This window comes from Phascolarctos cinereus, unplaced genomic scaffold (genome assembly GCF_003287225.1).
Source record: "Phascolarctos cinereus isolate Bilbo 61053 unplaced genomic scaffold, phaCin_HiC Scaffold_4;HRSCAF=312, whole genome shotgun sequence".
Lineage (NCBI taxonomy): Eukaryota > Metazoa > Chordata > Mammalia > Diprotodontia > Phascolarctidae > Phascolarctos > Phascolarctos cinereus.
In genome coordinates, this window is record NW_027555847.1 from 255505609 (window position 1) to 255608240 (window position 102632).

Consider the following 102632-nt stretch of genomic DNA (forward strand, 5'->3'; position numbering starts at 1 on the left):
AGTTGGCTATAAAATATACATATTTCAATAAATTCCATTTCAATATATATTCTGTGAATAGGCTCTTTTTTTCCCTTTCATAGAGTAAATGCTGATTTGCCCCCCCACACACACACACACACCACTCGTTTAGAGAAGCATTTGCCACTAAATGTAGGAAGTATAGTGGAGAGCTAAGAGCATCAGAAATAGATGGTCCACGGGATAAAATATATGATTCAGTCAGTCTGGAGGGATAAGACTGAGATCCCCAAAGTCCTCTTATTTATGCTATCAAGCAGGCTGATACATGAGTCATTCCCTGCCTAGTTGAAATTGCATGCCCAGGAAGTAGGAGTGGGCTATCCTGTCTGCATTGGTACACTCCCTATTTTGCAACCAGTTCTTAGCAGGTGGGCTCGGAAAATGCTGGTCAGGTTAACAGAAGTTTGGCAGTGATTTGTCAGTGCACACTCATTACTGGAAAAGTGCAAGCAAATCAATAGTCATGCCTTCTGTGTTAATTTCTCTGAGGTGCCTAAAAATTTATCCACAAGAGCAGGGATATTCCACGTTAAAGCTCAGTTTAGAATCTAAAAGGAGATAGTATATTTTCTATCATGATCCCTTCTCTCCTGTTGGAGCCAGTAAAACTACAAGTTTGCTATGTCAACCTAAAGGGCAGGGGTGAGCGGTGTCAGGGAAAGAAGTTTCAGAATTCTGGAGATTCTGAAAAGCTTCTCCACGTTGACCAAGAGGAACTATTATCAGCGAAGTGGCCCAATTTATACTGGGTCAAGACCCCAAGAAGGTTCTCCATCCCACCTAGGGAAAAAAGTTGGGTAGGATAGATATCCAAGTACTACGGGGGCCAGAGAAATTGCTTCTCAGAGCTGCCTCAGCCAGAAGTTTGAGTTCTCCAGAGGCTCAGAGGAATCTTGTCCTTATTGCTACTTCATCAGAGGTCTGAGACAACTGATATCTGAGCTATGTGGTCTCTGGATCCCTCTACTGGGAGCCTTACAACATGGCAAGCAGGTCAGCCACTAAATTGGTTAAGCTGTCTGTTCATCTGAGATTGATGCGGTTACAGGGCCAAGAATGAGCCAATGATTAGGAAACCTCAGGGCAGGTGAAACAGAGAGAAAGATCTCTGTCTGAGGCTGAGGAGGCAGGATCTGAGTTGGGAGGTGACTAATTTTTTTTTTTAATTAGGCAAGCTGTGTGTGAAACACAGAAATCCAAGGGTTAAGATAGCAAAAGACAGGTTGCCATGCAGAGATTCACAGCCAGGGAAAACTGCACTAGACTAGGAAGCCAAAATGTGGGAAATCCAAGAGAGATGACTGTTTTTATGACTCAACCTGATTCCCCAAAGCTTCATTTGACACTTTGTAGCTGTTTGTATTCCTTGCCTCTAAACCATTGAGGTCATCCTGGCATGGCCACAGGTGGGACTCTCCCAAGTTACTTTCAGTCTCGGTCATCCCTTTGGATACATACACAGTGCTCAAGAGATTCCTGGTATGTGTCTGAATTCTCCTCCTTTCTCCCTACTTGGTAGCTGACTCCTACTGCTTGTGACTGTGTGATGTGTAACCTTAATATCGTTTAGTCACTTTTCAATTATGTCTGACTCTTCATTACCCTATTTGGGGTTTTCTTGGCAAAGATACTGGAGTAGTTTGCCACTTCCTTGTCCAGCTCATTTTATAGATGAGGAAACGGAGGCAAATAGGGTGAAGGAACTTTCCTGAGGTCACTCAACTGGTAAGTGTCAGAGACCAGATTTGAATTCAGGAAGATATAAGATATGTTTTCCTGACTCCAGGCCTGGCACTCTATACACTGAACCACCTAACAGTCCTGACTTTCATATTATATATACTAATACGTGTATTAGTGTGTTTACTTCCCTTTGAAGCTCTGCATTCTGACATTAGGAGCAGTGATCTCCTCAGCCTGATGTTCAAAGCCTGCTCCATTCTGCTCACGTGTTTAGCCTTCTCTCCAAGTATTCACTTTCCCAAGCCATCCCTAGCACCATTGGTTTACATGCTATTCCTTGCCTTGTACCTTCTCATTCCCATGTTTTCAGCTCAAAGTGTTCCATCTGCTGCTCCCTTCCTCCACCTATCCACCTATACCACTCATCCTTCAAGATGCAGTTCAAATCTTATTGCCTCTAGAATGTCTTCCCTCACTCTCTCTGCCCAACTTGATCCTTCCCACTCACTTTTTTTTTTAACTCCCCTAGTGGTTGTCTGTGCCACTTATTTGCCAATCAACCAAGTACTTCCAGTCTTGTACCTACCTTCCAGTAGGGCATCCTTTAAGGCAGAAACTATGTCAGGGTTTTGTCATCGAGTCCCTAGAGTACTGGCCTGGGAGGAAATGGATCCTCTGTGAATGGGGGATCTTCCTTGTCACTTATTTCGCTATGTCATTGGCTAAAATGTCTTTGGCTTTAAACTAATATGTCCTTTGGGTAATCTAGTAAAAGTTGAAATAAGATTTTTAAAAAACGTTTATCTGGTGTTTACTATGTGCCAGGCACTGCACTGTTTGACAATCATTATCTCATTTGATTCTCACAGCAACCATGGGAGGTAGGTGCTGTATATATACCTATATATAGGTAGGTGCTAGATCATAAAGCTAGTGTCTGAGGTTGGATTTGAACTCAGGTCTTCCTGACTCCAGGCCTAGTGGATTAGAGGCCACTGCTGGGTTCAAGTACCAGATCTATCACATGCTGTCTGTGGGACTCTGGTGAAGTCACTTTTAATTTGTATGCGCCCCCAAGCAACCCTATAACACTCCAAGTTACAGAACAGTGCCTGATCTGCATTAGAAGAAAGACTTTCCTACCCTGATGAAATCACAGCCCCCCTAGACAAAAAAAAAAATCAAAGCAAAACAAAAAATCATACCTTACATGTATTAGGTGTTTAATAAATATTTGCTTCACTTATTATATTCCTTCTATTGCTACCTTGAACCAATATTCAAATCCTTTGTAGTTATTTAATTTCCTGTGTTAGTATCTTATCTCCCTTTCTCCCATCCCTCCAAGCATATAGCACAATGCTCTTCATTATTTTGTGTAATGCTTGGCAAATATAGGGTAATTTTCTTTGATTTCCATATATTTGCCCAGTAGTTTCTGAGACATGAAGAAAATAGATAACCCATGTTAGTGTCCACAGGAATCTCATACACCATCCACAATAAACACAATGTTAATGGAGGAAGGCCACTACCATCAGACTTTTTATCTTTAAAAAGAGGCTGTGTTTTTCAAATTCCACAAACCCAAATCAGGGAAAATTGTGCTTCCAAACTAACCTTCCAGTACTGACCCCTAGAGGAGAAAGGCAGAAAAGAAAAAAACAATAGCAGTCAACTTCTTGACTCTGGGGCTGGACCCTTATTTAAACCCGAAATGCTCATGGCAATGAGTCTATGACACAAACCTTTAAAAAGAAATTATAACTGCCTCTGATCAGAGGATTCAATAGCTGCTCAGGAAGTAGGCCTCAAATTTGGGAGTCATTATGGCAGACCACAGCTCTGTAGTACTTGGTTAAAGAATATTCTCCACTTGAAGCCAAAATAGACATAATAGACAACAGTAGGAATGTTATCTTAGAAAACATCATGCTAATGGACTTCCCCTGGGCATTACAGGGGAATTTTTTTTTTACTAGAAATGATTTTTAGCGGCCTGAAATACCAGGTATAGTCATTTGCTGTCTTTATTTTGGCGCTATACTTTCCTTCTTGACACCGCAATCTCACCGCTAAAGCTCTCTTTGAAGGCCAAAAATTATTTTGCTTCACAAATTGCTCTCCTACAAATCAACTTATGGTAGGAATCCTATTTTATGTGCGATGTTGTACTCACTATATATCTAATATGTTGTTTCATATTTGGGTAAGTACCCAAGGCACCAAAATATGTTGTTCCTAGTTAGCTTTCTTCCTATATCTTTGCCTGTTTGAGTCAGTATCTTCTGAGCTGCTGTACGTTCTTCTCTTTCCACTTCTTTAGGGAATGTTTAACACAATCATTTTGCAAAGCAATCCCAGCATCTCCTTTCTTATTTCAACCCAAGGACAGGTTTAAATATGAGTATGCCAGTAAATTTTTAACAACCAGCTTCCAAAAAAAGAAAGAAAGAAAGAAAGAAAAGATCCTTATGACACACTTTTAAGCTTACCATGCATTATTAACGTTTTCTCCACACTTTAAGTCTAGACAACTGACAAAACAATGAAAGTCCAGTCCTTATTTAACATGTTTGCTGATTTCTGAGGTGTAAATGCATGAGCATTTACTAAAAATTAAGTAATAGCATGCCACTGGGTTTAGCCTATAGATTTCTGACTACATTTAATAGCTGTGGGCCCAGATTACCTTCCAATAAGCAATATAATATAGAAAATATATGAAATGGCCTCTGTCTTAGGATCAACCAATCAACTAGTGCATATTGCCTACTATAGGCCACGTATTATTCTAGGCTTTGGTGACACAAAGACAAAAAAATGAAATGAATAGTGCTCTGAAGGAGCTTACATTTTATTGGAGAGATAATATGTAAAGAATAGATATATAGAGATATAGGGGAGAAGGACACAAGTGACAGTGGACTAAGAAACACTTTTTGTAAAAGATAGAGCTGGAGCTAAGTCTTGAAGAAAATATTGTATAGAGGGGAGGAGGGAATGCATTCCAGGAAGAGGAGACAGCTAGTTCAAAGGTCCTGAATCACTGCCTTGATTTGGCATAGGGTCTTGCATGGTCCAATGAAGCTATGAGCTATGCCAAGACAGACAGGTTGTATGGAGAGTTCTGACAAAAGGTGATCCACTGAAAAGGAAATGGCAAACAACCTGTTTCTTTGCCAAGAAAACTCCCATGGACAGTATTAAAATGCTAAAAGACATGACATTGAAAGATTAGCCCCTCAAGTCATGGCATGTCATAGTCCATGGGGTCACAAAGAGTCAAACATGACTAAACAACTGAACACGTGTACTTAGTATGACACCGTATGTGTAGTATGAAAATCTGTGAAGGATCTGTGACTTTGTCAACCTAAGGAAATCCTAGTGACAGAACTCCTTCTCAACAGAGATTACATTCTGTCTATACTTATTAGATAAACCCTAGGGATATTCCTGAGGTATAAAAAGATTATAAATGTCTTTGGATCACAGCAGCCAATATGCATAGAATACTGAAGAGGCATCCAAATGAGACCTACAAACCGTCTTCAGTCTGGAAGGCCAATGCTTCTTCCTTGATATTTCAATGAATGCATGATTTAATTAATGTAGATATTTTGAAGTCATGAGAATGCTTGAAATCGACAAGGAAGAGGGTGTAGATGCAGCATGGTGCATCGGAAAGAGCTCTAGGCTAGTGGTGTGAAGACCTGACATGGAGTCCCAGCTCTGTCCCTAACATTAACCAGCTGTGTGGTTTTGGGAAAATCACTCAGTCTCTCCATGCCACAGTTTCCTCCTCTGTAAAATGAGGGGATTAAACTCTGAGATCCCCACCAACTCTAGATCTAAAATCTTGTGCTTTTTTTTTTAACTCCAACGCTGTATGCTTCCTTCTTTTCCTTGAGAGAGAAAAGTGAAGTGAACCAAAGACAAAGACTACCATTCCTCAGTATGTTGGAAGCAACAGAAGGAGAAATAAGAGGCAAATATGGACCAATACAATGTCATGGAGGCTTTAATAGATCTGGAATTTTTACTGTGGAAAATACAATAGGGAGTCCACTACAAGGACAGCATAAAGACTTGGAGAGGAAATACAGTGGACTTGGTGTCAATAAGACCTAGGTTTGCGTCTCATCTCAGTCACCTAATGGCTGTGTGACCTAAAACAAGTCACTTAACCCCTCTCAGCTATAAAATGATGAGGCTGGACTCAACGACCTATAAGGTCCTTTTCAGCTCTGAATCTATGATCCTATGATTTCAAAGCAGTGGTGAGGACCAAGCTGAGGTTATATAGAATGAATTTGTGGTGGGACCAATCAGGAGAGTTTGGTAAATTCTTCCAATAATACTAAATAGCCCCAGGGACAAGAGCAGAAAAAGTATACAGTAAAGGTTACCTGGCTTGCATATTGGCAAGGGGAAAAGGAAGAAAAGCCAAGTGGAGGAGGGATTCGAGGGTACTAGTACACGCACTAATGAAATGACCAACTTGACTAACCAACTAAAATTTCAAAAGTAAAAATCTTGACAGGCAGCTAGGTAGCACAGTGGATAGAGCACTGGCCCTGAAGTCAGGAGGACGGGAGTTCAAATCCAGACTCAGACCAAACACTTGACACTTACTAGCTGTGTGACCCTGGGCAAGTCACTTAACCACAATTGCCAAAAAAAAAAAATTAGAGAAGTTTCGAATGATAATAAGTCTGACTATTCCAGTGGGTAGTTGAGAAGGAATAGAGGTGTGGGTCATTGGAATAAAGGTCATAGATACAACATTAGTAGAGTGGTGGCAGCAAGAATGAAAGAGGAAAAACATAAGAAATATTGTGGTAGGAATTATAAGACATAGCCACTGATTAGATTGTATCGGAGTGGGGTAGGTTTGGGAAGCAAGGGATAAAGAAGAGGCAAAGATGCCAAGCTTTTAAGCCTCGGTAACTGGGAGGACAATTTTAACATTGTCTGAATTAGAAAAGCCAGGAAGAGCAGATTTGGGGGAGAAAGCCGATGAGTTCAATTTTGGACATATCAGGTATTAAGTGCTAGCAGAACATCTAAGTGGGCATGCCCAGTAGGGAGCTCCAAATGCTGACCTAAAGTTTAGAAGAGAGATTTGGGGCTTGAAATATAGATTGAGGCTTCAGCCATGGCAGTAGATGAGATCACCAAGGAAGAGAGTATAAAGAGGGAAATGAAAAATCTTGGGAAATACCTACATGTAGGGGACAGGAGAAGGAAGAAATGGTAGAAGAAGAGACTGAGGAGTGGGTGCAAAGGTAGAAATAGAACTTACAGGTACAGTGTCAAAGCAGCTAGGTGGCACAGTGGATAGATCATTGGCCATGGAGTTGGAAGGACCTAAGTTCAAATCCAGCCTCAGACACTTATGTATGACCCTGGGCTAGTCACTTAACTCTGATTGCCTCAAAATTAAAAAGAAAAAGAAGAGTACGGTGACACGGAAGCCAGAGAAGAAGGTTTCAAAAAGGGATGTTTAACAGTTAGTTTCAAATGCAGTAGAGGATAAAGTGAATGAGGACTACCAAGTGCCAATGGGCAACTGTTAGCTTCCACTATTCTTCCTTCTCTATCCTCAGCGCTAGCCTCCTAACCTAAAGGTGCAGGGGAATTTAGTTCAATCAGCACGAGTCATTTGACAGCACTGGAAAACACCTGAAACTATATAACCCCTTGGGGGCAAGAGTGGTGATGATGGTATAGGGAGTTAAGGGGAAAAGGAGAAAGGAGTGGCAAGCCCTGCAGTACCCATCATCTGCTACATGAAGGACATACATTACTTCTTCCCACACTTTTCTCTCTACTTGATCTCTTTAACCTTCACTTTGCCAAAGATCTTGATTTTGTGATTTTGTTAGTGTGGGAACTCCATCCACCAGTGCAGAAGACGTTCTGTCTGTAAGTCTTAGGGAACTGAGGAGGTTCAGGAATTTTAGTTATTTACCTAGGTTCACACAGCTAGAAAATGTCCAAGGTGGTATTTGAATCCTCATCTTCTTGCCTCCAAGTCCAGCTTTCTAGCCACTTTACAAAAGATGTCACAGAAGTCTCCCCTCTATAACTTTATAAATTGGCTATATAAAGTCTCCACTTTATAACCATCAATTTTTTTTTCTTTTCCATTGTAATACTTACTTTGCAATGTTATTCTAAACCCTTCAAATTCCTTTTCCTGTTTTCTACTTGTCTCACTCTGATACGTTCCGGCTTCATATATACTTCACCAGGGTTGAATATAATACTAGTGTTCAAGTCAAGCAATTAATATTCTTAGTGTTTAGTAATTGTTAGTAATTAGTATTCTTGCTAAGATGATATAAATCCTTTTTAGAAGACTGTTGTTGTTTGTCCTTATTTCTTGAAGAGTACCATTACATCAGGGAGGTGATGCCATGTCTTGCAAGTGAATTAGATTTAAGTGAGGGAGAGATGTTCAAAGTCACCAGCCTTACTCTCCTCTGGAGCTCTTGGTCTAATAGCAAGATATAGACCAAGATGACTGCAGAGGGCCCTACACTCTGTGGGAGACCTTGGCCTTTTCAAGCTACGGTCTCTCCCAGGGCTCAGTTTGAAGGAGGCAACACCCATTCAGTAGTTAATGCTAGGTAAGAAATGAGGCAAAGAGTGGCCTCTTTTACCTAGTCCCCCCCAAAAAATCAGTCTGGTTGGGGAAGACCCTCAGCGTTTCTGACCAAAACAGAAACAATTGCTATTTATGTTCACTGTGCAAGTAGGTGGCACAGTGGGAAAAGTACTGATCTCAGAGTCAGGAAGACCTGAGTTCAAATCCTGTCTCAGGCACTTACTAGCTAGGCTGCTTTTTAGAAGAACATTGCTAAGAAAGAGCATCTTTGACCTATCCTCTGAATTTAAGATCACATAGGTGGAAGAAACCTTAGACACCAATTAGTACAACCACTCCAGTTTGCACATAAAGAAGCTGAGACCTACTGAGTTCAATTGACTGGTGCAGGTTACACAGTTAGTAAATAGTGGTGCTGGGATTCAAACCTAGCTCCAACTATAGACTTAAAGTCTAGTGTTCTTTCCACTACAACACACTGGCTTAAGCCTGTTACCCAAAAACCAGAAGGGAGAAAAGAAAGAGCTCTAAGATAAGGATCTGTTTGTCCCTCTGGGAACTGAATAGGAGGGAAAAAATCTTGGGTCAATCAGTGACATGAAGGGGACTCCTTCATGCAAAGTTTAGCTAATTCTTTAGGGACCAGAAGCCATGTGTATGCAAATTAATTTCTAGGGCGGAGCGGGTGGGGAATGACTTACTTATGACTTCTTGGACTTCCTGTATTAGCTAAGTTTACCAATGGAGACAATTGCTCACTGTTGGCCTAAAGAGGTGGTGAAGGAGGAGGAGTGGGAGGGAGAAGCCAGGGTTGGTTCTATACCCTGCCTGACTGCTGACTTGCCTTGTGACATGTTGGACAAAGGAGTCACTCTGACCTCCTTCTGCTTCAGTCCACCCAGCTGGAAACCTGGGCAACAAAACAAACTTTCCCCATACACCAGAAATAGCATTATATTAGAGTGGAACCCTCCTAGATTAATATATTAGACCAAAGGGAAAAAAATTGCCAGAAAAATCATCTTGGGTCAGTCAATGACTTGGAAGGGGGTGGGGCTGCTTCTTGCAAAGTCTGGGTAGTCTTCAGAGATCAGAGAAGCTGCAAAGAAAGAAATAAGAAAAGGCAAGAATTGTGGAAGGGGAAGAGAGAGAAAAGAGAGAGAGAGAGAGAGAGAGAGAGAGAGAGAGAGAGAGAGAGAGAAGCAGACAGAAAGACAAAGACAAAGTGAGACAGGGAGAAAGATAAAGACAGAGACAGACAGAGAAAGAAAGACAGAAAAAACAGAGAGAGTTTTCTAGGGAGGCCAAAATGGACAGAAAGAAGGAAGAGAAGAGACCAATAATGGATATAGTAAGAGAAAGAAGGGAAGGAAAGAGACAAAAAATAAAAATAGAATAGATGAAAGGGAATTATATAAGGTACTGAAAAGGGAAGCCAAAATAAAAATGGAGTAAGGGGGGACAGATCAGTTTTGCTCTTCCTTTTACCTCTGAAAACTGTAAAGAAAGTATACCCAGGCTAACCTTCAATTCTGCCAGCAGCATTGTCCATGAGACAATTTCCTGGAGAATTTAGTTGGATGTACTTTTTCACCCACAAAGATATTAATTGAAAGAATTAAGCTGAAGAAAGAGGGACACATTAAAAGTAACCAGAAGAGAAGTCATTTGGAAGAAGGAGCTCAGCAAATGCAAAAGTAGTATAAATGACTACAGGAAAGCCAATAAACAGCATGAAAACAGACTTCAAATACAATGTGTGGGAAAGCTTTATGGAGAGCTGGTTTTGTTACCGCTCAACAAAAAAATAACAATTTGTGCAGTTCTCTGGAAGATTTTTTCCCTTTGGCTGCAGAATGTGACAGATGGATACTCAGATGTTCAATGCCTGGAATTTGCCCCTGGGAGTAAACCATCCATGTGATGTCTAGAGCTCTACCCGTGAGATCCACCAAACCGCTCATGAGAAGCTTCCCACAGATTCCTGGAACCCCTTAGATCAGCTTACATGCTTCATGATTTCTTATACCTAGTATAAGGATAAACAATATCATGTACAGTGACTACTTACTGCAAAATCAAGGACCTAAGACCAAAAGGAAAAAAAAACAGAATAGATGTGATTTCAGAGAATAACTAAAAACTGGAAATTCTAGTTAAGAAGGAGCAGCACTTTCTCTCCCCTAAAATAAATTGCTACTTTAAAAATTATATCTTAGTTGTCCTTAAATTGTTTTTGTTGGGGTTAATACTTCATTGCATGATTTCATATTCAGTTTGCTGCTTTTATATCATATTATTTGGCCCCTCATTCATTACTTTTTTCCTGGACTATGATAATTACCTGTTAATTGGTCTCTAGTTTATCCTGTCTATTGGTGGCTATACAATGCTTACTGAATGAAGTCCAAATTCTAAACCTAGTGCTTAACACAGTGCCTAGTACATAGCAGTTTATTGATTAACCTTCTTTAACCTTCCAAATCCCTCTACAACTTAACTCTAATATAAATCCCCAGCATAATTTCTCACTAGTCTATTATTCACACCGTGAAGTCTAGCAAAACCAGAATAGTTGTCATTGCTCAGTTTGGGAAAGAAAACAAACTGTATTTTAAATACAAGGATTCAAATCCCATCGTGAAGGATGTAGCTGAATTCCTTATTTGTGTGGGAAGAGTTTGATGAAATAAAAAAGTGGAAAGGGATCTTTCATTAATTAAAAAACTGTGCTTTCTCACCACTGCATTTTTGTCCATGACATTCCCTCTGTAGAAAATGCCTTCCCTTCATGTCTTCACATATTGAATCCTGTGAGTTCTCTAAAACCCAGCTCAGTTACCTCTTCTCCATGAATCATTCCTTCATCTGCCCAGCTGGAAGCAATCTCTCAATTTGATTCAACTGAAGAAGCCTTTATTAAGCACCTACTATGTGTCAGGTACTATGCTAGGTTCTGGGGACACAAAGACAAAAATAAAACTTTTTCCTAACCTCAAGAAACTCATATGGGAGGAGCAGGAGTGGAAACAGGACTGTGTACACAGACAAGTAGAAAGCAATTTGTTAAAAGGATGCTAACAACTGGAGGAATTAGAAAAGGCATCTTGTAGGAGATGGCATTTGCAATGAACCTGGAAGGGATATAAGACTTCCAAGAAAAGGAGATGAGAGAGAGGAAAGAATACCAGGAATGAAGGATAGATAATCTGTACAAACGCATAGAGATAGGAGATGAAATATCACCTACAGGACTGAGAAAACACATGTACAGTTTCTTTAAGGATCTCATCTGGAACAGCTTAGTGATGAAAAAATATTTTTGTGTGAAGGAAAAGATTCATATGAACTGTCAAAATATATAGGATATTACCACTGTGATAAATGAACATTTTGATATCTATAAGAAGTAGAAAAAGAAAAATTTCTATGTGTCTGGAGGTGGGGTGGGGAAACCAGTTTTCAGATAGTATTTGTGCAGTTTGGGAGAGAAAATGAACTGTGATTTAAATATAAAGATTCAAATCGCTTTGTGTATGATGTAGCTGAATTCCTCACTGGTGTATGAAGAGTTTGATGATAGAAAAAGACAGAGAAAGATCTTTAATGAGAGAAGAGAGAGAGAGAGAAGAGAGAGGAGAGAGAGAGAGAGAGAGAGAGAATTACGAGCAATGGAAAACACAGTTCTAAGGACACTAAAGAAAAGGAAGACCATGTTGTGGACATATGGCCGCAGAATATTACTGTGCCTCACTTCATTTGCACGTAGCTGGTTTATGACTAAAACGGGCAAAACTTTAAAAATGAGAAATCAAATGAACACTTAGAGACTGAGATATGATTTTTAAGAGGGCTATAGATTGGATAGGTTACTTGAAGGGGGTGTGAAAGGAAAAGGGGATCCACTGAGGGTTCAGAGAGTTCTCCTTTAAGCTATGGAAGTAGATAGGAACCACATAGAGGAACTAAGTATAGGAACTAGATAGGAACTTAAGAGAAGACTAACAGAGGAGTTCTGTTTTGAACTTATTGGGTTTGAGGTTGCTATGGGACATCTAGATAGAGCTACTCAATAGGCAGTCAGAGATGCGGAATTGGAGCTAAGGAGAGAGGGGAGGAGTAGATTTGTTAGTTATCTGATATAGGAGCTGACAAAATCACCAAGAGACATAATATAAAGGAAGAAAAGAAGAGGACCCAGAACAGAGCCCTAGAGCACATCCACATATATGGGGAGCGGGACAAAGATGATGATCTTATAATGGAAACTGAAAAGGACCCATTACACAAATAGGAGAGCCTGACAGAGTATATCATGCCATTTCATGACAACAATGCCATGAAGACCCAGAGAGTATCCAAAAGAAAGAGGTGACCAATACTATCCACTGCAGAGAGGTGAAGCAGAATGAAGATTGAAAAAAAAAAGCCTACTGGATTTAGGAATGAAGAGATCATTAATAACCTTGGACAGAGAGCTATTTCAGTCAAGTGGTAAGGATAGAAGCCAAATTGTAAGAGTCTGAGAAGTCAGTAGAAAACAAGCAAGTGGAGTTAATGAAGATGGGTAGCATTTTGTAAAAGCTTAGCAATAGCTCGAGGGGATGGTAGGAAATTAATATCTAATACTTAACAATTTGTATTGCTAATCACACACTGATCTGACATACATGCTGATCATACCCTGCTTTGTATTTGTATCTATGTGCATATTTTACATCTCTTACTCAACCATAAGCTCTTTGAGGACTAGTGGCAACCAGGGTTGGATATTGTTGACCACCCTCTTTTTTCTGGACACCCTCCTCTCTGGATCTCCATGACACTGCTCTATTGTGGCTCTCCTCCAAACCATATAACAAATTGCAAAAGAAGGGTCCTCCCAGTTAGGTAATGCCCTGAAGTCATGCTCCAATTTGAAGCCCAGAGGCTCTTTGTTGCTATAGCTCTTTCAGAGAAGGTAGCAATCTTTGCTTAGGATCAATAACAACAACAACAACAACAACAACAACAAACACCCAATTCCCTTCAGGTTTTTCTGTCTGGTTCACTTAGAGTTTTAATTATGAAGACTCTCATCTATTCAACAGATGATTCTCAGCCCTGGGTACCAAACTCTTTAAATCAAGGGGTTATGCCCTTAATCTCTTCAGATTCAACTTCCTGGTCATTAGACTTGGGGATCTCCCTGATCAACCCCAATCTAGTTCATGGTTTGCATTCCATATATCTCCCAATTTTGTTCCCTGAAGTCTAGACAATAAGCAGGTAATGCCTATTTGCTCAAACACTGCCAAATTACTATGCAATTTAGAGTTCCCTCACTTTTCAACCCCAACCATTTTGGTATATAGATAATTGGGCATGAAAAATATTGACATATGTTAAGTTCTTGGAACAAGGTCATTGTCTCTTTTCTCAATTTAGTCCCATTCCTGGCCCATCAGTATGCACACACAGCCAGATCAAGGCTTAAGAGAAACTTTGAGGCATGTCTTTATATACCTAACAAATGGTTGTCTAGCCTTTGCTTGAGGATCTCCAGTAAGAAAGAATGTGGTAGCCTGTTCTATTTTTGGATAGTGCTAATTGTTAGGCAGTTTTCCTTACATTGAGCCTAATTCTGATTCTCTGAAATTCCTATAAATTAGTTCCTGGTGGGGGTCGCTAGGTGGTGCAATGAATAGAGCTCTGTCCTTGGAGTCAGGAGGATCTGAGTTCAAATCCAGCCTCAGACACTTGATACTTACTAGCTGTGTGAACCTGGGTAAGTCACTTAACCCCGATCACCTCACCAAAAAAAAAAAGAGGAGAAGAAGAAGAAGAAGAAGAAGAAGAAGAAGAAGAAGAAGAAGAAGAAGAAGAAGAAGAAGAAAAGAAGAAGAAGAAGAAGAACAAATTCTCAGGGAAAAAAAATTAGTTCCTGGTGGAGGAATGAACCCATAGCGTTTTAAAGACAGAGGGAGATGGAGAAATACAGGAAGTGCCTGTGTTTACCAGGGTCATATTCTTTAGATTTTTTTTAAGTCCCTAAAAGGCAAAGACCATAGCAACATAATTTTATTTGCACACTTTCTGAGACAGCAGAGCACACAAATAAGCATTTCATCAATAACAGTAATGATAATGGACATGATGAGGGTGAAGCAGGATCTTCCTTATTATATAAGTTGCAACTCAAAGACTTGCAATTGTTTTAAAGACGGGGAGCACCACAACCCACTGCTCTAGCAATCAACAGACATGTCCAATTATACTGTTGCTTTGCAGCATGAGACTGAGTCACTAGGCCTTGTTGCAACCAGCAGGTGGCACTGCCTGTCAAGGTTTGATAGATAAAGGTGGAAATGAAAGTGTTAGGAAGAAGTACTTATTATCTCTTCTAGCCTGGATCTTTGGAAGGTAGGAGGTGCTGCTCTTCCCAAACCACATTTTTCTCCTCCAACCCTGTGGAACTATACCCTAGTCACTACTCTCAATGCACTATTAATATGTTCAAGAAGAGTCAAAGTGGTCCACCTGTTCCTATTCTCTGGTAGTCAGACCATCAATGACTTACCATCTCATTTTAGCCTGAGAGGCAGAAGACCTTGGACCCAGTTGAAAGACTGCTTTTTAAAGGAAATTTATCTAAACAAATCAATCAAAACCATAAAATTATTTCCATTTGGTTTAGTTCCCAACTATAGGGGGGCCCCAAACCCTGGCATTTTGAACCAAGGTTCAAACCTCTGTCCTGTTGTTCTTGGGTTTTTTTTTTAATCTCTGTAATGGCAAGGCACTCACTAGTTCTGTCTAGCATCTCCTCCATTTGATTAGATTTTAAGTTCCCCTAATTAGATTGTAAATTCCCTGAGAGCAGGGGTTGTCTTTTGCTTTTTTGTTGTTGTTGTTTGTTTCCCCAGCACTTAGCACATAGTAATTGCTTAATAAACATTTATTGATTGATTGAATTAAGAAAAAACAAGGATCACATAGCAGTTATGACCAGTCATAGTTACATATCAAGGATAACAAAGCTTTCAAGTTACTATGAAAATCAGAAATTATGACCAACTTGAATAGAGAAATTACATAGTAAATTCTTGCTGGCTGCACACAAAGGGGAAGGAAGAAATCAGAACTCACTATCCTTATGCATGTGTCATTCTAGACACATTCCTTTCTCAGGAGTCTGAATAAGCAGTAACATCAGGTAAAAGGGAGACCAGCTGCCTACAGCATATACTCTCTAGTGTCTGAGTGCATATCTCAAAATATCCCCCATGTGTTTGCCTCTCTTTCTCTCTCTCCTCCTTTTTCCTCTCTCTCCCTTTCTCTCTGACTACCAATCTATAATCAGCTGTCATGTTGCTGCCAACATACCTGCTTTGCCTTTTTCCTAAAATCATACTACCATCTGTATCACTCCCCATCATGATCTTTCCATTCCTTCCAGCACTAGAACATCTAACACCAGACTACATTTCCCAAAAGTCCATGCATCCAGGTCTCAGAGCCTTCCTTTACCTGAAGGAAATTGTTCTGAATAGTTGTTTTATGTGTATTTCTTCATCTACAAAATGGATATAAATAAAATGTTTGTCTCTTCCATTTCTGCCAACAGAATCACAGAATTTCAGAGTTGAAAGGAACTTCAGAAGTCAATCAGTCCCACTTATACCTGAGTTGAAATTCCCTCTACAACATCCCCAACAGATGATCATCTAATACTCACTAACACATTGACACATTTTGAGAAAACCTTTTTACAGCACTTCAAATCTCAGAATGAGGATAAGGAAGGAAAGAGAAGCTATTGTTTGCTTTTACACACAAAATATAATAACATTCTCATAATGGGAACAATACAAGATTACCAAAATCTGTGAGTGGCCAAGCCCAAAGAAACTGATCACCCATTTGTTTCTTGAATCACCAAACCATTCTGCCCCCCACACAGGTGCTACTGTTGGATCCAGTCAAACACAACAGCTAACAAAACTAGCGTCTTATCCTTTCCCTAGTGACCTAGTGATACCCCTGTTCTGAATTCCTATCCCTCTCTTGGCAGAATCTCCAAACCCCCTCCTCTCCTCTCCATGGTACCATAGGCTCCCCAAAAAGAAATTAGGCATTACAATCATGAGCTAGAGCAAGAAAGGAGCCCTAGCTGAAAGAGAGTGTTGAAAGCAAAGGGAGAGAGATTGATGTGGAGTGCAGGGCTGTCGGCATGTGCTTGCCATCTGTAAGGCGGAGGGAGTGCTGCCAGGCCTACATGGTTATTCAGTATTAAAAGAATATTCTTTAATTTGACTGACACCCTGGGCAGTTTCATCCAATTCTGTTGGTCTCTGTGATCCAGATGGGGGAGGGTGACTCTGCTCTCCCCCTTGGGAGATAGCTCTGGGGAGTTAGGCCACCCAGGGTAAGCGGCTGGTGATCTTCCAGGGAATAGGAAGAGATGGAGAAGATTGGGCTGGCAGGCCAAGGACTGTCCTATCATTTTGTTTCATGGCTGTACTTCAGAGGGTGGAGTGGGATTAGAAGAAAATGTTCTTCACTGACTATCTCAAGAGCTATAACATCATAAAATACCCCCTGGGGAGAACAGCATAAGATGTACCTTTGAATCAACTTTGTAAGATAAATTAAGTTGGTAAAGCAGCATGTGGAGACCTTGGGGAGGGACCTCAGATGTCATCAGGAGAGAAACCTTGAACACCAAAGGATTTGTGGGTGTTTTGCGGTTGGGAGGAGATTGCTGGGTTTGTTGAGAGATTTGGGGTAGGGGATAATAACAGTTCAATTCAGCAAACATGTATCTACTTGATAGAGAACTGTTCTAGATGCTAGGAAGTGAGGGTGATAAAAGGTTTAGATAAAATATAAGCCAATCCTCATGTGACATATAATCTAGAATTTTTTTTTAACAAAGTAAGTGTTCATCCTATCCCTTTTATATTGGTTTAGGGATCTTTGTGATGTGAAACCATAGGTGTGATATTTTCATATTAGTGTTTGATCTAACCCTTCTGAAAGAAGCTTAATTAAAATCAAGGAAAGATTTATTTTGGTCAATGGAAGGAAAGTATCAGTTTTGCTCACTTGAATTAATCTCAAGCACAATTGAGAATCTCTGGATATCAGAAGTTATTGCAATCAGAATTCTTACTGATAAAACAGGAACTAATATCTCTTGTACTCCCTCCATTGACATCACCCCACATGTAGAGGCAGAGGACCCTGTTTCTGGGAGAGTTGTGTTAACATGTAGTAGACGTGCCTTAGACAGACTGTGTAGTATATGCAGTCACTTTTTGTTGTTGCTGTTGTTCAGTCGTCATTTTTCAGTTGTGTCCCTATTTGGTGGATTTTCTTCATGTCCCCATTTTGGGGATTTTCTTGGCAAAGATACTGAAGTGGTTTGCCATTCCTTCTCCAGCTCATTTAAAGATGAGGAAAGTGAGGCAAACAGTGTTAAGTGACTTACCCAGGGTCACACTACTAGTAAGTATCTGAAGCCAGATTTAAATTCAAGATGAGTCCTTTTGACTCCATCCACTGCACCACCTAGCTGCCCCCTCCAGTCAGCTAGTAACATGGTAAATAGGAGACTCTTTCACCAGCTTAAGAGGTATTCAAAAAAGCCCAAGTTGTTTTTACCCATTCTCTCTGAGCAATTCTGTTTGGCTGCTCTGCTCTTCCTTTGAGTCCTTTGCAGATGTTGTCTCTTGAAAGAAAATGCAATTAGGTGGAGGCCTTGGGCCTCCTCTCCTCTGAGGCCATGTGGCCCTGTGAATACAGACCTCTGTTCTTTGCCTGTCTTGGTGTTTATTTCTGTTTTAGGTGACGGGGACTGAAGACTCTGGCTTGCCAGTATTCAGGGAGGTATTTTGCAGTCAGATCACTACTGATGCCCTGAGGAGCAAAGAATGACCTTTGGAAGTGACACAGGATTGAAACCGGTGGTAGCTGAGAAAAAGATTCATCCAGAAGCAACAATGACTTCGGAAATGAACTTGGTGGGACCAATGCTATGTAGGAATTGAGCTAAATTTGAGTCCATTATCCCCAGAGATCAAAGTAGTATAAGAGTGAATGGGACTTTGAGGCATTGGGGGTGGGAGATTGTACTTGTGTTCTTGCAAAGTATCTTTGAAGTCAGTGTCACTTTATAAGGCATCTAGGTGGTGAAGTGGATAGAGCACTGAGCCTGGAATCAGGAAGACCTAAGTTCAAATCCAGCCTCAGAAACTTACTGGCTGTGTGACCCTGGGCAAGTCACTTAACCCTGTTTGCCTCAATTTCTTCATCTTTAAAATAAGCTGGAGAAGGAAATAGCAAACCACTCCGGTATCTTTGCTAGGAAAACCCCAAATGGGGACACAAAGAGTCAGTCATGACTGAACAACAATATTACTTTATAAAAATTAATCAGTGTTAAGTTGTTCAATGGACCTAGGATGCTACTCACTGGCAGCTAACAGTGAGAAGAACACAACTTGTGGGAGCTTCAGCTGACATCAGTAGAGAGGAGACCCACCCTAATCCCTCCAAGTATTCTACAACCCTGAGAGGCAGATGTAGCCATGCCTTGCTCTAGGAGAGTGAGCCAGGGTGTACTTCTACACCGAGAACAGCTAACTGGTGCATACCTACAGCTGTGTCTGTACAATATGTTTCCTATTTAGTCTTTGAAAAATTTCTAGTTACGATACTAAAAGTTGACCCTCCTTCTTGGGAAGTGTCATCTTAGAGTCATGTCAGGTATACTAGTGATTGAGATTACTCTAAGCACTGAATTTCATCTTTTCCGTTCTGCTTCTAGCTATCCTAAAAGCAGATGTCCCTCTCTCTAGAAGAGGTTTTGAAAAATATGCATCTGATTTACCATTCAACTAAACTAACCACTCGGCATGATTAACAAGTTGACATAACATAAGCCGGTGACATGTTGTTTACACAAATACATATGGATGTGTTTGTCAAATGCCTAGAACCTTACCATTCATTTGGGAAGCAGGGATCAGAAGGGTTGGGGGGAGGAGTTCCCCATTGCTCTTTCCGAAATAAATCCTGAATAAACAGATCACTAGATCATAGAGTTCTATTGCTATAACCAGACCAACAAATATTAAACAGCAGGTTGCTGTGGAAGAGTGAGCTATTTACCTCTCAACAGAATCATTTCTGTCAGTCTCTTTTTACTTTCTTTTCTAATCTTGGAATGAGAGGCCATTTCCTCATTCCTCATATTCCTAGCATGTCCCTCCTGCCCTCTTTACAGCCTAAGTCTATGGCTACAATTATGGTCACCCTCTGCTTTCCTTTATTCTCAGGGATGAAAACCAACTTCATAAAAACAATGTCCAATCTGTACTTTGTTTTATTGATTTTTAATTACTTTTTAATTTTTTGTTATTCTGAGTCTGACAAACATTAACTAACACATGAACATCTCAATAGACAAAGAAAAATAAAACCAAGTGAAAGATTGTTTATAAAACTCATAAATCTCTACTACATACAAGTCATTTCCTTTTTAAAAAAAATACATATAAAAATTTTAACACAATTTCAAAATTGTACCATTTGTCTGTATGTGCCTTTAACCCTCTCGTTTTCTTCTAGGGAGTGAAATTAAGCCCTCTGGGATTAATATCGCCCTTCGCTCATCCAGATTGTACACTTAGAGGCTTAGAAAGGAATAATCATAAATGACCATCCACTTTAATAGCAACTTCAAGTTACATACATAGGCAGATAAGCACTGAAATAAATGACTTACACTTGTACGTCAATCCCAGGAGATGGCTTAGTTGTACCTCTCCACCCCACCCCCGCCCCTCCTTGAAGTCGAAAGGAAAACAGGAAGAGAGCAGACAGGTAAATGGAGGATGGCTTTCTCACTCCAGAGAAGCAAGGAGAAGAAAGCTGCTGTGGATTGGATTCCAGTCTTACCAACTCCAGCAGCTGGTGGGTCCCAGTCATGCTCTGTCACATCAAGAGATTTCAGTTCCATTTGCTTTCTCTACTTTCTATCTGCCACAGTGGTATTAGTACCAGCCTCTCCTCTATCTCCCCATGTGCCTTCTCTCCATCTTGGCCATGTGGCTTCTTCTCAGAATTCTCTTTCAAAACTTAAAGAAACCAGAAGGGTCCTGCAGTTTTTCCAGGGCAACCGAGGCACCTCTAGCCTTTGGTTCTCTTGCAACGAAAGAAAGGAAGAAAGAAAGAAAGAAAGAAAGAAAGAAAGAAAGAAAGAAAGAAAGAAAGAAAGAAAGAAAGAAAGAAAGAAAGAAAGAAAGAAAGAAAGAAAGAAAGAAAGGAGGAAGAAGGAAGGAAGAAGGAAGGAAGGAAGGAAGGAAGGAAGGAAGGAAGGAAGGAAGGAAGGAAGGAAGGAAGGAAGGAAGGAAGGAAGGAAGGAAGAAAAAAGAAATCTCAGGAGGAGATTGTAGAAGCATTATGTAAAACTGAAGAATGAGGGGGGAAATAATCCCTTATTTCACTTCTTTTTAATACCACAAGGAGCAAACACTCTCTTTCTTGACCTCCAGAGCAGAAGACTTCTTTCAAGCCAGCAAATTTGAAGTCTCTCTATTAAGAAGGATGAATTGGATGAATCCTTTTCTCAGCTACCACTGGTTTCAATCCTGTGTCACTTCCAAAGGTCACTCCTTGCTCCTCAGGGCATCAGTAGTGATCTGACTGCAAAAAAAAAACCTCTGTGTTTTCACCCATGTTATGCGATTTGTTTCTCCCAACACCACCAAGTCCTAAGCAAGTCCCACAACTGATATATCTTGCAGTCATCCAATGGATCCTGCATACTTCAAAACATCAAGAAAATCATGGTTCATTAACATATGATTTCACCAGTGTGCGCACCGTGAAAGAGAACTTCATTTCGAGTCAGAGGACATGGACTCAAATCCCAACTCTGCCATTCAATACCTGGATGACTAGTGCAAGTCACTTTGCTTCCCTAGGTCTCAGTTTCCTCATTTTTAAAATGAAAATGTGGGGGCAGCTAGGTGGCGCAGTAGATTAAGCCCTGGAGTCAGGAGGACCTGAGTTCAAATCTAGCCTCAGACATATAACACTAGCTGTATGACCCTGGGAAAGTCACTTAACCCCATTGACTAACCAAAAAAGGAAAAAGAAAAAAACAAATAAATGAAAATATGGGACTAGATCAGGGGTGTAAAACTTTGAAATTTAGATTCAGCCAAAGGGCACACTTGAGGACCTAGAGGGCCACATGTGGCCTCGAGACCACAGTTTCTCCACCCCTGAGCTAGATGACCTTTGCGGTCCCTTATGGCTCTAAATCTGTGAGTCCAAACTGGGTTCCAGACCCAAAGTTAAGCCCAACTAGTCCCATGCTACTGAGTTCTTCCACCACACCAATTGCAAACCCTCCAATTTGCCTTTAAAAACTATCATGAATTTCTATTTGAAAAAAAAAATCCTTAACAGGCTAGTCTGTTCCTTGGATAAAAAATGTATTCCCTTACCCATTCTTGAAGCTTTTCCTGATAGGAAGAACATGCCAGATCTACTGGACTTCACGAATCCAAAGCCAACAATGTTCTGAAAGAGTGTTAGACCTGACCTCAGGAGAGGCCTGGGATTAAATCCTGCCCCTTAGCATTTCTAATAGTATGACTTCTGCCAGTTTCAGATTCCTCATTTTTAAGATGGGGATACCTCTAAGCCTTACCCCATAATGAAGTTCAAATATAATAATGTGCATAAAGTACTTTGCAAACCACAAAATCATATAAATGTCAGCTATTACTAGTGAAAGGGTGCTGAAAACAACAATAATAACAACAGTGGACTCTCTTCTGACTATGGCCTTAAAAACCCAATGCCAGTAGACAATGCCAGTCTTTGAGTAATTTTTTCCGTAGTAGAGATTTGTGTTTCATTTTCACGTTCTATTACCAGATCCTCCTATATGACCCATCGGCAGCATGTGAAATGATTGGCTGAGATTGTATGGCCGTGAAACAGAGTGAAGCAAATTGGCTTAATAATAACCACAGAACACCCACCATGCACTTCCCTTCCCATCATCACTCAATTCTCAGACCTTAACATTCCTTTCCCCCCAACCCCACCCCACCTATTTAAATCCATATCATTGTTATCTAACTTACTCTGGGACTTTATGTTCATATCCAGAAAGGGAAACTGGATAAATTTACAGTGCTAAAGTCATCTAAAAAATCCAGCTGTATGGAGAGTTAGCACTGGGTAAACCTGGCTAGAGTTGGTTAGTGTGGTAAAAGACTGCCCCTCTGTGGAGACTCAGAAAAGCAGAGAAGACATTGGTAGTTAAAGTCCCAGAGTTAGAATTTGCTAATTTAAAAAAATTCCAAAAGAAGTCCAAGCTACCCCTATTTCTTCCCTATTTCTACCTCCAAAAACATTTTGGGACAAAAATTCTAATGCTGATTTCCAATCATATAACTAAGAGATCCACTCTCCCTTCCCTGGTTCTTAAAAAGGACTCCAGTGTTTAATGCAAAAACTTAATGAACTATTTCACATATCTCTCCTGGATTCCTCCAGTGGGAAGGAGACTCCGTGGGGGACAATAAGTCACAAAAGCACAGAACTAAAAAGGACCTTGGTGATCAGCACCCAATCCCTTCATTTCATTATTGTTGTTCAGTTGTTTCAGTTGTGGCTGACTCTTCATGACCCCATTTGGGGTTTTCTTGGCAGAGATACTGGAGTGGTTTGCCATTTCGTTTTCCAGCTCATTTTCCAGATGAGAAAACTGAAGCAAACAGGATTAAGTGACTTGTCTAGGGTCACATAGCTAGTAATTTTATGAGGCTAGATTTGAACTCAAGAAGATGAGTCTTCCTGACTTCAGACCTGGCTCCCTATGCATTGCACCAACCGAGGCCCAGAGAGACAAAATAATTTGCTCTGGGTCACACAGCTAATAAATGACTCAACTGACACTTGAAATCTGATCTTCTGACAACCTTTGGTATTCCAGTATCTTGGCATGTGACTTGGAATCAAGAAAAACTTGAGTTCAAATTCCATTTCAGGTGAATTGCTAGACATCTAGGCCAGAGCCACAGCAACCTTCAGCTGGAGGACAATTCCCTGGAGCAAAAGCTCAAATTCCTCAAATGTCTGTTAGTCCTAAGAATAATAGCAGCGGTTTATCTATATATTCCCATTGCTCCTTTTATGAATTAGAGTTTCAGGGAAAATGTGCTCATAGAAAGCTACTCAAAGTAATAAGACTTCTGGGCAGTCGAGTCATCAACATTCTCAAAAATCTTACAGAGGGAGAGGGGAAGGGAATTTCAAAATGGAGAAATACAGTAGATATTCAGATATTCAGGATTATAGAAAGCTTTTCCAGACCCTTAGAGAGAGGACTCAACTATCTCTGACCCTAGAGGGACCACTGCCTATGTAATATGAAACTTAAATGAATCTCACATACTGAAATGGCAGCCAGGTAGCCCCAGTGGATAGAGTGCTAGGCCCAGTCAGGGCATCTTGAGTTCAAATTTTACCTCAGTCACTTACTAGCTCTTGTTCCTAGACAAGTCACTCAAACCTCTGTTTGCCTCAGTTTCTTCAATGGGAAAATGGGGAAAAGTAACCAGCTACCTACTTCACAAGGTTGATATGAGGGTCAAATGAGGTAATATTTATGAAGTGCCTTAGCACAGTGCCTGGTACATAGTAGGCACTATATAAATGTTTATTCCCTTCCCCTTCCCTGCTCAAACCCACCAAAGCTTCTCAATTTCCCTATGTCTGCTATTCATTTCATTCATTCTTCATTCATTTCTATGATTCATAGTCATACAACAATACTGGTTGAATGTGGGTAGGGATAGGGCTCAGATTTGTGATTTCATTGGTATAAGAAATCCCTGAAACTGTACAAACACTGTCTACTGATGTCTGTCAATAAGTTCTCTGCAATCTTAGGGAGTTGCCCTAAGAGAGGTTCATATAGCCAGTATGTATCAGAGACATGACTTGGTCTTTCTGGTTCTAAGATTGACTATCCATCATACCACGTTGAGCATTCATTTTTTAAAATTTATTTATTTACTTATTTTTGGCTAGGCAATGGGGTTAAGTGACTTGCCCAGAGTCACATAGCTAGTAAGTGTTACGCGTCTGAGTCCGGATTTGAACTCAGGTCCTCCTGACTCCAGGGCCAGTGCTCTATCCACTGTGCCACCTAGCTGCCCCATTGAGAATTCATTTTTAAAAGATGAGCTTTTGTTTCTGGGAGAAAGGTGGAGTCATAAAAGGAGATTGCAAATGTTCCAAAGGCAATCCAACTCACCCTCCTCCTCCTGTTTTATTCTGGACCCAGTGTGTTGTCTATTTGTACTACCTGTCTAATGGACAAAAATCTAGAAATTTTCCATCTAACTACATGTCTGGGAAATAGGCATTCCTCAACCACTTGGTCTTTGCTATGTGAATATTTAGGTCAAATTCTCTTGAGGAGGCTCTGCAATGTTCCAGGACTTGACACAAGGATGTACTGGTAAACGTTTAACAACTAGCTCTACAGAAAAACAAACGTATGTACGACACACTTTTAAATTTAATCTGCATTGCTGACATTTTGTCCATCACTTTATTAAGTCTAGACAATCAATAAAACAATAAATCAAACTTGGATTTGTAACATTTTCTGATTTCCAAGCACACTGAAAATTTAACAACCAATTTAAATGGCTCCAGCAGCCTTTGGCTTGAAGCACCTGGAATGAGGTTATCCACAAACAATAACACTTCACTCTCCGTAGAGAACCTCTCTTCTACTTGGACTCTGAGCTGGATTTCCTCTGTTGTGCCAGCAAACACTTTTGGCAGCCCCATATCTGCCTGTTTCATGACGTACTTGTGATCAGGAGGTCTATGAACAAGATTAACTCTCATTGTAGTTTCTTTTTTCACTTTATTTCCCAATTAACAAGCATTTATCATCTCTCCCTCCCACCCTGCCCAATTTAAAAGAAAAAAAACTCATAATAAATATGCATAGTCAAGCAAAACAAATTCCCGTTGTTGAGGCACAGAAACGTATCTCATTCTGCTCTAATTATGTCTTTCAAGTAATTTTATGGGAAGGGACTATTTCATTTTCATCTTTGTATTCTCCAGTACCTATTACAATGACTGACACATAATAGACAATTAACAAATGCTCGTTGATTGACCTATGAATTTAAGGCAGCATTTTGTTCTACTAAATCATGTCTTTTATAATTAACGAACAATAAGCACAGTGGGATATTGTATTCTCTACATCTTTCAGTCAATTGCACAACAGTAAAGATGTGGCATATTATGAAATAATGTTTGCCAAAAAGGCTGACTTCTCTGTCAATATTCTCATACAGGATGCCCTCCATGGGAATGTAGATGATGATTCTAAATATTCTTTAGAGATAGGAAAGTAGATGTATAGGTTGATGGTTGCGGATTATCTTTTAAGCATCTTTTTTTTTTCTTTTGGTATTAGTAAGGGCTGAGATTTCTTACCACATTTTTAATATCTTCCCTTCCTTCAGATCCTGTACAAATCTTTTCCATGTATATTTGGCCTGCTTCAGCTGCTTTTCCCATATTTGTTCTCTTTTCTACCATTTCTACCTATCTTTTTTTTTGTATTTTTTTACATTGGACCATATCCCTTTAAATGCCCAAACTTTTATTTAAATCATTTTTTGTGTGCATTCCTATTAACATACACATTTTTGCTTTCTTTTTTCCATTTCTGCTTATTCTTTATGTAGATCTGATATTATGATGCTAGAGTCTACTGTCCATGATGGTGAAAAGAGTTTGTTATTATAGCACCCATAAATGATAGGATGGCTCCCTTGTGGAATGCTTACCCAAGGTTCAAGGTACTCTCTGGGTCTATACTCCTCAAACTACAGTTCATGAATTCCCCATTCATATTTTTATTTTTCAAGTCGGTCAGAGAACACAATTAGCTCAATGTAAGGGCATTTACTCAAATAGCAGATTAAGAAGATTTATTAATTTATTAATTATTAAGGTTAATTATGAATTATATTATTAATTCTTTATTTATTAATTATTAAGAAGGTTTATACATTTATGAATTTATTTAAAATTTACATGTAAAGATTTATAAAGAACATCCTCCCTCACCATAAACTTATGGGCATACACTCCCACAAACATATATATCATCAGTGGGAGAGTAAACATGTACAGAAAAAGATATACATGAGACTCACACATGGGGAACACATATCTATGAATGGGTAACACACCTCTGATGCCTCAGGGCCCTTTCTGCACTCTTATGATGTTGCTTGAGCTACTCCTCTCTGTGAGAGATGTCTTGGCCAGGCACATTACTCTGCTGGGGAGTTAATCCATTGGGCTCACTGAGCCTACTCTCTGTATGAAACTTGGCCCCACTGGGTTCAGCTGAAGTCCTTCTTTCAGGCATCATTCTGTTGTGAGCAAGCAGTCACCAGCTACCACCCATCTAATAAGAGGGAGGGGCACCAGACTTTATTATCTGCCCAGGAACTCCACCTTATAACCCATTCTTAATGTTTGCCCTGCTCTCCAGATTCCCAGGTGTTGTCATTTACCAAAGCACCCTAAGGACTTCTGGGCCTTGGCATCTACCTAGCAGTTAAACCCTCCTGTATGTGTTATCTCCTTCCCTCCCTCTCCTCTCCCACCCAGTAGAATATGAAATTCTTGAGAGCAGGGACTGTCAGTTTTAATTTTATGTCCTTTATGCTTAATATATTCATAAATGCTTAATGAGTTTTTTTATTTATTCATACTTGCCAAAATGAATGGTGCTAAGAAACACAACAGATACTTTTAACTTCTACACAAAATTATTAAATTTTTAAATTACATACTTTCATTTCAAATACAGCAAGCAGCTAAATGATACAACTTATCTGTGTCATAAGCCTGTACAGTGGAGTGGCAATGACAGAGAGTCATTCCTCTGTCAAGATTCAAGTACCAACACATTTTACCTCATGTGTGCATATTGAATTAAATAACTACTGCTCTGCGTTCACTGTCAATTGTTCACTGTATTAACTTCAGCTGTGTAGACTTTGGCTTCAACTTTGCCTTCATTGGGAAAAGTGGGTTTTTAAACACAGGAGTTGTGCACAAGACTACGATATTTTGGTGGGGTTAAGTGACTTGCCCAGCATCACACAGCTAGTAAGTGTTAAGTCTGAGTCCGCATTTGAACTTAGGTCCTCCTAACTCCAAGGCTGGAGCTTTATCCACTGCACCACCCAGCTGCCCATCTAGCTACCATATTTTGGCCATGACTTCACATGCCCCTCTCTTCCAGGTTTACACACCTCATAGAGGACACCCCCCCCCCCCGCCACAGTTTGGAAAATGCTGATTTAGGAGGTTGGTGGGAAGAGTCACTGATCAACTTTATGAGATTATGTGAAAGTGATCTTTTGATGGAGACCTTGACTCTATCTCTTTATGGAAGATGCCCACAGAGACCTTCATTGAGAGAATAAATGATAACTTTTGGGCACCAGGAGTGAATTGTTTGGCTTAGTTATTGTATAACAGGACCACACTTCTGAGTTGATCACAGACTCCATTTTCTACTCAGAAAAAGGCATTGTTCTTGAGAGCCATAATGCGAAAATAGAGAGATGATATTTGACCTACAGGGATCTGGAACAAGTCTAAAACCAGAATTTATCGGGAATTCTAAAAATAGCACTTAACCAGACCTTAGCACAATTGAATTTTAGAGCTGAGAAGGACCTTGGAAATCATCTAATGCAACCCCTGTTACTTTACAGAAGAAACTGGGACTCAAAGAAAGGCTTTGACTTGCCAAAAGTCACACAGATACTAGCACAGAAAACCTCCCCTCCCTAACACTGTCTCCAAAAGGTACTGGCTCAGAAATTCTGTGAGATTAATTTCCACAAAGTTAAATTTTCTAATTCAGTTTTGTAGAGAATTAAAGCCCTCCGTGAAAACAGCAAACATCTCTTTTGAACCAGTAGAGGGCAGTAGTGACATAAGCCAGACTGTTACATGCATATGAAACTAATTTTAAAATCTTCCTCCCATCCTGCTCCCAAACCCCCACCCCCACACCACTCCATAAGATGAATTCTAACATAATTAAAGGAATTGTAGCCCTTGGCTGACCCTCTTTGGCGCCCTGTGACATTATTTTGCTGAAGAAAGTCTAATTAAATGGGTAGTTCTGGCTCAATCTTCCCAACAGCTAAAACAAGATGCTATCTAAGGAATAGCTCCAGAAATAGTTCGATCCTGAGGGCACTTTAAAGGTTCTGCAAAGCAGTTTATTTACTATGATCCCATGAAGTATGGAATGGAAGTATCTCCAGCCCCATTTAATAGATAAGGAACCCCAGGTTCAGAGAAATTAAGTGATTTTTTTCTAGGTCCCACAGCTATTAAACTATCGAGTAAGGATTCAGCCCATGTCCTGTGAATTCAAATACATTTCTCTTTCCACTACACCATTTGGGGAATGGATTCGAGTTTGAAGCTCTGGGTTGTTAAAGCAAAGGACAGATGACAACTTGTTGCGTGTGTTGTACAAAGGATTTTTGTTCAGGTATTGGATTGAGTGAGTGACCTCTCTGGGTCCCTTCCAAATCTTGAGATTCTGTGATTTGGTGGTATATTAAGATGGAGATCCAATTTCTCATCCACAGAAATCCCCATCCTCTCATGCTCACACAAATCCTAGAGTCACACTTTTTTACTTTCACACCTTTTTGTCACTCTCCAGATGTCCAAATAAATTTCCAGACATGAAGAGAAGCAAAACTATTTAATATTTTAAACATCTACAAAGCCTACTAGCTGCAACTTCAGGTTAGTAAAGTGAGAACTATAGCTTCTAGCGTTCTTCAGGCAAATACAAGTACTATCCTGAGTAATGTTGCTGGATGTATCCATTGCCTTCTTCCTCCTCGAAGATTTCTTCTTGGATTCTGGAATTTTGTTTTAGATAATTTCTGCATCGGGTCCAAACGATGTTCTGAAATGCATCGCTGTAGAATATCCAGGAAGGAACCAAATCTATGAGATGTGCCTTCACAAATCAAAAACACAAACATTAGTGTTTAGGAGGAAATAAAAGCAGTTAAGTTGAAAAGTGAAAGATTTCTAGTTTATGGAAGTGATTTTTTAAAAATTCTCAGTTTACACAATCTAATAGGTAGCATTTTTCTTCCAGGTCATTGATAGCACTTGAAGACACTGAATCTGACGTTTCAGGCTACTTCCTGAAAGCAATCCAAGTCACTTTAGGATATCATATTAACTGTTTCAGCTGACTCTCAGGGTTAGGCTTGGCCAAATGGGATAAGGGCCCAGTACCTAACATCAGGCCTTGTTTATAGAAGCCACTCAATAAATGCTTGTTGAATGAATTTAACTGAATTTTTAGAATGAAAATTATCAAGAGAAGCTCGTCTTTTCCCATTCCACCCTCTGGTTTTGTGTCCTTCCTCATGGGCAGATCCTGACTGTCTTTCCCCATCTACTTTCCCTATCAAAATCTGGTCTGAAATCTCAGGCTATACATTAAATATTAATAATTAATTATTTGTATTTACCTTGACAAGTATCTCCCTTAAAAGTACTTACACTGTTAAAAGGGGACAAAGTCTTAAGCCAAAAGACTGAATGATTGAATGTCTAATTGAATTAACCTTTTGACACAAATATTAGGCTGCTCCTCCCCTTATAGATTTGTGCCCCTATAATGAGATATCTTTGGAAATAAAAAAGAATCTGGTGATACACTAAAAAAAATTCAACTATTTGGACTACTCTCAAGTTTAATACAAGCTAGATTTGGGGTAGCGGAAGAGAATTAAAACTGTATTCACTCAATCCAGCGATCATGTTTAAAGATTTACTACATGTTCTAGGCACTGGAAATACAAGGACAAAAAATGGACTATTACAAGCCCTCAGAGAGCAAACCTCTTAGAGACAACATATAGACATATAAGTTTATGCAGAATAAATAAAAAGTAGTTTAGAGAAAGAGGACACAGCAGTTGAGAGAATAGGAAAGGCTTCATATAGAAGATAGTGCTTGAACTGAGTCTTAAAGAAAGTTAAGAGGTTCTACAAGGTGGAGTGGAGGAAGGAATGCATTCGAGACAGGGAAGACTCAGGTCATGGACATGGAGGTAGAAGATGGTGTACTACATTAGGAACAGCAAGAAGGCCGAGACAGGGGAGAGTAGAAAGAGCAATAATGTTTCAGTAATAAGACTGGAAAGGTAGGCTGAGGTCAGGTCATTAGAGACGTGAAAAGCCAAGCAGCAATTTTTATTTTATCCTTGAGCCAATAGAGAGCCACTGGATAGGTGACTGATCTGCACTTGAGAAAAATTACACGATAGGTTAGACTAGGGAGAAACATGAGACATGGAGACCTATTAAGAGCCCATTGCAATAGTTCAGGTAAGAGTGGATTGAGGCCTGCCTGAACCATGGCAGTAGCTATGCCAAGAGGATGGATTGTAGGGATGTTGAAATAGCAAGATTAGTTATTGATTGGCTATGTGGAGTAAAAGAGTTTGATGAATAGAAGATAACGTCAAAGTAGTAACCCTGGGAGACTGGAAGAATGGTGGTGCTCTCAGTAGATATAGGGAATTTTGGAAGAGGGATGTTTTAGAGGGGAAAGAGAGAAAGTTTTCTTTTGGACAAGTTGCATTAGAAACATCTATAGGAAATCCACTTTGATGTTCAATAGGTGGTATGTGACTAGATCTCAGGAAAGAAACTGGGGTTGGATATGAAGATGTGTGACTTATGTGAACAAAAATGATCATTAAATCCATGAAAGTAAAAGAAATGGCCAAATGGAGAGTGTAGATAAAGAAGAGAAGAGGGCCAATGTTGGAGTTTTGGGGGGTATGCCTACAGTTAGGAGGGGTGGAGAGCCAGCAAAGGAATCTGAGAAGGAGCAGTAATACAGGCAGATGAGGCAAGAAAGATGAACATCACAAGAAGAGGAATATCCAGGAAGGGATGATGCTTAATGATGTCAAATGCTACATTCAGATCAAGAAGAGTAAAGACAGATAATAAGTCATTAGCTCAAGCAATTAAGAAATCATTGGTAATTTTTAGAGAGCAATTTCAGTTGTGAAAAGATAAGCCAGATTGGGAGGTGGAAGGGAGAAGTTGAAGAGTAAGACAACAGGAAATAAAGACAATGAATGTATACAGCTTTTTTCCTTCACATTTGGAAGCTAAACTGAAGGAGAGATACAGGATGATAACTTAAAGAGGAGGAGGTTCTAATGGAGGGTTTTTTTTAAGGATAGAAGGGACTTGGGTATGTTTGAAGGCAGCAGGAAAGGACGTGGCAGATAGAGGTTGAAATTCAAGGAGAGAAAGGGTATGACTGAGTTATCATTCTGAAGGAGAAGATGGAAGGGGATGGGATCAACAGGACATATAGGAGAGTAGGCCTTATTGAAGAAAAGGATCAGAGACTGCAGTAAAGGGCAAGAAGGATGATGCTAAGGAATTTTGAGATGAAGAGGAGAAAAGAGGAAGCTCATGGCCTTCACCATAATAAATATGGTAAATTTCAGATTCTATTAACAGTACCCAATAGACTTTTTGGGGGGGAGAAAGGAGGAAATAAGGAGACAGGAAACAGGACTAACCTTCCCAAGGCTGTCCATTCAAATTATTAACTATACTCTATCTCAGACTAGAAGCCTAAGTTCCAATCTCAGTTCTATTAATAATTTCCTGATAATAAGGGCAATTTAGCCTCTCTTGAACTCTGGTCTCTCACGTAGCAATTCTGGATGATCAGTATTCTATTGTTAAGTTAGTGGTCTAGAAGAGTTAGATTCAACTTCCAGCTTTTAACTTGTAGCAAATTTTCTTTGGGAAAATATGTCTCTTAATGTTATAAATTCTTCCGACGTTCATGAGAAAGAAAAAGCAGGAAACTGTAGGTGTACTTGTCATGGCATAAAACTCAAAGGACAGATACAAGAATTAGGAACTTCAATGGGGATAAAGGGATTGGCCTACATATCTAGTAGCACCGCACTGATATCTCACATCCCTAGAATGTTAGTGTGAAGAACTAGTCTGTCAATCAGTTTTGTATGGTTTTTTTTTTAACAAAAAAGAAAAATCAATTCAAAAATTCCAAGCACTTCTTCCTTCTCTTGTTGGGTAGCCTTGTAACATTACTTCCATGTTTCACGAAAGGATAAAGTCAATAGCTAGTACATTAAAGCAAGAATTCTTTGTAGTTTTTCTATTTCCTTTCCCCCAGCATTTTACAAATAAGGAAACCGAGCCCCACAGAGATTAAGTGATTTACCCAAAGTCACACAGAGGGTAAGTGGAAGAGGAAGGATTTAAACCCAGGTCCTCCAACTACAAATCCATTACTCAGCTTCATCATGGATAAACAGGCCTTTATTGGCTGGTTTGGGAAACTAATTACCACTTACATAGCACTGTTTCTATGGGGAATGGCTTTTTTAATCCATTCAAAAAAATCCTAACTTTTGAAGCACAACAATTACAAGGTTGGATCTCAGTGACATTTTTCTCAAAAGGTAAGCAGGAATTAGAAACAATTTGAATTATTATTTATATACCTAAGAGCTACCATTTATACAGAGCCTTAAGGTTGGCAAAGCACTTTACAAATATTATCTCATTTAATCCTCATAATAGCCGTAGGAGATTAATACTATTATTAACCCTGTTTTACAGATGAGAAAACTGAGGCAGATAGAGGTTAAGTGACTTGCTCAGGGTCATACAGCTAGTAAATGTGAGAGGCTGGATTGAAGTCTTCCTGACTGCAAGTCCAGCACTTTGTGCACTGCTTTACTAAGCTGCCTCATAACCTAACCCTACCAACGAGAGACAATTATGAGTTCTTGCTCCAAGGATCTGTGATTTCATGGTATGGGTATTCGTTCCACCAAAATCCTTATACAACTTAGTAGATAGGTTTTATAAATTGCTAAAAATGAAAATTTTATCTCCTAGTAGAAAACTGTTTGACTGTGATCCTGCTTGAAACTGGTAAAACTTGTTCTCAGATTACAGACGCAGTCTATTATCATCCACCTCCATTTCTAAATCCTTTCCAGCTTGGGAGGACTTTTCAATTTGTTCTTCTCCTGACATTGTTATCAAGAGTCCATGTTATAGAGAATCCCATGCCATGCTGAAACACGAGAGAAGAATTTCAATTGTGAGTTAAGCGCATCAAAAATCAGAGAAATGTAGCTATGCAGCAGTAGGTCCCATACACTTTTCCTCAGTCATTTCTCTTAAAGAAATGAGTTTTAAATTACCAAGATTTCATGAGCCAGGCAACCACAAGTTTCATCTCCAGTTGCAACAAAATCCAGTGATTCCTTAACAAACTCATCTGCTCTCTTCGTTATTATGCTGGGGTTGAGGTTCTTTGTCATGGGGGTAGAAATAGAGTAAGGTGTCACCACCTGAAACAAAGAAGAGAGAGAGTAGACCTTTGCCCTATCACAGTATATCAATCAACCAACAAACATTTATTAAGCACCTACTGTGTGCCAACCACTGTGCCAAGCATTGGGAATTACAAAGAGAGGCAAAAGACAGTACCTGCACTCAAGAAGGTTACAATCTAATGGAGGAGATAATGTACATATATACAAAGCATACTTATCAGTGTTCATGTCATCATATTTCTCATCTTCCTTCCTGTTCCTGCCCAGTGGAGTAACCTTCTTGAGGGCAAAGACTGCTATTAAACTTATTTATTTATTTTCATTTTTTAAGTAAGTTTTTATTGATTTTTTTTAGCAGCACCATTATCATCTTTCTTGGGGGGCCGGGGGGCAAGTCAATCAGAGTTAAGTGACTTGCCTAGGGTCACACAGCTAGTAAGTGTTATGTGTCTGAGGCTGGATTTGAATTCAGGTCCCCCGAATCCAGCGCTGGTGCTCTATCAACTGCACCACCTAGCTGTCCCTATTTTGATTTCTTTTTAATCCCTAGAGTTTCTCCAGAGAGGCAGCATGATATAATGGAGATATATAAATATATAATGATAGTATATATAATATAATAATATCAATACAATGTAATGTGATAATGTAATATATTATATATAAATATAATAATATGAAACAGAGCCAACTTCGGAGTCAAGAAGGTTTGGGAAGGCAAAAAAAACTCCAGGCTCTCCAAATTTCCTCCACAAAAAAGGCAGAACATAGCCTCCAAGTATACTTAGAGTGGCAAAAATAAATAAAAGTGAGGGTAAAACAGCTGTCCTCCTAAGACAACCTGAGAAGACTTCACAAAAACTGAGGCGGAGGTTTGGCCTGAGTGAAGTACACACACCTCCAGGTAGACTTGTTGAATCAACAAACAGTAAGCCCTAGGGGCATCCTCACCTCAGGAACTTTCACCTTACAGAACAGTGTGGGGGGATGGAGGGCTGAACAGGGAAAGATTGAAGGACCTTCTACTGTCAGGGCTGTAAAGAGGGAGCACATGACCAACCAGTGAGCGAATGCAGTAGCAGAGAGGTGAAGACCCTGCTGGCTGTGGGCATTTGCAGGAGAGCAGAGTTCCTGGCTTTGGTTCCAGGGTATGGGGGAGAGTCGGTTTTGCAGCTGCCGGAGGGACTGCAAGGACAAGAGTATTTGTGGGCAGCCTGGCTGGGGTCCCTAGCCATGGCTAAGGAAGTGCCTGAGGAAGAAACTAATGGGGGAAAAAATGTAAAAGAAAGAGGTTTAACAGTACCAGACTTCCAACGGTATTATAAAGGCAGTAAATATCAAAACTCTCCTGTTGTGGCTAAGAAATAGAAAGGTGTATCAGTGGAACAGAGTAGACATACAATACATGTATGTAAAAGGATTATAGTAAGCTTGTATTTGACAAATGTAAACATTTAAGTTCTGGGGATAAGATTTCATTATTTAGCAAAAATTATTGGGAAAGCTGGAAAGCAGTATGGCAGAAATTGGGCATAGACTAATATCTTAAACCATGTGCAATGATAAGGTCTAAGTGGATACATGCCCTAAATATAAAGAGAGATATCACAAGAAAATTAGAAGAACATGGAACACATTACCTATCAGACTTATGGGTAGAAGAAAAATTTACGAATAAATAAGAGATGACATTGTGAGGTGTAAAATGGATAATTTTGATTTATTAAATTTAAAAGTTCTTGTATGAATTGAACCAATATAGCCAACATTAGAAGGGAAGGAGAAAATTGGGGAAATTTTTCATAGATAGTCTCTCAGACAAAGGTCTCATTTCCCAAATATATAAAGAACTTCGTCAAATTTATAAGAATGTGAGTCATTCTCCAATTGATAAATGGTCAAAGGATATGAACAGGCAGTTTTTCTATGAAGACATCAAAACTATATATAGACATATGAAAAAATGTCCTAAATCATTATTGATTTAGAGAAATGCAAGTAAACACAACTGTAAGACATCATCTTATGCCTATCAGATTGGCTAAAATGATAGATACCCTTCAATTGGGAAATGGCTAAACAAGTTGAGGTTATATGACTGTGATAGAATATTACTGCGTTATAAGAAATGATGAACTGGTTCACTATAGAAAAACATGGAAAGACTTGAACCTATGAAGGAAGATGCTATCCACCTCCAGAGAAAGAATTGACATAGAAATATGTATAGTCTTACATATATATGTGTGTGTGTGTATACACATATATGCATGTGTGAATATATATGTGTGTGCATGTATATATAGATAGATAGATATACATATATATACATATGCATATACATATATATATACATATATATATATATATTCATGTTTAATTGTAGCCTCCTCTAGGGCAGAGTGGGGAGGGAGAGAAAGAAAAAAGTGAACAGCAGAGAACGAAAGAAAACGTAGAAGTAAACACAGAAAAACTGCATAGATTTGAAAACAATATTTGTTTGTTTTTGTTTTTCACTAGGCAATGGAGTTAAGTGACTTGCCCAGGGTCACACAGCTAGTAAGCTTCAAGTGTCCGAGGCCAGGTATATACTCAGGTTCTCCTGACTCCAGAGCTGGTGCTCTATCCACTGCACCACTTAGCTACCTCAATGTGTAGTATTTATTACATCACAGAGATTGCCGTCCTTTGTTCTTGAAGAGGACCATGACATCTAGGAGGTGATGCCATGACATGCAAATGAATTGGATTTAAGCAAAGGAGAGCTGTGCAAAGCCACCAATCTCACTTTCTCCTCCAGAGCCATCTGGGTCCAGTGGCAAGATATAGATTAGGATGACTGGAAATGGCCCAGAAAGAAGTGGAGGACTGTGGCCTTTTCAAGCTAAGGTCTTTAACCTCAATTTAATTTAATAAGAAATGAGGCAGAGAATAGCCTCCTTTAAAAAAATCAATTTGTGAGGGGAAGACCCTTAGGGTTTCTGGCCAAAAGAGAAACAATTGCTATTTACATAGCTTTTCACTTGAACCCTCGGACCCCTCTCCCACTTTCCAGTGGTGGTGGTGGTGCAGTTCTTTACAGACACTTTACCCTAAGGAGACAATTTGACTGTTCATACTATTTGAATGACATGGAGTCACCAACTACAGTCCTTTCAGTGAAATAGAGGTCTATGAGACCTCACTATTTGACCTACCACTATGGCCTTGAGATCCCAGGTACTGTCACCACACTTACCAGCAGGTGCTCTGCCCAGAGGAATATAAATTTTGATGGCTGAAAGTTCCTGAGATATCTTAGGGTTTACAGGCTAGATTTCTTTCTTAAGCATCATGCCTTAAATCCAAAACACTCTGGCTTTCATTGATTGGCCAACAATGAGTTCCAGCCTAAGTTTCATTTGGTCAAATTGTTTGGGCTCTGATGGCTCAGAGTAAGTGTAAATAGCAATTGTTCCTGTTTTGGCCAGAAAACTGAGGGTCTTCCCCTCCCAGATCGATTGTTTTTTGGCTAAGTAAAACAGGACATTCTTTGCCTCATTTCTTACTTATCCTTAACCACTGAATGGGCATTGTCTCAGTCAAACTGAGACCTGTGAAAGACCTTAGCTTAAAAAGGCCAAGGTCTCCCACTGCATCCGGGTTAATCTCTATTCATTCTGATCTTTATCTTTCCACTGGACCCAGATGGCTCTGGAAGAGAGAGAGGCTGATGACTTTGCACATCCCTCCCTCACTTAAATCCAATTCACTTGCAAGTCATGACATTACCTTCCTGTAGTCATGGTCCTCTTTAAGAACAAAGGAGAAACAACTATTTGACCTGACACTATGGCCTTCCGATCCCAGGCACTGTCATCTGACCTACCAATGTACCCTCAGCCTCACCATCTGACTTTCAGCTTCACCCTTAGAATTTCTGGATCTTTCTATTTTCCTTGAAGCCGAAGTCTTGTGTATTTGTTATTTCTCCCAAATTAAACATAAGGTCTTTGAGAGCAGGGACTATCTTGTTTTTTCAGTTTGTATCCCCAGAATTAAGCACATTGTTCAGCACAAAGTAAGCCCTTAAATGCATTTTCCTTCCTCCCTTCCTTTCTTCTTTCCTACGGAGACTACCCACAATCCATCATAACTCTGCCCTTTTCTCTCCCACCTCTTCCCTGTCACTCTCATTTGCCCCTCTATCACCTGTGAAAATATAATGAAGAATGTGATGCCTGCGAGTGATACAGAAAATGTTTTTTTCCAGTGGAACAGAGAATGTATAGGATGGTGCAATATTTCATTTTAATGGGCATCAATGTACCCCTCAACTATGACCAGCCCCACTATCCTTCCTCACTCCCACTTCCACCCCCTTGCCACTGTCTCCCGGGCCCTATGAGATGAGAGCAACAGTAACAATAGTAGTGGCAGAAGTAAAGGCAGTGTCTAGCACAATTCCTTATACACAGTAGGTGCTTAATGTTTGTTGAACTGAATTGAATTGGAGGCAATGTGATACTATTGTACCACCTGGGAGCCAGAAGACCCGAGTCACTTAATACCTACATGATAAGGTCATACAAGCAAGTCACTTGAACTCTGAGACTCTGTTGCCTTATCTGTAAAGTGAAGGTGTTGACTTAAGAGTCCACAGGGTCCCTTCTAGTTCTAAATCTGTGATCCTATGAAAAGTAGGGACTATCAAATTAACTGATTGAGGGACAATGTCTTTCCCCCTCAGTGCCCTTCTCTGTACACTTATCCTTTAGTGAACCTGGAGCCAAATCACAGGGAAATCCTGGATGCCACAAGATTAACATGTTACAAGGTTTAAAAACTCAAGCCCAAGATCCCTGAAGGTTGCACCGTTTACATCACCTGTATAATGATTCCTTTCTCCTTATATTCAACTTGTAGTGCTTTGGAAAACATGCGTACAAAAGCCTAGAAAGAAAAGGAATTAGTCATCAGAAAATCTCTCTCCTATTAACCCCAGGATACTAGAAGGGATCCCAAAGGAGCTTCTCTTTTTTAGCCCTGAAAATCTTAGTATCATCTTTCATTTTTCTCTCTCCTTCATCCCCTACCTCCAATTCTGTCTATTTTATACCTACAAAAATCCCTCCTATGCCTCCCCTATTCTCTATTCAATACAAACTTTTTATCAGGCATTTAAGGTTCTCTAAAATCTAACTGCAACCTACCTTTCCAGTCTTATTTCATATCACTCCCCTTTATTACACTCTGTTCTCTATCCAAACAGTACCACTAATTATACCCCAATCATATTCTGCCCTTTTCTGCTGTGTTCAGTCATTTCAGTTGTGTCTGACTCCTTGTGACCCCATTTGGGGTTTTCTTGGCAAAGATCCTAGAGTGGTTTGCCATCTTCTTCTCCAGCTCATTTTACAGGTGAGGAAACTGAGGCAAACAGGGTTAAGTGACTTGCCCAGGGTCACACAGCTAGTAAGTGTCTGAGGCCTGATTCGAGTCTTCCTGATTCCAAACCCAATGCTCTATTCACTGTGCCACCTAGTTACCCTCTGCCCTTTTCACTCCTATGTATGTGCATCTTATGCCTAGAGTACTCCCTCTTCATAGTAATGATAGCTAACATTTATATAGCACTTACTATTGCTAGGCACAGCTTTAACTCTTTACAATTTTTATCTCATTTGATTCTCACAATGGCCTTCAGAGGTAGGTGCTGTTATTATCATCTCCATTTCAGAGATAAGGAAACTGGGGCAAATAGGGTTTAAGGTCAGCCCAGGGTCACACAGACACTAAGTATCTGAAGCCCAATTTGAACTCAGATCTTCCTGACTCCAGGTTACCCACTACACAACCTAGCTCATCCTTCAAAGCTCATGCCCTGTGTTATCTATATTACATGACATCTATTTGTACATATGTCATATATGCCCCCTGCTCCCTGACTCCTCCTAATAGGCTGTAAACTCCATGAAAGGAGGTTCTATGACATGTTTCATCTTTTTATGTTAAGCATATTACACATAGTAGGCACTCAATAAATTTTTCTTGAATGTCCAGTGCATTGTATGTAGTAGGTATTTAATTTTTTAATTGAAATGAAAAGATAGCAATTTACCAATTATGAATGAGTGTTGATTTCCATAAAGATCTTTCTATTGCCTTGTACTGGAAAGAACTTTCCCATAATAGTGAAATCATTCGTTTTAGTGGGGAAAACTCAATGTATTTAATTTATATTCTTCTGTCATATATCACTTATCTTCCCAAGTTCAAATTTTGTTTGCCTCAGTTTCCTCATCTGTAAAATGAGCTGGAGGAGATAGCAAACCACTCCAATCACAAAAAGTCCAACACAACTGAAATGACTAAACTGCAATGACAAAAGCACTTTTTTCCCTTGGATTTGTTTGATGTCTTTGTGGACATCCCTGCTAACCTCTTGCCTTTCATGGTTGGATGACCTCTTGGTGCCACATCACTGCTACTATATTATAAGTTTCTCTATTAGTTTTTAAAGGTCTCGAGGGCAGCATCAATCTTGGTGTTCCCCTCTGTATCTCGAACACAGCAGGCAATTAATAAGTGTCCACTGATTTTAATCAGCTTCTTTCTTAGAAACCTCAGATTAAACTGCGTAGAACTCATCTCAGCAACAAATCCCAACCCTAGCCTTTAGCCAGAACCTTTTATGAACTCTTTCTACCCTGGATTACATTCTAAACTAGTTGAGCCTTTGAGAAAGCATTTTAGAAAATCTCTCATAAATCAGATTGGAAAAAGGAAGGGGAGAACAAAATGGGGAAATCTATGTAATACCATTCAACTTGATGGACATTGAGACATCAAATTGGGCTCTCACTCACTTTTGTAGATGAGTAAAGGCTACATAATGGCCAAGGGAAGAGACCTGCCCCTGAGGACATATTCAGAACCAGTCCTTTCCGCCTGAAATCAAAATGAGCAAAGTTTCACATACACTTGTGACAAGGTTCCATCATGCACAGAAAAAAAAAAAGCAATAACTGTAGGATTGCCGCACAACTTTCCATGTTCCCATTTGTATTAAGAAAATGGCTTCTAAATCTTATAAAATGGCTTTACCATTCCCCTTTGTTAATTAGGATCCCCCAATAATGTTTGTTGAACTTACAATAGCTACAATGTCATCTTTGGGGTTCTTGCTGTGGGGTCAGGGCATAGAAGCAACCTTGATATAATAAAAGCCTTCACAATCCTTCTGGTAACCAATTCTGGATGGTTTCAGATGGACTCATGGTACTTCCAGTGTCATGCTGATATAGGTAATATTATAGAATGTCCCCAACTGTTCTCTTTGCCTTACTTTTAAAGCAGAAATTTCTTTTTAAAAATAAATCTTATGTGATGTCTCAATTCAACTCAATTAGGTAATTATTTATCAAGTGCCTAATATGTGCAAAGCATTATACTTGTGATACAAAGACAGAAATAAAAATAGTTCCTGCCTTCATAGAGTATACATTCTAGAGAGGCAGACTGGTAGAATGGAATTGAATGCTAGATTTGAAGTCAGGAGATCTAAGAACTCTCTCCCTCTTGAAATTATTTTGAGTTCATTTATTTGGATAAAAGTATTCTCCTCTGCCCCTAACCCCAGGAGAATGTGAGCTCCTAAGGGGATGGATATGGTTCACTTTTTTGTCTTTGTATTTACCTTGCAGTGGAGGCTAAAAATGGTTTAACGAAAGCATAGCAAGATAGCCACCTAAGCAAAGTTATCACAAGAGCATTCAAGAATGAAAATGGTAGAAGGGCTACAAACCAGGGCAAAAATGGAGATTTGCAAAAACCATACTAACAAACTGTTTGCTCCATCACAAACAGTGAACCACCATGCCTGGACCACAGTTTCAGACATACTTCTCTGGAGCTTATAGAAACGGCAAAAGAGAACAAAAGTGGGGAAAGTGGTCAGATTGGACCAAGTATAGATAAAAAGTGATACAAGTTGGAGGTAATAGAATTGTGATGATATTGAGGGTCTAAGATGAGGAACATACTAAAGGTGTGGGGGGGGGAAATAGAAGACTTTATTAAATATTGGGAAAAGGTAACTAAGGTAACTAAGAGAACATCAGTTACTGTCGACCTACTCTCCCTTCTACACAAAATTGTTGGAAAAGTCCTTTCTCCACAATCAAGGGCAAACACGGTGAGAGTAGTAGCAGGGAAACGGCAAATTTTTGCACTTGATATTCCATAATTGACCACATCTTTACCTTTTTGCAATTCACAGAGAGATGTAGAGAATTTAAGATTGTGCTGATTGTTTGCAGATAAACAAAGCATTTGATTCAAGAGGCCAAAATATTGCCTTACAAACTCTTTTACAAATAGGTGTCTCCCTTCCGTACATTGCTATAATCCAAGATTTCTTGGAAGACATAACAGAAATAACCTTCTTCAATGTCTATGTCTCTCTGAACACAAACATCAGGTGACACATAAAAAAGAAAGATGTATGTTCCCCGAAGGTATTTTTTGTAATTGTTTTTATTGGAATATTTCATGTGAAAAACCCAAACTCAGGAGAAGGTAGCTGGAATAGATCAAATGGTACCGATTAACACAATGGTATCACCATTAGGCATACACAAGTTACACCCAACATCATTTGTTCATGGCAACACACAGCAGCAACATGATAACTGGCTGTGTTGTGCAATTTGAAAGAAATCCAGCATGGAGCCCAGGTCAAAGAGGGAATCACTTGAATACCAAGATTCAACAAATTCTCCTGTTTATGGATGACATTGTGCTAATTGTATCAATCCCCAAATCTGTAAGTACTCAAAGGAATCTGAGCTGTCAAATCACACAGGAAAAACCGACTGGATGAAGAACATCTGTTTTCCAGATTTTAACATATATTTAGGGATGAGCGCCCTAGATAATTTACCCAACAGTTGTTTTTCTGGGACAGATAATGCCAATGGACAGTGAGATGACCCAGAGTTGAACAGGAGGAGGACAGCAGGCTGGATTGCTTTCAGAAAATTTTGAAGCTTTTTTGAATCTCAGGTTCCCATGAAAGCAAAGGCCAATCTTTTCAATACTAATATTTTACAAGTGTATAATAATGGTAAAGAGATGTGATATGTCACTGCCTCTGAAGAATTAGAAACGAGTATCCCACAGAACAGAGTGGAAAGGCACATGCTATACATGTGAGTAGTCTACACATATAACCAACAAGGAACTCTATCAATGAATGGGAGCAAAGAAACTATATAATAGAAAGATGAGCTGATTAAGCCATGGCAGGTAGGCAGGAAGGGTGCTCTGATGGTACCCTTTCAATATCAGAAGAAAATGAGCAAGGCATCTAACATGTTGGGAGGATCCCTTGTGGAAAACTTTTGGGAAAACACAGAAAAGAGTAGTATGGCATTGGTAGGCATGGATGGATTACAAACCACATCACTGAAGGATACTGCCAAACTGATGAGAACATGGATCCACTGGAGCAATGAATATTGAATTTGTTTAAAGTCTGCCCAGCACATAATAGATGCTTAACAAATGTTTATGGAGTTGAATTTAATTAAATTCCAGGCTCTTCCATTTGTATGTTTATGTGACCTTGGGCAAATACATTCAGCTTTCTGGGCCTCAGTTGCTTCATCTATAAAACAAAAGGTTTTATAAACAAAAGGACAATTAAGGTCCTTTATGGCTCTTATTGACCATAGGAATTAAGTTATAAGTCTAAAATATTTTTCCTGTGAAAAATAAGAAAATTTGCTATTTACTGGCTGAAGACCATGTGAAAGAAAATGTATTAGTACAGACATTTTCAAATAGGTGCTAAATAATAATAGTTAACATTTATAAAATTTCTACTATGTGCTAGCCACTATGCTAAGTGCCTTACAGTGATTATATTATTTGATCCTCACAACAACCCTAGGAGGTAGGTGCTATTATTATCCCCATTTTCCAGATAAAGAAACTGGTAGACAAAGGTAAGTGACTTACCCAGGATCACACAGTTAGTGTCTGAGGCAAGATTTGAATTTAGGTCTACATAACTCCAAACCCAGCACTCTAGAACTATCCACTATGGGGTGTGTGTGTGTGTGTGTGTGTGTGTGTGTGTGTGTGTGTGTATGTGTGTGTGATGGGGGGGTTATGCACGCATGTCAGTCTGTCTCTGTGTGTATATATGTATATATACATACGTTTTACATGTACTTCTCTGTTTGTGTGTTGTCATCCCCATCCCACCCCAGACTCTTATGGTCAGAGATTGTTTTAATTTTTGCCTCCGTAGCTCCAGGGCTAGCCAGGCACATGCCTAATAAATACTGTTTTAAGTGATTTGAATTGAAGCCAGGGATCCTTGAAAAATGCAGTTCAGTTTGAATTAAAAGGGCCAGGCTGCCACTTTAGCATTTTGACTTATACAATACCCAAGTCCATATGAAAAGTTAGCCAGAAGATTCTGGAAAGATGGTGGAGTAAGTCAGAAAATTCCAAGCTCTCCAGATTTTGCCCACAAACAAAATAAAATAGCACCTCCAGGTGAACAGAGAGCAGCAAAAATAAATAAGAGTAGGGGCAGAACAGTGGTCCTTCTGGGACAATCAGAAAAGATCTGAAGAAAAATCCCAGGAGGAGGTTTGGTCCCTGTGAAGAACAAACACCTCAAGGCTAGTTGCACTTAAACGACAAGCCACTCCTGCCGTGGTTATCTGGTTCAGAGGCTGCCTTGCTTCCAGCCACAGGAACTTTCACCCCCAGAACAGTGAGGGGAGTTGGGCATCTGAGCCAGGGAAGATCTAGGGAGCCTCTGCTGACAAGGAATGCCAGACCCAGCTGTGCTGTGGAGACACACCTTGGGTGAGAAGGAACCAGCCCGTGCCTAGTGAGTTAAGAAGCAGTGGGGCAAGGATACCACTGTCTGTGGGCACTTACAGGAAGCTGAAGGTCTTGGTTTCAGTCCCAAGCCAGAGGGGAGAACTGAAGGAGGATCTGAAGTCAGAGGCACCATCCCCCATACCCCAGGAGTAGAGGTGATTACAAAAAACAAGCTGCTACAAATAAAAAAAAAATGCACAGACAAAGGAGAAAGAATCCAACCACAGAGAGCTGCTATGGGAATAGATAAGACCAGGGTTCATCTTCAAAGGAGGATACTGAAGCAAAGAAACCCTTTTCTACACCAAGGAGTAACGTCAAATGGTCACCTGCCCAAAAGTAATTTATAGTTCTTTAAAAGACTTTTAAAATCAAGTGAGAGATTGAGGAAAAATTAAAATAAATAAGTAAGAACAATCCAAGAAAAGCAAGAAGATTATGAAAAGAAAGTCAACCAGTGGGAAAAGGACTTCCAAAATCTTGAGGAAGAAAATGACTCCTTGAAAATCAGGGCAAGGGGGGCAGTTAGGTGGCACAGCGGATAGAGCACTGGCCCTGTGGTTAGAGCACTGGCCCTGGAGTCAGGAGGACCTGAGTTCAAATCTGGCCTCAGACACATAAGACTTACTAGTTGTGTGACCCTGGGCAAATCACTTAACCCCATTGCCTAGCCAAAAAAAGGAAAAAAGGAAAAAAAAAGAAAATCAGGGCAAGGGGAAGCTAGCAAAGTTATAAGAGACCAAGAAATAATAAAACAAAATATAAAGAATGAAAAAACAGAAGAGAATGCAAAACATCTCATAAGAAAAACAACTGATCTGGAAAACACATCAGAAAGAGAAAACATAAGTTGGACTACCTGAAAGCTATGATAAAAAAAGAATCCTGATATTATAATAAAAGAAATAATTAAAGAAAATTGTTCTGAAGCATTAGAATAAGAGGAAAAAGTAGAAATAGAAAAAATCCACTGATCACCGCCTGAAAGAGTTCCTATGACAAAAACCCACAGGAATATCATAGTCAAATTCTGGAACCCCCCAGCTCAAGGAGAAAATATAAGCAACGAGAAAAAAATAATTTAAATATGGTGGTGCCACAATTAGAATCACACAAGATCTAGCAGCAATAACACTAAAAGACTGCAGGTCTTGGAACATTATATACCAAAGAGTAAAAGAACTGTAGTTCCAGCCAAAAATATCATACACAGCAAAGCTAAGCATAATCCTAAATGGAAACCCCCCCCCACATTTAATGAATTGTCAGATTTTCAGGATTCTGTTTTTATTAATTAATTAATTTTTAGTTTTCTACATTCACTTCCACAAGATTTTGAGTTCCAAATTTTCTCCCAATCTCTCCCCTCTCCCCCCAAGATGCCATGGATTCTGAATACCCTTCCTTCCATCTGCCCTCCCTTCTGTTACACCCCTTCTCTTATCCTCTTCCCCTTCTATTTTCCTGTAGGGTAGGATAGATTTCTATACCCCATTGCTTATATATCCTATTTCCCAGTTGCATGTAAAAACAATTTTTAACATTCATTTTTAAAACTTTGAGTTCCAAATTCTCTCTCTTCCTCCCTCCCCACCCACCCTCATTGAGAAGGCAAGCAATTCAATATAGGTTATAGGTAGTCATGCAAAACACTTCCATAATAGTCATGTTGTGAAAGACTAACTATTTCCCTCCATCCTATCCTGCCCCCCATTTATTCTATTCTCTCTTTTGACCCTGTCCCTCCTCAGAAGTGTTTGCTTCTGATTACCCCCTCTCCCAATCTGCCTTCTCTTCTCTCATCCCCCCTCTCTTATCCCCTTCCCCCCTATTTTCCTGTAAGGTAAGATAGATTTCCATACCTAATTGAGTGTGTATGTTATTCCCTCCTTAAGTTAAATCCAATGACAGTAAGAGTCATTCATTCTCTCTTACCTCCCCTTTCTTCCCCTCCATTGTAAAAACTTTTTCTTGCTTCTTTTATGTGAAATAATTTACCCAATTCTACCTCTCCCTTTCTCTTTCTCCCAGTACAATCCTCTCTCACCCCTTAATTTTATTTTTTAGATATCATTCCTTCATATTCAACTCACCCTGTGCCCTCTGTCAATATATTTATATTCCCTCCAACTACCCTAATACTGAGGAAAGTCTTGTGAGTTACAAATATCATCTTTCCATATAGTAATGTAAATAGTTCAACTTTAATAAGTTCCTTATGATTTCTCTTTCCTATTTACCTCTTCACACTTCTCTTGAGAATTGTATTTGAAAGTCAAAATTCTATTCAGCTCTGGTCTTTTCATCAAGAATGCTTGAAAATTCTCTATTTCACTGGATGTCCATTTTTTTCCCCTGAAGGATTATACTCAGTTTTGCTGGGTAGGTGATTCTTGGTTTTAATCCTAGCTCCTTTGACTTCTAGAATATCATATTCAAAGCCATCTGATCTTTTAATGTAGAAACTGCTAAATCTTGTGTTATCCTGATTGTGTTTCCACAATATTTGTTTCTTTCTGGCTGCTTGTAATATTTTCTCTTTGACCTGGGAACTCTGAATTTGGCTATAATATTACTAGGAGTTTTCTTTTAGGGATCTTTTTCAGGAGGTGATTGGTGGATGCTTTCAATTTCTATTTTACCCTCTCATTCTAGAATCTCAGGGTAGTTTTCCTTGATAATTTCTTGAAAGATGGTGTCAAGGCTCTTTTTGATCATGGCTTTCAGGTAGTCCAATAATTTCTAAATTATCTCTCCTGGATCTATTTTCTATTTCAGTTGTTTTTCTAATGAGATATTTCCCATTGTCTTCTATTTTTTTTCATTCTTCTGGTTTTGTTTTATAATTTCTTTATTTCTCACAGAGTCATTAGCTTCCATTTGCTCCATTCTAATTTTTAAGGAATTATTTTCTTCAGTGAGATTTTGGACCTCCTTTATCATTTGGCTAATTCTGCTTTTTAAGGCATTCTTCTCCTCATTGGCTTTTTGGACCTCTTTTGCCACTTTGGTTAGTCTATTTTTTAAGGTGTGATTATCTTCAGTATTTTTTGGGCCTCCTTTAGCAAGCTGTTAACTTGTTTTTCATGATTTTCTTGCATCATTCTCATTTCTCTTCCCAGTTTTTCCTCTACTTCTCTTATTTGCTTTTCAAAATCCTTTTTAAGATCTTCCATGGCCTGAGACCGATTCATATTTTTCTTGGAGGCTTTGTATGTAGGAGCTTTGATTTTGTTGTCTTTTTTTGGTTGTATGTTTTGATCTTCTTTGTCACCAAAGAAAGATTCTATAGTCTGAGTTTTTTCCACTGTTTACCCATTTTCCCAGCCAATTACTTGACTTTTTAACTCTTTGTTAAGGTAGGGCTCTGCTTCCAGTGTGGAGGGTGTACTGTCCCAAGCTTCAGGGGTTTTGTGCACCTGTTTTCAGAGATACTTCTAGGGACCTGTAAATTTTCAGTTTTTCCAAGGTGGTATGATCAAAGTAGAGGTTTTTACTCCTTTCCTTGCCTGTGCTTTGGTTTATGAGTGACCACAAGCACTCTTTTCTGCCTTGGAAGTATGAGGAGGATTACCTCTTCACTACCACCACAAGCTTCCCCACGTTAGCACTCTTCCTTGCCCCAGGACTTCCACTCAGGACTGCAACTCAGATCCAAGCATGGGCAAAACAAGAGAATCCTGCCTCAGCATCAGCAAAGAGATCCCTGCAATCTTCCTCTGATCAGCTGCTTGATCCCCCCAACATCTGGGAGCTGAGAACTCTAGAAGCAGCTACCCCCCATGACTGCTTGGAGCTGCACCAGGGCTGGGGCCTGACCATACTCCTGTCTCACCCAGGTCCAACAGACCTTTCCTACTGACCTTCTAAGTTGTCTTTGGCATTTGTGGGTTGAAATGTCTGGAAACCTCCACAGATGTTTGTTATTCAATCCCCTGAGGCATGCTCCCGGTTTGAGAGGGCCCTATCTTTGCCTGTATGCCCCACATTGAACTGTGATCCTCTCCCAGCCTGGCATAACAGACCTTTCCCATCAAACATCCAGGTTGTCTTGGGCTGGAAATTTGTATTCACTCTGCCTTTTTGTGGGTTCTGCTGCTCTAGAATTTGTTTAGAGCAATTTTTTTTACAAGTATTTGAAAGGGTCTGGGGAAGAACTCAGGCAAGTCACTGCTTTCACTCCACCATCTTGGCTCCACTCCCCTCCCATTTTGTTTAAAACAAAAAAAAAACCTGAACTTAATAAAAGATCTGACATACAAGAGCTAAGAGAAATGTAAGATACATACTAAAGACTAATTACAAGGGACTCAATAAGGACAGACTGTTTACTTTTATATGAGGAAATATAAAACATATGTCTTAGATTGTTATTAGTAATTGGGTAGTTCATAAGAAAAATTGGGGTAAACCTGAGTATGATATGATTTTTAAAAGAAAAATTGTTTAGCAACAGCTAAAGAGAGTAATTACCTTACACAAATGAGGTGCAAGAGAAAAAACCAACACAGAGGAATTAGATGGGGCAGGAAGGCTGGTAGTTCTGGAAACCTACTTTCATCAGGAGTGGGTTCAAGAGGGAATAATATATGTCTAGAAGAGTATTAAAGTCTTCTAAATTCAGAAAAAAAAATACAACACTAAGGGGATAGGGAGGGAGGAGAGGATAAAGGAAGGATCTTTAGAGGGGAAGGGGAGGGAATAGATTAAAGGGGAGTATAGAAAGGTGTTTAGGGGCAGCTAGGTGGCACAGTGGATAGAGCACCAGCCCTGAAATCAAGAGGACCTGAGTTCAAATCCTGCCTCAGACTTAACACTTATTAGCTGTGTGACCCTGGGCAAGTCCCTTAACCCCAATTGCCTAAAAATAACAAAAAAAAATTATAAAAAGGTGTTTAGATCAATGGGAATGGGAAGATGAGGGAGGGATCCTTGGAGAGGGGGAGGTTTAGTAATAGGAGGGCAAGGTAGCAGGTAGAAGTAAAGTAGAGGAGTTAGGAGGGTTAGGAAATAAGAGATATGCACAAACATAAAATGAATATGAGAAGTAAAATTTGTTAGAGAAAATGGAGCAAGGGTTGTAATCATGATCTTGGACAAAGTTAGAGCTAAAATAGATGTAATCAAAAGAGAAAAATAGGAAATCTACACTACTTGTCAGCCATATTCATCAACATTATTTTTGGACTATTTAAAATAACTAGATAGCGTAAGGTTAAATTATTGCTGTGGTGTAGGAAATGATGAGTTGGTGGACTTGGAAAACTATGGAAAGACTTCGACTTATGAAGGAAGAGGTTATCCACCCTCAGAGAAACAGGACTAATAAGTACAGTAAGGACTTACATAGATGCAGATGTCTAAGTATATGTATGTAAAGGCATATGTGTGTATGTATGTATGTATGTATATTTATATATATATATATACATATATATACAACATACATATACATTTATGTGCATATGTCTCTCTCTATATGTGTGTATATTTATATATCCACTATTAATTGTGGCCTTCTGAGGGGAGGGGGAGGAAGAAAGAAAAAAGAAAAAAGTGAAAAGTGCACAGCAGAGAACAAAAGAAAACTTACAAGGAAGCAAAGAAAAGATGGACAGCTACAAACACAATACTTAATATTTATTATATAGGCTTCCTTGAAATGGAAATTTATTGCTGTATGTTTTGAATCCTCTCATGTTCTGTTGTGCATATGGCAATACTTTTTTGTCTTTTCTTATTTTATATTTAAGTTTCAATATTTAAGTTGATAATAAAAAAAGAAAAAAGAAAAAAAAGGAAAAGTTGACAAAGAAAAACAGGGAGTTGTGTCTATTTTTTTTAAAAAATCATTACGTCCTGTCATTTGTTAAAACAGTACCAGCAGAAGGAATCAAATGTCTCAGGTATCAGCACCCTGGGAGATTAACCTTTACAATTTCTCCAGTTAAAACCATAAGTAACTGGGCAATCTGCCAGAAAATGGAACTTGGAACTTAGAAAGGGACTGGCTGGCTCAGGACTTACCTTATTTCCATGTCTCTCAGAATCAACCGAGTCATCTAAGAGAGATAACAGGAGTTAAGTATTGCCAAAGATATTTGAGGGTAGGGAGCAGGGAAGATTGAGAATTGAGGGGAGGTCTTAATCCTTTCAATGAGACTGCAACAAGACTGATAAAGATTGCAATAAAGTGGGAAAATTGTGAAAACACCAAAGTCTAGAGCTAAGAAAAGAATTTGTTCCCCAGGATAGAGAGGTTTGGAGGAAGGAGGATTGGAAAGCATTCTCTCTACTTAAGGAGTTCTTTTATTTTTTTTTTCCTTTTTGAATATAAATTTATTTATTTTTAGTTTTCAACATTTACTTCCACAAGATTTTGAGTTCCAAATTTTCACCCCATCTCACCCCTCACCCCACCCTAAGATGGCATGCATTCTGAATACCCCTTACCCTAGTCTGCCCTCTCTTCTATCTCTCCTTCTCTTATTCCCTTCCCCTTCTATTTTCCTGTAGGACAGGATAGACTTCTGTACCCCATTTCCTATATTTCTTATTTCCCAGTTGCATGTGAAAACATTTTTTTAAACATGTGTTTTTAAAACTTTGGGTTCCAAATTTTCTCCCTTCCTCCCTCCCCACCCACCCTCATTGAAAAGGCAAGCAACTCAATATAGGTTATACATGTGCAGTTATGCAAAACACTTCCATAGTAGACATGTTGTGAAAAACTAACTCTATTTCCCTTAATCCTATCCTGCCCACCCCCATTTATTCTATTCTTTCTTTTGACCCTGTCCCTCTCAGAAGTATTTGCTTCTGATTACCCCTTTCCCAATCTGCCCTCCTCTCTATCATCCCCTGCTCTCTTGTCCCCTTCCCCCCTATTTTCCTGTAGGGTAAGACAGATTTCCATACCCAATTGAATGTGTATGTTATTCCCTCCTTAAGCCAAATCCTATGAGAATAAGATTCACTCATTCCCTCTCACCTTCCCCCATTTCCCCTCCACTGTAACAGTCTTTTCTTTTCTCTGTTTTTGTGAGATAATTTACCCCATTCTACCTCTCCCTTTCTTCTTCTCCTAGTATAATCCTCTCTCATCCCTTAATTTTATTCTCCAGATATGACCCCTTAATCTTCAACTCACCCTGTGCCCTCTATCTATCTATCTATCTATCTATCTATCTATCTATCTATCTATCTATCTACATACATACATATAATTTTCCCCCTCCAACTACCCTAACACTGACAAATAACTCTCATGAGTTACAAATACCATCTTTCCATGCAGGAATGTAAACAGTTCAACCTTAATAAGTCTCTTATGATTTCTCTTTCCTGTTTACCTTCTTCTTCATGTTCCACTTGAGTCTTGTATTTGAAAGTCAAATTTTCTATTCAGCTCTGGTCTTTTCATCAAGAATGCTTGAAAGTCCTCTATTTCACTGAATGACTATTTTTTCCCTTGAAGGATTATACTCAGTTTTGCTGGGTAGGTGATTCTTGGTTGTAATCCTATGTCCTTTGCCCTCCGAATATTATATTCCATGCCCTGCGGTCCTTTAATGTAGAAGCTGCTAAATCTTGTGTTATCCTGATTGTGTTTCCACAGTACTTGAATTGTTTCTTTCTGGCAGCTTGTAATATTTTCTCCTTGACCTGGGAACTCTGGAATTTGGCTACAATATTCCTAGGAGTTTTCCTTTGGGGATCTCTTTCAGGAGGAGATCGGTGGATTCTTTCAATTTCTATTTTGCCCTCTGGTTCTAAATATCAGGGCAGTTTTCCTTGATAATTTCTTGAAAGATGATGTCTAGGCTCTTTTTTGATCATGGCTTTCAGATAGTCCAATAATTTTTAAATTCTCTCTCCTGGATCTATTTTCCAGGTCAGTTGTTTTTCCAATGAGATATTTCACATTGTTCTATTTTTCATTCTTTTGGATTTGTTTTACAGTGTCTTGATTTCTCATAAAGTCACTAGCTTCCAATTGCTCTATTCTAATTTTTAAGGAAGTATTTTCTTCAGTAATCTTTTGGACTTCCTTTTCCATTTGGCCAATTTTTCTTTTTAGGGCATTCTTCTCCTCATTGGCTTTTTGGACCTCTTTTGCCATTTGGGTTAGGCTATTTTTTAAGGTGTTATTTTCTTCAGTATTTTTTTGGGTCTCCTTTAGCAAGCTGTTGACTTGTTTTTCATGATTTTCTTGCATCACTCTCATTTCTCTTCCCAGTTTTTCCTCTACTTCTCTTACTTGCTTCTCAAAATCCCTTTTGAGCTCTTCCAAGGCCTGGGACTGATTCATATTTTTCTTGGAGGCTTTGGATGTGGGAGCTTTGACTTTGTTGTCTTCTTCTGTTTGTATGTTTTGATCTTCTTTGTCACCAAAGTAAGATAATATAGTCTGACTCTTTTTGCGCTGCTTGCTCATGATGGCCAATTACTTGAGTTTTAAACTCTTTGTTAAGGTAAGAGTCTGCTTCCAATGTGGAGAATGTACTGTCCCAAGCTTCGGGGTTTTATAGCTATTTTCAGAGATACTTGTGGGGACCTGTAAATTTTCGGTTCTTGCAAGGTGGTATGATAAGTGGCGAGGTGTTTACTCCTTTCCTGGCCTGTGCTCTGGACTATTAGTGACCACAAGTACTCCTTTCTGTCCTGGAATTGTGAGGAAGGTTTCCTCTCTACAGCCACTACAAGGTCTACCACGCCAGAGATCCTCCTCGCCCCAGGACTGCCACCCAGAACCGTGACCCAGATGTAAATACGGGCAAAATAAGAGCCTTCTACCTCCACACTGACAAAAAGATTCTTGCAGTCCCCCTCTGATCAGCCACTGGATTTCTCCTCAGTCTGTGGGCCTGAAGGTCAGGACACAGCCACCGCCCCAGGGCCCGTGCTCTGCACTCTGGACCCAGAGCTGAGACCCCACGCTCCTCTCTCAGCACTGCAGAAACAGACTTTTCTCACTGACCTTCTCAGTTGCCTTTGTGTTCAGGGGTTGAGATGTCTTGGAAACCACCACAACTGCCGCGATTCAGTCCTCTGAGGCCTGCTCCAGGTTCACTGTGGCCTGCGCCCCCACTCTGAACTGCAATCCTCTCCCAGCCCAGCCAATATACCTTTCTGATCAACCATCCAGGTTGTCTTGGGCTGGAAATTTGTTTCACTCTGTTTTTTTTGTGGGTTCTGCTCCTTTAGAATTTGTTTAGAGCCATTTTTTATAATATTTGAAGGGGTTTGGGGGAGAGTTCAAGCAAGTCACTGCTTTCACTCTGCCATCTTGGCTCCGCCCCTCTTGGTTAAGGAGTTCTTAATAGGGGGTCCGGAGACCCATTCTATGTATAAATTTCAGAAGGTCCATATGTTGGATGAGAATAAATCATATATTCATATTCACTCAGCTCTGATTGAAACTTAGTAATTCTTTTTGTAATATGATTTTTGTGGGGTGAAACATTATTCTGAGAAAGATTCACCAGACTGCCTAAGGGGGTCCACTTTTTCTTTTTAAGAAAGCTGGCTATTAAACCAGCCCATTCCTGGGTCCACAACACAAAACAAAGTGAAGAACCTCTGTTCTAGTTATATTCTCTCAGCCTCAGTTTCCTCATCTGTAAAATGAGAATAAAAATAACCCCACCTCCCAAGTTGTTGTGAGAATTTAAAAAATGATATAATATGTGTAAAGCACTTTGCAAACCTTAAAGTCCTAAGTATTTTAGTTTTATTTTTATTAAATATTTTATATATTTTAAATATAAATTAAATATTATTATTATTGAAAACTTAAAGTGATGTATATGTATACATGCTAGATTTATCATTATTATCCAAAAACTAGAGACAAGGCTAAGACAACCATAGGATGGCAAAAACACTTCTAGACAGATCCAGCAGACTTGGATTCAAATCCCAGCTGTGACACTTATTTACTATGAGACAATTCTCACATTGATTTAATCTCTCTGAGCCTCATTTTTCCTCATCTGTAAAACAGGGTGATCTCTCATAGAATTATTGTGAGGAGAGAGGACTTTATAAACTCTAAGGGGCTATATAAGCTTAAAATATTACTATGATATTCTAGACTGTGTTAACAACTTGGCTTAGTAGCTAAATCCATGCTGAAGTATAAATGACACATTTCAAATGCTTTCCTAATACCATATTTTTATGGGAGAGTAGGAGCACTAAGTGCCTCAAAGGAAAAGGAAGGGATAAGAAAGAGGTTTCATGGGAAAGAGAAATGTGTACAGAAAGGAAAAACTGAGGTCATAAGAGCCATAAACTTTGTTTACTTTGTAATTGTGTCTGGGCTGGCTCACCATCATAAAGTGGCTGAATCTAGAGGTTTGTCCAGTTACCCACTAATGTCATTGGGTTTAGGCCAGGTCTACCCAATAAAATACAGAGCTCCTCCAAGATTGCTCTTTCATAGATGACAGGGAAGAGTTATAGTAATACAAGATCATCACTCTGAAACCCCAGGGAGGCTTAATCATTCCTAAACTCCTTCTTCTACTCCCTTAATTTCATTAAAGGTACTTCGCTTACAGTGAGACAAAAATTTGAATGGCCCCAAAGGTTACCACACTGAATCTACCTGACTTTTCTGGTGGATGAAGAGAGTACAATAGACCTGTACTATATTGTAGCACAATGTATTGAGTTCTGGGGCTGAAGTCAAGGAGACCCGTCTTCCTGAATTCAAATCTGCCCTCAGTCACTTACTAGCTATGTGATTTAACCCTGTTTGCCTCAGTTTGCTCATCTGTAAAAGAAGCTAGAGGAGGAAACGCCAGAACACTTCAGTATCTTTGCCAAGAAAAAAAAAATGAGGTCCTAAAGAGTGGGATACACTGAAATGACTAAACAATAATAACATGTTTCCAATTGAACCACAAGGTGATACAGTGAAAAGAGCTTTAGATTTCCAGTCAGAGAACCTGGATTCAAATATCAGCTCTGCTATTTACTGTCTGTGTAACTATGGGCATGTTACTTCTCTCTGTGCCTGTTTCCTCCCCATGTTGAGCTCTTAGATGATCTCAAAGTCCTTCTTCATTCTAAATCTTATGATACTATGACCTTATTTTGGGTACCGTCTCAAAGCTCCCAGTTTTTAGTCAATAGTTGCTTTTTTTTAACCAGACATTCACAGGCTAAAAGGCCATTCTATCCTCTTTTCTTAGCTACCCTTCCATTTACTACCCCAAAATAGTCTTTTTTCTTTTAATTATTGCAGCACCAAGTACACAGTAATTATATTCCCAAGGGTTTTGAGAAAGGAAGACAAGAGCCAACATCCTAATATCTGAAAGGGAAACTGGTCCAAGATGAATGAGCAGAAATGATTCTAAGGAGGAAGAGACAGGGGAACTGCCTAAAAAATCCTAACACAGACACTCAGGAAATTCACTGGCTGAAGTCATAGAAGTAGCTACAGAAGATAGAAGCAAAGAAAAGTAAATGAGCTTGAACAAAGGAGAAACATAGTATATAAGAATTGTGTCAAGAGGCTTAGCAGCTCAGGAGCTGGGAGGTACAGTGGAAAGAGTGGATTTGGAGTCAGAAAGAACTGAGTTCAAATTCTGCCTGAGATGCTTATTACCTATGTGACCCTGGTCAAAACACAGGACCTCTTAGCCTCAGTTTCTTCATATGTAAAATGAGAGTAACAATAGAATTTATATCAAAAAGCTTTTGTAAGCATCAAATGAGATAGTATATGTGAAGTGTTTTGCAAACCTCAAAGCAGTATATAAATACTAGCTATTGTTGTTATTGGGGCAGTGAGGTGATGCACTAGATAGTGCCTGGCCTGAAGTCAAGAAGACATGAGTTCAAGTCTATCCTCAGATACTTACTAGCTGTGTGACCCTGGGCAAGGCACTCAACCCTGTTTGCCTCACTTTCTTCATCTGCAAAATGAGCCAGAAAAGCAAAAAACAAACCACTCCAGCATTTTGCCAAGAAAACCCCAAAGGGGTCACAAAGAGTCAGACAAGACTGAAACAACTGAACAACATTATTGTTATTGTTATTATTAGAACAAGCCAGGGCTTGCTATAAAAGTTAAAACAACTACAACAATTAAAAGATGTTTTTAAAATATGTATGTACCTGTGTATCTGTCTATATCCAATCTATGTATATAAATATGCTACATAAGATATAGATATTGAGAGAAATGATTATCAATAAGCAATGATTTGGGGAGATCCAGAGTTCCCCCTTTTTCTATAGTCCTCTTTTCAAAATTCAGTCTCTTGAAGGACATTGAATTAACTCTCTTCAATCTTGATTAAACCCCACCCAACCTTACAAAAAAATCTATAATCTAAGGTGAAATTCCACTCAATCAAGCTTGGGTGAAGAGAGATCCTTTTGTCCAGATTGCCCAAGGCTGGAGGTGGTCTGGGTAAAGGGATAGTCTGTCTGTCCAAGAGTGACCTGATGTCACTCTCAGCCTCTCATTGGAGTGAGCTCACTTCTCTTTGTAATGCCCACTTCTTATAAATTGATAACCAATCAGAGTTGATTACCACACTCAGGAACATCCCTCTTCCAGGGGCATATAAGCCATGAGCCTGCTGCCATGAGGGTCTTTGATATTTGAAAGTTCCACTGAGTTTTTTATTAAAATGCTAGCATTATTAATAAAATGACTAATTACCCAGAAATCATGTCTCTCAAACTTTTGAAACACCACAGTATAGATGATATACATATATGTATACATGGCCTCCTGGGTATTCTATGAACAAGAGCCAGGGGTGGAGAACCTGTGGCCTTGAAGCCACGTGGAGCCTTTTAAGTCCTGGGGTGTGGCCTTTTGACCTAGTTCAAGTTTTACAGAACAAATCATTTTATCAAGGGGATTTGTTCTGTGAAGTTTGGACTCAGTCAAAGGGCTGCACTTAATGACCTAGACGGCCACATGTGGCCTCAAGGCCACAGGTTCCCCACGCTTGATACAAGACACTCCATTTCTGTGCTTGGGAATTTTCTCTGGCTGTCTCCCATACCTGGAGCACTCTCTCCCTCCTCCCTTCCAAACTACTGACCTCCATGACTTTCTTTAAGGCCCAACTAAAGTTCTACCTTCTACAGGAAGCTTTCCCCAACCCTTTTAATTCCAGTGCCTTCCCTCTCTTAGTTATTTCCTATTTATCCTACATATAGCTTGCTTTGTATATATTTGTTTGCATGTTTTCTCCCCTGTAAGATTGTAAACTCCTTGAGGGCAGAGACAATATTTTGTCTCTTTTTGTATCTTCAGCACTTAGCACAGTTCCTGGCACATAGTAGGTGCCTGATAAATGTTTATTAATTGATATAGATGGAGATGGAGATATATACATAGACAGAGATGGATATCAAGATGAAGACAGAGAGATATATGAAGCAAGAAGATCAAAGAAGTGGCAAAACAACATTTTGAGGTGGATGTGATGAAGACTCTAAACTGAAAGGGAATGAGAAGGCCAACCAAGCTAGATTCCATAGAGAGAATAGCTATAGTAGAGATAAAAATGCAGTCTATACCCTCAGAAGTTCACAGAAGACAAAAATGCAACCCGCGGCCTCACATATCTAGAATCTAGTGGTGTCTGGACAGGAAGCTCTTCACTGGTGATAAATTTTCTCCCACTGTAGCTCCCAATAACCATCTACTAAGATACAGAGGTTTCAATATGAATAGCTGTAGGGAGTACCCATACCAAGGAAATAGTGGCTTCTAGAAGTATGGCTATCTCTTATCTCTCTCTCTACTAGATAGTAATCTCCCTGACTGAGTCTTAGCTTATTCTTCCCCACCCACCCCTGACCCCAGGACCGAGTTCAGTGCATTTCATACATTAGATGTATAATAAATACTTACTCTAATGATGAATGAATGTATCTGGCACCTACCTTGACTACAGAAGAGATATTACAGTGGATCAGGTTCTGTAATAAACAACAATTAATTCTCACACTCATTTAAGAAAATGACTGACAGCATGGCTTATACTGAGGAAGAGGATTGTGGGGAAAAAAAATCAGGTAGGATCTGAGCTGCTCCTGAGACCCATTGCAAAATAGGCATTTCCACCTTCTTTTCCTGTGCTTGCTTTCCCTCTGTCAAGTTTCCCATTCTTGCGTTAGCACTGAGCTATCTCTTGTGGTAAACATTAAATGGAAAATCAACTCAAAAAGGCAGCATAGTGGATATAGCATCAGACCTCGAGTCAAGAAGACCTAGTTATGTGACTTTGAGTGAGTCACTTGAATTCACTGTACCTCAGTTTCCTTGTCTGTGAAATGAAAATGATAATAATAGCACCTATCTCCTAAGACTATTGTGAGGGTCAAATGAAATAATGCTAATAAAGAACTTTGCAAATCTTAAATTGTTGCATAAATGCAAGCTATTGTTATTATCGTTATTACTTTTAAAGGCTTCTAGTACACTAGAAAGAAAAAGGTCGATTTAAAACAAAGATTCTTTAGCCTGCAAAAGAGAGGAGCAAGAAGGCAGCATGGTACAGTGGAAAGAATACTGAATTTTGAGATAAAAGGTTTGGTTCCAAATCTCGATACTGCTCTTGTGTGATACTAGGAAAATCACAACCTCTCAGAGCCTCCATTTTTTCATCTGTAAAATGAGGCCCCTTCCCTAAAGTGTGATCCCTTTCTCAAATTCAATAAACCAGTCAAACTGGACTAATAGCCATTCCCAAAACTCAATATTCCTTCTTTCTCTCACCTCTGTGAGATCTTCACCATATCTGGAATGTAATCCTTCTTCATCTCCATCTCTCAAAAATCTTTGCCCTCCTTCAAGACTCAGTTTAGGTGCCATATCTTCCACAATGTCTTTCCTGATTGCCTCTCTCCCCACTTGTTAATACTCTCTCCAGGCTTGGCTTTCCTTGGCCTGTTCTTACTGGTGTACATCTTGTAAACCACCAGAAGAATGTAACTTCTAGATTGTTTGATTTCTGTCTTCGTATCTCCAGAAACTAGAACAGTATTATATATAATAGGTGTTGAATCCATCTTTGTTGAATTAAATTGGAGAATATTTGAGAAATGGTGATGTGTGTCTTAGACTCAGCCCTAGAGCTACATATCTGACCCTCAGCAATTGAGCTCAGTCCACAACCCTAGACAAATGGTATAGCATGGCATTGGAATATGGCACTTAGGCTCCAAGCTAAGCACTCTTTCCATGATGTCACTTTGCTCATCCAGTGAAGGAAAAGGAACTTTTAGCCTGGGTTAGGCAACAAAGGTTTTATCCTTCCTTACACAAGAAAAGCTTGGATAGGATCCTTAGAAGGTTACTGTTAAAATGTCTGTATAGACTTCCTTATCTACAATTTAAAATTATTTCTATAAGAGTACATTAAACAATATTATCAGGCAGTGAGTTCCATAGGGGGGGAAATATTCTAAATAGGAAATGGATACTGTGGCAGGATATGATTGTATTATATTAGTGACATGATTGTGAAATTCTCCAGGATGCCATTCTACATTATAAATCCATGTCTTATCTGGGAAAAGAGAGGAAGCCAAGGAGTTAGCCTGCTTTCTTTTATATATTAGTATCCATTGCTATGGATTCATTTATCAGATTACCAGATTCTCACTTCAGATAGTTGATAGTTGAGCCTTGCCTGGGAAGTTTTTTATTTGTGGAGAGGAGAGGAGAAGAGAGGAGAAGAGAGGGGAGGGGAAGAGAGGGGAGGGGAGGGGAGGGCTAATAATATAGGTTCCCATACTGGTGTAAAGTTGGGGGTTGATTCAATTAATCAATCAAACCAATGATTGGTTTTCTTCAATCTGATTTTCCTCAAGGTTAGGACTTTTAACCTCACAAAGCGTATTTGATCAATCAAAATCTACATATATTTTATTATTAAGGACCAGTGAAAAGGAGGATTTTCTTCCCAAGTACAATTTAGAATTATATCACCAAGTAATAAAATAACTACAATATTTACATAACTAAGTTTTGCATAGCACCAATCCATCAAATCAAATCACTTGTACCCTGTAGGTTTTATATAAACTAACAAACAAGTTAGGATTCTAGTGACAAGCCAGGAGAAAGCAATTTCAGCCAAGCCCTTGAAAGAGAATTGCTTGGGAGATAGAGGGGCCAGATAACACCACCTTGACCAGAGAATAGCCTTATGAACTTTGGTAGCTCAAAGGGATTGTGATTTCTCATCCACACCCTAGGAGTGTCCCTGGAACAGCAACGACTGGCCACAGTGTCTGCATTGGGAGCTAAGGATAAGCTAGATATGCTGAAGAATCAGCTTCAAGATGCTATAAGAATCCCAACATGAAGAACTTCACAAAAGGAGAAAAGGACTTCCAGCAACAAGGAGTTGTGTGTTATCTCCTTTGCTAAGTATGCTCTATGCTTAAGCCCACATTCCATTGCATTCTATATGCACTATGTATCTATTCCCCCAGGTTTGTGTGGGGGGGTTTTTTTTTGGGGGGAGGGGGAAGGGAATTAACTGATCTTGCTGGTAAATCCTGTTTTAAGTAGCAGCTAAAATCCTACCTTTCACAATCCCTCTCAATCCTAGTACCTTCCCCCTGTTGATTATTTGCTATTTATCCTGTATAGAGCATGTTGTATATAGTTGTTTGCTTGTTGTCTTTTCCATTAGATCTTGATCTCAAGGGCTGGGACTGGTCTTTTGCCTTTCTTTGTATCCCCAGACACAGTACCTGGCACACTGTAGGTGCTTAATAAATGTGTATTGACTTACTGACTAAAAGCTAATTAAGTCTGACTGACTGATATCAGCTGATAATCAATGTGGGAAAGGGACACAGTAGTGGGGGCTTGTGAGCTACTAGAAAATCACCCTCAACTGTTCTGAGTCACTAGACCTACAGGAAGGCACGTAATAGCCTCACTCTGGAGACCCAACCTGCTAGTGGAGTTTAGCAGAGTGAGTCCAAAGACTGTACTATATTGGAAGGAAAGGCATTGCTAGAGTACCACAGTATGGAATCCTGGACTCCAGGGGGAAATCCTGGACTCCTGGGCTGTAGTGCCACAGTATAGAATCCCAGACTCCTGGATAACCTGGGTGTGGGATGGAGTAGTAAAGAGGGAGCAGCAAAAATAGGGAGAGGTCATCAAAGACACTTAGCTTACAGTTTGGGCTATGGCCAACCCAGACATGGCCCAACTCCCTCACCCCTCAGGCCTTAGGTTGTTGACCCCTGTGATTATCTAGCAGGTAGACCCCAGGGTTCAGTTGTTGCTAGGTAAGATGAACAATATATACATAAGAAAGCAAACCTACTAACCTGTACTTCATCTGGTTCGTTAAGGAAATGGCATGGAAAATAATTATGGAACATTCCAACGTTGTTGACTGAAAAAAATAGAAGAATTTAAAACATGTCAAAAGGTACCTGTGATATAGAAAACAGATCCACAATAATCCGATTTTCCTCAAAATTAGGACTTTTAGGCCCCCAAAAGTATATTTGATCAATCAAAATCTACATATACTTGACTATTAAGGACCAAAGAAAAGAGGGATTTTCTTCCCAACCACAATTTAGATTTATATCACTGGGTGGTAAAATAATATTTTTTGTTATCTAAAATATCTAAAATTTTGTTATTTAAAAATGCAACATTTATAGAACTTTAAGTTTTGCAAAACACTTTCCTTACAACCCTGTTGTGTGGTAGTATAGGTATTATTATGCTCGTTTTATAGGTGAGGAAACTGAAACTCAGAGTTTAAGTGCCATGCCCATGATCACAAAGAGTAAAGGTATGAGGTAGGATTCCAAGTCCAAAGTATATGGATCAGGCTAAATGTTAACATCTTATTCTGCCCCTCCCATACGTTTTAAAAAATAATGATATAGTATAACATTTTTAAGAAATAGTAAACCCTCAATTACCCATATGTAATTACCCACATGTAATTATCTACTTTACAGAAGATTCTCAGCAACTTTTTTATGCCCAAACTAGCTTCTGTTTGCCAACCCGAATTATTGAACAACAGCCTCCTCTGATAATTGAAATGTGATAACCGAATGAAAATTCATTTGAAGGTTAACTTAAACAGAATATGATTAGGATGGTAAATCTTATGAAGGAAGGTGGGAAAGGAGAAGAAACATAGTGTGTATTCCCAAAATAATTATATTTGGCACAAGCTGTGGAGAAAAATGCCGAATACCAGGGTTTGAGTTTCAATGCTGCCATTTCCTAGCCTTGGTTAACCACTAGGAATCTGTTTCCTTAACTGTAAAATGTACATTACCCTCTCACAGGGCTATTGTAAAGATCAAACAAAATAATGCACGTAAAATGCATTGTGAAACAAAGCACTTATACAAATATAAACTATTATTCAGATGGTTGAAGTTACTGTTTCCTTTCATTTGTGTGAACAATTAAAAATTGAGTATAATTTAAAATATAGCTATGCATTTGTTTTAAACTGACATCATTTAGTAAATGAAGCTGTAAACATTAGTCAGATAATTGTTAAGGCAAACTTCCACTGTCATCAAGGCAAATTTTGCATTCCTAATTAACTTACCTAAAATTCCAATTTCTAATCCTTGAAGGTTCTCTTTGATGTTCTCATATATGTCGTCTTTGGTAAAGTCTGCTTGTATGATCTTTACATGACTACCTGTTGCCTGCTCTGCAAAGGTGAAAAGAAAAAGCATACAAAAGAAGACCCTTATTTTCTCCCTTGGTAATATGGGACCTCCATTTTTTTTTTCAAATAATTCCCAAAGAAGACACTTAGAAGTAGAACTCTGCTACTGGAATCTGTAATGGAACTTTCTCTTTATTAAGGCATAAAACATAAATTCCATTAGGACATAAAATAAATAACTGCAAATAACAAGACTTGCTCAAGATCTGTCATGGAGGACATGCTATAGTTCGTTTGATCAGTTACTGTGGTACCACTTACCTGATTCTTATACACATCCTTCAATTCACATTCTGTTGTCTTGTGGGCAGAGCCAAAGTTGCAGCTGCCTATGCTGCATAGTACATGGGGATGTGATTATATACATGCATGTGTATATACATTTATACACACACACATATATACATATACACACATTGTTAATGTCAAAAATATTATAAATATTTTGTAATATGATAAGCAATATGATAGTCAATCAGTCAATGTTGTTGTTTGTCCTTTGTTTTCAATGGGGACCAATGACATCGGAAGTAATGTCTTGACTTGCAAGTGAATTGGATATAAATGAGGCAGAATTGTGCGAAGTTGTCAGCCTCACTCTTCCAGAATCATTGAAGTCGCCAATCAATAAACATTTATTATGCACCTAGCATCTGCCAGATGAATACACTAAGCACTCTATACTTCAGAATTCTTTAACAGGAAAAGAATATCATCAGGTATCAGGCTCAAATGTCACTGTTTCTTGTGGAGAAAGCTGTAATTCTTGATCTTCAAGAGCTAATACTTGACTTTTGGGCATGTTATCTCACCTTTTGGATTTTGTAGCAGTTTTTATTACACTGTATGAAGGGTGCTTCAGTCAACTGAAGACAATTTAAACTGATCAGATGGACTATATAATCTAAGCATATTCCCCTTTGAACATCAGACTGCAAAGCATTTTAACTTGATGATCCAATGAATGACTGCAACCAATGTTGCAGGATGGTCAGTTGCTAGCACATTTGTAATTAAAACCACATATAAGTAGTTTCAATTTTGGGGTGCTGTTACTGCTATGCCTCAATGTAAGTATATTACCCTCCTTGGAGTTCATATTTTCACTTGATTGAAAGAGAGAAGATTCAGGGAATAGATAGTTTCATACAGTTTTCTAATCTTGCCTAGGGTTTTTAATTCCCAGCTCTGCTGGGGAAGAATTTTGAAACCACTATTTCTTGAATCTCAAATAGATTACCTAAAATCTTGGAGGGTAACATGGGTTTGTACACAATTTTCATGATTGCACAGGAATACATGCAATATTCCTGCATTAAAAAAAATGGGTATTAAAGATCAATCTCTCTGTCTGAGGTTGGTGCAGACAATTTCTCTCTTTCTTTGTGATTATATTTTTAATAGTATTTTATTTTTCCCCCAATTACAGGTCAAGATAATTTTTAGCATTCATTTTTATAAGATTTTGAGTTCCAAATTTTTCTTTCTTCCTCCCTTCTTCCCCTCTTCCAAAAACGGTAGGCAGTTTGATATAGGTTATACATGTACTATCATGTAAAACATATTTTCATATTAGTCACAATTCTGAAGGAAGAAACAGATCAAAAGGAAAAAAAAACATGAAAAAGAATAAAGTAAGGGAAAAATATGCTTTGATTTGCATTCAGAGTCCATCAGTTCTTTATCTGGATATGGATAGAATTTTCCTTCATGAGTCCTTTGTACTTGTGTTAGATTATCGTGTTGCTGAGAAGAGCTGAATTATTCATAGTTGATCATCACACAATGTTGCTGATATTGTGTACAATGCTTTCCTCATTCTGCTCATTTCACTTTGCATCGGTTTGTATGAGACTTTCCAGCTTTTTTTCTGAAATCTGCCTGTTTATCATATCTCATTGCACAATAGTATTCCATTACATTTATATACCACAGCTTGTTCAACCATTCCCCAATTGATGGGCATTCCCTCAATTTCCAATATTGTGCCACCATGAAAAGGACTTCTGTAAATACATTTGCACATGTAGGTCCTTTTCCCTTTTTATGATCTCTTTGGGATACAGACCTAGTAATGATATTGCTAGATCAAAGGGTATGCACAGTTTGGTTTCCCTTTGGGCATAGTTCCAAATTGCTCTCCAGAATGGTTGGATCAGTTCACAACTCCACCAACAGTGCATTACTATCCCAATTTCCCATATGTTCTGTAACATTTATCATTTTCCTTTTTTGTCATATTAGCCAATCTGATAGGCATGAGGTGGTACCTCAGAATTGTTTCGATGTGCATTTCTCTAATCAAACATGATTTAAAGCACTTATTCATATGCCTATACATAGCTTTTATTTCTTCATCTGAAAACTGCCTATTCATATCCTTTGACCACTTATCAATTGGGGAATAGCTTATTTTCTTATAAACTGGATTCAGTTCTCTATGTATTTGAGAAATGAGGCCTTTGTCCATGACACTTGCTATAAAGAATGTTTCCCAGCTTTCTGCTTTCCTTCTAATCTTGGTTGCATTGGTTTTGTTTGTGCAAAAGCTTTTTAATTTAATATAATCAAAATTATCTATTTAACAATTCATAATGCTCTCTATCTCTTGTTTGCTCATGAACCTGTAACTCATTTAACTTCTTTAAGAATTTAGATACTAGGGCAACTAGGTGGTGCAGTGGATAGAGCACTGGCCCTGGAGTCAGGAGGACCTGAGTTCAAATCCAGGCTAAGACACATAATACTTACTAGCTGTGTGACCCTGGGCAAGTCACTTAACCCCATTGCCTAACAAAAAGAAAAAAAAAGAATTTAGATGCTATACCACTTGGTTGATGTATGTTTAGTAATGATATTACTTCATTGTCTGTGGTACCTTTCAGCAAGATGTAGTTTCCTTCCTTACCTCTTTTGATTTTGTCTATTTTTGCTTTCTGTTTGTCTGAGATCAAGATTGCTATCCCTGCTGTTTTTGCATCAGCTGAAGCATAATAGATTCTCTTCTAGCCCCTTACCTTTACTCTGTGTTTGTCTCTCCGCTTCAAGTGTGTTTCTTGTAAACAATATGTTGTAGGATTCTGGTTTTTGATCCACTCTATCTGCTTCTGTTTTATGGGAAAGTTCATGCCATTCACATTGACAGTTATGATTATTAACTGTATATTTCCCTCCATCCTATTTTTCTCCTGCTTGTCCTCTCTCTCCTTTCACTCTTTCCCTCCTCACCAGTGTTTTGCTTTTGTCTATTGTCTCCTCCAGTCTGCCCTCTTTTCTGTCCATCTCTCCCCCCTCCCCCCACTTTACTTAATCTCTTCCCCTCCTACTTTCCTGTCAGGTAAGACAGATTTCAATATTCAACTTATTGTGTATATTATACCCTCTTTGAGCCAATACTGATGAAAGCAAGATTCAAGTGATGCATATCTCCCACCCTCCCATTTATCCCTCCGCTCTAATAGGTTTTTTAAGTCTCTTCATGCAAAATAATTTACCCCATTCTACCTCTCCCTTCCTTCTGCACCCATTTTACTCCTCTTTCTCATCCCTTATTTTTTACGTTATTCCTTCAAATTCCCCTTATACTTACACTCTCTGTCTACGTGTATGCCTTTTAGCTATACTATTAGTGGTATAATTTTTAAGAATTCCAGGTATCATCTTACCAGGTAGGGATGTAAATAATTCAGTTCTATTGAATCCCTTCTGTTTTCTTCTCCCTTTTTATCTATTTATGCTTCTCTAGGGTCTTGATACTGGAAGTCAAATATTTTGTTCAATTCTTATCTCCTTATGAAAGCTTGAAATTCTTCTGTTTCATTGAATGACCACTTTTTCCCTTGATGTATTATGCTTAATTTATCTGGGTAAGTGATTCTTGGCTGTAGTCCTAGCTCCTTTGCCTTCTGGACATCATGTTCTGTGATCTCTGATCCTTTAATGTTGCAGTTGCTAAGTCCTGTGTAATCTTGATGGTGACTTCCTGATATTTGAATTGTTTCCTTCTGGCCATTTACGGTATTTTTTTCCTTGACCCAATGGTTCTGAAATTTGGCTATAATGTTCCTTCAGGTTTTTATTTTGGGATCTCTTTCTTAAGGTGATCAGTAGATTCTTTCAATGCCTATTCTGCCTTCTGGTTCTAGGATATCATGGCAGTTTTCCTTTATAATTTCTTGAAAGATGCTGTCCAGGTCCTCCTTTTGATTATGGCTTTCAAGTAGTTCAATGATTCTGACATTGTCTCTCCTGGATTTGTTTTCCAGATCAATTGTTTTTTCCAATGAGGTATTTTACATTTTCTTCTATTTTTTTCATTCTTTTGAATTTTTTGATTGATTCTTGATGTCTCATAAAGTCATTAGCTTCCACTTGCCAAATTCTAATTTTTAAGGAGTTGTTTTCCTCAGTTAGCTTTTGTACTTCCATTTCCATTTGGGCAATTGTACTTTTTAAGGAGTTGTTTTCTTCAGTGAATTTTTGTATCTCCTTTTCCATTTGGCCAATTCTACTTTACAAGTAACTGTTTTCTTTTTCTAAGCTGTTGACTCTTTTCATCATTCTCTTGCATCACATTTCTTTTCCTGATTTTTCTTCTACCTTTCTCATATGATTTTTAAGCTCCTTTTTGAGCTCTTCCATGACTTCTTTCTGGGCTTGAGACCCCTTCCTATTTTTCTTTGGGTTTCTGCCCATAGGTGTTTTGACATTGCCATCCTCTTCTGAGTTTGTGTCTTGCTCTTCTCTGTCACCATAATATCTTTCTGTGGTCAGATTCTTTTTTTGTTGGTTTTTACTCATCTTTTTTGGCCTTTTTCCTTTCTTTTAAATTTGAGCTCTGCTTCTGGGGTGGAAGGGACACTGTCTCAGGCTTCTTAGGCCAGGGGCTACATACCCTGGCTATTTACCTGGTGTTGCCCTGAGGCCCACAAGGGCCCTTGTGTCTGGTACTGTACTGAGGTGGTAGGGTAGGGGGATGGCTGGTGCTGCTGGAGGCTGTAGGGGTCTGGCAGCTTCCTTCGGGCTGGGTTGGGATCCTAGTGCTGGTATCTGGTGTGTACTGAGGCTGGTAGGGTGTTTCTGCATTTCCCCAGGACTACACTGGAGCATACAGTCGTCTGACTGCTGGTGGCTACCTGTTTGCCCAGGGCTTTGCTGAAGCATGTGGGGTTGCTAACAGCTGCTTATTTGCCAGGGCTATGCTGAAACACGTTGGCAGTGGGGCTGGGGGCTGGGGCTGGGGCTGCCTGTTTGCTTAGGCATGGGTAGGGTTGGCTCTACCTATTTGCCCAGGGCTATTTTGAAAGAGCAGCAGTTCTGGCTGCTGGAGGCTGTCTGCTTGTCCAGGGCTATGCTGAAACACTTGGAGGTTTTCAGAGTTGGAGTCTACCCATTCACCTGACTATACTGAGGCATATGAGGGATCCTGGTATTGTTTGACTGCTCAGGATCTCCTGCTAGTTTGCTGAGGTGGGGCTTCATGCTGGCTTGCTAGCATGCTTCCTACCCTGAACTATGTTCCCATTTTACCTGATCTTTCTTACTGATCTTCCAAGTTTCTTGACCTAAAGATTGTTTCACTCCACCTTTTTGATGGTTCTATTGTTTTGTTTGTTTTGGGGTGCTATTTATGGTTTTTTGGAAGTGAATATGGGAGGGCTATGGGCATTTCCTGCTTACTCCACCATGTTGGCCACTGGAAGTTATCTATGGTGCAGACAATTTCAACAGAGAGTTTTAGTGCTTTAATCGTAGAAGCATTCCTTGTTCATTTATCTTTTAGTGATGTAGGGGAGACATAAGGATTGCTCAAATCCTGACATCATCAATATTTGTTACTCACTCCTTATGTCTAGCCAGAGAATAAAGGCAGGATACTTTACCAGCCAAGACTATGGGTAGGTAGCTGGGGGGACAGAAAGGGAAGGCATGGATGGAGAAAGGGTCAAATAAGATTCACCTTCCCACAGACATGCCACAGTTCAGGGGCATCACTTCAGAGACCCCTGCTCTACAGAAAATGTATCAAGGCTACCATAGTAGGTAACAGGCTGAACACAGAAAGGATGAGCAGCCTTGTTCTACAATTCTCAAAACAGTACTTTTCATTACTAGGAATCACTTACCAATCTCTTTTGCAACTTCCTGGAGTTTTTCAAGGGTTCTGCTGATCATCACAATATTTAGTCCACGTTTTGCTAGCTAGAGAGGTTTAAAAAATGAGATTATCAATAAGAACAACTTCTTGTTTTAACAGATAAGTGCAGGGTTTTGGGGCAGCACAGTTATAGCAATCACTATCAAGTCTTGGCTTAAGCCTGCTATTAGACTGTGGGCATTCCTGGAGTCAGACAGTCAGATAGCTGGACATGGAAGAAAGCAGGGGCAAAGCAGCCACAAACAAATGAGAGGCTCTAGGTGAATGATAGGACATATTCCTGGCAGTAGTAATTGATGGAATAGGTGATAAAATGAGTTAATATGTTTATAACACTTTGCAAAATTAAAGTGCTATATAAATGTTAGCTATTATCTTCTTCATCATCATCATCATGTGGAGTCTAGCTCCTGTTTGTTTATGAGAGGTTGTAGCATGAGTGAATGTGTGGAAGCAGAGGGAACTCAAGAAAATGCAAGTAGTGGGTCTATCATCCACTATAAGAGTCAGTGAGATGTATAAATGTGAGTGAGATATGTTAGTGTGTATTGGTGAGTGAGCAGGAATGTTATTCAAGTTGGGATCCCTGAGCAATTAAAGGATATGTTTGAGGAACTTAGTAGGGATCCTGGAGTGAGATTTGCCCCCTGAGCAAAGCTCCATTTACGGAGCAGGGGGTGATTGAGTAGGAAGGCAGCCAGAGAGTTCAGAATGTGCTGGGTCCTAATGATGGCCACAAAACAACTCAAAATCTTTTAAACTGTGGTGATGGAGCCCTGAAAGAGATAATTAAATTATTAATCTAGTTTTGAACTCCAGTAGTCTCTTCCTAGAAAAGAAGGCATTCAGAGTGGTATAAGAGAGCTCAAGGCCCAAGACTGAGAGCAAGAGAGGCAGAGACAGAGACAGAGAGAAAGAGACAGAGAGGGAAAGAGGCAGAGAGGGACAAAGAAAGAAATACAGGCAGAGGCAGAGATGAGAAACAGAGAGAGGGGGAGAGAAGAAGAAGAAGAAGAAGAAGAAGAAGAAGAAGAAGAAGAAGAAGAAGAAGAAGAAGAAGAAGAAGAAGAAGAAGAGAAGAGAGAAGAAGAAGGAGAAGAAGAAGAAGAAGAAGACGAGAGAGAGAGAGAGAGAGAGAGAGAGAGAGAGAGAGAGAGAGAGAGAGAGAGAGAGAGAGAGAGAGCCGGAGAAGAAAAAAAAAAAGAGTTCTGTGTCATCTGGATCTCATAACCAGACTGTTACATTTGTTCCTCCCATATGACTTTGAGACTAGGATAGGTGAGTTAACTCACTACATAATATAAAATGGCAAAATCAGAATCCTGAAATGCTGATACTCATAGGGTTGTAGCTTTAGAGATGGAAGGTACCTTAAAGATTACCTAGTCCAATTTCTTCATTTTATAGATTAAAAAAAAAAACTGAGCCCCGTGGATGGTAAAGGAATTGTCCAATATCACAAATGTAGTCAGTGGCCAAACCAAGATTCAGTCTGAAGCTCTCTGACTCCACATCTTTCTACTGCACAAACCTAGCTACCAACCAAAACACGTTACTGTTATGTACAATTTCATTTGACTGGACAAATACAAAAATTCTATAACTGGATTCTCCTGAAGATTTTCTTTGTTTACTTAAGTGGGGGTAACCATAGAGAGGTACTACCATCTCCTAAATAATGTTGTTCTTGATCTCTCCAGATTTAGCCCTTTCTCCTCCTCAAATTTTCATGTATATGCACGTTACATCCTCTCAGAATGCCATTCACGGTGCCTTGCACACGCTGTTGTCATTTAGTCATTTTTCAGCCATGTCTAACTCTTCATAACCCCTTTCGGGGATTTTCTTGGCAAAGATACTGGAGTGCTTTGCTATTTCCTTTTGCAGCTCCTTTTACAGATGAGGATCTGAGGTGAGCAGGGTTGTGACTTGCCCACAGCCCACAGATACCACAGTAGGTATCTGAGGCTCCATTTTAACTCATAAAGATAAGTCTTCCTGATTTTAAACCCAGTGCTCTTTCCATTGCACCACACAAAAAGTAATAAATAAGTATTTGTAGGATTGGATTGGAAATATGAGTCTAAAAAACAACTTGCAAATAAAAGATGACTGCAAATGTTTGTTGTACTTCAAATCAGAAACAAATCTTAGAATATATTTTATTTTAAAAAATTAATATTGCTCATATATCTCTTTCCCACTTTACCCATTCACATAAACAACCATCATTCTTTTAATAGCCCCATTTTTGATTGGCAAGGAACTGTATCTACAACAAGGGTGAAGTATTTCCATAAATTGGGTGGGCTTTTTTCTATTTCTATTACTAAAGTTTAGTTTTTGGAATGAAGAAATTCATGAACACTATTTTGAAACTTATCTGTAGTTTTAAAATATATTTTAAATGTTCAGAGCAGAGCAAAATCATCAGAGGTGGGAGGGGGCACTTGCTCATAAGAAATAGACTGACCTGACAAAGCTGGTATTAAAACTACAAAGCTTATCAAAGAGTGGTTCAGTACTAATTGAATATTGTTTTTTCCTCTCAAAAGATGAGAAGATAATTGATCAAGTGAAGGAATTTGGTTACTACCTTATGATTGGAAGGAAATTATTCATAGGGTTGAACAATACACAGAAAAGGAAAGAAAGTGACATCATCTTTCTCTTCTGTTTGAGAACTGAAAGAAAGACACTCAAGTAATAGGAAGCATAGGGGAAAGTAGTTTGGAGCCTCTCATGTGATTATTAAGGCATTTCTCTTTTATGGGAGACAGCCTAACCAATTAGTGAGAGTTAAACTTTTGAGAGAGGAAGTCATCCTAGCAGCAATTCTCAATTAATGTAGCCAGCTGAATAAAAGGCCATGAGGACTTTTAATGCCTAAGACGCATTAAAAGTTCCTAGGCTTTGCAAGAGCCAATATTTAAAAGCATGGTAATTGAGAAGAAGCAAAAGTTTCCAAGGGAGTAAAAAAATAAAACAAAGATTTTATTAAATAACAATTCATAGTAGTTGAGTTAATGTCAAAGATTTCAGCATATAAACCGTAGGTGTTTGAATTCCTTTAAATCTTGCTCTGCATGATATCTTGCATTAACTATGTTTATAATGAATAATTAATATTTCATTAAGTAACTTTTCCTTTTATGTTAATGAATGTAGTTTTTTTTAACAAGCTTGAGGCTAAATCATGTTTCTGTATTTCTGGTTATGTATACCAACTGTGTATACTTTACAGCTACACCTATGCAAATAGTCCCAAAGGACCTCCTGTTGGCAGCTGCCTTGATTATAGAAATACAGATGATAGATTCAGACCTGGAAGAGATCTCAGGGGCCATAAAGCCAAACCCCTCCATTTTACAGATAAGGAAATTGAGGCACAGAATGATATCATCTAGAAGAAACTAAATGACTTTATAGGGCTGGTTTTAAAACCCAAATGTATTGGGGAACAAAACTGCTACAATTGATTTAACAAGTTGCTGTGCTAAAAGTATAGCTACAGAACTTCAGGCAGGGAGCAGGTGGCCATGTATCTCTATATAAATAGTCTAATTACCTGCTTTGGCAGCTGTGATTTCTTGTCCCCACACTGTTCCCAATCTTCTCAATGCAATTAGCTTTTCTGGAACCTTTTTCTTCATAAAACTTGTAGTTTTTGAAGATGAGAAGGGAATATAGATTCATGGGTTTGCCTTCTGCATGTGTTTTCTTCTCCACGTTTTACCCTTGTGTGGACAGTGGCAAGGGAGACCTCTTAAGTTTGTTTCCACAAGCGTATTTTAGTAGCAACAAGAAGTAGAAAGAAGATTGGTATATGTGTCTTTGAAGTGATCACAAGTCAAGCAGTGTGCTAGTTGGATATGACAAGGGTGGAAGAAGAGGCAGTGGTTACGGCAAGGGTGGCCTGATAGGCAGGATTATGTGACTTGTCCAGGGTCACACAGCTATCAAGTGTGTGAGGCCAGATTTGAAGTCAGGAATATTAGTCTTCCTGACTCCAGTCCAGCACTCTATCCCCTTCACCACTTAGCTGCCCTAGAACTTAAACCTGCAACACTATATTATTTCCTCAACAATTTATCTTCCCAGAGTTGCCAAATTGGTATTCCTAAAGCACAGGCCTGACTCAGTCCATGACTAAAGAAGATGGCTCCCTACTGCTTCCAAGATAATAAAGATATAAATATAAATGTGCAAAGATAATGAGATATAAATTCCTCTGTCTGGCATTTCAAGTCATTCATAGTACGGCTGTGACCTCCTTTCCCAAATTAAATCGACATTGGTCTCCTCACACACTTTATGTCAACAAGCACTCACCAGGCCCCACATACTGTGCTAAGTGCTGGGTATACAAAGAAAAGCAAGTGCAGTCCCTGAACTCAAGGAGCTCATCTTCTCATGGGGACACAACATGAAAACAACTGTGAATGTATAGTACAACACATATACAGGGTAAATTGGAGCTAACCTCAGAGGGAAGGCCAGTTATCCAAGGACAGGGCCAGGGTAAGCTGGAGTGGATTCAAGGTACTCCAGGTCAGGACTGGACTTACTGGGCTAAGGACAAGCTGCAAAGCAACGAACCAGTAAATCCAGAAGATTATCAAATTAATTATCAATTAATTAATTAATTAATTGTCAAATGCTTTCCATTGAGGACAGGACGAGAAAATATAGCATAGTAGGAATGATTAAATTTAGTTATTAGATGAAACTTCCTTGAAGAAGCGCAAGACTGATCTGTCACTGAATCCTGTTGACTCTTACTTTATGCTGTCTCTTTCATCCACCACAGCCTCTGTACCTTTCAACTCCAGGAGTTGGCAAATTACTTATCCCAGAGACAAATCTGGCTGGGCTGCCTGTTTTTGTAAGATCAACTGGAGAGCTAAGAATGGTTTTTCTTAGCTGGCAGTGTCTAGGGGCCCCACCAAAACAGATAGAAAGATGGGTTAGGTCCTCAGGCTCTAGTTAAATGACCCCTGATTATGCTCCTTAGTGGTCTTCATAGAATCAAAGATCTAGAGCTCGAAAAGGCCTCAGAGTACACTTAACTCTCCCCATTTTACAAATGTGTAAACTGAGGCCCAGGGAGGTAAATTGACTTTCTCAAGGAGTACTTTGTTGTCTGACCGGCTCAATCGGCTCACTTTGAAGACTCAAGACCAGCTTGATCTTCTATCTCGAATGCACATTGATGAGGCAGGAGGCAGGACGGAAGCAACTCCGTTTATTAGAGGCACAGTATTTTATATCTTTGACTCATGGGAACATACCCCAATGTTACAGCAGACAAAGCAACAACGTTTACATATCTTTACCTATAGGCAACACTGAGAAGTTTTCTCCTATGAATACCAATCAAAGTATCAACAAGCATATCTCTTTGCAGCATTATCCTGGCTGTGTCCTTCTCCCAGGCTGTTCCCATGAAAACACCTTGTACTTCTTGTTGCCGGAATGTCCCAATACTTGATACATGAACTAGCAATACTTGATACATGTTCATGCTAGAGCTAGCTGTGCTTGAGCTAGCAACATTGTTTATGGTTGAGCTTGCCTAGCCCTTCTTTCTGGGGAATAGAGAACAGATCCAGGCCAAGGAGCAAGCTCCTCACCTGAGAGGGCTTATACAGCCATCAGGGTCAGAGTCCTACTCACCTGTGGTCGTCTACATATGAAGTGCACAAGTGTCTGAGTACACTGTTAGTAAGGAAGTTAGGGACTTTCAGGTTGAGAGCCAAACCATACAATGAAGCCCACAGGCCAACACCTGAGAGGAGCTTTCCACTCATCAGTGAGGCCTTGTGAACCGTCTGTGGCCCACTACATCCTTACGGACTCCTAACATTTTGTGATAATTGTGCAATTATCATTCTATTGGTATTACACAGCACACAGAAAGTACATATCAGAGGCAAGATTTGAACCTAGGTCCTCTGATGACAGAATCAATATCTTTCCAATGTACTCTTACTCTACCTCCCTTTAGTATTTTTCCTTTCTAATCTAGCCTTTGCACTACTACCAAATTATCTTCTTAACTCTTATTCTAATCATGTTACTCCAGTGTTCAAAACTTTTCAGTGGTTCCCTATCACTTACAGAATAAAAACCAAATCCCTTACCCTGCAATTCAAAGCCTTTCACTGCTTCCCACAGGTACTCTTCACTCCCCAAGTTTACCCAATACTTCTTGCCTTTATTTACTGCTTCCTTCACTTGGAACCCCCTCCTTATTGACTATTAACATCCTACTTATCCTTTAAAACCCAGATCAAATGCCAGGTCCTTGAAAGTCTTCTTTATAACTTCTCCACCAGACTGATTCCCTCAACTGATTCCACAGCACTTTGCATTCCTTTTACACACTTGTCATTCTAATTTAGATTACATTCATCTATGTACATGTCCTTTAACCCAAACTAGCTAGACTGTAAACTCTTGGAGGGCAAAGATCTAGTATCTACCAGGTATTGGCACAGATGTAAGTGCTTAATCAATATTTATTGAATGAGTGAATAAATAAATGACTGTGATACAAGGGAAGGAAGTTGGGGGGAAGAGAATTGGCAGGACTCAAAAGAGAGGGAGAGAGAGATGGAGAGAGACAAACAGAGACAAAGACAGACAGCCAGAGAGAGATGGAGCTTTTTCTCCTTATTTCCTCTTGTAGCCTATGACATGGTGGGAGGCGGGGTAAAAAATCCATTCTCCATGACAATCAATGGAAAGAGGCCATTGTATATGCTTCATGGCATCATCCTTTACATAAGACAAGAGTAGATGTATTTTTTTATGGACTAGTCTGGATGCTGTATAGCCCAGACCTAGGGGAAATAAATTGGATAACCTTTTGAGTCTATAACACGACAGCCCAAACCAGAGTATTTTCACATCTTAAACATTGGACCAGCATATGCTGAGACAGCAGTGCCTCAATTTATGAAAACCCAGTACATGAAAATCTAACTAAAAAAATTAACAAATTGAAGGATGTTTCACACCATCAAAGGATTCATTTTCCAGGTTCTTGTAAATAACCTGCTGTCCTGCGGTTTTTAAAACATGAAATCATTTACAGATATGGATTCACAATTTTGGGGAGTATATCTATTATCTAAAACAAGATGAACATAAGTAAGCCTCTCAGAGGCTGCGAAGGATGACTATTTAATAGCAAATTTGCCTAGATAATCTTAGAATAAACCAGGCTGCCGAGATTGCAAATAGCAAGGGTAAAGTCTCAAAGTTGACTCCCAGCTGCAGCTGTCTATCCTAAATTTTCCTCAGAACAAAACACTAAGCCTGTTCAATCTCAAAGCTGACTCCCAGCAAAGATGTCCCAAAGCCCTATCTATGTACATTGAAAACCTTTCCCTCACTCTTGAGACTCTCAGAAACAATGGAAAGAATGTCTGAGAAATCAGAACCTTTGTTTCTTAATTCACTTCATCAAACTCTGAAAGGGGAAATTGTCCATTAAAGGCATTGTGGGCAGCCATTTGCATTCTCAGCACAAAAGACCCTCTTAGCAAAGTAGGTTTCCTAAGCTGCTCTTTACTAACTGTTCAGCTATTCCCTAGGGACCCAGCAAACACTTAGACACTCTAAGGTTTTGAAAGCTCATTTTAAGGGCTGCATGTGAAGTGGTCAGAGGGAACAGGAGGAAAACTCCCCATCCTCAAAACAAAGAGAACTCTGATTGTCTGGGGGATGGCATTGTTCCCTTTGTCTACCCAGAACAGCCTCCTGTCTATTTCAGGGATGGTCAGGGAGACTGACTTCCTATACACTGAATTTTTCCAGACCCCTTTTTTTTTAGAAAATTAAGGTTTTTAAGTGGGCTGACATCCCAGATTTCATTCTTGTACAACAATCTAAAACATGAATAATCATTATTATGATGAATAACCTTCCTGTAGTGTGTGTGTGTGTGTGTGTGTGTGTGTGTGTGTGTGTGTGTGTGTGTGTGTGTTTTCAATTCTGTCTATTCCCTGCACTGTAGGTTACTACTCTGGAGTCTATGTAAAGGAATAGAGATCATTTATGCTAATACATAATGGGTGATGTGGAAGGAAGAAAAGAGGGGTGTGCTGGCAATGATTGAAAAGAATAAGTTTGAATTCAGGTATGCATGTGTGAGTAAAGGGAGAGAAAGAGACATTAGATTCTGGAAATAGATGGACCTTTGTTGTTGTTCAGTTATTTCAGTCGTGTCCGACTCTTTGTGACCCTGTTTGAGGTTTTCTTTGCAAAGTTATGGGAGTGGTTTGCCATTTCCTCCTCCAGCTCATTTTACAGATAAGGAAACTGAGGCAAACAAGGTTAAGTTACTTGCCCATGGTCACACAGCCAAAAAGCATCTGAGATTAGATTTGAACTCATAAAGATGAGTCTTCCTGATCCCAAACCCAGTGCTCCACCCACTGTAAAACCTAGTTGCCCTATGGCTGGACCTTGAAAGTGATTTTATACACCCTAGGAAAACTCCTTTCTCTTTCTCCAAAAAAAAAAAAAGGATTTTCCCCCATTTGCCTCAATGCTACCAATGGAACAAAGCTTTCAGTTCCATTCTACCTCTGGCTACAGATACCACAAGGCACAAATATCCCCAGAAAGAGGGAATGTATTCACTTGCTAATATTCAGAACAAGATGTAAATAATAAATAACTGATATGGTCTTTCCCGAGTGCACATTTGAAGTGGAGGAATGTAACTCCTGAAGAATAGAGAAGTATGGACAGGGGAAAGGAATACAAAAGGGGGATTGGGGCTACAGAAAACCAACTCTATCTCCACCACAAATTTGCCCAGAATGAAGGACAATTAGAAAAAGAAGACAAGGCAAGAATGAGAGTGACTCCCAGGAAAGCAGTGGTTCAAAAAGTAATTTCACAGGGTCCTCCTTTTGAAGGGTCAGGAAGCCATTTGTCATATAATTCAGACAGACCTTAAGAAAGGAACCTGGAGAATCACATAGGAAGGGTCTAATTTCCTCAACAAATAGGAGAACTTTGAAACAGGTCTCTAGCCTGGAACCAAAAGTAGAATAAAATTAGGGAGAGACTACAGACATCTCAAAGTACTAGGAATGGGTACTCCAGAAAGAAGAATTCAGAACCACAGAAATCTTTGCAGATGAACCAGGTTGAAATCTATAATTGTACCTTGTGCTGCAACTGGCTAGAGTACTTATTGTTATATTTTCATTGTGAGCATTTAGACCTTGGAAATAGAAATTACTACAAATGAGAGCTTGCTTTATTATTTTGTTGATTATCTAGACTTAAGAAAGTGATGAAGAAAATGGTAATAATGAAGATTAAACTTGAAAATGTATGGTATATACTTGTTTCAGGAGAGCTAATTATTAAACATTTATCAGCATGCCTCTCACTGCATACTCATAGTAATTTGCCTACTCACATATTGAGTTTGTCCTCCAAGATTCCTCACACTGTAGGCATTTGTACACGTCAAATGGATGACCCTAATCCATCTGACGTGTACAAATGCGTACAGTGTGAGGATTCTTGGAGGACAAACTGTTGCTAGAGAAAGCTGCTAGAAGAAAGGGGTTATAAAGGGCCCAGTTTCAAGGTCGTAGGGGAAAAAGTCATCTCCATTCCAAGTCCTTAGTGGGTTACTAGAGCACAGCCCCCGACCCACAGTGTTTTGTCACAATTATGAAGAAAAGAAACAAAATACTGGCTCTTTTCTTTCTTTTACTTGCCTTCCATGACCTTTTCACCAACTAGCTCTTTAAAAAGATTATTAAGTATGATCCATTCCTGCTGCTGAGATGACACTTAACATTTTTGTGACCTACATTAACAGATCTCCCTACCAACTATGGAAATCAAAGTCCAATAAAAGAAAACTATTACTAATAATTAACCAGAAAAGACTGACTTCAGTGACTAGGAAGGAGAAGGAAGAAATTATAATACTCTTACTGGCGACCTGGTCAGTTTAGATTGTCCTGCTCCAAGACTGACCTGAAGAATTTACTGCTAGATGGAGCAGCTAGGTGGCACAGTGAGTATCAGAGGTGAAATTCAAATTCATTTCTACTGGACTTCAAGTCTATCACGCTAGACTCTAACACACCAGTACACCACAAAAGAATCTACATAGTAAGCACTTTTTAGCTCGTTCTATAGAGCAGGCAATACTTATCTAACCTCAAGTTTAGGTTGAAAAAATGTCAATATCTTTCAAAAAAAATTTTTTCCTATTCTCTTCCCCACTTCCACCCCTCCATCCATTTATCCTTCACATAACTGCTAGCCATAACGTTTGGAATGAATGTTGCCTCAGACAACATTATGAGCACCAGCCCTGGAGTCAGGAAGACCTGAGTTCAAATCTGGCCTCAGACACATAACACTTACTAGCTGTGTGACTCTGGGCAAGTCATTTAACCCCAATTGCCTAAAAAAAAAATTTACTGCTAGAAAAATGTGGAGAAATTTGGCTATTTTATAGCAAAAATTCAAATACCTTTCACTTTGGTAAATCCATCCTGGGATGCTAGTAGATTTGGAGCAGGAAAGGACAGCTGAAAATAAGCTAAGCTTGGAATCAGGAGAGACTTGCCTTTATGTTCTGTCTCTGATATTTACCAGCTGTGTGACTGTGGGGCAAGTCATTTCACTCTTGTGAGCCTCAGTTCATTCATCTGTAAAACAGTAGCTATTTTCATTGTTCCCATCTCACAGAGTTGTTGTAAGGATTAAGTGAGATAACATAAATAAAGTATTTTGCACATCTTAAATCACTATGTAAATACGAGAGATTGTGATTATCATGGACAAATCACAACCTCTGAGAGGCTGTCTCCTCATTTGTATAATCAGGGATAAAAATACACCACCTACTTCAGAGCTGTTGTAAGAAAAGTGTTTTGCAAACCTTACAGCACTGTGAAAATGTAAATTATTATTATTACCTAATCCAAATCTTTCATTTTACAGATGAGGCAATTGAGCTCCAGAGCAGGACAATGACTTGAGGTTATTTAGGAACATTCCACTAGACTTCTAGCCTAGGTCTAATGCTATTTCAGTTATTCATCTCCTGTGGGGTTGTTTTACAGTGTCTGTTAGCATGGGAATAACATCAAATCTTTTGAGAGATAGTTGAGTAGAATTGGTATGTTACATAAGCTCACAGAAGTTTCTAGTGTGTGATCTGAGTTAAAACATTCAATATGAGATCATTTGGGCTATTTGTAAAAAAATATATGTATTAAAATATTTTTAACAAATGACACTAAATCTTAAGACAATTTATTTGGTATGGAAGAGTAAAAAAGAACTTGGAAACCAACTCCATTACAAATTTTATGGCTTTGCAGGTTATGGGCAAAAATCATAATACTTATTGTTAGAATAAAGTTTCATTTGAGAATACTCTATTTGTCTAACACAATTTCATGAGGATTAGTAGGGAAATAAAACTACTATGCTGTTTGGGGCCTAGAAAAATACAATTTTATATAGAGAGAAGAAAATAGTTAAATCTCAGCCAATTAACAATTTTGTTGTTCAGTCTTTAGTTGTGTCCAACTCTTCATGACCCCATTTGGGGTTTTCTAGGCAAAGATACTGGACTGCTTTGCCATTTTCTTCTCTAGCTTATTTCAAGGATGAGGAAACTGAGGCAAATAGGGTTGAGTGATTTGTTCAGGGTCACAGACTAGTAAGTATCTGAGCCTGGATGCAAATGCAGGTATTCTGACTCTAGGGCTGGCACTCTAATCACTGCTTCACATAGCTGCCCCTAATTGACAATTACTGAGCAATAAAATAACAATAGTTAAATATATACATATGCATATTATTTGTGTGTGTGTGTGTGGGTAATTTGCAATGAAATTTACATACGTTAATTTAAGCCTAAGAACAACCCTTAGGGTTGGGGTAGGCACAATAACTATCATGTTATTGATACTTATTGACCATTTTACAGATGGACATACTAAGGCTTATAGAGGTTAAGTGACTTCTCCAAGGTCACACAGCTAGGGAATACCAGAGATGGAATTCAAATTAACACAGTATGCTACACCACAAAAGAACCTACCTACTAAGTGCTTTTTAGCTCTTTTTATACAGCAGGTAATACTTATCTAACCTCAAGAAGTTTAGGCTGAAGAAATGTCAATATCTTTCAAAAAAACTTTTTTTATTCTCTTCCCCACTTCCACCACTCGATCCATTTATCCTTCACATAACTGCTAGCCATAATGTTTGGAATGGATGTTGCCTCAGACAAAGTGAGACCTGGGAAAGACCTTAGCTCGAAAAAGGCCAAGGGTCCGCAGGGCCATCTCCAGTCATCCTGATCTGCATCTTGCCACTGGAACCAGATGGCTCCAGAGGAGACTGTGAGGCTGGTGACATTGCACAGCCCTGCCTCCCTCAGATCCCATCCACTTGCATGTCATGGCATCACCTTCCTGATGTCATGGTCCTCTTCAAGAACAAAGGACAAACAGCAACAGCTACAATGTTTATGCGTAGATTTTTGTCTTTATGTCTGTATTACAATTCCTGACAGATAAACGACATTTATTTAATAAGTATTTGTTTGATTGAATTGAAAATGCCAATGTTATTCTATTCAAAAATCTTTGGTGACTCTCTACCAATTGGATCAAATTAAAACTCTTTAGCCTTGCATTCTGGGCCTTCCACAATCTGATGCCACTCTACCTTTCCACTCTTTTGCCACTCACCTCCACATCTGCCACATTCCAGCCAAACTCAGCAACTCCCTGTCCCTGAACACATGTGCTCCCACATTCACTTTGTCTTATTTTTTTTTTCTATCACAGCAACCCAGAGGACAGACTTACCAGCCCTTCTTCACTACTGGTCTAGCTAGCGATCAGGAAGCATCCTGACTTTACAGCCCTGGGAGCAAACAAATGGAGCAAACAGCTGTTTGCAAGCTGCATTATCCACAGGCAGCTGTCTCTCTCGTTTAAGAGTTCTTCATCCTGTGTGCTCCTAAATCTTCTCCCAACTAATTACTTCAGAGCATATTTGTATTTTCTTTGCTAATGGCTTTTTAGTGTCTGGCCAAATGATACTCTCAGGTCTGAGCTCATTCTTTTTAAGGATTTTATCCATGTGAACCTAAGAATGGATCAACTTAATCCCTTACAGGGATAGATAGAAGGTTTTGAATTCAGGTTCTGATAGTACTCGTTGGGAGGTGTGAAGGGGGAATCTTCAGCTAGAACAATCAGGCAGTTGTAGATTTCATTATTGCACACTTCCCTCTTCTGATATATTTCAGAATTGTAAACTTATTTAAGGTTTACAAAATGTTTTCCTTGAAAATATTATGAACCCCATCTTGTTGTTGTTCAGTCCTATCTGACTCTTATGACCCCATTTGGGGGTTTTCTTGGCAAAGATATTGGAATGGTTTGCCATTTCCTTTTCCAGCTCATTTTACAGATGAAGAAACTGAGGCAAATAGGGTTAAGTGACTTGCCCAGGGTCTTGTGGTAAGCATCTGAGACCAGATTTGAACTCATAAAGATAAGTCTTCCTGACTTCAAGCCCAGCACTTTATCCACTTCACTACCTAACTTCCCAACCCCATTTTATAGATGTGGAAATGATCTGAGAGATTAAATGACTTGTTCATAATCATATAGCTAAGAAAATGTCAGGGCTAGGGCCAGAACCCACATCTTCTAGCTACCAAGTCCAATGCCTTTTCCATTGTTATGCTGCTTCTAAGGTATGTTTGAGCCTATCAACAGTACAAGCCATAATCTCAGACTCAGATATCTATTTACTATGATAAAGACACAAGGAAGAAACCTCATAGCCAATTTCCTCCCAGCACAACCTGCTTACCCTTTTACTCTGTAGTTTCTCAGAATTAAGCTAAGTGGACTTTTGGGAGCCAAGACGTCAGAGTAAGCAATAAATTACTGTAGCTCTCCCATATTCACCTCCAAACAACCAAACAACCATAAAATAGTGCCCTAGAACAAATCTGGGAACAGTGGAGCCCACAGAAAGACAAGTAGATTGGGTTTTTAGCCTGGGAGACTTGGAGGATCAGCAAAAAATGTTGGGTAAAAGGGGAGCATATTCCAGGAAAGGAAGCATCCCAGCAAGCCAGCAGCAAGCCCCACCTCAGCAAACCAGTGGGAGATCCTGAGCCCCAGTGTGGTGGAGCAGGCAAACACCACCCCCCTCCATTACTAACCCACCATGTGCCTTAGCATAGCCAAGGGAACCAGCAGACTCCATCCCTGAGAACCACCACAAGCTTTGGTGCAGTCCCAGACAGACATTCTCCAGCAGCAGGACCTCCACATGTTTCAATGCAGTCCAGGGCAAACAGGCAACCTTTAGGGGCCAGACCTCCATGTGCTTCAGTGTAGCCCCAGGGAAACGCAGAAAAACTCCACTGGACCTAAGCACATGCCAGACACCACCACAAGAAACCCAGCTCAGCACCAGGTAAGCTGCCAGACCCCTACAGCTTCCAGCAGCACCCCCACCCCCCCTCACAGTGCAGCACCAGACACAAGGGTCCCTTGTGGGCCTCAGGGCAAGATCAGTGCAGCACCACTAGGTAAACAGTCAAGGGCAACCCTTGGCACAAGAAGCCTGAGATTGTACTCCTTTTACCCTGGAAGCAGAGCTCAAATTTAAAAGAAAGTTAAAAGGCCAAAAAAAGATGGGGGTGGGGGATTAGCAGGGGAAAGAAAGAATCTGACCATAGGAAGTTATTCTGGTGACAGGGAAGACCAAGAAACAAACTCAGAAGAGGACAACGATGTCAAAACACCTATGGGCAAATTCCCAAAGAAAAACAGGAAGTGGTCCCAAGCCCAGAAAGAACTCATAGAAGAGCTCAAAAAGGAGTTTGAAAATCATACAAGAGAGGTAGAAGAAAAATGGGGGTAAGAAATGAGAGTGATGCAAGAGGATTGTGGAAAAAGAGTCAATAGCTTAGAAAACTGCTTAAAAAGTAGAATTGGCCAGATGGAAAAGGAGATTTAAAAAAATCTGCTGAAGAAAACAACTCCTTAAAGAGTACAATTGGCCAAATAGACGAAAGTACAACAGCTAATTGAGGAAAATAACATCTTAAAAGTTGAAATTGGGTAAGTGGAAGCTAATGACTCAATGAGATACTATGAATCAATTAAAAAATTCAAAAGAATGAAAAAACTGAAGAAAATGTACAATACCTCATGGGAAAAACTGACCTGGAAAATAGATCCAGGAAAGATAACATAAGAATCATTAGACTACTTGAAGACCATAATCAAAAGGAGGACCTGGACAGCATCTTTCAAGAAATTATCAAGGAAACCTGCCTTGATGTGCTGGAACCAAAGGGCAGAATAGGCATTGAAAAAATCTACTGATCACCTCAGGAAAGAGATCCCAAAATGAAAACCCCAAGGAACATTATAGCCAAATTTTAGAACCATCGAATCAAGGGGAAAATAATGCAAATGGCCAAAAAGAAGCAATTCAAATATCAGGGAGTCACAATCAGGATCACACAGGACTTAGCAGCTGCAACATTAGAAGACTAGAGGTCATGGAACATGATATTCCAGAGGGCAAAGTAGCTAGAACCACAACCAAGAATCACCTGGCAAAATTTAGCGTAATACATCAAGGGAAAAAATGGTCATTCAATAAAATTGAAGGATTTCAAGCCTTCATAAAGAGAGATCAGAATTAAACCAAAAATTTGACCTCCAATATCAAGACCCAAGAGAAACATAAATAGATAAAAAGAGAAAAGAAAATGGAAGGGATTCAATAGAACTGAACTATTTACATCCCTACGTGGGAAGATGATACTTGTAACTCTTAAAAATTCTATCACTAACAGTACAGATAGAAGGAATAAACATAGACAGAGGGTATGGGTATAAGGTATATTTGAGGGAATGACATAAAAATAATTAAGGGATGAGAAAGAGGAGTACAATGGTACAGAAAGAAGGGAGAGGTAGAATGGGTAAATTATCTAACATGAGAGGAAAGACCTATTACAGTGGAGGGAAGATGGTGGAGGAGGGTGATGGGCATTGCTTGAACATTACTCTCATTAGTATTAGCTCAAAGAGGGAATAACATACACAATCAGATGAATAAAGAAATCTCTTACCTAACAGGGAAGTAGGAGGAGAGGAGATTAAATAAAAGAGGGGAGGGACTGACCATAGAGGGGGCAGATCAAGGGAGATGGTAGACAGAAGCAAAACATTGGTGATGTGGGAAAGAGTGAAAGGAGACAAAGAACAAGCAGGAGGAAGAATAGGATGGAAGGAAATACATAGGTAGTAATCATAATGGTGAATGTGAATGGGATAAACTCTCCCATAAAATGGAAATGGTTAGCAGAGTGGATGAAAAAAACATTATCTACAATATGTTGCTTACAAGAAACACATTTGAAGCAGACACACACGGAGTAGAGGAAAACCTGAAAAGACTTGTACAAACTAATGCAAAGTGAAATGGACAATATCAGCAACATCATGTGGTGATCCACTATGAATGACTCCGTTTTTCTCAGCAACACAATGATCCAAGACAAGTACAAAGGACTCAAGAAGGAAAATGCTATCCATATCCAGATGAAGAACTGATGGACTCAGAATGCAGACTGAAGCATATTTTTTTCACTTACTTTATTATTTCTTGTGGGAGTTTTTTTTAACTTTTGATCTGTTTCTTCTTCCACAACCACGATGAATATGGAAATGTTTTACATGATAACAAAAGTATAAACTATATCAAACTGCCTACTGTTTTCAGAATAGTGGAAGGAGAAAAATGTAAAATTTGAAATCTTATAAAAATGAATGCTAAAAATTTTTGATTTGTAATTGTCGGAAAAATAAAATATTATTTAAAGTAAAAAAAAAAGAATTAAACTGAGTGGAAATATGGCATATGAGACAGAGTATTGGATTTGAATCATTGTTCCACTACTGGCTATTTATAGAACCTTGGGTAAGTAGTGTTATGTTCCACTCTGGGACTCAGTATCTTCACTTATAATAATGAAAGTTTTGAAGTAGGGCTTTCTAAAGTCCCTTCTAAAGCTATGTGATGTGACCTATGACCTCATATATGCTATCCCAATCATTGATAAACTAGCTCCTTTCTCCCTGGGTCCCCTAATAACCCTGGTTAAATGCATTTGAGGGTTCAGGCACCTGTGCAATTAGCCTCCAACTTGGCCTACCTGTTTTCCAGAACTAGTGAAGCAAGAAGGTAACCTGGGTCCTTTCCTGAATGCTGAGCAAGACATCATACATATTCTCTATGAGGTCACTAGGTGGTATAGTGGATAGCATGCTAGATCTTAAATCAGCAAATACTATACTGCAAGTTAGCCTCTATGCCTCACAATGCCTCATTCTCTTTATTATAAAATGTCATTTTTTCCTTTTTTAAAAATAAAATTGCATTGAAATCTTTTGATTTCATATTGTCTAAATATCCCCCTACACCCCTCTACCTTGCCCCTCCCAAAGGGTCATCCTTTATGAGAATTTTTTTGGGAAGAGGAAAAAACAAAACAAAATTGATGGACTCATCAAAAACAAATCCTAGATTATATGCAATGTTACATACTTGTGCACTCCAAAATTCTACAAAAGTCAAAGGCCGGTCAAAATGAGGTTCTTAATGAGAGCTTTAAAGATTAGCATTCTCTAGTGTTAATTAATATGGCCTTTACCTTGTCAGAGATCTTTTTTTCTCTTGTGGAATCAGCTATAATTACTTTCATATAGTGCACATTTTTTCTTTTGTGAGCTAGGACTGAAGGAAATGTCTAATACACCACCTTCTTGGTGATGTGACCTTGGATGTTCTTTTGAAAAATTAAATTGTAATACCTATCTGATTCTTGTTGAGAAATGAAAATCAAACACTCCTTCTTGTGGTAAAACAATAGAGAATTTGTAAGAAATGTTAAGGAAAAGTAGATAGGGAATAATTAAATCCATGACATTTCCCATTAGTTCAAATTCACTTTTAGTGAGTAGAGTAAGGAGAAGCCGTATGAGGGCAAATAGGTCAGGTAAGGGTCTTAAATTCATGACACAAGAGGCATGGTTAAAGAATTGGGAAGTGTTAGGCCTAGAAGGACACAACAGCTGTCTTCAAATAGAAACCTCTATTACTTCCACAACTCTGTTGTCTCATACATACACACCCAAGCTGACTTTCAAATTCTTCATTTATGCTACAGGAATATATTAGATTATAAGCTCCTTGAGGGCAGGGACTTTCACTTGTCTTTGTATCTCCAAAGTACTATTAAAGCACAGTGCCTGACAGAAATTAAGTGCTTAATCATAACTGGTGTACTTTCCTGGATTATTACCAAGGCATAGAATAATTTTGGGCTGTTTTGGAGCTTTTTCTGTTCTCTGAAATAATACAACTGGACAGTTTCCAATTCTCATTCACTGGGTCTCGTCTTTTTTTTTTTACCAGTAATTAATGATTTTTCCCAAGTTCAAAATTTGCCTCAGACATTTAATAGTCATGTGATCTTGGGCAAGCTACTTAACCTCTCAACCTTACTTTCTTCATCTGTAAAATGGGGATGATACCTATTTCATAGGGGTACTGTGAGGATCAAATGAGATATGTTAAGGGCTTTGCAAACCTTAAAGCCCAACACAAATACTAGCTATTATAATTTAGCCTCTATATAAAGGTACTTAAAATATTGCCTACTTTTTCTCAAGAATGACTCATGTTTTGAGCCCAGGTGACTAAAAAAAATGGTGCTAACACCACCAGAAACAGGGAAGTTATGAAAAAGTTTTAGAGTGAAGATGACTGCAGTTTTGCACACGCTGAGTCTTGGGTGGCACAAATGGGTAGAGACAATTAAGATCAGAGGAGGGTGTATGATCTACATAGAGATGGGCATTGCAGTCATGGGAATAGCTAATGTGACCGGGTGAAAGAGTTGAGAGAGAGAAGGAAAAGGTGATTTTTGCCTTGGTTTAGAATTATGTTCAAATGGTTCACCAAGCACTTTGGATATATTTAGGCTTCCGTCAGTATTACAGATATCTTCCCCACTCCCAATAGCAGGCTCTTTCTTCCACTTCCAGGATTCATTCCATTGTTATCCCTCCCTTTTTTTCTACTGTGAACTTAATCAGAAAACCTCACAAAGCAAAAATTTTTTTTTGTTTATTTTAAGAAAAGTCATAGTAATAGATTTGGACACACTTCTAGAGGACAAAAAAATAATATACGAATTTGAAGATGGCAGAATGAACAAGGATAAAAAAATTAGCCCCAATAAAGACAAAAACTTCACACCACGTGAGATTTTCTTATGTAAACAGAAAAGAGCTGAGCATAGTGATTGAAAGACATGGAGCCTCCTTCTGCTTTATTCTTTGCTTTCTTTCTGCTTTGTTCTTGGGGAGCACAGGTCTGCCCACAGGTCCTGCCTAGCCTAAGGTTAATTTTGTTCAAGAATGGAGAGAACATAACGTACAATGGAGTATACTCTGTATTGATTTAACGTCTTGGTCAAAAGCCATTATCATTGCTAAGGGAAGCTCTAAGGAAATATAACTTGAGAGTATAATGTTGCCTTGGGTGAGGTTTTAAGTAGCTTTAGTGAAATATTCAGTCGATAAATGGACTTAGAGATAATTGTTCCCTACAATAACTATTCTCTCCGTCAAGGATGATTTCCTGAAGTGCAATTCAAAGTGAAATTATTATCCAATATCTGATAACTAACACTGCTGTGCAAAAGTTACCGATTGCTGTGATGTGATGGTTGAAGGCAACCAAGCTATAGTTTGGGGCAACTTAAAATTGGCACAAAAAAAAAGAATAGAAACATACTTTAAAAAATTCTTAACGTCATTAGAAGGCTACTTGACAGTCATGTTTATTAGCATGGACACACACTATATGCCCTGCTCAGTTCAGCAAGCATGTATTAAGTTTGTTTAATATGCAAGGTCGTGCTAGGGGTACAAAGGAAAAAAAAAGTTACTGCCCTCAATGAGCTTACATTCTATTGAGTAGTCTTTTTCAAAAGAGCAAGGGCTGTCTTTTACTTTTCTTTATATCCCCAGCTCTAAAGTGAAGTGCCTGGCACATAATGCTCTCTTAATAAATGTTTTTGACTGAGTTATTGACTGAAGTCTCCTCTTGCCCTGGCTGAGGAGTACAAGTAAGGAGGAGGGGGAGGGGGAGGTAAAAAAGTCTAGCTCCATAACCAAGGAAAAACAGAAATCTCAAAATCTAACCTATTCCCAGAATCCCAAAATCATGGAACCCTAATATCCCTGAATTAGAAAAGGCCTCAGAGATAATCCTTTCCTCAAAGAGAAGGGCAGTGAAAGGGAGCTGTCAATTCTCAAAATCTTAATTGGGGGAAGGGTGGATTGTCAGGGACAGAGGAAAAGGAAGAAAAGGGATGAGGGGAGGGGGAGTACATGAATGAAACAAGATAAGGTTCTGACAATAGCAGTTCTCAGAGTGTGGTCCTTGCGACCCAAGACCCTTTTCAGGAGTCCTCAAGGTCAAAATTATTCTTATAATAATAGTAAGACATTATTTGCCTATTAAAATACTCCTCCCTTTTCCAATTGCATATTTGTGGGAGTCCAGATTTTCTTTATATTCTTCAACCAAAACAATCCATCACAACAGATTGAATGCAGAAGTAGATATGGGAATCCAGCTGTGTTCTATTAAGTCAGACATTAAAGAAATTTTCAAAAACATTAAAGAAATGCCACTATTCTCTAATTTTTTGTCTTGGAAAATATAGCTATTTTTTCATAAAATTATGTTAATAGGTAATGGGTTTAATTAGTTAATAAATATTTTTAAATATTGAAAGTTTAAAATTCTAATATAGTAAATAGCAATAGATATAACCCTTTTAAACAAAAGTTCTTTGGAGTCCTCAATAATTTTTAAGAGTATAAAAGGATCCTGAGACCAAAAACTTTGAGAGCACCTGGTATAGTAAATAGCATTCTGGATGTGAATTCAGAAGGGCTTGGGTTCAAATCTCCTTTTATTTTACACTCGTCTAAGGTGAACAAGGCAAATGTCTTCCACTAATACCAAAGACTGGAAAGATTCAAGCTGGTATCAGTTGTAGCCATGGGAAACCTGGGGTCTGGACATTAAAGATGACTTCCAAGGTCTAGGACCCTATAGTAAGATAGAATTCCCTGGCTCTAGTCTTGGTTACAATCTTGAAAAGCAAGGTAGTGTAATGGAAAGAGGCCGAAATCTAGAGTCAGAAAAGCTGTATTTGAATCCTTTGTAATTTTGAGTAAATCACTTTACCTTCCTGGGTCTCAATTTCCTCATCTGCAAAATAAGGGGGTTGAATTTGATGGGTTCTAAGGTTCCCCTCCAGCTCTAAATCTAAGGTTCCCCTCCAGCTCTAAATCATAGGATGGTCCTTTTATGGTCTATGAGAATGAGTATCAGATGAAAATATTACAGCCACTACTTAAGGGTGCTTTGGTCTAATGGATTATTGAATGGTCTACTATGAGCCCAACACTGTTATTTTGTATAAATTTCTTTGTATTGGTATTCCTCTCAAACCACATTTAATAGGCTTTGGAACCAATTATAACACATGGCACTGGGAGAAGGAAAGAAGGAAGGAAGGAAGGAAGGAAGGAAGGAAGGAAGGAAGGAAGGAAGGAAGGAAGGAAGGAAGGAAGGAAGGAAGGAAGGAAGGAAGGAAGGAAGGAAGGAAGGAAGGAAGGAAGGGAGGGAGGGAGGAGAGAGGAGGAAAGGAAGGAAGGAAAGAAGGAAATTCTCCTAACTCTTGAAATTGTCTGTAGGCAATGGATTTTGCTGAGTGACATGTAGAGCTAGTTCCTAACTAGGCATTCGGTTCTGCACGATAATGATAACAGTAAGATCTAAATGGAAGAAGAATATTGAATAGAAGCAATCTTCAGGAATATGCTAGTCTAGTACACAGATGTTCCTGGTAATTTACCTCGTAAGAGTATGCTTTCCCAATTCCATCTCCAGCACCTGTGATCACTGAAAAAGGAGAAAATAGTTTAGAGCATTTTAAACCTCATTTCACATCCAAATTTTTTATTCTGCCTCTGCAGAATTTCCTTCATCTCTATTTCCATTCTACATTTGATAGCCCATAGCTCTCCCTTCACTGCAGCTGCCTCCCTCTCTGAACTATGTGATTAACATTAATAGCCATCTCACCTCCCCTTACAAAAAGGTTAAAAATGTTGGCGGAGATGGAGACATTCCAAAAAGAGGCCATCTCAGGCTCAAGGAACATTCTATTCAGATGAGGGACTCAACAGTGATAAAAAGAAGTGATAAAAACAGAAGAACCTGCACTCCCTCAAGGGCAAGTATTGGGTTTTCATTATCTGTATTGGTTCACATTGTAGTGTCATTTTAAGAACAACTGAGCCATTCATTTGTTTGAAAAATAGTTTTCCTTTTCACAGGCCCTGTCCATAATCTAGTACAAAGAATAGATGGAGGAGGGAATCTCAGTATATTGGCAGACAGTAACAGAATGCTAGGATCATAGATTTAGAGCCAGAGGGGATTTAGAGATCCACTCAATCCATTCCTCTCATTTTACAGATGAGGAAATTAAGGCCCAGAGAGGAGAAGTGACTTTGTACAAAGTTACACAGTTCATTAGTGGCAAAAATCATTTTCTCTGTCAGTTTCTCTGACTCCACATCCAATTTCCTTCCACTGAACCACTCTGCTTTCCTAGAAATGTAACAGACAGGGAAAATGAGTAGGGGAGAGGGGAAAAAGGGAAGGGAACAAGCATTCATTAAGCACCTACTATGTGCCAGTCACTGTGCTGAGCACTTTACAAATATTATCTCATTTGATCCTCATAATAACCCTGGGGAGGTAGTTGCCATTATGATCCCCATTTTACAGCTGAGGAAACTGAGGCAGACAGGAGTTAAATGCCTTGCATTCACACAGCTAGTAATTTTCTGAAGCCGATTTTGAACTCAGGTCTTCCTGACTCCAAGCCCAGTGTTCTAGTCACTATGTCACCTAGCTGCCCAGGGTCACACAGCTAGTAAATATCTGAGATAGGATTTAAACACTGATCTTCCAGATTCCAAGTCCATTTTATAGAGGAGAAAACTCTGGCTCAGAGAGTTTAACTGTGACTTGTCCATGGTCACACAGCTAATAAGTATCAAAGGCAAGATCCAAACACAAGTTCCTCAACTCCAGGTCCAGGACTCTGATTATCTTACTATTGCAATATTGTGATAATCACCAGATTCTTATCTATTTGCTTAAACATGTCGACTAGATTGACTATCACTTACAGGCTATATGATAAGAGATTGACTTATCCCGCATTTAGAATGGAATTTCCTTTTCTTAGAGTGATTCTATAATCTTTCCTAAATCAAGGTTAATATCAGCAGAAGTGTTCTGCAAAGCTCTCTACCTGCATAATCCAGGGATATAACATCTTCAACATCCAATTTGGCCATTTCATCCATTATAAATTACTGCTGTAGTATCTTTTTGATGACACTCATTTTAAACTTGCTTCCCATTCAATTCCATCTAAATTATTTCTCTTCTCAAACACTAAAGAAACAGGTGAAGATGATGCTTTGGAAGTACAGTTTTGCTGCTTTTTGCTCTATTATTTTCTTTTAGATTCTTAAGCTACTACCTTAATTCCAAGTAATGTATGAACCATTGGTTTTAAGTTTCTGGTACTGTGTGGGTCTGTATAGTGTAATATTTCATTCAAAACTTAAAGGATCAACGATTTCTTGGCTGTAGGTACTTCTCCCCCTCCATGAAGATCACCCTTGCTCTCTGCATCTTCTCCCTCCCCCCCACATACAAATACCAAATGCCTTAGCAGAGGCAGGCTCTCTCAGTGACTTAAAAAATCACACCCTGCTGACCACTCTTCTCTCCTTAGAGGTGTCAGGCTGAACGAACACTGGTTAGGCACATTATAGTGGGAATTCCTTTCATATATGTGTCGGGTTAGTTTCTGATGTACCTTCTAACGCTGGAATTCTGGGATTCATCATGGTGTAGAGTTGTCTAAGCAAAGAGACCTGGCGATGATTTATGAATCTGTTATTTAAGATTCAACTTGGCTACATTCAGAGAAACTCTTAACCAGGAGAGGTTCCAAGATAATGAATATAGATAATATTAACCAGGATAATGAATATTAAAAACTGTTCTTTGAGCCAAGCCATCCATCAAATTGCACTATTTTCTAAATTTTCAGGGAGGGAGTGAGTGTGTGTATTGTATGTATGTGTGAGTGTGTATGTATCTATATATTTTTACTTATTTTTGCTGGCACCTATGATTTCATTGGCATAGAAAACTGGGGAAGAAACTTCCTCTGTCAATGCAGATCAGCTCAGATTTGGTTTAGCCAATACCTGTCAATGACAGCACTAAGTCATCCTGACTCTGAGGCTAGCTCTTAACCATTATGTCATAGTACCTCTCATGTGTGTATGTTTTATGTGTATACATAGACACACACACATGTGTGCACAAACACACACAGAGAGACATGAGAGGTAGCCTGGTATAAGTGGATAGAGAGCTGTCATTAAAGCCCCAAACAAGTCCTGACTCTGTCTTGTCCTGGCTGTGTGTCCCTCATCAAATCACTTAAACTTTTACTGCTCTAGACTCTAGTGCATAAGGATTCCTGTAGGCTACATATTGCCATTTTAAGAATGTCTAGATTTTGTTGTATTGTAATAGCTATATTTTATTGTATTTTTATTTCATTTGTTAAATATTTTTCAATTACATTTTTTTATGGTTCAGGCTGCACTTGGGAAGGTTGTGAGCAGCCTTCTTGATACCATTGGCCTAGGCAGCCAACCCTCTAAAACTACAAATTACAGAGAATATGCCAACCTAGATTGGTAGAGGGGGTTTCCTTATTTGAGAATTCTGCATTCCAATTAAATCATAGGCCAGTCAGTCTCTTTATACAGCTAGAGATATTCATGTGTGTTATTTCATTTTGTATCTTAACTCTGCACTATGGCTTTTCAGAAGAGATAGAATACCATAAAATGGTAGATATTATCTTGGTAGGAGAAGGGGTTTGGATGCTGGAAATCAACCTATTTAACCAGTTAGCCTAAAAAGAATATAATCTTCCCCTAATGTGGATAAGGAATAAATCCAGAAAATGCAGTGATTCAATTACATTAATTAACAATAACAGTCCATTAGCTCATTTATTCCAACAATGTTCCCATGAAAAGTCATCCTCCTTGCTAAGGCTGTGTAGAATTACTCTTAATTCATATATTATGGATTGTTTCTTCAAGTTTTTATTTATTCTTAGTCACTGGCTTTGTTTGGTACCTAGCTTCAGGAGCCAGCTCTTGCCTGGCCTACATCATCACATTGGAGAAAAGTCTTAGGAAGTATTATTCAAAATACATGATTTTAAAATACAGCCTCAGCCATGTAGTTAGAGTTTTATTATGACCTGGTAGCATCTGATCAACATTTTGTACAAGAAATAAACTACATGACTAGAGAGAATTGCTAGCCCTAATATCTTAATTTTCAGAGCTGGAGATTGGCTGACTAGTCTTGTTCATAAATAGGATAAAAAGAGACAAGTTGACTTAAGAGTATCTATTTCCAAATATTTAGAGTTAACACATCTTGTAATTTTTTATCTTTCTCATAAAATCAGAATCTTAAAGCCGATTGAAAAGAACCTTAGAGATCAACGAGTCCAATCCCCCCAATTTTATAGTTGTGAAACTAAGGCCCAGAGAAGGAAAATCACTTGCCTGAAGTCATACCACAAGTTGGTGATGGACAAAATGCTGAAGGACTATCCTGTGTTGTCTTAAATCTCAACCCACTGTTCTTTTCATAACACTGCCCTGAATTTTATCCTCATAGTTCCTTTCAGAAGCCAGGCATCTATAGTATAATGGAATAAATATCAAAACACCTGGATTCAAGTACTAGCTATGTCACTTTCTAGCTATGTGATATGAAGAAAGTAATTTCATCTCAGTTTCCTCATCTGTAAAATGAAGGGATTGGATTCAAATGTCCTAACATCATTAGGGAAATCTAGGGACTTATTGGACAGAGCCCTGGACTAGAATCCAGAGAGGCCTGAGTTCAAATTAGCTGCGTGACCATGGACAAGCTACTTAGTTACCTCATCTGTAAAATTTGTATAATAGCACCTACCTCCCAGGATTGTTATGAGGATAAAAATGAAATCTTTGGAAGGCATTTTGCACATAGTAGGTGCTAATAAATGCTTGTAAATCAAAAGTAAAAATCTGAGGTGTCCTTCAGCACCAATGTTCTAGAATCTTTTCTATCCTCTTTTTCTTTCTCTACCTTCTACTTTAAGCCATAACTTCCTTAAAAATGAAAATAACCTGAGTTACATGCTCTGTTCTTAATAACTTCGCCTAACTCTTGAGATTAAAATATCAAGAACATAAGCAATAGCTAACATTGAGAAATATGAACTCTTTTACCTGCCCATTCTCCCATTGATCGAAAGAAAGACTTTGGCAATGGATTCCATAAACGCAGGAGAAAATATTTGAAGAACTTCACACACTTCAGCAAATAGTTCAGACACACCAGTGCCCCTACAAGGATTAAAAGTTGATCCTGAATTTCACCCATGGCCAACCTGGATTGTGAATGTTGATGAAATTCTAACACTGACTGCCGTGCAGCTGAGTTTGAGGTCAACACCAAAAAAAAAAAATGCGTCCAGTGAAAAGTAAGGTCAGATGAGTTCCTCCCACTGACCCATAAAAGATCACATTGAAATAACCCTTTCACATCAGACTAAGATTCACTGACTATTGGAGTGGCCAGAAGGTTTTTTTAAGGGATTATGGGTAGGGGCAAAATAGAAGAAAAGGGAGCCTGATCATGGATAAAACGGTGGCCTGTGATTTGTCTCCCAGAAATGGGAAACTGAAAAGTACAAATAAAGAAGTGCCTTGCAATAGGACAGAGAGAACTTGTCTATCATGAGGCTCTGATTAGGATGTAGCAATTCATTTTTTACTCAAGGGGAATGAATGTTATCTGAAAGGAGGGTAAAAATGATGTTGAATAGAATTCAGTGAGCTAAGGTTCCTAGGTACCAACCTCACACACACACACACACACACACTTTATTAGAAGAGGGAGCAGAAAAGGGAAGAAGTGTTAGCATTGAAATTTGATTTACATTTATAAGCTGGTATGGAGATTTCCCTGAGTAAACTTAAGAGGATGTTCTCATCCAAGAAGTTTCCAGGAGAAGAGATTATAGGATCAGTGAAGGACTTTTTTATAGCTGGAAGGGGCAAGAAAAGAGAGGAAGACAGATCCAAAAGGTTACAGTTAAATGCAGTAGTTTGGAGGATCTCAAGGTCAGCAAGATGTCTACAATCCCATTCGCAACATCCACAACGATACTATGTGCTTCTCAATATCACAATGTCTCCATGCCTTACTGCTTCTGTAAACTCTATTTCCTCAATGGAAATAAATGACTGTATTTGGAAAATAACCAAATAGTGATCATCAGAAACCAACAAGAGCACAAAAATTATGTTTTACCAAACAAAATTCATGTCCTTTGATGCTGTTGAGTCATTTTTGATTGTGCCCAACTCTTTGCGACTCCCATTTGGGGTTTTCTTGGCAAAGATACTAGAGTGGTTTGGCATTTATTTCTCCAGCTCATTTTATAGATGAGGAAACTGAGGCAAGCAGGATAAAGTGACTTGCCCAGGATCACACAACTGGTAAGTATCTGAGGCCAGATTTGAACTCAGGAAGATGAGTTTTCCTGACTTCAGGACTGGCACTCCATCTACTCCTGCCTTCACATCCTTTGGTGATAGGTTATTCAATGGGTATTCAAATGGAATCTTGTAGACCTATCATGCCTGGATTTCAACATGGCATCTGACAATCACTCATGAAAAAGTTGAAGAGATGTAGGCTAGGTGATTGTACAGTTAGGTGGAGATGTAATTGTTTGGATAACCATGCTCAGAGTTTTCATTAGTGAATTGATATCGACCAGAAGATCTCTAATGGTACACCCCAGGACTCGGACACTGGCCCTATTCTCTTTAATATTTTTATGACTTGGATGAAGATAGTGATGACCTGCTTACCAAATTTGTGGATAATATGAAGCTGGAAGGGACAGCTGACACACTGGATGACATGTTTGGGATCCAAAAATCTCTTGGGCTGAAATTAGCCAAATCTAACATGACAAAATTTAATCATGATAAATGTAAATGCCTTCATTGTATTTTCAAAAAAAATTAGCACAGAATAAGAGGATGGGAAGGTAACAAGCAATGATTAAGTGCCTGCTGTGTTCCAGGCGCTATGCTAAGTGCTTTACAGATATTATCTGATTTGATCCTCACAACAATCCTGTGAAGTATTATGACCTCTACTTTATAATTGAGGAAACTGAGGCAGACTGAGGTTAAATGACTTGCACAGGGTCACACAGCTAGTAAGTTTTTGAAGCTTTGAACTGAGATCTTCCTGGCTCCAGGCCCAGTGCTTTTTCCACTGTGTCACTTGAGAAACATCTGTAAAATTAGGATGTTATTTATAGGGGCTACCTCACAGGGTTGCTGTAAAGGCCGAATAAGTTAATAGATGTATAATAGGCTTTGCAAGTCTTCTTCAGTCATTTCAGTTGTGTCTGACTCTTTGTGACCCCATTTGGGGTTCTCTTGACAAAGATACTAGACTCGTTTGCCGTTTCCTTCTACACATATTTTACAGATGAGGAAACTGAGGCCTAAAGAGGTAAAGTGATGTATCCATAGTCACAGAGATATAAGTTTCTGAGGCTGGATTTGAACTCAGGTCTTCCTGATGCTATTCACTGTACTGCCTAGTTGCCTTTGCAAGCAGTAACATGCTATGTTAATGTCTACTGTTGTTATTATGATTATTATACACAGAATGGTGATGACTCAAAAACCTGATCAATGGGGAACATATGTTGAAATAACTGGACACAGTGTAGAGAAGAAAAGTCTTGGTGAGGATAGAACAGGTTTAAAAGCATTTAAAGGTCCCTTATACAGAAAAGGGATTAAACTTATTCTATGTTGCTCCAGAGGACAGAACTAAGACCTACATGTGGAAGTTATAGGAAAGCAAATTTTGATTTGTTATTCATTTATGTTTAGTGACCTGAAACTGGAATTAGCTTCCATGTAAGGTAATGAGCTCTCTAGCACTAGAAGTATTTTACAGAATTACAGAATGTCGGAGTTGAAACAGACTCCAGAGGACATCTAGCCCAACCTACATCTGAACTAGAATCCCCTGTACAACATCCTCAATAAGCAATCTACCAGTCTGTGATCGAATATTTTAAGAGAAGGGGACCTCACTACCTCTGCCACTTGACATATTCTGCTTGGGGATAGTTCTAACTGTCAGAAGGGTTTTCCTTGCATCCACTATTGTGCCCAGTTCAAACCAGAGCTGGCGGCATGGTAGAGATAGCTAGTAATGCAGTGGATAGAGCACTGGCTCTACAGTCGGGAAGACTTCAGCTCAAATCAGGTCTCAGAAATTTATTAGCTATGTGACCCTATGCAAGTCACTTAACCTCTGTTTGCCTCAATTTCCTCAATTGCAAAAAAGCATTTACCTAACAAGGTTATTAGGATCAAATGAGATATTTGTAAATGTACCTGACATATAGTAGGCACTATATAAATGCTTATTCCCTTACCCCTCCCTTCCTCAAACTGACAGCTTTTAAAGTATTTGAAGACAGTTGTCACGTTTCCCCACTAACCTCCTCTTTTCCAAATGAAACATCTCAAATTCCTTCAATAGTTTTTCCATATAGGATGAATTTGGAGCCCTTCTTCAACATGATAGACCTTATCTAGATTATCTAGAATACTAGTCTTTCCTAAAATGTAATACTAAGAAATGAATGCAATCTGACAGATAGAATCTGAGCAGGAAAGATTATCACCTCGCTGGTCCTCAATACTATGTCTCTCTAAGATTGAATTAGCCTTATCTCACTTTTGATTCATACTGACCTTGCAATCCATTAAACTCTCCATATCTTTTTCAGGTGGACTATTTTCTATGACTCCGACATCTTGTAGTTTTGAAACTGATGGTGGAAACTGTAAAGAAAAATCACTTTGAAAGACTTAGGAACTCTGTTCCCTGTAATAATCAACCTTGATTCCAAAAGACTGATGACGAAGAAGGCTACCTACCTCCTGACAAAGAGAGAATGGAATCAAAGTGCAGAATGCAGTATATTTTTAGACACAGCCAATGTGGTCACACGTTTATTTGTCTATGCGTGTTTGTAAGAAGGATTCTATTTACTTTTTTTTTTCAGTTTGGGGGTGGGGAGTTAGGGGAGGGAAAGGTATGTTAGTGATAGAGTTGCTAAAGAAAAAAAGAAAAGAAAAAAATTGGCTCATTTAAGGATTCTTTTAAAAATACACCGAAGAAAACTAGAGATCAGAAGGAAATACAAATCGGCAGGATGTCTATGAAAGGGCCATGGTTTTGCTTATTACCTACTGTTTGTTGTTTTGGCCATTTTAATCTTGAGAATTAGGAAAAGTCATCATGAACAGGTAGGTGCCATTTAAAAACAAGATGTATATAATGAAATTGTCAGGTTGATGAATCACACAGTACACAGAAGGGAGTTAAATGTAAGAAGACTGGGAAGGCAGAAAGGGGCTAAGTTTTAAAAGGCTTTAAAAGCCAGAGGACTTTATATTTGATCTGGCAACAGGAAGGTAATTTACTGAGTAGGGAGGTAACTGGTCAGACCTATAGGAAAATCCTCTTGGCAGCTAAATGGAGAATGGGTTGGAACAGGAAAAGATTTGTAGCAGGGAGACTAAGAGACTAACCTCACACATTACAAAAGTCTAGGCATGACTATATGAAGTGATGAAGGCCTGTACCAAGGTGGTGAGTGTGTGAGCAGAGGGAAGGGGACATGTGAAGGTCAAAACTAGACTTGACAACAAATTAGTTACCTGGAGTGAGGGCAAGGCAAGGGAAAGTCAAAGATGACAACAAAGATGGTTACTTGTTGAGAATACCGAAAGGCAGTGTGTTGCAGTGAAAATATGGAGAAACCTGCACCCAGGAGACTTGAATTCAAAGCTGCACTCTGATACTTACCAGGTTAAGCACTCTATCTCCTTAAGTCTAAGGAATTTACTTTCTAAATCTTAGAGTATTATAGAAATGTGAACTAATATGCAATGAGGCTGACATATACGTTTAACACATATACACATGTATGTAATACTATAAATGTGCATACACATACACACATGTAGTAGGTGGTTCCTAAGGTAATCAAGTGACTCTTAAGCAGCACTTACCATCCATCTTGTCAGATGTACATTGTAGGAGGAAAGAATGGAGCTTCTTGGTGCTGAGCCGGGGTGGGGATGGGTTTGCTGTCCACTAGAAGCATAGCAGCAGTTATGTTGAGCTGGAGCATAGAATCTGACCTGAGACAAATGGCCATAAGGAACACCAGAGCTGACTTCCTGAAAGCAACCACACTACACAAAGATATAGAGCTAAGCTAGAAGTGATAGGAACATACAACAAATTGAGTCAGGTTATCCAATGGTAATTTGTAATTTTTGTTCACTCATGTCTGACTCTTTGTGACCCCATTTGGGGTTTTCTTGGCAGAGATCCTAGAGTGGTTTGCCACTTCCTTCCTAGCTCATTTTATAGTGAGGAAACTGAGGCAAACAGGGCTAAGTGACCTGCCCAGGGTCACACAGCTAGTAACTGTCTGAGGCTAGATTTGAACTCTGGAAGATCAGTCTTCCTGACTCCAAGCCTGGCATTTTATCAACTGAGCACCTGTCTATACAGTGTGATAAAAATGCCGTGAATAGGATTTACGTATAAGCAGAGACTGGATTAAATTACCTCTCAAGAGGCTTCCAACTTACAGATTCTAGTACTGCTTGTAAGTGACCTTGAAAATGCTGGATCTCACACTGGCATTGTTAATTCACTCAATGACTCAGTACAATTCCAGGTACAATTAAACTAGCTGAGGAATATTGAAGAGAAATACAGAGCTAGAAGGGATCTTAGAAATCATCCATTTCAAAGTCACATACAGGTAGTAAGTGGCAGAGATCTGATTTCATATTTATAGCTTTCTGATTTAGATTGTGTTGCCTCAAAAATAGCCAACACAGCCTTACAGTAAATCTGAACTCTCTTCCCCTAAAAACTGGATTAAGACAATCCATGTTCCCCATCTGTAAAATAGGGATAATAATGACAACTATCTCACAGGGTTGTTGTGAAAATCATATGAGATAACATATGAAAAGTGCTTTGCAAAACAAAATGTTATATAAATACTAGCTCCTATGACAGTGATAATAAATATGTAATTGAAATGAATCTGCAAAATCAAAATAATTACATTGGCAATACCTACTTCATAGGGTAGATGCAGATTATCAATATAATTTAATTGAAAGAAAGAAATAATTTAGGAAATGTGTGATGAGAAAAGGAGGTGGGCCAATCAGGATGAGATGTAAGGAATAGCTAGATAACCTGAGTGCTGAGCCAGCATCTATAGAATATTGTAATTGTCTTCTCAAGCCTTGAAGCACTAGACACATACTAATTATTGTTATGATGAGAATGGTAAAAAATCAAAATGAAGTCCCTTCGTGTCTTGGGCAGATATTACTGTCCTTCTATTCCCCTTTAAACTAATCATCAAGGAAAGCCTTAACCTGAATTTAGCAAATAAAAATGGATGGAGGTCAGGAAGGAGAGCAGGATGTCCCTGCACACACAGCAGTACAAAGTCTCCAGTG

The 102632-nt window shown here is 39.1% G+C and overlaps 1 protein-coding gene across 5 annotated transcripts; it reads right to left on the reverse strand.

Annotated features, from left to right (window-relative positions):
- Positions 1-29164: 29164 nt before the first annotated feature.
- On the reverse strand, positions 29165-96596 carry HSD17B3 (hydroxysteroid 17-beta dehydrogenase 3). 5 transcript variants are annotated; one of them, XM_078153002.1, is made up of 12 exons: positions 96246-96583; positions 91694-91740; positions 69599-69674; positions 66491-66580; positions 63348-63455; positions 62086-62153; positions 58672-58707; positions 50773-50807; positions 40710-40791; positions 38728-38793; positions 33727-33876; positions 29165-29447 (listed from the first exon to the last, which is right to left on the reverse strand). In XM_078153002.1, the coding sequence occupies exons 1-12, from the start codon at positions 96397-96399 to the stop codon at positions 29280-29282; spliced, it is 1080 nt and encodes a 359-aa protein (XP_078009128.1). In that variant the 5' UTR covers positions 96400-96583; the 3' UTR covers positions 29165-29279. The 5 variants fall into 5 exon arrangements, with proteins under 5 accessions (XP_078009128.1, XP_020827368.1, XP_078009129.1 ...); XM_020971709.2 differs by lacking the exon at positions 66491-66580 and having other exon boundaries at positions 96246-96575; XM_078153003.1 differs by lacking the exons at positions 40710-40791; positions 50773-50807 and having other exon boundaries at positions 96246-96585.
- Positions 96597-102632: the final 6036 nt, after the last annotated feature.

Coding starts and splice junctions, on each gene's coding strand:
- HSD17B3 (XM_078153002.1), bottom strand. CDS start 96,399: ATGGGTGAAATTCAGGATCAACTTTTAATCCTTGTAGGGGCACTGGTG. Junction 69,675..91,693: donor GGAAAGCATACTCTTACGAG/GTAAATTACCAG, acceptor AAACCTCTCTAG/CTAGCAAAACGTGGACTAAA. Junction 33,877..38,727: donor AGAAAGGAATCATTATACAG/GTGATGTAAACG, acceptor TCTTTGTTTCAG/GTGGTGACACCTTACTCTAT.